Genomic DNA, 140,040 nt, shown 5'->3' with positions numbered 1-140,040 from the left:
CTTCAACCACTCAGCCAATAGGTATCAGTGGCACCTTTTATATGACAGGACCTTTGCTAGGCAGTGGGGACACATAGATGAGGAAGACCCAGTCCCTGCCCTGAAAGAACTCGCTATCTTGTCTCTCCTAGGAAGCAGATGGAGTAGAATAAGCATGACAGAAGTTCACTCAGAGATTTTCAGAGCCATGTGCAGGGGCTCACTGGAGCTGGAGTCTTGAATGAGTCACTTCAACTTTTGGAATCTCAGTGGTTTCATGAATGATTAAATAATGTGCTTTATACTTGAAGCAAACTAGAAGCGTAAAGAATTATTCATTCAATAACAAAATGCTTTCACAGCTGTACTGTATCTCTCCTGGGAGGTGCGTGTCTTCTTCAGGACTCTTGGGTTGCAAATGACAGAGTCCCAATAAAAACTGGCATAAGCATGAATAGGTTCCAGCATGATCCAGCAGTTCATGTGATGGGAATCATATCTCCCCATGAACCCTGCTTTCCCTTCTGCGGTTAGGTCCATGCCCAGGCAAGATATTCCTAAGCCATGGCAAGGTATGTCTGTTGTCTTTGTGATCAGAGAATATGGTCTCTGTGAAACTCAGACTTTGGAATTTGTGGAAGATCCATTTGAGGCCTAGTACATAGTTCATATTCATAAATGTGCTTGCAAAGAATGTGATTTCCTTGTTAATGGAAGGAAGTTCTTTCTATGTCTATCAGCTCAAGCCCTGTTAATTGCATTGTTCACATTTTCTAGATCATTACTCTTTTTTTTTTCTATCTACTTGATCCATTCATTTCTAGAAAAATATGTTAAAATCTCCCATTACACTTGACTAGGAAGGGAGATGAGAAATTTTTATGGATTGATGGTAATGTTCTGTGTCTTACCTGGAGTTTAGGTTACATAGATATATACATTTGTCAAAATTCAGCAAACATGCACTTAAGATTTGTGTGTTTCATTGGATATAAAATTCACTACAAATGAAAAAATTGCCATCAGATAATCAACCTTTCAAATAAAGTCTTTGAGAAGTGACTGAATTTACTTTGAAATGCATGCAAAATAAGATGGTATAATAAATGGATAGAAAAGTGCAGAGATTGATAGATATGTGAAGAAGCAAATGCAGAGTAAAAGTGTTAGTGGCAGAACTAGGCAGTAAGTATTCGGATGTATGCTCTAAGATTCTTCCAGCTTGTGGTACATTTAAAATTTTTCATTAAAAATTACTGGGGAGGGAAGTCTGCCATTATGATTGATTTGCCAATTTCTCTTTGTGAGTCTATTGATTTTTTGCGGTATGTATTGAGACTAAGTTATTAGATGCATAATAGCTTTCTTTTGACCAGTATTTTCCTTCTGTATATTCTTTTATCTTTAGTCTTTCTGTCATCATGTTTTTGGAGTGTCTTTTGTAAAAATCAAAAAGCTTCATAAAAAAATGTAATATGAAAGCCTCTGTCTCATAATAGGTAAACATTGATCTCTTTACATTTATCATGATTGTTGATCAATTTGAACTTCTTTCTACCATCTAATTTTGTGTTTTTCCTTTACTATGCTTTTTCTATGTATTTTTTTCTCCTTCCAAGACTTCTATTTTTTTTTCAAGGTTTTTTCAACCATTTTTATTTTAATGGTTTCATTTTCTTTTTTATTGGTTTTGCTTCTCCTGGTTTGGAAGATCTGTAATTCATACTTTTGTGAGACGTTTCTCAAGAGAATCCTCTTGGTTTTCAATACCAGAACATCATAGAGATTTCTTATCTCTCAACACAATATTTTCTGGCCAATATTTAGATAAGAAAATTTTAAATTTACATCCCTAAAATTCAGCACACTGTTTTAAACAAAACTCAGTGTAGGAAATAGCCTAAGCTATATTCAAACCACTATTGATATAATATCAGAATTAAGTGTTCTTTGTAAATTGTGCCTCCACACCCACAAAAAGAATGTGTATCTCAAGATGTCTTTGGTGCGGAGAGAGAAATCAGTATATCAAGTTATTGCACACGAAGTTGTTGAAGCTGTTTGCTAACAACAATAGCATTTGTTTGGTGGTTAGGGAGCAGAGTTTTTCATTTTGCTTTTTGTGTGTAGTAAAATATACATAACAAAGTTTATTCTTTCAATGATTTTTAAGTGTTCACTCAGTGGCATCAAGTACATCACAATGTGCAACCATCAACGCTTCCATTTCTAGAACTTTTTAATCATCTCAAACTCTGTATCTATTAAACAATAACCCCTTATTTCCTCTGTATCCCCCAGCCCCTGGTAACCTCTGTCCTACTTTCTATCCATTAATTGGCCTATTCTAAGTATCTTATCTAAGTGGATACAATATTTGTCCTTTTGTATCTGACTTATTTCTCTTCGCATAATGTTTCCAAGGTTCATCCATGTTGAAGCGTGTGTCAAAGTTGTATTCTTTTCTCAGGTTACTGTTTCATTGTATTCTATTTCTAAAGTTACTATATTATCCATTTATCAGTTGATGGACTTCTGTATTGTTTCCACTTTTGGACTATTGGGAATAATACTGCTGTGAACATTGGTGTTTAAATATCCATTTGAGTCTCTGCTTTCAATTCTTTTGGCTGTATACCTATTAGTGAAATTGCTAGATCATATGGTAATCCTATGTTTATCTTCTTGAGAACCCACCAAACTGTTTCCACAGCAGCTGCACCATTTTACATTCCAACCAGCAATGCCAAGTGTTCTGATTTCTCCACATCCTTGCCAACACTTGTTATTTTCTGTTTTGTTTTGTTTTATTATAATTGTCATCCTACTTGGTATGAAGTGGTATCTCATTGTGGTTTTAATTTGCATTTCTCTAATGACTAGAGATGTTAAACATCTTTTCATGTGCTTATTGATGGTTCATACATCTTCTCTGAAGAAGTATCTATTCACATTCTTTCCTCATTTTTGGATTGGGATGATTGTTTGTTATTGAGTTGTAGGAGTTCTTTATATTCTCCGAATATGAATCTCTTATCAGATATATGATTTGTAAATATTTTCTCCCATTCAGTGGTTTGTCTTTGCACTCTCTGGATGGTATCCTTTGATACACAAATGTTTTAAATTTCGATGAAGTCTGATTTATCATTGTTTTCTTTTATTGCCTGTGCTTTTGTGTTATATCCAAGAAATTATTAACAAATACAATGTTGTGAAGCTTTTTCACTGTGTTTTTCCTAACAGTTTTATAGTTTTAGCTCATATGTTTAGGTCTTTGATCTATTTGAATTAGTTTTTGTATATGGTATAAGGTAAGGGTCAAACTTCCTTGTTTTGCATGTAACTATTCAGCTGTCCCAGCATCATTTATTGAAAAGACTGTCCTTTCCCCCATTGAGTGGTTTTGGCACCCTTGTTGAAAATCAGTTAGCCTATATGTGAGGCTTTAATTCTAGACTTTCTAGGCTATAGTCAATTCTATTCATCTGTATGTCTATCCTTACGGTAGTACTATGCTGTTTGAAGGAAATAGTGGTGTTGATCATATAAAATCTTAATACAATAGACTGTTGCTTATGTGCAGGTGTTTCACTGTATTTTACTTATGTTTTAGGAAATTGTTTGGGTTTGGTGTTGACACATCATGCATTATAATTTTTCCCATTTAAAATAATGGGACCCACACTCCCTTCTGCTCTGTGCTTTCACATAGAATATCTGATTTCTGACACAGATTACTAATGTTAAGCAAGAGATTCTTGTATTTTATTTCTGTCCTTTGTTGGTTACCCCACATTTGTAAACAGAAATACTTAACATGATATCTAAAGTAAATTAAGATTTTTATATTCCTTCTATGCCGAAATGGATATTAGAATATTTTAGCTTAAAATCATATTCTTCCATCTTTGTTGTTGTTGTCTATATATTTTTAGTCCCATCTTCTAGTTCATTTCAGTTCTGTTCAGTCGCTCAGTTGTGTCTGACTCTGTGACCCCTTGGACTGCAAGGAGATCCAACCAGTCCATCTTAAAGGAGATCAGTCCTGGGTGTTGTTTGGAAGGACTGATGCTGAAGCTGAAACTCCGATACTTTGGCCACCTCATGCGGTTCATGGGGTCACAAAGAGTCGGACATGACTGAGCGACTGAACTGAACTGATCCTATTGTTCTGGCACTGTTTATTGAAAAGACTATCTTTCCTCCTTTGAATAGCCTTTGCACCTTTGTCAAAAATCAACTTAATCACATTGAGATACCTCTTCACCACCACTAGAGTGCCTAAAATTAAAAAGAGAGATAATAAGTGTTGATGAGGATGGAAAAATTAGAATCCTCATACATGGGTAGTAAGAATACAAAATGGAAAACAATTTTGAAGTTTCTCAAAATGTTAAACATTGTGGCACCGTATGACCCAGGAATTCCATTCCTCACATAGGAGAACAGTGACTAAGTTACAGCCTTAGATCTTGACACAGGAAGGAAATAAGAAACAAAAGTGATTGCTCCTGGGAAATTCTCGAAGACTAGCAAATGCCATAGAAACATATTCCCACACTGCTTCTAACCTGACCATCTGGAGCTTTGTATACCCTAAATATATATCAGTTCAGTTCAGTTCAGTCGCTCAGTCGTGTCCGACTCTTTGTGACCCCATGAATCGCAGCACGCCAGGCCTCCCCATCCATCACCAACTCTCAGAGTTCACCCGAACTCATGTCCATCGAGTCGGTGATGCCATCCAGCCATCTCATCCTCTGTCGTCCCCTTCTCCTCCTGCCCCCAATCCCTCCCAGCATCAGGGTCTTTTCCAGTGAGTCAACTCTTCGCATGAGGTGTCCAAGTATTGGAGTTTCAGCTTCAGCATCATTCCTTCCAAAGAACACCCAGGACTGATCTCCTTTAGGATGGATTGATTGGATCTCCTTGCAGTCCAAGGGACTCTCAAGAGTCTTCTCCAACACCACAGTTCAAAAGCATCAGTTCTTCGGTGCTCAGCTTTCGTCACAGCCCAACTCTCACATCCACACATGACCACTGGAAAAACCATAGCCTTGACTAGACAGACCTTTGTTGGCAAGTGATGTCTCTGCTTTTGAATATACTATCTAGGTTGGTCATAACTTTCCTTCCAAGGAGTAAGTGTCTTTTAATTTCATGGCTGCAGTCACCATCTGCAGTGATTTTGGAGCCCCCCAAAAATAAAGTCTGACACTGTTTCCACTGCTTCCCCATCTATTTCCCATGAAGTGATGGGACCAGATGCCATGATCTTCGTTTTCTGAATGTTGAGCTTTAAGCCAACTTTTTCACTCTCCTCTTTCACTTTCATCAAGAGGCTTTTTAGTTCCTCTTCACTTTCTGCCATAAGGGTGGTGTCATCTGCATATTTAAGGTCATTGATATTTCTCCTGGCAATCTTGATTCCAGCTTGTGCTTCTTCCAGCCCAGTGTCTCTCATGATGTACTCACATATAAGTTAAATAAGCAGGGTGACAATATATAGCCTTGACAGACTCATTTTCCTATTTGGAACCAGTCTGTTGTTCCATGTCCAGTTCTAACTGTTGCTTCCTGACCTGCATATAGGTTTCTCAAGAGGCAGGTCAGGTGGTCTGGTATTCCCATCTCTTTCAGAATTTTCTACAGTTTAATACATATAGTTTATCTTAATTTGGGGACAAGTGAGTGTTCTTCATGTGTTCCAAGCTCAAGTCCTTCCTAAGAGAAATGAAAACATATGCACACACAAAAACTTGTGCATAAATGTTTATAGTGGTGCTATTTATATTTTTGGCACAATAGCTAGGAAGTAGAAACAACCCAAATATCTATCAATCAATGACTAGATACATAAAATGTGGTATAGCCATGCAATGAAATAGTATTTGGCCATAAAAAGGAATGAAATAATACTATGTGCTGCAACCAAATGGACTAATGGTATGCTAAGTGAAAAAAAAAAAAAAACAGTCACAAAAGATCACATATTGTGTGGCTCCATTTATATGAAATGTCCAGAATAGGCAAATCTATGGAGAAAAGTAGATTAGTGGTTGCCTAAGGCTAGACTGTGGTGTTGAAGAAGACTCTTGAGAGTCCCTTGGATTGCAAGGAGATCCAACCAGTCCATTCTGATGGAAATCAGTCCTGGGTGTTCATTGGAAGGACTGATGCTAAAGCTGAAACTCCAATACTTTGGCTACCTCATGTGAAGAGTTGACTCATTGGAAAAGACCCTGATGCTGGGAGGGATTGGGGGCAGGAGGAGAAGGGGACGACAGAGGATGAGATAGCTGGATGGCATCACGGACTCAATGGATGTGAGTTTGAGTGAACTCCGAGAGTTAGTGATGGACAGGGAGGCCTGGCGTGCTGCGATTCGTGGGGTCACAAAGAGATGGACACGACTGAGCGACTGAACTGAACTGAAGGCTGGAGAAATGGGAGAGTGAGGAGTAACTGTTAATGGGTATGGAGTTTCTTTTTGAAACTTCAAAGTTTTCATTTTGAGAAGATGAAAATATTCTAAACTTGGATTTTGGTAGTTTGCACAACTCTGTGAATATACTAATGTCATTGAATTATATATGGGTAAATGTTATGATGTGTGAATTATCTCAATAAGATACTTTTAAAATATATTGGTCACGTATTATCTTTTTCTTGTCTGTCCTTTCAACAATACCAGTTTGCCTTGACTACTGTAGCTTCATATTAAGGCTTGAAATTAGGTGGTACATGTCTTATAACTTTGTTCTTCTTTTGAATACTATTTTGACTTTTCTAGTTCCCTTACTTTTCAACATAATTCTTCTCATCAGAATGTTGATGTCTACCAAAATTCCTGCTGGAACTTTTAAATGGATTGGGTTGAATTTATAGATCTATTTAGGGATAACTGACATCTTAATAATATTGAGTTTTTTAATCCATGAACAAGGTATATTTTAACATTTTTCTGTTTTATTTCTTTCATCAATATTTTATAGTTTTCAACGTATGAGTCTTACACAATTTTTGTTAAATTTATACCTATTTCATAGAGGGAGTTTGGTGCTCTTGTAAATGGTACTGTTTGCTACATTTCAGTTTCTGATTGCTCATTGCTGCTGCTAAGTAGCTTCAATCATGGCCAACTCTGTGAGACCCAATAGACAGCAGCCCACCAGGCTCCCCTGTCCCTGGGATTCTCCAGGCAAGAACACTGGAATGGGTTGCCATTTCCTTCTCCAATGTGTGAAAAGTGAAAGTGAAGTCACTTCAATCGTGTCCAACTCTTAGCGACCCCAGGGACTGCAGCCTACCAGGCTCCTCCGTCCATGGGATTTTCCAGGCAAGAGTACTGGAGTGGGGTGCCATTGCCTTCTCTGTCATTGCTACTATATATATATAAGTACAACTTATCTTTTTATATTGACCATCTATCGAGTTGCCTTGCTAAATTGTTTATCAAGTCTAGTAGTTTTTTAATAGATTTGTTGGGATTTTAATGAACATTGGATCAAAGAGGAAATCAAAAAGGAAATTTTTTGTTTTAATATTGGAACAAATGAAAATGGAAATCCAACATACCAAAATTATTAGATGCAGCAAAAGCAGTCCTCAGAAAGAAGTTACAGTGATAAATGACTACATTAAAAGTAACAAAAGATCTCTAAACAACTTAACTTTATACCTCAAAAAACTAGAAAAACAAGAACAAACTAGCCCAAAGTGAGCAGAAGGAAGGAGATGACAAGATCAAAGTAGAAACAAAATACTCAAAAAACAATAGAAAAAAAATCAGTGACACTGAGTTGTTTTTTTTTTAAATAAACAGAATTGACAAACATTAGCTAGACTTACTAAGAGAAAAAGAGACGACTCAAATAAATGAAATTAGAAATGAAAGAGCAGATATTACAACTAATACTGCAGAAATGTAAAGGCTCGTAAGAGACTACTATGAACAATTATATGTCTACAAATTGGACAGTCTGGAAAAAATGGATAAATTCCTAGAAACATACAATCTGCCAAGACTGAATGATGAAGAAACAGAAGACCTGAACAGACCAATAGTGAATAAGAAGATTGAATAAGTAATCAAAAATGTTCCAACAAAGAAAATGCCAGGACCAGTTGCCTTTATGGGTTAATTCTACCAAACATTTAAAGAAGAACTAATGCCCATCCTCCTCAAACTCTTCCAAAAAATTGAAAGGGCAGGAACACTCCCAAACTCATTTTATGAGTTTATTTACATGTAATGAGTTACATTACTCTGATACCAAAGCTAAATAAGGATATTACAAGAAAAGAAAATGGCAGACCAATATCCCTGATGAATATGGATGCAAATATTCTCAACAAAATAAATACTAGCAAACTGAATTCAAAAGTTCATTAAAGGGCTCATACATCACGATGAAGTGGTATTTATCTCTGGGAGATGGCAAAGATGGCTCAATATATACAAACCAATAAATATATTATACCATATTAATGTAATAAAAGATCAAAACCATATAATCATCTCAATAGATACTGAAAAAACATTTGACAGAATTCAACATCTTTGCATGATGAAATCTCTCAACAGATTTAGTATAGAAAAAACATACCTCAATGTAGTAAAAGCCATTTGTGACAAATTCATAGCTGACATAATACTCAATGGTGAACGGTTGTAGCAAAAATTAAGGGTTCTCAGGTTAACTTTGTAACTCCATAATGACAGTGAGGATTGAGATCTTTCCTCTCTGCAATCCATGTTTGTAATACTCTTTATTATGGTCCCAAGATGGCTGCAGCAGACATTGCCATGCCCAGAGTAGAGGAAGAAGGCTTTTCCTCTTATGCAACTCTTTCTACTAGGCAGGAGACTCTTCCCTAGAGTCCCTTTGGAAACTTGCCCTCAGATCCCATTGGCCAGGTCTCAGTAACCTGCCTGTATCTTCAAGAGAGGCTTGAAGGCAAAAGTGACTCTGAGCATGCTCCACTCTCTACATTGGGAAGTGAGCTCTTCCAGTGGTGAAGAAAGGACAAGTTGGAGTTGGAAATGGTTTTTCAGTAGGCAACATTTCCAGAGATTTCTAGGGGTGTACACCAGGAGAAAAAACAGTTTGTTACCAACTCAGTCTACCATATTGACTGAAATTCAGTATTACTTTTATAATTAGAATAAAATAGGGCTTAAAACTCTGAAACAAGAATTCCAACCATTTCACACAGATGAGTTCCTGCAAACTACCTCTGCTGCAGACCATGGTGTGTACCTTGACCTGTGAGTGAAATCAGTCTTTAACTCAGGGGAGCTGAAACTTCCAGATCATTAACTTCTTTTCAAAAAAATCAAAACTTCTATAAGCTTCCTTATAGCTGATACCTTATGAAGAAGGTGATAGTTTACTTTAAAGAAATATTGAGGAGTCAAACTAGTTATTTTTTTCATTTGCAATATAAACTTAACAGCTATAGTTTAATCATGTATAAGATGGACATTTCCAGTAAATGGATTATGTTGAGTTCCCAGGGCTTGGTGACATCACACTGCTTCTCTTCTCTAAATGTCTCTTCTACTTGCCTATGAAGGATAATTCTTATCCCTATAAACAGCCAATGTTGGTTTTTCTCTGAAGTGTCTAATGTCCTGTTTTGAAAAAAATGACCAAAGAGCTATGTAACTAAAAAAAAAAAAACAAAGGTAAATTTTGGTTTACTAATTTAAAAAAAAATCCCAACTATTTTAACTAACCTCCCAGCCTCCCAGCCATCCTCCCTAGCAAGAAACCCAACCTATTTAGAAAGCCTAGTTGATTTTAATGTCATTTAGTGCAACAGGAAAAAACAAAGAAAGCATTTGTTCTTGATTCCATGTGTTGGGTCTTTGTAACACATATTGCCGTCAATCTTCATGATGACCAATGTGATAGATACTCATGTCCTCACTTTACAGATGAGGAAACTGAGACTTACAGAATAGAAGTGTCTTGCTTGGGAATTTCCTGGTAGTCTATTCACTGCCAGGCCCAGGGTTTGATCCCTAGTCCAGGAACTGAGATCCTGTGCACTGTGGCAAAAAGAAAACAAAAATGCCTTGCTTGAGGTTACACTGCCTGGAAAGCCACCCCTGCCAGGACTGCCTGATTCAAAAGTCCATGCATTTTTCTTTGGGGATTCTTCCTCCTCTTTCCCCACCCCGGTTACTTGTAAGGATAGATTTGACAATCAAAAATGGAATTTCCCAGACTTCCTCTGGGCCAAAAAAGTCCATCTTGAAGTCAGAAATCATCATAGTGGGACTTGTTATTAAATAATCCACCAGACAGGTCCTTGATTGGCAACTCTACCTAGAATCTCTCTTGGAATACCATTTAGCTATATTAAATTGAGAGCTTAAGTTAGTCTGAACGAAGAGTTAATTCCCTCTCTGATTCAGGCAGCTGTCCTGGGAGTGAGGTCCACTGGGAACTCAGCCTCCTGGTTCAGATTTTCAGCAGATGAGATTCCAGAAGAGCAGGCTTTCCCAGAGCATCTTAACTGTTCTTCCTCAGCACTCTACTGAATTGCTCTTTACCATCTGTCTTTCCTACAGTCTTCCCTCGTGGCTCAGTAAAGAATCTGCCTGCCAGTGTAGGATACATGGGTTCTAATCCCTGGGTTGGAAAGATCCCCAGAAAAGGGAATGGCAACCCACTCCAGTATTCTTGCCTGGAGAATTCCATGGACAGAGAAGCCTGGTGGGCTGCACAGTCCATGGGGTCCCAAAGAGTAAGACTTGACTGAGCGACTAACACTTTCCCTAGAGGACAGTGAATAGCGAAGCTCAAAGACCCACTACTGACTCCCAGACCCTGCATAGTGCCTAAAGTATAGTAGCACTCTATACAAACTTGGTTAATTAGTTGACTGATTAACAAATCGTCAGAAGTACTAGTGTTCTTCTACCACGCTGGTAGGAATGTAAGTTGGTGCAGCCACTGTGGAAAACAGTATGGAGGTTCCTCAGAAAACTGAAAATATGAGATTTCCTTGGTGGTCCAGTGATTAAGATTCCCTGCTTCCACTGCAGAAGGCACAGCTTTGGTCCCTGGTTGGGGAACTAAGATCCTGTATGCTGTGTTGCATGGCCAAAAAATTAAAAATAGAATTACCATATGACCTAGCAGTCCCACTCCTGGGCATATATTCAGACAGAACTACAATTCAAAAAGATACATGCACCTCTGTATTCATAGCAGAGATGTGGACTACTCACAATAGCCAAGACATGGAAACAACATAATGTCCATCAACTAATGCATGGATAAAGGAGATGAGGTACATATATACAATGGAATACAGACGTATATATGATGGAATGCTACTCAGGCATAAGAAAGAAGAAGATAATGCCATTTGCAGCAACATGGATACAACTATAGATTATCATAGTACGTGAAGTAGTTCAGAAGGAGAAAGACAAATACCATATATATTATTTATATGTGGAATCTAAAATATAATACAAATGAACTTATCTACAAAACAGACTCACAAACAGAACAGATTTGTGTTATGTAGGGTAGGAGAGGGATGGGATAGGAATTTGGGGTTGGCAGATGCAAACTATTATATATAAAATGGATAAATAGCAAGATCCTCCTGTATAGCACAGGGAACTATTTCAATATTCTGTGATAAACCGTAATGGAAAAGAATATAAAAAAGAAAGCTCATCAGTATATATGAAGTAGTTCCATTATTTGTAAGTGACTCAATGTAGAGCAGAAATTAACACTAAGATTGTAAGACTGACATGACCCCTACTACTCTGCTCTAGCCTCCTTTACCTGGGTAATCATAGTCTACTAGTTCTCAATCTGAATTGTCCTTCTATTCCAAACAGACTACAAGACCCTTAACAACAGTCTTCCAAGTTGGTGACCTTATAACTGCAATAGTTCCAAGGCCAGAAATATAAAACAGGGGGCATCCTCCATTGCACCCTCTTAGAGGTCTATCATCAAGTCATTGGCCCAGAATTCGATGTCTCTTTTGCAGTCAGTTGGGAGACTGGGAGAATGTCCTTGAAAGTTTGTCAAATCCTTCCACACTGTCTCGAATGCTCCTGTTGTAGCCCCGTGTTCCAGGAAACAAACTCACTCAGAAGGACGATGCAGATAGTGAAGTGCAGTTTATCACACCGGTGGGCCCAAGGCAGAGTCTCCTCTTAGCCAAGGACCCCGACTAGTTTTTATGAAAACCTTATATACCCTAAGTGTACATATTCAAACGCACCTCCCCTAATTCTCTGAAACTAGTCTGAACAAAGGAAAAGAAAGATACAATCAAAGTTAAGCCATGATTCATATGCCTTAAACCCATGATTTGTATGCCTTAAGCCTAGGTAGTTAACAGTGGACAATTATCAATAGGCCTGTGGTCATACCCCAATAAGCATATTAGAATTTATGATTCTATCTGGTTACACAGATAATTAGAGTATTCTTTTAGGTGATGGAGAGTCTAGATATGAGCCCTGGGGCTCTTCCACTGGGGGCAGGGGGTAGTGATCTGGTTTTCCAGTTGATATGTCGTTTCCATAAATACTGGGCATATAGCTCAAAGTCCACAGTCCGGCCCAAGATGGAGCTTTTTCTGTCTGTTTCCTCCTTCATTCCCCACTCTCGATGCTCTTAACTCATAGTATGAGCATCACTCATAGGGATATATTGCACCCTGGCTCTCCAACCGCCAATCTGGGAGAACGACATCAACCTTTGGGTTACAAAGTTGATAATACATTGTAAAATGCAAGGTCCACAGAACAGAACTATCAAGGCAACTATAACAATGGTAAATTAATTTTCCGCCAATCACCCTTCACCCAAGATAGTACCAAAGTCCAGAAAGGAATGTTTTTATTTGACATTGTTTTTACCTGGTTTTTTCATGACATCTAAAGCAGCTGATACATTGTCAGATAAATCAGGAATATATACACAACATTCAACCTTAATTATAGCACAGGTCCCTCCTTGAGCAGCTGTGAGCATGTCCAAAACCATTTTAATTTGAATTACCGCTTCTGTTACTTTTATGAAACTGGTGTTTACATAGTATGTAACCCCGTGACCCAAGGCTATTGACTGTAGGTCTGGCAAGAGCAGGGAGAGAATATGATTGTGTCCCAGAAAAGAGCAGAGTGGTTTAAAGTCTCCTTGGCGGAGCAGTGACAGCCACCAGGGAAGTCTACCCATCACAGACAGAGGCATAGCCCCACATACACAATTGTGTCCCAGAAAAGAGCAGAGTGGTTTAAAGTCTCCTTGGCGGAGCGGTGACAGCCACCAGGGAAGTCTACCCATCATAGACAGAGGCATAGCCCCACATACACAACAGTTGGAGGTATTGTGGAAGTTGGCATGTCGATGAGGTTGATCACGTGGCTTCATCCTGAAGGGGCTCATCCGGGATCTTCTCTTCTTTCTTCTTAAGGACGGTCTTAGTCTCTCAGGGGTCACTGGGGTCCCTCTGTGCAATCCACTCAGCATTTTCTGGGTCTGCTCTCTTCACCCTGGTATGATGAATCCAAGAGGCAATACCTGCAACTTTAACTGCTATAGGGGTAGTTAGAATAATATAAGGGCCCTTCCACCAAGGGGCTAGCATATCATGTTTTCAATCTTTGACCCATGCTTAGTCACCAAGTGTAAACTGATGAATCTGTTCCCCAAGGGGGAACAGCACCCTTTCTTGTACAAACTTAGTTACCCAATTTATTACCTTACCCAGTTTCATCTGCTGTGAAATCCCATCCCCCCTTACCTGAGGCAAATTTGTTGACACCTGTTTTATTATGGGAGGGGGCCTCCCATACACAATTTCATATGGAGAATAGCCTTGGGACCGTGGGGTCATCCTGAGTCTGAGGAGAGCCGTCGGAAGCAAGTCCACCCAGGAGCAGTCAGTCTCTATGATCCATTTGGAGAGTCTCTTTAAATGTCCGGTTGGTTCATTCCACCATCCCAGAACTCTGGGCCTATATGCAGTGTGCAGTTTCCATTTGATGTTTAAAGTTTTGCTCACTTGTACTAAATCAGCTACGAAAGTCAGGCCATTGTCTGATCCAGTGCTGGTAGGAAATCCAAATCTGGGAACTATTTCCCTGAGCAGGCACCAGGCTACTTTTGATGCTTTTTCAGTCCAGGTAGGAAAAGCTTCTACCCATCCCGAGAACGTATATATCATGACCAGCAGGTAACGGTAGTGTTGGTGAGGTTTCATTTCAGTGAAGTCCACTTCCAGGTGTTCAAAGGGCAGTGTGCCTTTTAGCTGAATCCCCAGAGATTTCTGTTTGTGCCAGAGGCAGCATTGACCTGTGAGCAGGCAGTACAGTTCTGAGATTCTGTCCTGCATAGGGAAGAGAGGCGGGGAACCAGGAAATATTTTCGAATTAGTTCTTCCAGTTTATCGTGGCCTAGGTGGGTTGCTCGGTGTGTTTGGCCTATCAGAATGGGTGCCAGCTCCTCCGGTACCAATAATTGGCCACTTGGCAATTTCCACCATCCCTTTTCAGTCTTGATGGCCCCTTCTGCTTTGACTAGTTGGTTGTGGGCTTCAGTGTATTTTAGAGTCCAGCGTTAACTCAGGCAGCTCCACCAATACGAGAGCTTTAATAGGAGCTTCACTTGTCACCCCCAAGCCCTCGGCTGCTTGTTTAGGAGTCTTATCAGCCACTCTGTTTCTCCAAGCCCTGGGGGGTATCCTCTTTTTTATGTCCTCGGCAGTGTATGACTGCAGCCCTTTCTGGTTCCTAGGCAGCATCTAATAGGGTCTTAATTTCTTCCTTATTTAATATCTTTTTCACTAGCTGTCAAAAGGCCTCTCTCCTTATACAGAGCCCTGTGTACATATACTGTGACAAAAGCATACCTGGAGTCTGTGTAAATGTTTGTCTTCTTATCTTTTGACCGCTGGAGGGCCTGGATTAGAGCATATAGTTCGGCCCATTGAGCAGACCAGTGTGATGGCAGAGAGCTAGCCTCAACGATGGTTTCTTCCGTGACTACTGCATATCCCAACAGTCATTGTCCTTGTTTCACCAGGCTGATGCCACTGGTGTACAGGACCAAATCTGGGTCTGGGATTGGCTGGTCTCTCAAGTCAGGTCTGCTGGTATATTTCCTGCAATCATGTGAGGGCCCACCTTCTCCCACAGGAAGGAGGGTGGCCAGATTCAGGGCCTGACAGGGCTCAATAGTAACATGGGGGTTTTCACATAACAGTCCCTGGTATTGAGTAATCCAGGATGTTGACAGCTATTTATGGGAGTCCCCTCGCAGGAGAGTGTTGACTTCACGTGCAACTTTCATGATCAAATCTTGGCCCAAAGTCAGCTTGGTTGCCCCCCGGACCAATAAGGCAACTACAACAACTGCCTGCAAGCATCCCAGCCACCCAGTGGCAATACTGTCCAGCCATTTCAGGATAAAGCCACAGGTCTGTCCCATGTCCCCATAGTCTGGGACAACACTCCCATAGCCACCTTGTCCTTTTCAGTCAGGTAAAGAATAAACAGTCTATGTAGGTCTGGCAGGCCCAAGGCGGGTGCTGATGTAATTGTACTGCGTTTGAGTTCTATTACCAGTGGGACTTGTTTTGCAAGCCTGGGGTTGAGGGCGGGTGGGAGGTTGTCTTCCTCCCAGACCTCAGGGAATTGTTGAGTTAGCTCTCATTCTCTCTCAACGGTTTAGTCTGTCCGGTTTCCCTCCTGGGAGATCATGTAACCTCCATTCATCTTGAGGGGTTACCAAGAGGAAGAGTAAATAGGTGGTTGATCCCACTCGAAGAGTGGGTCTTTCGTGGCGGGGAAGGTCACTTGTGCCTCCAATTTAGTAAGTCGCTTCCCAACAAAGGTACTGGGCATTCAGGGATGTATAAAAATTCATGAGTCACTTGGTGTCTCCCCATTTGACATTTTCGGGATAGGCCTGAGACACAAAGCCTGCATTTATCACCATCTGAGACACAGCAGCCTCTGGATCTATTGGCGTATAAAGTCTACAGGCCTCGCACAGTCTTTCGTAGAACTCAGAGGGTGATTCGCTTTCCCTTTGAATCACTTTGGAGAGTTTTGCCATACTCATAGGTTTTCTGGGTCCCCCTCTTGAGGCCTTGTAAAATAGCTGCCCAATATCTCTCCAGGTGGCCTCTCCCTTCCTCTGTGTTACAGTCCCAGTTGGGCCTCTCATGGGGGGTGGCTAGTTCTGCCCACTGCTGCAGGTTTGCAATACCCTTAGGTGCCATTTCTCTAAACCATTTTCTGACCTCAGTTAGGATCCTGTGTCTTTGCCAGTTTAATATATCTGTAGAGGAAAATAATAATAGGCTACAGGGGGCTGATGGTAGTGCCCACATGAATCCTGAACTGCAGGCTCTCTGAGGGGCATCTGTAGTGGGGTTCTTTCCCCCTGTTCCTTGGTGGAGCACAGCCTCTGTCTAATTCCTGTGTTTTCTTTCCCCTCTCCATCAGTACTCACCAAGAGAGGTGGATACAATCTAGGAGGTCCAACTGAGATGGAATTCTGAGGGTGTTGACCAGAGGTCTTCATCGCTGGGATCAGAGCCTGCTGAAATGGCGGCTCTACGAACTCCGGGAGAGCTGGCGGAGGAGCAGCGGCTGCTGCAGACTTCACCTGGCCCTGGATTCGGCAATAAGGCGGCCTCCAGTCCTGGTAGAGCACTGGGAGGCAGACACGTCATTATCCAGTATGGGGGAGGGGTCAGGTCATTGCCGTCCAAATCCTGTAAAATTACCTTTTTTATCATCAGTCAATTTTTGCGCCATTAGTATTTTTCCCTTTCCCTTCTGGATACAGAACCTTGTCCAAGCAGGAGGGTCTTGAGCTAACCCTAGCCATGAGTCAATATATGGATATTGATCCGGGTGTCCTGGCTCTCCTGTGACTACTGTATACACTGCTTCTGCTATTTTTAAGTTCACGGTGTTCTCTGGTGGCCATCCTAAACCCACAGGGGGCCATTCGACCTCACAGAGTATGTGGAGGCGGTTAGGCATCATCTTCACCCCAAAGTCTCCTCCAAATCCCTTCTTTAAACTTTTAATCCTGCACTGCAATACAGTTGCCTTGGATTCACTTCCCTCATCTTGCTTACCTTCTCGGACCTCCTTCTACTTTTCCTTTTGGTTCTGTCTATGAAGTTCTCAGTACCCTATGTACTTCTGATATTTCCACTCAATGAAACACTTAAATTGCCATTCTGTCTCCTTCCTAATTGGGGTGAGAAGAGCCTTACCTGCTAGATCCCAGATGGAGAAGGAGGATCGGCGTGTCTTCACCTGCTGGTCAGCACGGCTGAACCAGAACACCACACGGTCCAAGACTGTTTCTCCCTTAACTTTTAAAGTCCGTTCTGCCTTGGTGGACTTGATCAGGTGCAGATGAAAACACAGATGGGTTAAATATCCCACGTCCTAGGCCATCTCCGGAAAAGTTAATTCATACTCACTTATGTATTCCCCTCCTTCTAGCCTGACAATTCCGAGGGGGTCAAGAATTTCACAGCAGATGGGACAGCTCCTGGGGGAGGGTAGAATCCGAGCACGCAAGGACCAAGTTTCTTCTCCTAAAAATCCCCTGGCGATTGCTTGGTAATAATTTTCCCCAAGATGGCATGGACACCACATCCTAAATGACCTTCACAAATTTCCTTCCTAAGACCTAACACGCTCGTCGACCTGTGTACCAAGCAATCGCTGCCATCTGTCTATTCCAGTCCCCTGTGGGTCCGTGCCCCTTCTAGTCCCTCCCAGGGGGGTGATCAGGCCCCCTCTTCTACCCCACTAGGTGGGTTCCTCCTCACCTGAGCGCTCAGTTCCCTTGCTGCCGTGCACTACCTGCCAAAGTGAAGAAACTGGGCGTTGAAAGGCTGAATTCTTCCAGAGGGGCGAGGCGCCTTCCCCCCTCTGGGTGATTCAAGCCACAAAGCCTCAGGGTGCCTCAAATGAGACCTGTCTCCTCAAAGTGAGGCGTTTCCCGGCCAATGCACCAAATGTTGTAGCTACGCGTTCCAAGAAACAAACTCACTCAGAAAGATAATGCAGATAGTGGAGTGCAGTTTATTACACTGGCGGGCCCAAGGCAGAGTCTCCTCTTAGCCAAGGACCCCGACTAGGTTTTGTGAAAACCTTATATTCCCTAAGTGTACACGTTCAAACGCACCTCCCCAAATTCTCTGAAACTAGTCTGAACAAAGGAAAAGAAAGACACAATCAAAGTTAAGCTGTGATTCACATGCCTTAAATCCATGATTCGTATGCCTTAAGCCCAGGTAGTTAACAGTGGACAATTATCAATAGGCCTGTGGTCATACCCCAATAAGCATAATAGAATTTATGATTCTATTTGGTTACACAGATAATTAGTGTATTCTTTTAGGCGATGGAGAGTCTGGATACGAGCCCTGGGGCCCTTCCATCGGGTGAGAGGGGTCTGGTTTTCCAGTTGGTATGTCATTTCCATAAATACTGGGCATATAGCTCAAAGTCCACAGTCCGGCCCAAGATGGAGTCCTGCTTTCAAGATGGAACTTTTTCTGTCTGTTTCCTCCTTCACTGCCACATTTAACCTTGAAGGATGATCCCTATCTCAGCCCCTCCCACAGGTTGGTGGGACTCTAAGGGGTTTTCTGGTAAACTGCTACCAGTTATTTCCTTAAAAAGCTAAAGGGAAACTAAATTTGAAATTAACGTAAAACCGTGTCAGATGTTTGTAGATACCTGGAATGCACTCTCTAAACCACTTGCTCTGGAGCCTGAAGATGGGCTGCTGGGAAAACTGGCAGAAGCCTGAGAAAAGTGAAGATCAGTGTCAGCCTCCCTGGATCTCTGTAGTGCCTGGTTGATGGAGGAAGGCACGATGCTTTTGTGAACTGGTTTCAGGGTACCAATTGGTTATCAGTCCTTTCTTTCTTCTTGCTATTGTTTTCTTGTCTGTTTAGTTTTGTGTCTTTAGATCTTGGTTCAGGTTTCTGCCTGCCTGGGGCATGCAGGTTGCATCACTCACATTTGCAGGTTGGGGGCCCCAAAATTAGGCTGGACCAAAAAATGTGGGTCAGATATGGTCCTACTGACTGTTGCCAAGGTGCTTGAAAAGTGTCACCTGCCATATAAACAAACAAAGGGTGTTGTTGTTCAGTCACTAAGTCGTGTCCGACTCTTTGTGACCCCATGGACTGCAGCACACCAGGCCTCCCTGTCCTTCTCTATCTCCCAGAGTTTGCTCAAACTCATGTCCATTGAGTCGGTGATGCCATCCAACCATCTCATCCTCTGTCTTCCCCTTCTCTTCCTGCCTTCAATATTTCCGAGCATCAGGGTCTTTTCCAGTGAGTCAGTTCTTCGCATCAGGTGGCCAAAGTATTGGAGTTTCAGCTTCAGCATAAGTCCTTCCAATGAATATTCAGAACTGATTTCCTTTAGTATGGACTGGTTTGATCTCCTTGCTGTCCAAGTGACTCTCAAGCGTCCTTTCCAACACCACAGTGCAAAAGCATCAATTCTTCCACGTTCAGCTTTCTTTATAATCCAACTCTCACATCCATACACAACTACTGGAAAAACCATAGCCCTGACTAAATGGACCTTTATTGGCAAAGTGATGTCTCTGTTTTTTAATGTGATGTCTAGGCTTGTCATAGCTTTTCTTCCAAGGAGCAAGCATCTTTTAATTTCATGGCTGCAGTCACCATCCACAGTGATTTTGGAGCCCTTTCTCTTTTTCTTAGGTTCCAAAGGATGTAGCTTCCCTCAAGCCAGAAGCCAAGGCAGCCAAGGTGAGGGGGGTGGAGGGGTGGGGGGATTCCAAAAACAGCTCTAAATTTAGAACATAGGAATCTCTTGATTATTTGAACATCTTATCCCTGATACAAAGAAGCAAATAAAGTAGTTGGGTGGGTGGGTGAGCCTGTGATGTCATTCAGGTTGCAACTCAAGTCTTAGAGAAATTGAAGACAACTGTAGAACTGGACATGGAACAACAGAGTGGTTCCAAATAGGAAAAGGAGTACATCAAGGCCGTATATTGTCACCCTGCTTATTTAACTTATATGCAGAGTACATCATGAGAAACGCTGGACTGGAAGAAACACAAGCTGGAATCAAGATTGCCGGGAGAAATATCTATAACCTCAGATATGCAGATGACATCACCCTTATGGCAGAAAGTGAAGAGGAACTGAAGAGCCTCTTGATGAAAGTGAAAGTGGAGAGTGAAAAAGTTGGCTTAAAGCTCAACATTCAGAAAACGAAGATCATGGCATCCAGTCTCATCACTTCAAATAGATAGGGAAACAGTGGAAACAGTGTCAGACTTTATTTTTGGGGGCTCCAAAATCACTGCAGATGGTGACTGCAGCCATGAAATTAAAAGACGCTTACTCCTTGGAAGAAAAGTTATGATCAACCTAGATAGCAAGCAGAGACATTACCTTGCCGACTAAGGTCTGTCTAGTCAAGGCTATGGTTTTTCCAGTGGTCATGTATGGATGTGAAAGTTGGACTGTGAAGAAGGCCGAAGAATTGATGCTTTTGAACTGTGGTGTTGGAGAAGACTCTTGAGAGTCCCTTGGGCTGCACGGAGATCCAACCAGTCCATTCTGAAGGAGATCAGCCCTGGGATTTCTTTGGAAGGAATGATGCTAAAGCTGAAACTCCAATACTTTGGCCACCTCATGCAAAGAGTTGACTCATTGGAAAAGACTCTGATGCTGGGAGGGATTGAGGGCAGGAGGAGAAGGGGACGACAGAGGATGAGATGGCTGGATGGCATCACTGACTCGATGGACATGAGTCTGAGTGAACTCCAGGAGTTGATGATGGACAGGGAGGCCTGGCGTGCTGCGATTCATGGGGGTGCAAAGAGTTGGACACTACTGAACGACTGAACTGAACTGTCCTTTATTTTCAGAGAAGGCGATGGCACCCCACTCCAGTACTCTTGCCTGGAAAATCCCATGGACAGAGGAGCCTGGTAAGCTGCAGTCCATAGGGTCGTGAAGAGTCGGACACAACTGAGTAACTTCAATTTCTCTTTTCACTTTCATGCATTGGAGAAGGAAATGGCAACCCACTCCATTGTCCTTGCCTGGAGAATCCCAGGGCCGGGGGAGCCTGGTGGGCTGCTGTCTATGGGGTCACACAGAGTCAGACACGACTGAAGCGACTTAGCAGCAGCAGCAGCAGCAGCAGCAGCAGTCCTTTATTTTGCTTCCCAGGTGCTACTAGTGGTAAAGAACCTGCCTGCAATGCAGGAGACATAATGAGACATGAGTTCAATCCTGGGTTGGGAAGATCCCCTGGAGGAGGGCCTGGCAACCCACTCCAGTATTCTTGCTTGGGGAATTCCATGGACAGGCCCCAGTACATGGGGTTGCAAAGAGTAGGACACAACTGAGTGACTTTCACTTCACTTCCATTTAATTGGCTTAAAGAAATTAAATATTTATATAAACCAAATATATTCTCAGAAATATAGAAACTAATTCAAATATTTCTCAAGGTCACATGATCTAGGGTAATCCTGACGGGGGAAGCTAGTTTAAATTTGCTGGTTTATTTAAAACAGGCATGTATTTAGAGTTATTCACAATAAATACAACTCAGACATACAACTTTATTCCACATAGGATTACTAAAAGTCAAATAAGTGCCTGTCACCTGTTAAAGATTTTGTTAGCCAAAAAGATAACCAAAGATGATGGTCAGTTTAATGTTTCACAAAATTTTCATGAATAATCCAAATATAATTGTTAAAAACAAGAAAATTAAATAGATGTAAGTAAAAGTTTACAAATGAACTTTTTCTTTTCTCTTTTTTTCTTTTTTGACTGTGCAGCTCCACTTACAGGTTTTAGTTTCCCAACCAAAGATTGAACCCCAGCCAGGGCAATGAAAGAGTCCTAACCACTGGACTGCCAGGGAACTCCCTACAAATGAAATTTTCAACAATAATTACGCTTTATGGTAGGTCTGGCATCTTTGGTGGTTCAATGGTAAAGAATCTTCCCGCCATTGCAGGAGATGTGGGTTTGATCCCTGGGTATGAAAGAGTCCCTGAAGAGGGAAATAGCAACCCACTCCAGTATTCTTGCTTGGGAAGTCCCATGGACAGAGTAGCCTGGAAGGCTATAGTCCATAAGGTCACGAAAGAGTTGGACACGACTTAGCGACTAAACAACAATGGTATGTCTACTTAAAAACAGTTTCCAAAATCTTTTTGGACAACTTGAAACCCTGAAGTTATACTGAGTTGAGTTAAATGATAGATATTCACTGCATATCTAGATCATTTCCAAATATGATACAATACTGAAACATTAACTTCTGGACATAGGTTTATCCACTTTGGCTTCCTTTACAGAGGAGCTAAAGATACTTGGTTTTGTTAATAAATGTGTTTTGTGCCACAATGAAAAATTTATTATGAAGAAGAATAAACTTCCAGAAATTGTGAAATATATTTATAAGTTTACCAGTCCACAAAATACTAATGTAACAGATTGCTTACTTCTTAGTTTTCAATAGGAATTAAGAATGCTAAAACATATGCATAATTTAAATTACTGGAAATAATATAAGGAACATCTTTATAAAAGGAAAGTAGTATGTGTTTATGGGTGAGGAAAGTTACCTTTTAAATAATCTGCCTGGAAAGCAAAGATTTTGTGTCTTACCAAAATAATTTACTGTACTTCATGTTATCTTTATCTTAAGGAAACTCTCAATATTTTTTATCAATGAAAAATTTTATTTAGCTCAAATAAAATCAGACATGGAGCCCATTGCTTATTGAACCAAACCAGCACTGTCTTATCAGCTACAAGAGGGCTTTTTCACTTGATTTTTATTTTTCCAATTTGCCTGACAGTCCAATGAAGTTATCAAAATAAAAAGTAACTTCTCTTTATCAAACCACAAAAAATTCATTATTCTATTCTATAATGTAATTGGAACTTAATACCAGCCACCCTCCTTTTGCCAACTGTACAAAAAATTTTAACTTATTGTCAAATGCTGTTTTATTTATAATGTGTACTTAGATTATAACATTTTAGTTACTAGAGTTATCGTACTTAAATTTGACAATTTTTAACAACAGCACTGCAAAATTATTAAAGAATGATAGGCACTAGAGGCCAATTATTTTAGACTATGTTTTGATGAAGAGAAAGAACTCTAAAATTATATGTAATGCCAAAAAATAAACACTTTTGATATGTCAAGGTTTTCGAGATTATTAGCAGTTTTATTTTTTCTCAAAAGCCTAGTCATATTTTTTTTTAAGAAATCTTTTTTGTTTCAGGCTGCTTGCCACTTTATTTTTTAATTGAAGGGCAATTGCTTTACAGAATTTTGTTGTTTTCTGTCAAACATCAACAAGAAAAGTATGGAATGCTTCACGAATTTGCATATCATCCTTGCACGGGGCCATGCTAATCTTCTCTGTATTGTTCTAATTTAGTATATGTGCTGCCAAGGCACGCACTAAAGCCTAGTCCTATTTTTTAAGACAGTTAATCTGCAAATAAAAAACCCTGAATATTAAAAGACTAAGGGTTTAGGGTTTTTACAACCCTGTAACTTTCTGTGCTTGCCTTCAAAGTCTTTACATGTTACTTTGGTTGAATGAATATTTTCAACAAATTTACCCAAAATCAAATTCTAAATTAATTTTTTTTGACCTGGAACCAACTCTGGGATTTTCCAAAGGACCCCTAGAATATTTATTCTCTGTCCTTGTAAAAAGAAAAATGTTAAGCTAATTAGGCTTATTTGATATGTTAAATTACAAAGGAAACACTGCCAAGTGATATTTAGCTTATCTTTGTGCTGCTGTTGCTAAGCCACTTCAGTCGTGTCCGACTCTGTGCGACCCCATAGACGGCAGCCCTCTAGGCTCCTCTGTCCCTGGGATTCTCCAGGCAAGAATACTGGAGTGGGTAGTACATTATTAGCCTAAGTGTTCCAGGAATTATAAACTTTCTATAAATCTGATATGCCTTCTATAAAGTTATCAGCCATAATTCTAGTTATTATCTTAAAAATATTGGGTGTCACAGAAATAATCAAATTCCTTTGTTGATTCCATTGTAATGAACTCTCATCAGATCTTCAGTCATGGGCATTTTACAGTCCTTTGTCATTTACAGGCATTTACTTTTTTACTTTGTTGCTTTTACAAAGATGAGATTCCTGGAGAGGACTTTATGGAGTGTGCTTGACCTCTATCATCACTGTCGAATTACAGGGTGTCACAACTTGGGTACACAGTATTTCACAACTGAAGAAGACCCCACCTAACACCCAGCCCTGTGTAAATGTGGAGACCTCAAAATCCAATTGACTATGGACAGAAGCAGGCAACATTGAGGTAGACTGCTTTCTTCCAAGAAGTCAAATTAAGAACGTTTCTTTCCATTCCTCCTTTCTTCCTTTACCATCTTTTTTCAAATTCTTACATGATTCTTCTCTCCACCTATTTTTGCCTTGCTCTAGCCTGAAACGATAATTGTTCACATGTCTCGAGTCATTACAAAGAAGGGTAAACTGACTCTTGGACTGGCTTTGATGCTGGTGATCTTGTCCTTTCTGGCTGCCATAAACTTCTCCCTGATTTCCAGCACCCCTGTTTCTCTGGAACAAGCTCACTGCATAAACATTTCTGGGGAAGGGGGACATAGTTACACAAAATATATAAACAAGTCAACTGGTTTAAAGACGTCCCCAGTTTTCTAGCTGGATTGGATCATGGGGACCCTGGCTCAGGAGTACTCTCCAAACCATGACTATTGTTTTGTTTCTAGTAATTATTATTGCCTCCCTAATAATCTGGGGTCTCCCAAAGTTTTAAATGCACGTAGGGAGCCACTGATCAGCCAACAGATGGTTTCTCTGTGACTGAAAGGACAAAAAGAGAATAGAAGAATGGAACCAGCTCCAAGACATCACCTGACATCATCTCTTGTGACTACTACCCTGAGAACAGAAGAGGCAATGGCGACTGAGGGTCATGCTAGTACTGGCACTTTTTAAACATTTTTATTTATTTAATTTTTGGCTGCCCTGGATCTTCATTGCTATGTGTGGCCTTTCTCCAGTTGCAGTGAACCAGGGCTGCACTCGAGCTGCAATGCGTGGGCTTCTGATCGTGGTGTCTTCTCTTGTTGCAAAGCACAAGCTCTAGGGCATGTGGGCTCAGTAGTTGTGGCCCATGGGCTTAGCTGCCCTGCAGCACACGAGATCTTCTTGGACCAGGGATCAAACCCACGTCTCCCACACTGGAAGACAGACTCTTAACCACTGAATCAGCAGGGAGGTCCAGTACTGATATTTTTGACCAAACCTTGTGAACGGTCAAGAGGATGAAAAGAGGGAGAATTACTTCCCTGGTGGCTCAGATGATGAAGAATCTGCCTGCAGTGCAGGAAACCCGAGCTGCATCCCTGGATCAGGAAGATCCCCTGGAGAAGGGCATGGCAACCCACTCCAGTATTCTTGCTTGGGGAATCCCATGGACAGAGGAGTCTGGTGGGCTACAGTCCATGGGGTCACAAAGAGTTGGACACGACTGAGCAACTAACACTGACATAAATTTGTATGAAAAATACTGGAACCACTCCTGCCCAGGGTGCCAGAGCAACAGACCAAAACTCAGTAACTTTGGTGTCTCTATTAGTGTTCTGCTTGACCAGAAACACGGTATATCTACTCAGCCAATCCCCAAACACTTAGCCAGCCCTGGGCTCTATACTTACTTCATGGTTTTTCATTCATTTTCTATTTTTCCCTTCCTTGTTCTTTATTCTTTAGTTTCAGCCCCATTCTGCAGTTTTTTAGATCCTTGGGAACAAACACTTGTCACTTCATGAAGAATTAGAGTATATTTAACACTTACATTTTCTTCCTTAATCTTTTTTTTTTTTTGACCTGCTGCTCAACTTGTGGGATCTCAGCTCCTAGACTAGGGATTGAACTTGGGTAATGGCAGTGAAAGCATGGAATCCTAACCACTAGGCCACCAGGGAATGCCCCTTAATCATTTTTTTTTTTAACAGTACTACTGTGGGCAAGAATCCCTTAGAAGAAATGGAGTAGCCATCATAGTCAACAAAAGAGTCTGAAATGCAGTACTTGGATGCAATCTCAAAAACAACAAAACCATCCCTGTTCATTTCCAAGGCAAACCATTCAATATCACAGTAATCCAAGCCTATGCCCCGACCAGTAATGCTGAAGAAGCTGAAGTTGAACGGTTCTATGAAGACCTACAAGACTTTCTAGAACTAACACCCCCCAAAAGATGTCCTTTTCATTATAGGGGACTGGAATGCAAAAGTAGGGAGTCAGGAAATACCTGGAGTAACAGGTTAATTTGGCCTTGGAGTACAGAATGAAGCAGGGCAAAGGCTAAAAGAGTTTTGCCAAGAGAATGCACTGGTCATAGCAAACACCCTCTTCCAACCACACAAGAAAAGACTCTATACCTGGACATCACCAGATGGTCAATACCGAAATCAGATTGATTATATTCTCTGCAGCCCAAGATGGAGAAGCTCTATACAATCAGCAAAAACAAGGATGGGAGCTGACTGTGGCAGTTCATGTGACCATGGACTCCTTATTGCCAAATTCTGACTTAAAGAAAGTAGGGAAAACCACTAGACCATTCAGGTGTGACCTAAATCAAATCCCTTACAACTATACAGTGGAAGTGACAAATAGATTCCAGGAATTAGATCTGATGGACAGTGTCTGAAGAACTATGGAGGGAGGTTTGTGACATTGTACAGGAGGCAGGGATAAGACCATCCCCAAGGAAAAGAAATGCAAAAAGGCAAAATGGTTGTCTGAAGAGGCCTTACAAAAGGCTGTGAATAGAAGAGAAGCGAAAGGCAAAGGAGAAAAGGAGAGATACACCCATTTGAATGCAGAGTTCCAAAGAATAGCAAGAAGAGATAAGAAAGCCTTCCTCAGTCATCAGTGCAAAGAAATAGAGGAAAACGATAGAATGCGAAAGTCTAGAAATCTCTTCAAGAAAGCTAGAGATACCAAGGGAACATTTCATGCAAAGATGGGCACAATAAAGGACAGAAATGGTATGGACCTAACAGAAGCAGAAGATATTAAGAAGAGGTGGCAAGAAAACACAGAAGAACTATATAAAAAAGATCTTCATAACTCAGATAATCACGATGGTGTGATCACCCAACTAGAGCCAGACATCCTGGAATGCAGAGTCAAGTGGGCCTTAGGAAGCATCACTACTAACAAAGCTAGTGGAGGTGATGGAATTCCAGTTGAGCTATTTCAAATCCTAAAAGATGATGCTGTGAAAGTGCTGCACTCAATATACCAGCAAATTTGGACAACTCAGCAGTGGCCACAGGACTGGAAAAGGTCAGTTTTCATTCCAATCCCAAAGAAAGACAATGCCAAAGAGTGCTCAAACTACCTCACAATTGCACTTGTCTCATATGCTAGTAAAGTAATGCTCAAAATTCTCCAAGTCAGGCTTCAACAGTATGTGAACTGTGAACTTCCAGATGTTCAAGCTGGTTTTGGAAAAAGCAGAGGAACCACAGATCAAATTGCCAACATCCATTGGATCATGGAAAAAGCAAGCGAGTTCCAGAAAAACATCTAAATCTGCTTTATTGACTATGCCAAAGCCTTTGACTGTGTGGACCACAACAAACTATGGAAAAATTCTTAAAGAGATGGGAATACCAGGCCATCTGACCTGCTTCTTGAAAAATCTTTATGCAGGTCAGGAAGCAACAGTTAGAACTGGTCATGGAACAACAGACTGGTTCCAAATAGGGAAAGGAATATGTCAAGGCTGTATATTGTCATCCTGCTTATTTAACATATATGCAGAGTACATCATGAGAAACGCTGGACTGGATGAAGAACAAGCTGGAATCAAGATTACCAGGAGAAATATCAATAACCTCAGATATGCAGATGACACCACACTTATGGCAGAAAGTGAAGAACTAAAGAGCCTCTTGATGAACGTGAAAGAGGAGACTGAAAAAGCTGGCTTAAAGCTCAACATTCAGAAAACTAATATCATGGTCCCATCACTTCATGGCAAATAAATGGGAAAACAGTGGGAGACTTTATTTTGGGGGGGCTCCAAAATCACTGCAGGTGGTGACTGCAGCCATGAAATTAAGACTCTTGCTCCTTGGAAGAAAAGCTATGACCAACCTAGACAGCATATTAAAAAGCAGAGACATTACTTTGCCAACAAAGTTCTGTCTAGTCAAGGCTATGGTTTTTCCAGTAGTCATGTATGGGTGTGAGAGTTGGACTATAAAGAAAGCTGAGCGCTGAAGAATTGATGCTTTTGAACTGTGGTGTTGGAGAAGACTCTTGAGAGTCCCTTGGACAGCAAGTAGATCCAACCAGTCCATCCTAAAGGAAATCAGTCTGGAATATTCACTGAAAAGACTGATGCTGAAGCTGAAACTCCAATACTTTGGCCCCCTGATGCGAAGATTTGACTCATTTGAAAAGACCCTGATGCTGGGAAAGATTGAAGGCGGGAGGAGAAGGGGACGACAGAGGATGAGATAGTTGGATGGCATCTGACTCAATGGACATGAGTTTGAGTAAAGCCCAGGAGCTGGTGATGGACACGGAGGCCTGCCGTGGTACAGTCCCTGGGGTCGCAGAGTCGGACACGACTGAGTGAACTGAACTGGACAGTACTAATCTGTTATAAATACTGAAGTAGTCACAGATTAAATAATGAGATGTGCTTTAAAACAATCCTATTGGATGGGGAAAGATTGACTAAACAGATTGATAGTATTTAAATTATTGTTGACACGAGCTAATGTATACATGAGGGTTCATTATATATTCTCTCCATTTCTGTGAATGTTTGAAATGGTCTGTGAAAAAAAAAAATATGGGGCTTCTTAATCACAGAATTTCAAGCCAGTCATGATCCGCCCCCCCTCCCTTTTCCCTCAATAAATTGGGTTGACTATTGCAGCATCCTCCTCTCTCTGTAATGGTTCGTTCCACTGTTCCGCGGTCTTTCCGTGGTTCTTTCCTCCTAGTTCCCGCGCTGTCCACCTCCCCCCACGCAGTCCCAGTGGTTTAGCCTGGCTTTCCGGAGGAAACCCCGTGGGGCGGAGCAGGAGGTTTCCGCGAGTGGCCGCAGTCCCCTCCTCGGAGACCACTTGGACCGCTCCGCGTCGGGAGTGGGCGGGTAATCTTGGGGCAAGACGCGAGTCTTGGGCTCCGATTGGTCAGTGCCAGAGTAAACATCCGTCTGGGTGGGGCGGGGCCGGAAGTGAAAGGCGAAGGCGGCGGCTGAGGCCGCTGTGGAGATTCCGGACTTGTACTTGGGACCTGCAGGTGCCATGTGCCGGGCTGAGCCACGCTGAGGGGGCCGCGGGGCGCTGAAGGGGACGGGAGGCTGGGCCATGGCTGGCGCTCGGGCCGCCGCTGCTGCCTCGGCGGGGTCCTCGGCTTCTTCGGGCAGCCCACAGCCACAGGAGCCAGGACTCGGGGAGCTGCTGGAGGAGTTCTCCCGGACTCAGTACCGGGCCAAAGACTGCAGTGGGACGGGCGGCTCTAAGGTGAGTACGGAGCAGCAGTGAGCAGAAAGAGAAGGTCCCTGCCTTCGGAAGTAACTGAGGAAAGGCTGAGGTCAGGGGTGAGAGGACGGAAAGAGAGGGAAGTTACCAGGGTCTGGACTTTGAAAGGAGGAACTGGGGTCAGAGTGAACCAAGGAAGGAGGACATTTTGGTTTGAGACAGAAAGGTTGGAGGTCAGGAATCAGCCCTGAGAGACCGTGTTCAGAGATGAGAGAGGGGGAGCTGAAGGGTGGGGATAATTCTCTTGCATCAGGTATGGGGACAAAAGCCCTCAAGTCTAGACTTTTTAAAGGCTAGAGGATTTCTGCAAGTCAGAGATTAGAGTGAAGGGGCTGGAGGGGTGGTGCAGAATGGAGCAAAGAGGTAAGCCGAGTTGTGTTGCCTCCTGAAACAGTCTCAGCATGACTTAGAATTAGATCCATCCCTTTCCTTCTCGCGTAGAGTAGGAAGACAGCCCACACTCTATTCCTTTATCAAAAGCAAGTCTTAGTTCTTCTGTTTTTCTACCCTTGGGATTCCCTTCAGTCTCTTTATTGCTAGACCTGGAAAGTTTCCAGTCTGGTCACGCCATTTCCATCTTAGGCACTGCCTGGCAGTCTGATGGGAATCTTGCTGACCCTACCATCTTTCATTCCTCACGTGGTTTTGGCAAGTTTAGCATCAGGTTTTCCAATGGAATTCTCTTCCATGCAGGGCCGTGAAACTCTGGTTTGGCTCCAGACCATCAGCATCACCTGGGGTGTTTATTAAAAATAAAGCTTCCTTGGTCCCACCCAGTCCTACTGAGTTAGAATTTCTGAGGTTGGGAACCTGGAATTTGTAATTTTTAATAGGCTTCTTAATGATGTTCATGTCCCTTGCAATTTGAGGATTCCTCATTCCTGTGAGTTTTTCCCACCCCATTGATCTTTTGGGTGGTTACAGGTTCAGTGGTTTTCCTGGGCCTCTTTCCATTTTACACACCCATGAAGATCAGTGTTGTAAAAAGTTATGTCTGACTTTAACTCCAGCTGGCCTTAAACTTTCTGATCTTTTGCAGGCTTGTTGAGATGTTACAGGTTTTCTGCCCTTCTTCTAGGGGGCCTTTCCCGAAATGAGCAAAATAAGAGCAGTTTTAAGGGAGCTGTTCCTTCTATTTCATAAGCAAATTGTAAGGAGACACCTTTGTCTGCAGCTTCTACTCATTACACTAATTAGAGCTTCTAGGTACTGTTCTATAACTGGAGAATTAAGAAGCATCTGGAGCCAAAGGAAGATAATATTTTGATGCTGGTTAAAATAACCTAGAGCAAAGGTTCTTAATACTTAGGGGCTGTGGACCCCTTTGAGAATCTTGTGAAAGGTGTAATCCTCTTTGGATGCCTAAGAAACACAGTTTCACCACAACATTGAGGGCTTCAGAGTCCCTCCCTGCCCCCACCAAAGTTTATTACATGGGTTCATGAACTACACATTTAGGGCCTATGACCTAGCAACAGGTCTCTTCCTTGTATTGAATTATAATTATAGAGGGAACGGTTATTTCCAGAGATTTCTCCAGGGCTGCTGCTGTTGTTGCTGCTAAGTTGCTTCAGTCGTGTCTGACTCTGTGCGACCCCATAGACGGCAGCCTACCACGCTCCCCCGTCCCTGGGATTCTCCAGGCAAGAGTACTGGAGTGGGTTGCCATTTCCTTCTCCGGTGCATGAAAATGAAAAGTGAAAGTGAAGTCACTCAGTCGTGTCCGACTCTCAGTGACCCCATGGACTGCAGCCCACCAGGCTCCTCCGTCCGTGGGATTTTCCAGGCAAGAGTGCTGGAGTGGGGTGCAGGCAGGACCCACCTAATTCTCAATCCCAGAATCTTCTTTATGTTCATATGTCCTCTTCTGTGCAGGTTGAACGCATTGAGAAGAAGTGTCTGGAGCTGTTTGGCCGAGACTACTGTTACAGCGTGATCCAGAATGTGAATGGGGATATCTGCGGCCACTACCCACAGCACATCGTGTTCCTGGAGTATGAGAGTTCGGAGAAGGAGAAAGACACGTGAGCATCATGTCACCAAGGCATGCCCTTCTGGGAAGGCCTTGACATCTCATCCCCAGGGTCAGGAAACTCTGTCGTTGGGCAAGACAGACTCGCTTTTCCCAGATGTTAAGCCTTTTTGGCATCCTGATAACACAGCATAGAAGAAGCAGCTGAAAGTCACAGTCCTGGTCTCCTGTCTTACTCCCACCCTATCGGTCATTGTCCTCAGACAGCTGACGTCATGCCCCACCTCCCTAAACCTCAGTGTTTCCTTTTTTTAAGAGTGAGTGGGAGGTGTGCTTTGTGGACATGCTTAAGGGCACGTACATGCATAGAGCTTAAAAGCCTGAGGTCAGTGTACTTGCTGGCTGCATCGCTAACTTGGGCAAGTTGTTGAACTGCTTTGGCTCTTAGTTTCCTCATCAGTTCCTGTCTCTATTTAGAAAAGTGACTAGTGCAATCCCTGGTGATAAATGGGACTAGTCCAAGCTCGATGTGTGTGTTCTAAGAGTTAGAAATAAGTGCTGCTATTTACTGAGGACCTACCAAAGCCTGGGTGCTTTCCTGTGAGGTAACAGTTCACCGGGTACTACTGACACAGAGCACCCAGCACAGGATGCAGCCCGTAGGCAGTAAGTAAACGGTAGCAGTTGTTGGACACTGATAAGTAATCACGCTTATTACTTATAAAGCTTATAAGAAATAATAAGTACTTATAAGAGGCTTATAAGGCTCTAGGAAGTGCTTTATGTTGATCTCAAAGTTTGTTCTGCTAGACTTCCTGCTTGCTGTTGATTTTAAGGGAATTCCAGGAGGTGTTGCCAACAATATCTGAAACCCTGGCCCCAGGGAAGCACTGTTATGAGAAGGGCTACAGTAGAGTCATTCTATGGGGTGTAGCAGGCCATCATTGCTCACAGCACTGCTCAGAGCTCACTGGCTAGAGATTCTGAGTCCTGGGCTCCAGAGCCACTGAATCAAAATCGCGGAATAACAAGATTGCCCATACATACATAGCGGTTGGAGAAGTGCTGCTGTAGACAAGTTGGGGAGAAAGGTAGATCCTGCCTGGTGTGTGAGTGTTTGGGGAGACCCTGTGGTGGAGATGCCTTTCAGCTGGAATTGCACAGACAAGTAGAAATGTCCCTTAAATGTCCCTAGTTAGGGACTAGCTTGTATAAGGTCTTAATCATTGGTCCAAGGAGTGCGGACTTGCGGGTGTTAGTGGTTGTTGGGCTAGTACCCTCTGAGCACTCATTGAAATCACAGATTCCAGGGGCCCTAAATCAGAATTTCTACATCACAGAGAGCTTCCTAGACGACTCCTTTGCTATAACCTGGAACCACAGGGAGCCAGAGAGGGCTTAGACAAATTTGCTCATGTGTAAGATGGGAGACATATAAGTGTGCTCTCTAACCAGGTCGAGGTGGAGTTCCCTGAGAAAAAGGAACTTACTGGGGGAATTAATTGTATGTAGATCATAGCACGTGTATGCCTGCCTCTTCTTTCTATCACTGCCAGGAAGCTCCCACTTTGCCTAGCAGAGTCTCTCCTTCCAGGCCAGGACCACCACAGTATATCGCTAACCCTAGTGGAGTTATAATCTGTTTTTACTTTTCACTTCTTGCAAGGCCTCAAAGTGATACTAAGTGGGCCATGTCTTAAAGAGAAGGGAATATGTGCATGTGTGGGTGAGAAGAAATAGAACTTTTTGCTTCTTTACATGCCTGGATTTGGTGTTACTATGACACTAGTTAGACTGAGTTGCACAGGGTAGAACTGGATTCAGGAAGTGGCTTGGTTCTATTAATCCACCTCCCCAGTTTAGCCCATCATCTGGGAAGAGAAGCCTGGATGGGGGTCTCTGAATGGCCAAGACATGTGTTTGTCAGCAAGACAAACTGCTGCCATGGGACACATCTCAGGGATCTAGTTGGAGACCCTGCCAGAGATATGAAATCCTTACCTTTAGGTCTGGTTGGTAACACAGACCAATAAATGAGCAATGATTGTAACAAAGGCCAGAATCAGGGCAGGTATAGGTGAGGCATTGGGAAATAAGAGTTAAATTCCTGCACTTGATCATTCCTACTGGTATATGAGCGTAGGGTAGGGGGCTTCCCTCATACCACTGATTTTCAGACACCAGCTGTGTGTTCTACAATTCAACTTGACTCTGACACCATCTACCCAGAGATAGCTTCAGATCTTACAGGCTAAGGGCTCAGTCCCACAAGACAAACATAAATACATAGCCCACTTTCATTCCTTCAGATAAAAGTATCATGTGTCAGACACAGCCCAGTGCTTAGCATGGTAAGAGAAAGATCCTAAGGCCAAGAAGTAATAAAAATAAAAACAGGAACCACTGAGAACAGAAACTGAGTTGGTTCTTTGAGTAGGGGACCCAGGACAATAAAGCACCAGCTAGCCTAATGAAAAAAGTGTGCCTTCCTCCACATAAGACTGCCCAGAGCCCTGAGGATGGAAATGCTGGTGTGTTCTCTCCTTCGGTTCTGTGGAGCATTTGTTGAATGGAAGTATTCAGCCTGGTAGACTCAAATGCAATTTCAAGGGATTTAGAGCTGCTGGTGTGAGCTCAGAGTCAGTTAAAGCAGACGGTGCTGGGACTTCCGGGCTCCCAGTACAGGGGGCCTGGGTTTAATCCCTGGTCAGGGAACTAGGTTTTGCATGCCATAACTAAAGATCCCACATACCTCAATTAAGACCTGATGAAGTCAGATAAATAAAAATAATTTTTTTTTTTTAACTCAGCAGATAGTGCTGATCTCATCTGTGCAAATGACCTGGGGCCACCAAAAGGTGGGAAGAAGACTAATGTAAGCAGTATTACGTGTATTTTGTTTTATATTCTCTTGGCATCTGAGTTTAATTAGGCAGTTATTTTGTACTCAGTTACCTTTTTATTTCACAGAGTGAGGGGAAGGTGGTAGAACTTGGTGATAGAACTTCCAGTGAGCCATGTTTTTTCTGGGGCCTGACTAATTGGCCTGTGCAGCTTCCCTGAGAACTCAGCTGGAAAAGAGTCTGCCTGCAATGCAGGAGACCCCGGTTTGATTCCTAGGTTGGAAAGATCCCCTGGAAAAGGGATAGGCTACCCACTCTAGTATTCTTGGGCTTCCCTCATGGCTTAGATGGTAAAGAATCCACCTGCAATGCGGGTGACCTGGGTTCCATCCCTGGATTGGGAAGATCCCCTGGAGGAAGGCATGGCAACCCACTCCAGTATTCTTACCTGGAGAATCCCATGGACAGGGGAGCCTGGCGGGCTACAGCACATGTGATCGCAGAGTCGGAGATAACTGAGCAACAAGCGCAGCACTCTGTACGTACCGTGAAGAGGCACTCCAGCCTTCTTCCTTCAGAAAAGAAAAAAATCTTGGTCGTAAAAATAACATGGGGACTTCCCTTGTGGTCCAGTGGTTAAAACTCTTGAGCTTCCACTGCAGGGGCCACTCATTCCCTGGTCAGGGAGCTAAGATCCTGCATGCTGCACAGTGCAGCTAAAAAAACAGAAAGAAAAGAGAAAAGGAGTCTTATGTAGTCACTTCTCTATTTGAATTATAGTAAAGATGTAATAAATTTGTGATTTAAAACAAAATGCTTAATAAAAATGGGGAAAAAGTCTTAAATCATACCTTACAGAAACATACACCATGGAAAGTTTAAGTCCTCTTCCTTTAACTTCTTGTTTTCTTTCTACAATCACCAAACTGTTGGTCCAAGTTATTTTTTTATTATTAGTTTTTTTTATGCTTCCTGTACCTGCTTTCTCTAACCTGTATCCCCAGATAAGAGGATTTTTTCAGTGATTGTTTCTTCAAATAATTTTTCTCTCCCTCTCTCTCTTCTCTTTCTAAGACCCATATAATGCAAATGTTAGTACATTTGATGTTGTCTTAGTGGTCTCTTAAGCTCCTCTCATTAAAAAATTTTTCTTGCTGTACTCATTGGGTGATTTTTATTTTTTATTTTACTGTCTTTCAGATTGCTCATCTGTTCTTCTGTATCATCTGATTTGGTATTGATTCCCTCTACTGTATTTTTTATTTCAGTTATCCTGTTATTCAAATCTGATTGATTCTTATTTTTCTGTCTTTTTTTTTCCTCTCTTTTGGATTGGAGAATAATTGCTTTACAGTGTTCTGGTGGTCTTTGCTTTACATCAGTGCAAATCAGTCATAATTATGTATGATGGCACTAGTGGTAAAAATGGCACCCCACTCCAGTCCTCTTGCCTGGAAAATCCCATGGACGGAGGAGCCTGGTAGGGTGCAGTCCAAAGGGTCACTAAGAGTTGGACATGACTGAGCGACTTCACTTTCATTTTTCACTCTCATGCATTGGGGAAGGAAAAGGAAACCCATTCCAGTGTTCTTGCTTGGAGAATCGCAGGGACGGGGGAGCCTGGTGGGCTGCCGTCTCTGGGGTCGCACAGAGTCGGACACGACTGAAGTGACTTAGCAGCAGCAGTGGTAAAAAGCCTGCCTGCCAGTGCAGGAGACATAAGAGATGCTGACTTAGTCCCTGGGTGGGAAAGATGCCCTAGAGGAGGAAATGGCAATCTACTCCAGTATTCTTGCCTAGAGAATGCCATTGACAGGAGCCCGGTGGGCTACAGTCCATGGGGTCACAAAGAGTCAGGCATGACTGAAGTAACTTCACACACGTGCATGCACAAACATATATATATATATACACACACATATATCCCCTCTCTCTTGAGCCTTTCTTCACTTCTGCATTCCACCCCTCTAGATCATCACAGAGTCCCAGGCTGTGGTCTCTGTGTTATATAGCAGCTTCCTGCTTGTTATCTATTTTACGCATGATAGTATATATATGTCACTGCTGCTTTCTCAGTTTGTCCTACACTTTCCTTCCTGCTGTTTCCACCAGATCGTTCTCTATGTCTGTGTCTCCATTTCTTCTCTGTAAATAGGTTCATCAGAACAATTTTTCTAGACTCCATGTATCAGGTTTTTATTTGAAGACCTTGTTTTAACTTCAGTTTCAAATCCTCACTTGATAGTAGTTATTTTATTAGTAACTGGCTTGAGAATATATCTATGAAGGCTACTAAGAAAGCAGCAGTGTTTTCAGAAGACTGTATTTTTATTAATGCCAACAGAATTTAGATATGCTTAAAAAGGTTACCAGTGGTATTTAGGAGTCACTGAACTTACTCATTCTGAAACAGTTATTTGTGTGCACATGTCATACAATGACACTAGCAGGACTGGGATGTAGGAGGGATGACGCCCTCTCGGACTTGGCCTGGAAACTCAACCCTTGTAAGAAAGGAGCTTAACTATCTTCCTTCCTTTTCTTCCATTACTCTGCATAGCCGGGAGAGCTTCCCACTGTTGAACTTCCTGCCTCCTGTTTCTCTTGGAACCAGAAGTTCTTACTGGCTGATATGGAGCCTTTTGTTAAGAATCGTGGGTGAATCTGTGACAGTAGACCCTTATTTTAAGGGTCTGCTATAGGTGTGGCTTGCTTAAACTCATTTCCAAATGTGTTTTTGTGTGTGTGTTCTAGAAGCTCCCTTAGCAAAGCTGGGTGTGTTAACTTCCATGCTTCTCAAGGCCACAAATAGCTTCTCTTTAACCACCTTTGCTCCAGCATTCCCTGCCCTGTTGATATTTTAGACTGTTAGTGTTGGTTGAAATGTTGATGATGTATCAGAGGTTCATAACCATGTGGAATGTGAACTTCATCATATCCTGCCCTCTGAAAGATCACAAAGATGGCCCCATTATTGCCATAGAGGTTCCCAACATATTTGTCCTACTTTTGGAGTGAAAAACTGAGCACCCTAGACATAATCAACATTCACTTTGCTTCCTGTGTTTCTTCATTTTCAGTACCATGTCTTCAGAGTAGCTCACTTTTTTGTTTTGAACTTAAAGGGTTTGAAATCAGGATGATTTCAGTTTTAGTACCTATAATTTGGCTTTTTTTTTTTTTTTTTCTTTTCTTGAAAGCTTAAAATGTCTGTGATCTAGAATTTAGGAATCTGAGCATTTATTCAATTTGAAATGAATATTTACACACACACACCCCTAGCATGGGTTACACAGTACTCATGCACAAGCAGCCTGACCTACCTCTCTTGCCTTGTGTTAGGTTTCAGAGCACTGTGCAGGTGACCAAATTGCAGGACCTCGTCAACCGCAGCAAGACAGCCAGGTGCAGAGGACGGTTTGTCTGCCCAGTGATCCTGTTCAAGGGCAAGGTAAGACCTCCCCATAACTTCACTCTCCCTCCGTTGGAGGTACCTGGCTTAATGCAGAGTGTACAGTTGTCTCAGCAATGGCCACAGGACTGGAAAAGGTCAGTTTTTATTCCAATCCCAAAGAAAGGCAATGCCAAAGAATGCTCAAACTACCGAACAATTGCACTCATCTCACATGCTGGTAAAGTAATGCTCAAAATTCTCCAAGGCAGGCTTCAACAGTACATGAACTGTGAACTTCCAGATGTTCAAACTGGTTTTAGAAAAAGCATAGGAACCACAGATCAAATTGCCAACATCCATTGGATCATCGAAAAAGCAAGCGAGTTCCAGAAAAACATCTATTTCTGCTTTATTGACTATGCCAGAGCCTTTGTGTGGACCACAACAAACTGTGGAAAAATTCTGAAAGAGATGGGAATACCAGACCACCTGATCTGCCTCTTGAGAAACCTATATGCAGGTCAGGAAGCAACAGTTAGAACTGGTCATGGAACAACAGACTGGTTCCAAATAGGAAAAGCAGTGCATCAAGGCTGTATATTGTCACCCTGCTTATTTAACTTATATGCAGAGTATATCATGAGAAACACTGGGCTGGAAGAAGCACAAGCTGAAATTAAGATTGCCAGGAGAAATATCAATAACCTCAGATGCAGATGGCACCACCCTTATGTCAGAAAGTGAAGAAGAAGTAAAGAGCCTCTTGATGAAAGTGAAAGAGGAGACTGAAAAAGCTGGCTTAAAACTCAACATTCAGGAAACTAATATCATGGTCCTATCACTTCATGGCAAATAAATGGGGAAGCAGTATCAGACTTTATTTTGGGGGGCTTCAAAATCACTGCAGATGGTGACTGCAGCCATGAAATTAAAAGACACTTACTCCTTGGAAGGAAAGTTATGACCAACCTAGATAGCATATTAAAAAGCAGAGACATTACTTAGCCAACAAAGGTCCGTCTAGTCAAGGCTATGGTTTTTCCAGTAGTCATGTATGGATGTGAAAGTTGGACTATAATGAAAGCTGAGTGCAAAAGAATTGATGCTTTTGAACTGTGGTGTTGGAGAAGACTCTTGAGAGTTCCTTGGACTGCAGGTAGATCCAACCAGTCCATCCTGAAGGAAATCAGTCTTGAATATTCATTGGAAGGACTGATGTTGAAGCTGAAACTCCCAGTACTTTGGCCACCTGATGTGAAGAGCTGACTTATTGGAAAAGACCCTGATGCTGGGAGAGATTGAAGGCAGGAGGAGAAGGAGACGATGGAGAATGAGATGATCCGATGGCATCCAACTCAATGGACATGAGTTTGAGTAAACTCCAGAAGTTAGTGATGGACAGGGAGGCCTGGTGTGCTGCAGTCCATGGGGTCACAAAGAGTCGGACAATGACTGAGCGACTGAACTGAACTAAACTGACAGTTGTCCTGTTGCCAGGCAAGTTTGCATGGTTAACGGGTGCCTGCTGTGGTGGGAAGCAGGCCAGAGAATCAAACCAATTTCAATACCACTTTTTTCAAGGGTGACTCTAGGTAGGAAAGGGATGGTCACAGCGAAGAACTCCACCCTATGTCCTGGAGCCCTGCTGGCTAGGTTCTGATCGCAGCTCTGCTGCTTCCTGGCTGTGCAAGACCTCCATTTCCTCCTCTGTCAAATGGGAAAAATAATCATGCTTACATCACAAGTTTATGAATAGATTAGATCAGATAAGTAGTTTGTCCATTCTTTCAGTAGAGTAATTTACCAAGTATTTATTGAATATGTATCATATTCAGGCCTTAAGGTACCTCAGCATATATGATAAACAAAAATTCACACCCTTATCAAGCTTATATTCTATTGAGTGTTGTTAATTCGGTACCCAAATAGGGTCTCATTTCACCTATTTTTATAATCCCATTTTGCAGATGAAATGAAGGCTCAAAGTGGTTAAATAACTTACCCAAGTTTATACAACTTGAGAGCTGAGATTTCTGCAAAACGCCCTCAAGTTACTACACTGTAGCTTGGGGTCACATAGTGTGGTATCAGAGGAACCCACTAAAGATGGGCAGTGGTGTGGACTGACAGGCATGGCCTCATTAAGTGAGCGGGACTAGGCTACAAGCTTTGGAAGAAGAGTGGGAGGGTATTCCAGGCAGGTGCCTGCCTGGGGGCGTACAGTGAGGCAGGCATGAGAAAGGCTGGGAGACGACCTGATGGGAGTGAGGTAGGTGGCGGAGCTGAGGATGGAAGGGGCTGAATGCAGGAGGCTGGATGCTGGCTGAGGTGTTTGCATTTGCCAGACAAGCCTCTGTGATTTCTGGGCAGGGAAATATAGGATACAAATATCATTTTGAGAAAGGCTAATCTAGTAGAAGCAGACCAATAGCTTGGAGGAGGGGAGGAGAACAGAAATGTCTGCCCTCTATTCTGTTCATCTGGTAGGTGCCTGCGTGTGCTGTGGTCCTGGCGCCTCTGGGACTTTAGTCCATTCTCCCGGCATGCAGGCAAGGGCTGGGGCACAGCAGTGCAAAAGAGAAATGCTAGCCTGATTCCTCTCCTTTTGTGCCTTCATGTGACAGGAGGAGATAGGAAAGGAGAAGCAGCCACAGACTTTCATAGGGTAGGTCTGTTTCTTCTCCTGTGCTTTTCCTTTGTAAATGGAAGCAGGGCAAATGTGACAGGTGAGTCAGGAAGCCACAGACTTCATAGGGTTGGTCTGTTTTAGGGGAAAGTATGTCTGGGAGTGAAGTTCCAGAAATTGATCATCTTAAAGCTTATTTATTCCCACTTCCCCTTTGGAAAATTTCATGTTGCTCTAAGCTGTGACAACTCCAGTTTAGATAACTGCTATGTGGATCATAGTATTTGTCACTAGAAATTATGTAGGAAATACTCAAACCAGTACTCCCGACAGTGTGTTCCATAGAACAGTAGTTTAACAATATGCTTGTGTGAAGTGTTCCCTCTCAAATAAGATTGAGAGACATCGCACCCTAGATTCACCCTGACCCCTGAGCTCTAGATTCAGGAGGTACATTGGCAAGTGTACGTCAGTATAGGAAAGGCTCTAAAAAGTCCTGAAGCAGAGGAATCTGTGTGGTGTTGTCCTTTCTCACTCTGCAGACCTTGAGACGGGAGTTTCCAGAATGCACTTGGGAAATTGCAGTGAGACTGAGAGAAAGAGCCCCAAGGCAACACATTTCAGAGGGAGGGTGAAGAGTTGGAGGGATGATTTTTTTATTTTTGCCATACCCCAAGGCTTGTGGGAGGATCAACCCCAGGCCTTGATGGACAGTGAAAGCATGAGTGCCCTAACTGCTGGACTGCCAGCAAATTCCTTTTGGGGGGGCAGGGGTGGTATTATTTTGAGGAGGCTTTGACACTAAGGGCTTTACCATTCATCCTGCTTTCTTCTCCCTTTGAACCTTCTTGTTTGTTGATGTGATCCCATTGTGTTCCCTGTAGCTTCCCCTGACTCAGTCGTGTTCACTGGCTTAATACCTACTTACATACATTTTATTCCTATTGTGTTTGGAAGTCTGCTATCTCCTCTCTGCCGTAATCCCTATGAGGACAGAAGCTGTGTCTTATTACTGCTATCCTCCCAGTGTCTAGCAGCTGCCTACCCAGCTGGTGTGGGCAGGCTCTCTAGGAAGACACTGCTCTTGGGTTACACAGTAGTGGGCTCTGTGCTGGGTTCTAGGGGGACAGTGACTGAGACAGTCCTGTCACCCTGGAGCTCAGTGAGTGGGGAAGGCAGAGCTATGAACTTGAGGATCAAGAGATGGGGAAGAACAGGAGAGGGTCTTCTGTTGTGAGGTGGGCATCTTGTTCTCAGGTGGGTCTCCCAGCAGGCCCTAATGAGTTTGGTGAAAGCAGCATTTGCTGTCAACATACCCAGCCAAGCTGGGCCGGGGAATGTATGCTCAGAGGTGCCGACTTCCTGCTTCCTTCCAGACTCAGTCCATTGTGGCTAGTGCAGCTCAGGAACTAAACGTCTGATTTTGTTTCATTTCAGTTAATTTCCATTTTCTAATTGAAGCAGTGTAGAATTTTTTTTGATTAAACACAATTTTCTTTTGAGGTAGGACTACATTACCCTTTAAACACTGAAAATAAAGCATCCTATTTGCAATGTGCTGTAATTATAAAATACATATTGGATTTTGAGGACTTAATCCCCAAAATGTAAAATATTAATAATTTAAAAAGTGATTATATGTTGACATAGTAATATCTTGGGACATACAGGCTTAAATAAGATATATTATTAATTTTTTAATAAAACTCAGTTCAAGCATTTAAGAGTAAGCTGTTCTCATGTGCCATTTTCTCCCCCATCACTTGTATCTGGTTTCTAGGCAATTAAAATTGGAACAGCTCCTCTTTCTCTCTATTTCCTCCCTTAAGAAATGGGGAGCAGAGATCAGCTGCTTTTATTCTGCGTGCCAAAGTTGGTACTACATTTACAAATCCTACAGAGCCATCTTCCTCATGCAACGTTAGAGGCCACTCCTAATTAGGTAAATGGATAGCTTTCAGAGTGTATCCTGCTTTTTCAGTCAAGAGCTAAGCTTGAAGTACGGAAATGGTGTGCTGTGCACTGGAGCCCAGGAGCAAGGTCAGGCGTGGACCCACCCGTGGGATGCGGCTTCCCCCAGACTCCAGCACTCGGGACCTTCCTGTGGAGGTTGGTGGTTCACTTGGGAAGCCAGCTAGCTCGCCCATCCTCCTCCACCTGATGAGTCCCCTGGGCTGGGTGTGGCTGCCTCTGAGACCAAAAAGACAGGGACAGGTTGAGGGGATCTGGGGAAATTGGGGAGCAGAAAGAAGAATCTGAGCCTTGAAAAGAGCTCAGAGCTCAACAGCTCAAGAGGGGATGTGTGTCTGCCTGAAAAAGATTTAAGAGAGATAATGGAAAGAAGAGTGAGATTTGGTGCCGCAGCTTGGATGATGGGGGAGGGAGACATGGTAACATGTGCTGGTCAAACTCAAACAACTATCCACCCCCCACCCCCCGACTTGTTTGCTCATGAATCAGACCTCCCCCAATACCATTGTAATCTTGAGGGTCCTCAACCTGAAAATTGACACTCCGTTGCTGCAACTCCTAATTACTGGGCTGGTCTCTTCTGAGTAGAGGATGTTATTTGAGGCTGGAGAGGGATCTGTGGATGGACTTGGAGATATAAGTAAACTCTGGCATGTACATTTTTATCCGGAGACAGTTTGTCATTACAATCAGATTTGCAAAATCCTTTTGGACCCAGAGAAAGTGAAACATTCCCCCGTAGAGTGCATCGTCCTCAGGCTAGCAGGAGTCTCTGCCCAAGCCCTTCTTTACAGGCTTCCAGGACAGCCCTGCCTCAAGTGCGTTCTGCCCCCAGCACTGGAAAAGCACCCCCCGGATTTTAGCAGGTTGCTTTTCTATCATTTGCCCCCTGTCCTAAGCTGCCAGTGATGACCTGCCAGTTCCTACCATGCCCCTTTCCTGTAGCAGCAAAACTGTTTCTTTCCCATTGTCTTACAGGTGGAGAAGGAGACGCCCTCTGGCAATATTCTGCAGTCTTCCAGGGACCCTCCTTATACTGCCAGGCTACATGACCCATTCGGAAATGTCCCCCCCAGCCCCCAGTTTAATCTCCCAGCCTGTAGCTAAACCCTGGGGTCACCAGATTCCAGATACCTCTTCCCATTCCCCTGCCCCTCTTGGAACTCATCAAACACAATTTATACAGATTCAGCCTTAGAATCAGATAGTGAGAGGCTTCCCTGGCCGTCTAGTGGTTAAAAATGTGCCGTGCAATGCAGTGGATGTGGGTTCAGTCCCTGGTCGGGAAGTTGAAATCCCACACGCTGCAAAGCAACTGAGACCTAACACAGCCAAATAAACTTTAAAAAAAAATTGGATAATGAAGTTCACACCTGTTGCCTGGTTTCTAGAATTCTAGCTCTTGTAATGCTGCTTCAGTGATGAGCAAAGAGTAAAAGCATAGTTAAGCACAGTTACAGTTACTACATTCCTTTAGTACGTAGGAGAGAGAAGGTAAAATTTCTTAAAAAAAAAAAAAAAGCCTCCAAACATTTCTCCCTTAATTGACTCTTCTGCTGGAAAGGTTTCCCTTCCCTGTGCTAAGCAGTTGCAGTGACAGCACAGAAGCTCTGGAGGGATGTGGGCTCGGTCAGATCCCTCTTATTCCTCACTGTGGTGCCTCAGGCCCTACTTCATCTCCCTGCGCCTGTTGCTCTTTTCATCTGTGAAGCAGCAGCAGTGCCTGCCCCCAGCCACACTTGCCTTAAGGGCTTGTGAAAACCCAGTGGAAAGGTGGTGTTTGTGTTTCACTGACATGCTGACATACACATGTGATAATCTCCAGGTCTTAACCCAAGTAAGACCACTTATATGTGACAGCCACTGAGTCTACCCATTACCATTAGTGACACTCTGGTGCCTCTCGTTTGGGGGAGAGAGCCACTTAACAGAGGCTGTAGGTTAAAATCTAGGCTTGCTTCAGAGAGGCTGCTGTCACAATGGCCCTGATGCTGAGACTTTGGGCAGTGCTCTTGCACCCATTTCGCTGGTCTGGAATGATCAGAAGAGTTCCAGGGCTTCCCCCTACTGTGTGCACTTCAGAAAACTACCTGACTGTTGGTCAGAGGGTACAAACTTCCAGTTGCAAGATGAATAAGATTTGTGGATCTGATGTACAGCGTGGTGGTTATAGTTAATAATACTGTTAATATGTTCCTGAAAGTTGTAGAGAGAGATGGTCTTAAATGTTTCTACCACACAAAAAAAGAAATGGTAATTATGTGACCTGATGCAGGTGTTAGCTAACTCTGTGGTGGTAATGGTTTTGCAGTATGTTAGTGATTTTGCCTGAAGAATCCCAGGGATGGCGGAGCCTGGTGGGCTGCCGTCTGTGAGGTTGCACGGAGTCGGACACGACTGAAGTGATGCAGCAGCAGCAGCAGCACTGATACAAATCAGCATGTTGTGCACCTTAAACTTACACAATGTCATGGGTCAATTATATCTCAAGAAAGCAGGGAAAAGTAGAACCAAAAAACTCCAGAAAACCATCTGACCCTGAAAATGTGGTTTCTCTCCCAGCACATTTGCAGGTCAGCCACACTGGCTGGATGGGGGGAGCTGTATGGACGCACTGGCTACAACTATATTTTCTCAGGTGAGTGTTAAGCTGCAGCCTCTGTGACTAAGAACAGGAGCCCAGTCATGGAGAACAGCTACGCAGGGCCACAACGGTCATGGTGATTATGGGGTGGGCAGCAACCTGGGGCAGGGGCAAGGCCATCTAGAGCCCTTCCTCTCATCACCTGAGAAGATGCTTGTGGTGAAAAGAATGCCAGGCACGTGGAACATCAGGTCCTGGGAGAGGGAGGAGCATGGTCCTCGGGGTGGAACCAGGGGTAGACTGGTTAAGCAGCCCTTGCATGGAGCCCCTGCCATGGCCCAAGTGCTCACCACAGTTTCCTCCCACAGGGGGTGCAGACGACGCCTGGGCAGATGCAGAGGATCTCACGGAGGAGGACTGTGCTCTTCGGTCAGTGCCAGACAGTTACGGGTCTGGGCTTGGGTGAGGGGCAGGTATCTGACCAGTGATGGCCATTTTCTACTGATGGCCGTGACATCATCAGTGGTCCAGGTGAGTGGATTGGCTTCCTTCGTCCACATCTCTGAAACAGAGTTGTTGAAGTCCACCCCGTAGCCTCACCCGCAGCTGACTTTATGAACTGCCTGAGCAGTTTGTCTTTATCCTGGCTGCTCACAAGGACCCCAGGAAGAGTGCCCCAGTCCTGGGGTTCCTGGCACTGCAGGCCCAAGACATGGCGCAGACATCTGTGTGTCTTCAAGCCCTATGGTTTCCAGGATGTTGATGTCCAGCCTACCAGGTGATGCTGGACACACCTGGCCTGAGGACTGTGGTCAACACATCGGAGATGCAGGCACCAGAAGTTCCACAGCTGTGTGATTGGCGCCATAAGGGAGTACAGTACAGGAGTGCCTTAGGTCCCCTGAGAGGGAGGGAGGGGGCTGGCTCCCACTCTCCCTACCTCCTTTCTAAATACTTTTCAGGAAATGACAGTAATGGTATTTTGGAAAAGCTGCTTTGCATGGCTGTGCCACATGGAAAGTCTTTAACTGGCGTCAGGCATCTCTGGAATGCACATCAGCACCCGAGTCAGATCAGCTGCCCAAAATCACAGCTTGGAGCTTGAAAAAGCATCTCGCTGTGCCCAGCTTCTGCCTGCTGGTTCCATGAGCAGTGGCTCTGGCTTGCACATAGGAATGTTTGGCTCTTCCCCCGAGATCAGACGACCTCTGCTCCAGCCAGGCCATCCTCCACATTGCGCACTGTTCTCGGCAAGGCATCTGCTGGGTTCAGCAAAGCAGTGGGCATTAAAAAAATAAATTAACGGTGACTGTTTATTTGTTCTACTTTTGCCTTTATCTCTATGACTGATCAGAAGGCAGCCTGGGGATTAGGAAAATTTCATCTTTCTCCTTGCTTCAGAGGCCACCTAAGCAGAGGGAATTCACTTGCTAGTATTTCACAATCAGTTGATAAAATAGCTCTAAAAAGTCCATCTCCCAATGAGAATTCCAATCTGTTACATTTTGAGCAAGTCATATGGCTAAAAATGGTCATAAATGGGGGAGAAGGGAGGAGGGTAGAGAGAGAAACTCTAATGGAAGCTCAGAGACTTGATCAGCCACCAGCCTGCTGCTTTTTAGAACTTGGAGATTATCTTGAGTTTTCTGGCTTAATGTCAAGCAGCGCCAGAAAGCCCTTTCCTGCCCCAGCTGCATATTGCTTCTCTTTGAAATGTGTCCCAGAGGGCAGAATAATCTCTTGGAAAGTCACCTTCCCTCACCTTCACTGGGACCGCCGTCCCGTCTGGCCTTCCCAGCCTCCCTCTCCTGGAGAAGGGAAACAAGTGCTCCTGTAGCACCTAGACTTCCGGAAATGGATACTCAGTGCAGCTTCTCTCTCTGGCCGTCTATTTCAGAAGTTCCGACACACATCTCTTTGATAAGGTCAGAGGCTATGACATCAAGCTGCTCCGGTACCTGTCAGTCAAGTACATCTGTGACCTGATGGTGGAGAACAAGAAGGTGAAGTTTGGCATGAAGTGAGTGCAGGAGACCCCCTCCAAGTGGGTGGAGGCCATGTGTTCAGAGGCTTGTGGGCTCAGGGATGGTGCAAAGCAGTCACCAGGGTGCACTGGGTGCCAGGCCTTGTGCATCCTCTCCCTGTATCCTCACACAGCCCTCGCTGTGAGGAGGTTCTTGTATCCCCCTCATGCAGGGGAGAAACAAGCCAGAGAGGGTAAGTCACTTGTTTCGGGGAGTCCAGTAAGCACCAAGGGAGCCACCAACGTCTCGTGTACTCTGCTGCCGCTCCGCCATCTCTGGTGGATTAGCATCTCTTTTAAAGTGGATCCAAAAAAACAGGGTAGATCCAGAAAATCAGTATTCACTCAATTTTTATATCCCGTATGGACCAAATGTTCATAGGACAAAGAAAAATGAGAAAAAGTGGAGCCTGGGTTGGAGTGATGAATTTGGGGAATTTTCCCAAAGTGTAGCTTGTTTATTCTTTTTATAATACTGACCTTTAATTATGCCATGTTTATCTTAGAAAATAAGCCACGCTGAGGCTAAGTTACAGCTCAGCTCTCTGTAGGTCCCCCTGCCCCTCCGTCACCTGTCAGAGTAGTCCTCCGTCTCTCAAATGCTGCTGGGGAGCATTCTCAGCCAATGCTGGAGAAGATGGTGGAGAGGAGAGTCCCCCTCGGGGCCCCTCCTCAACAGTGTCTGTGCTTCCTTCATCTGGGAGGCTTGTACGGATTGTGGTTCTGTGGCTTTATGTCCCATCGCAGGTGCTGTGGTATCAGGGAGAGTCAGAGCTCTCACCTGGTGACTTCAGGTAGGCAGCACAGAGGTCCCATTCTTAACTGTTCAAAGTCAGCCTGACAGAAGGGCCTCATCCCAACTCTGAGAGGTTCTGTAGCAGGAGGCTTATCTGAGCTGTGGCGATGCCTGTGGGAAATGGCACACATGGGCTGTGGTGCCGTAACACGTTGTGTCCTGTCTTGTAGTGTCACCTCCTCCGAGAAGGTGGACAAAGCCCAGCGCTATGCCGACTTCACTCTCCTCTCCATCCCGTATCCAGGTAGGGGCTCCTTCCAGGGTCCGGTCAGGGGACAGGCTTCCCAGGACTGGGGCTCCGAAGGCCACCTGCAGGCCCTGGCCACTTAGGTGCTCAGGTGCCCTGGAGCTCCCCAATAGCATACACTGTTGCTCAGTGTAGGACAGTGTGGTTCCCGGTCCGTGGCTCTCAGCTCTGGGTAGGACACTGTCCTGGCAGGGCTTTGCCCTGGGAGGGGCCTAGGGATGGAGTCTGGACTCACACCCACCCTGCTGTACCCTTGAGCGAGTTCCTTCACCGTGCCAGTCCCAGGTTTTCTCAAGCATCATGGAAGTCGGTGAGGCTTAGCTCAGGGTCTTGTCAGATTAGGTGAAGTCAGGTTGATCAGCGTGCTCTGTGCCACTAACGTGCTGTTCTTGGGGTCAGTCACCAGTCGTGCTGTGCTGGCTGTTACTGTGGTGACGTAAGCACTCTGTTCTCAGTTGTACGTGGTTGGTGGCCTCGTCACGTTGCAGAGTGCTGTGGTGAGCATGCAGCTGGCTACATGTGTCTCTGGCACAGACTGTATGTAATCTGTAGCCAGGGCAGTGTTCTCTGCACTGCATGGGTCCATTGGTAGCATTGTAGCCTTCTAGCAACACCTGCTTGTTCAGGGAGGTATGAGAGCCCTAACCTCAGTGCCAGACTTTGTGAACAGACAGCAAAAAGTGAACTCGTTGTCCTTAAAACCTCTCTCCTGCTCCTCAACACTAGCCCTGCCTTCAGTCCTCTGCTGGATCTTGTCTCTTCATCTTGGATCCATAGGGCCAATGGCAAGAGCAGACTGGTGACCCCAGATTGCTGTCAAGCCACAAGGCCTTCTCTTTAGAAGCTCAGGTTCATCTGGTGCCTGGTGGGCAGAGGGTATCCTCATCAGTGTGAGCCGGTGGTACCTGAACCACGACCCCCGATGGCCTGGCCTCCATCACTCTGGCCTCCGTCAGGGACTCTCCTTCCTAATCTCTGCCAGCTCAGCATTTGGTGGCTTGTAGGGCTGGATGTGCATCTCAGCTGTAGCACCATGTCCTTGAACAAGTCCCCTAACCCTTCCGAGGATAAATGAGGATAACGCTGTTTATTTCTGGTTGATGTGCCAGGTCCAGCCCTGACAGGTGCTCGCTGACACTGGGCCGAGTGATGGGTGCGTGGGAGGAAAGGCTTGTTTTGGCCAGATGCCGAACCATTAAGAGTGATGCCTGGGCTCGGCAACATCAGAGCTGTCAAGAAGATATCCCACCTGGGGGTCTACATGAGGGCTTCCGTAGTGTAGTTTTCAGGTTGGTTTTCAGACCAGGCTCCCCACTCTCAGGAGATGCTTTGGGGTCCGCAGACTGAAGTACTCTGCCTAATGGGAAAGCTCTGTGTTGGCCGAGGACCCAGGTGTCAGCTTTCTGTATTTGTATTCAGGTTCTCAGTAGGACTTGGTTTAGAAAAAATTGTTTTGTGCCAGAACAGTGGCACAATATCCTTTCTGCTGTCATTGGGCAACTTGTTATAAGACTCCTGAAACTAACACCATTTGACCCAGTTATTCATTAGGCTGTAATCCAGCCAGCCTGGGCCTGCAGATGTTCATCATGTGAGTTTTATTTTTTTGGCCACACAGCATGTTAGTTCCCCAAGCAGAGACTGAACCCATGCCCCTGCATTGGAAGGCAGAGTCTTCACCACTGGACCGCCAAGGGAGGTCCTTCATCACGTCCGTTTATACCCAGCCCAACATGGGTAATATTTTCTTTAATCAGAATAATGATTATGTAAATAACGGCACAGCCACCCATAGTATTGTAGAATGAGATACTACACAGTAATAGAAAAATGCTTAAGGTGCTAATAATAAGCACAATACAAAATGAAATAGTAAAATCTCAACTGTGTGAGAGGAAAAGTACTTACATAAAGGATAAGAAAGAAATATGCCAAAATGGTAAGATGATACTATCTATCTCTGAATTTTTTTCTCTTTTCTTCCCAGAATATCATGGACTGGATCTGATAGTCGTGCGTGTGTTGAGGGGAGAGTAAGGGGGGTGGGTAATCAATAAAAATTCAGAAGCCTGAGGTCGGGGAGATGCCATGTGAGGACACAGGAGAAGCACCTTTTACTTCCTGTGCTTATGTTCTTGAATTTCCTCACCTGCCTGTATTCATAACAAAATTAACATTAGCCAGACCAAGTCCTGAAATGCACTCTGCTGCCATTTCGGGGGTCTCCGTTGAGCCCTCGGATGAGTTTGAAGCCCAGACAGGAACTGTGGTGGTATCAGTTCTCTGTCAGACTAACTTAGGCTTCGACTGGCCCTTGAAAATGAGAAGTGTTCTGGGAGCACTTCCCTCAGGCCCCAAAATAGACAGGGCCGAAAACTCCCCAGCACAAGTCTTATTTGTTTCCTTCTCGAGTGAGCGCCTGCTCTCACTTCACTTTTGGTGCCATCCCTTTGCCTCTCAATAGGCTTAGAAGCCTGTTGAGGTAATGAATGTCAGGCCTTGCCCTGGGTACCGAGGTTGTTTTAATTCCCTCCATTTCTCATAGTCAGTTGCTTCTGTATCACACGCTGCTTAAGAGCTGGGCCTGGAGCCTGCGATGTTGATTCGAGCGCTTAAGTCTAAGAAAGCAGAGCACTTCACGGGAGCTCTGAGGAATAATTGGTTGTCTCTTCTAAACCTGGGCTGATAAGCTCAGGGCCTCTGTCTGATATTTATATTTCTTCTTTCTCCCAGTGAGGCACCTAGGAATAGGCTGAAGTGTTAGGGCTGAGTATTGTGGCTTGACTTCCCTGTCTACAGAGGGGCCTGGGGACTTAGAGTGAATGAGGACAGAGGTGGGGGGTGGGTAAGAGCCACGTGTCGGACACAGCAGCTCGGTCTCCAGACTTCCCCCCACCAGAGGAACCTTTCCTTTGTTCCCGGGAGTGACCTCAGGCTGAGGGTGGCCCGAGGAGCTGGAGAGTCCCATGGGAATGTTGATGGCCTGTGGCTGCCTTGACAGAATTCAGGCAATTATTCTGTTGTCTTTGGGGACCTCCTCAGACTTGGACCTGTGGCCAAAGGCTTGTGTCCTTCAGAGTTTGTGTTGGCTCTGGCAGAGGACCTGAGAGGAAACCAGGAATTTCCCCGCCAACCCCCCGGCCCTGGCCGTCCTGGCCATGTGGTGAGGGCAGGCCTCATTCCGCCTGGATCGAGCTGCAGGGCTGCGCTGGGGCTCTTGCTTCGGCTTCAGCGGGAAGGTGGCACTGGTATGCTGTCTCCTGAGGGCCGTCAGTGCTCTGCCAGCTGTTTTCTGTGTATTACTTCATCTTGTCCTTAACCACTTGACAAATGAGAAAGTCAAGGCTGAGAGATGTTAACTTGTTCACAGTCCCAGAGCTAAGCTAAAGGCTGAGGTTAGAGGCTGGCAACGTTGGCAAGGCCCTTTTCACTCGTTTTCTCTCGTTTCCAGAGGTCTTACCTTGATGGTGTTTCTTACAGCGTTTCACTTGTCAAGATGGGCGTGTGTCTGGAGCACCTGTGCCGTTCACTGCCCATGGTCCTTTCCTGCATGTTACAATGCTCAGTCCTCACTGAAAGCCTGTGGGCCTGCTATAGGCAGACCTCGTTTTACTGCTCTTCAATTCACTACTGTTTACATATTACATCTTTTATAAACGGAATGTTTGTGGGAACCCTGCGTCAAGTCTGTTGGTACCATTTTTCCAGCATTTGTGTACTTCATGTCTCTGTGTCCCATTTTGATAGCTTTTACAGTACTTCCAAATGTTTCATCATTACTACACTTGTTATGGTAATGAGCGATCAGCAGTCTCTGACTTTACTGTTCCAACTCATTGTAGGCCTAGATTTTGGTCAGCAATTTTAAGGAATAAAGCCTTTTTTTTGGCCACACCACATGGCTTGTAGGTTCTTGGTTCCCCAACCAGGTGTTGAGCCGGGCCCACAGCAGTACTCTTGAGTCCTAGCCACTGAACCTCCAGGAAATTCCCTCAAGTATTTTTTATATTTAAGGTATATTGGTTTTTTAAGACATCATGTAATCTCACATTTAATGGACTATAATACAGTGTAAGCATGGCTTTAATATGTACTGGGAAACCAAAAGATTCACATGGCTTACGTTATTGTAGTATTTGTTTTATTGGAGTAGTAGCAGGGTGATCTTATGTGACTAGATAAGTTGCTGAGAAAGTGCTGCCATGGTTCAAATTGTATGCCACGCTTTTGTTCTCTGGTTATTGGCACTTCAGGGGCATATAGAACAGAGGAACTGGAAATGAAAGGCGAGGTGACCAACAGCCAGTGAGCACAGATGGAGAGAGAGACATGTGCAGGCAGGCGGCACCTTGTCAGGAAGGGTCTGTGACTGGAAACCGGAGGCGCATTGGAGGTGCCCGCCCGCCCAGTCCAGTCCCCACTTGTGTTGGCTGGTGGCCACTTCCGTCCTCCAGCGCCCAGGGACGTCTCAGGACTCTGGGCCAGGAAGGGTGATGGTGTAACTCTGCCCTTCTTTTCCAGGCTGTGAATTTTTCAAGGAATATAAGGATCGGGATTACATGGCTGAAGGGCTCATTTTTAACTGGAAGCAGGTATGAACAGTACCAGTTGTCAGCTTGGGTCTTCTGTTCCTTTGTGAAGGGAAACCAGCTAGAAAATTTTGAGGGGAAAACAGCTACCCTTTTCGTTTCTTTTCTCTTCCCTGAATGAGTCTCATTTTTTTTCTCTCCCTCTTCTTCTTAGATATACATGTTTAAACTCCTATCACATACTGTTTTCTCTCCCCCTTTAGTTTCTCCCTTTCTTTAAAAAAGTTTCCAGGGACAGGGTAGAAGTGCTTCATCTTTGCTCCACCACCTCCTGTGGGAAGAATGGGGCAGCCTTCTGGTCCTCCCCAGTGGGTGGGAGCAGCCCAGGAGCTGCTGGAGGCTGAATCCAGTCCATCACCTCCGTCTCAGCAGCAAACACTCAAATGGCCAACTGGAAACTCCACTTGGCAGCAATATCTGGTCCCTTTGATTTTTCAAGCTTTCTCTTTCAGGCTGGCACAGGCATCTGGCTTAGAGAAGGCAAGCACTGTCGGGGGGACACGCTGCCTGCCCATGATAGCGACAACTTCAGGGCCTCCGCCTGTCACCATAGCGTCTCCTGGTGGCCAGCCTGTGTCTCACAGTGTCTTTCTGTCCCCAGGACTACGTCGATGCCCCTCTGAGCATCCCTGACTTTCTGACTTGCTCTCTGAATATTGACTGGAGCCAGTATCAGGTGAGGGGACCCCTGGTGCCCACCCCACAAGCCCCTCAGGCAGAGGTCTGAAGGCCTGGCTCGCCTCCAACCTCTGACAGCCTGGGAAAGGAGGAGCTGCTAGTCTCTCTGACTCTCTCTCCTGATTTGCTCTTGGCCCAGAAAATCAAAGCTTTCTGAACATGACTCACTGAAAGATTTGCATCCACCAGGGGGTTCTGTTTCCAGAGGAGGACTGCATGGAGTTTGCTTTTCCAGCTCTGGGACTTAGTGACTTTTTTCATTTTACCTTTTAAATGCGTGTTCCATCAGAGGAAGTGTAGCGCTCCCTGACCTGATTTGCTCATAGAAACCTGAAAATTATTTCCATTGTGCGTCTCTCTTATTACTGTCTGCCGTGGAAGGGGCACCAATCTTACTGGATGAACCCATCTGTCTACCACGTCTGGCCCACACTGTATAAGCCCATGGCCCATTAGCAGTCTCCTTGCCACCTGCTTCAGCCAGGACAGGGAGCCTCATTCTGCCCACTGCCTTCCCCACACCTATTCCCTCTGCCTGGCTGCCCCCTCCCCCAGGCTCCATTTGTCTGGCTGACACCGTGCCTTCAGGATTTGGCTTGAGTGTCCGTTCCAAGAAGACTTGCCTGATGTGCCTCCTGTCCCCATCCCTGGGGAGCTGGATGCTTGCGTTACATTCCCATTAATCCCTGGGCGTGTCTCTCTTGGAGTTTTCCACTGAGCTCTAGTTACTGATTTATAATAGAGCTGCTTCCCCATCTTCTGTAGACTGACTACCAGGAGGATGGGGAACCACGGCTTGTGCATCCTAGAACTGAAAATGGCCTGGAGCCAGAAGGCTGAGCCACTGAGTACCCAGAAAACATCCTGCTTCCGTCCTCTTTTCATCTGCTCCCGGGTCTGGACAGTTCCCATTCAGCCTTGAGATCTCCCTCTCCCCGAGGCCCAGCGCCCCCTGTTATGCAGCTCTGTGTTCCAGTATCACCTTGGACTTTGTTATCCTAGTAGCAGATGGTCTGTAAAGGCAGAGGCCATGCTTAGCCTGTTTTTTCTTGTATATGTGCCCCCGGATACAAGGCAGATGCTCCATAACTATTGGCATGAGCCAGTTATAGGGGTGTTGGGTCTTCTCTGTGTAGGTGTTTTTGCAAGAGAGGGGACTTTAGAAGGAGAGCCGATAGGTTGTTTGTTGTGTCTCAGAAAGATGGAACAAGCTGAGGAGCCTTGTTCCCTACTGTCAGGCCCCAGTCTGTCCCTGGACAGGTGGCATGGCCAGAGAAAGCGGCGGGCCTCCTCCTGAATCTGCTGTGTGCAGAGGCCTTGAGTAGGCCCCACCTAGCCACCACCACTCTCTCTGCTGGCACCGTTCTTTGCCCTTGTGCATACAGATCTGAGAACCACTTCCTCACCAAATTCCCTGTAACTGTACATCAATGCTGTCTACTATGTTGACAGTATTGATGCTGCCAAGAAAGTCTGTCTTTCTGGGAAGGGTCCCTTGTATGTGGAGTTGTGTTTAGTGGATAGAGGCCCTGAGTATGAGCTCCTTTGGCTGTTCTCATGGGGCTCTGTGACCTTGAGCAAGTGACCTCACTTCCCTCTGAAAGCAGAATTGACAGCACCTGTTACAGAGTTGTGGCGAGGTTCAGATATGATCACTGCATGAAAGTGTCCTGTTAATGGAAATGCCGGACCAATTTACTGATGATGATTGGGGGCGACTCCTGGCTTACTAACTCGGGAGTGAGCACTCATAAAGCCCCAGGCACGAGGGTAGGGGGCAGGGCTTCCCCCAGCTCTGCCTGCTCTCTGATGTTGCTCAGCCAGTTGGCCTCACTGTGCTTTGCCGTCCTCTTCCTCAGCCAGGTCCTTTCAGCCCCTGCGCTGACTCTTCAGCTCCCAGGTCCACCCATCACCACTCCCTTCACCCTCTGCCAGGCCACCCAGGCCTCACTAGGCGATCCGCACCTACAGTCTTTCCCAAGTGTCCAGTCATGTGGACACCTGAAAAGCTGCCCAAAATGGAATTGTCAAAACCCGGAGCACCCCCAGGCCCTCTACCATTTACCCAGATGCTCAAACTCAGAATGCTGGAGATGGTGGCTCTTATCCCTCACATTGATGGCTAGTTCCCATCAGTTCTCTTAAGTCTCTGCCCCAGGGATTTTCTCCAGTCGTTCCTGCTTCTGTCTCATGTCACTGGCCTAATACAGGCTACCATCATCTAATGGCTGAGAGTGGGGCCACACTGAGGGGCAGCCAACTGGAAGTAAGGAACGTAAAGCATGTGAACAGGGCCTGGCAGAGAGCAGTACTTAGGTGACAGGCCAAGATTGTCATTGTCACTCCGTCCTTCCAAATTCCATCTGACTTTTCCTGTTAGCCTCAGAAGTCCAAGGACTCTCACGTGGTCTACCAGTTCCACGTGGCCCAAGCTTGTTCTGGTGACTCATTGGCTGTCCCCTCCCTCTCTTCCAGCCACCCTGGCCATCTTCCTTAAGGAAGATGCTCTCCAGCTTTGCACATGCTGTTCTCTATGCCAGAAATACTGGGTGCTTTCCTTAAACCCTTTTCTCACATGCATGTCACCATTTCTTAAAAGCCTTACCTAATGGTCCCCGAGGATCGGGCTAGGCTCACCTCCCATTACATGGTTCCACAGCATCTTACAGGGCTTCTTTTAGTCAGCACGCCTGCAGCAGTTCACTTTGGCTTCTGTTCCCTGCAGCCCCGAGAGCTGGGGTTATTGTGTTCACTGCTGTGTCCCAGGGCCAGGCCCACAGTGGTGTCCACAGCAGTGTTCCCAGCGCGCGAGGAGCAGTGCTGCCCTCTGAGTAGCCAAATGGAATCTCCTAGAGCTCTGCTCTTTCATTCTGTGCCCAAAGACCCCTTCCCGTGGCTGCTTCTCCTCACACAGACCCCTGACCATGAACAGGCAGTGAAGGAACTTTCCAAGGGTACCTCCTAGTCCCTAAGCACTAAGCCTTATAGATAGAGCCCTCACTGGACTTGGTCTAGGAGAAGAGACAACACATAATTGTCATCTGCGTAGTAAGATTATTGGCCAGTGGCTACAGAAGACTCTGTACGTAGATAATGGGGCTGGGCCTTTGAAGGATGAGTAGGAGTTTGCCAGGCAGGGGAGACTACTCCAGGCATACAGATGTAAGCCAGATATGTGGTACTCGGCTTTGCACCTGGAGGCTTTTTCACGACACACATGGAGTGAATCAGAAATGAGTGTAGATTTTCATTCATTTCCAGGGTCCTCTTCACATTCTGTACTCTCGTTAGACATTCGTTTCCTCACTCTAGTATCTGAAGAAATAGACATCACAGTGTAGCGTGTGACTGACCACAGGCCTGGGTCCAGACCCCAGCTCAGCTTAGCTGTGTGACCTCAGGCTTCCGCCAACCCAGTGCTCCCCAGGCTGTGGTTCCTGCCCCCGCCCTAGGGGGTCCCCTTCAAACAGCTGCTGTGGTTGGGGGCCCCTGCCCTCTCCTGGCTGCCGCAGCCCTCCCCCCACCCATCCAAGCACCCCACGCATCTGCCGCAAGTCTCCGGTCTCTCCTGCTCTTTCTCCCCTGGGACTCACAGTGAGGAGGAGATCTGTGGACAGTGGTGTGTCTGACACGTTGAACCAGACAAGCAGAGAGACCCCCAAGCTGCCATGGGTAATAACTTTATTAATGTGGCGCTGCAGCAGCTTTCTCTGGAGCCACTGAAAGTGGGTCAGGACTCTCCAGGGTCTGTGGGAGGGTCAGGTAAATGAGCCTGTTTTGAATTCCTGGGAAAACCATTCCAATTACAGGTGCTGTGTTCACCTTCCCTGTGGGAGCACTCTTGCCGGCATTCACCGCAGCCTCTCTTCACAGCCCAAACACTGAGAAGTAGTTGTGTTGAGAGGCTGTCCCCAGCTCGGGAGGCGGGGCCCACAGAACTGGGTCAGGCCCCTCCATGGAGTTCCAGACTCCAAAGTGGGCTGTTTCTCAGAGCATCTGGTTTAGACCTTTTGCTTGGGCTAGAACAGAGGTTCCGATCTCTAATAAGCTTTTGCTTATTTTTTTATCTCCTACCTCATGGGTCTCCTGTTTTAAAAGTTTTGTTTGCCAGACTGCATTTGTTATTCATCTAAAGACAGCATAGTGAGTAGCAGTAAAAAAAGCGATTGATGAGAAGGCTGATATTTTCCTTAGTTTCTGTGATATAATGGCAGATGAAGTAGCTCTTACTGTTTGATGACAATGGCCACAGGCTCGAGGTTCTTTGTTGACTTCTGTTAACTCCCTGGACAGCTGTGCGTGGAGCCCAGGACACAGAGGAGGTTAATATCCAGCTATTGCTAGTGGGTGTGGGGGTGTGGGTTGCCCGGGCCTCTGCATGGCTCCCTTTCCTCGCTCTCACTTTGGGTGAGAGCACACTGGGGGGGGGGCCCGTGGGAAAGGGTGCAGGGAAATGTGGGGAATGAAGTCACAGAGAATCTGGGGTTTGGGCCTGTGACCATGAACCTGGGGTACTTTTTGCCCCAAAATAACTTTTATTGGTCTTTTATTTTTTAAATATTGTATTAATTCCCATTCTGAGTTAATACCTTTTCCTGGAATCCTTTTTTTTTTCTTTTCCAACAGAGTTGGGACCTGGTGCAACAAACACAAAACTACCTGAAACTGCTGCTTTCCATAATTAACAATGATGGTGAGTCCGCCTCGGCCTGCCTCAAGCCAGTGGATGCTCGGGGTGTTCCCAGGTCTTGACAGCACCAGTGTGTGATTATTGGAACCTTTTGCTCTGTGGGAGAAGGATATGGGGATTCGCTTATCATTGGCCGATTTACTCCATGTTCTCAAAACCCTAGAAAACAAAATTATGAACTTCCTACAGTCTGAAGTACACACGGTGTCCTACACTGGGTCAGCTGGCCTTTGAGCTTTGAACCTCAGCCTTTTGTGTGGGGCTACAGTGGCCTCTTCCCATTCAGAAAGTTGAGAGAAAGTCAGTCTTGGCTTTTTCTTGGTCACACACAAGCCCATGGCAGGCCTGTTCTCTGGATGGTGCTCCAGCTGGTTTGACTGTTTTGGTTGAATGAGCCCATGATGCCCAGTGTCCTGGGGCAGTCTGACTGACTTCTCCTTATCAGTCAGGACTTGTGTGAGGTTGCACTTGCTTGAACGATATAACCAAGAAGCCCCAAGAGCAGAGCCAGGAGACAAATAGCAGAAACAGTCTCTCCTTGTCTCATATCCATTGTTTAGTTAGCTCAAAACCAGCAGTCATTTCAGATTTGTCTCCTGCCGCCTTGAATCCTCCAGAAGAGAGACACGGTCTCTGTCCCAGAGCTCACACTCATTGTCTCCATTTGGGTCAAGTGCCCATCCTTAAACTGTGGTGGGGTTGGTGGGACATCCCATGCCTGCACCTGGGGCTAGGCTGTGGTTCTGGGGTAGCCTGGATCTCACCCTAGACCTGGGTGGTGACACATCCCCTTCTCATCAGCCTGTGTTTGCTTTTCTCCTGGGCCACCTGTCCTGTGTCCTGTGTAGACGACAGCGGGCTGCTGGTACACTGTATCTCAGGCTGGGACCGGACCCCCCTCTTCATCTCTCTCCTGCGCCTTTCCTTGTGGGCTGTGAGTACACATGGGCTGGGCTGAGGGTCAGGGAGCCTTCAGGGCCTTCCAGGGTCTACTCTTGGGGAGTGCTGAGCCTATCCCCAGAAGCAGAGAGGATTTGGCCTGAGGGACCTCAGGTGTCCAGAGCAGGAGATGTAAAGTTTGACCATATTCCTGGGCTGTGGGGCAGCCTGGTTGTTCTATGGGTGTGGTTCAGCCCTTGAGGCCAGGAGGGGGCCTCTCTCTGATCTGGACACGTCTCTTCCAGGACGGGCTCATCCACGCGTCCCTGAAGCCCACTGAAATCCTCTACCTCACAGTGGCCTACGACTGGTTCCTCTTTGGGTGAGCCTTCAGGGGACGGACAGCAGGCCGTGGGATGGGGGCAGTGCCTCAGGAACCAAGTGTGTGCGTGGGTGTGGGGGCTCCTGTGACAGGGTCGAAGGTGAAGACAGTCCCATCCCCTTGGGAAGACAGGAGGCACTGGTCAGGCCCCCTGAGGCTGTGGGGCCAGTGCCATGGGCTCTCCCCGTCCTCCTGCCTGCACACTGCTGGCTTTGACTTCCTTGCCTTCTTGTTTCAGGCACATGTTGGTAGATCGACTCAGCAAAGGAGAGGAGGTGGGTACTGCTTACAGTCCACGAGCATGTGTCAGGGCTCCGCAAGCTCTGGCTCCTGTACTCCCAAGAGGGACAGGATGACGGTCTGTTTGGTGTCCACACTTTGGGGGCAGCTCTTTGCCTGGTGTGTGCTGGGGCTGGGCAGCGTGGCAGGAAGAAATCCAGCCCAGCAGCCCCCCACGCTGCACCTCAGTCTCCCACTCTCTCAGGAAGGACAGTTACCTGTGACCTTCCTGTGTCAGTCCTTCTCCCCTCTTTCTCTGCCATCCTTTTTACGGCTGACTTTGTTTTCTGCACTCAGCTTTGGAAGCAATTTACAAGTCGTTCGTGTGCCCCTCACCCTTACAGCTGAAACCCAGAAGCTCTTCCCTGTCCTCTGTCCTCATCACACCCACTCGGCAACTTTAAGCCCTGGGGCCGTCCATGCAAGCAGAGGCCTGCCTGCCCCTCACCACTGGCCCAGGCCCAGTCAGGGGCCCTGGGTCCCTTCCTGTCTGAGCACTGTCCCTCCTTCCTCCTCTCTGCCCTGTCCACACAGCATCCTTTTTGTAGCCTTCGCCTTGTTACTCTTTTTTCACTCTGTTTTCCCTACACGCAGACCTAGAGTCAGACTTGAGTGTGAACCCTAGTCGTGCCACCTATACCTGGGTGATCTTGAAAAGTGTTATTAACCTGGAGTCTCCTGGTGTCTGTCCTGCTGCCTCACAAGGAGAACGAGTCCAGATGCTCAGCGTGGGAGTTGCACGCAGTGCTGTCTCTCTCCACACCCCCACCCCCCATTTTCCTGAAGCATCCTCCTCCCCTCCTGAGGCTGCCTCTTTCTGGGATCTTATCTTGTGCCTTCTTCTTTTGTTCCTCCCTCTCAGCTGCTCCTCTCCCCTTGTAAATCTCTTCTGAGCACTTATCGCATCTGCCAGAACTGCAGAGCTCATAAGCCTGTTCCTCAGAGGCCTCCGTGAACTCTGTCAGAGGCGGTGACTTTGGCACGGAAAGCTGCACACACAATCCCTTGCAGCCTCTCGTTTTGAAACTTGCCGGGTGCCAATGCCGCAGGACCTATTGCCTGCCCACCGCCATGCTGTCCCTCACCAGCAGATTTCACCTGCAGGCCAGATTTCACCTCAGAGACTGGGTAGGGGATGCAGCTGAGCCCAGTGGGTTCTGGATTCAAACCCTGGCTATGTCTCAGCATAAACAAGAGGGTCTCCTCAGCCAGGAGGGCAGGCAGAAGGTGGGCTTTTCTCTTAGCACCCCCTTCCCTCCCTCCTACTTCACACACTCAAGTTACCCATACTTCAAAAACATGCAAAGGGCTAGGACCTGTTAAACAGCATTCTATACCCTTCCTTTGCCTTTGAGATTCTCCGAGTGCATTAGTATATTAAAATCTGAAAAGTCTGTAATGAAAACATCTGTTTCATTTTATGTAACAGGGAATTTCCTGGCAGTCCAGTGGTTAGAACTCTGTGCTCAGGATTCCATGCCTTCGTTGCTGAGGGCCTAGTGTCAATCCTTGGTCAGGGAACTAAAATCCCACAAGCCAAAAAAAAAAAGAAATTATGTAACAAAGTTTTCAAACTGGACTGACCTTGGCGCCTTCCCTCCTCTTTTTGAGGAAATCTTACCAGGCTCTGGGATACTCTGTAGGTGTTTCTCCCAAGTGAGGGGTGGATGGACCACACCTTTCAGAATCACTGCAGAGACAGAGCATTGTGTGCACTTTGCAGAGGCCTGATGGATGTGGGTGCTGGCTGGAAGGAAAGAGAGCATTTGCCTACAGAGACGGGGATGTGGATGTGGGGCCAGAATTCAGGGCCTGCCCCTGCCTTGACCTGCCTCAGACTTCATCCTGACCCTGGTCTCTGAGCAGTGCAATCTATGGGCCTGAACCACACTGTTCCTGGGTATTTCCCCTACGAAATCTGATTCCTTACCCTTCCATGGTGTTCCTGCTGTGTCTTGATGCCTCCAGATCCTCTCTCTCCCAGCTGTCCTTCCCTGTGACCCTCTCTCCTTGGTATTCTCAGGAGAGACTGAGGGGGAGAAGCGGCTGTTATCTTCATCCTTTTCAGTAGCTTGAGAACACATGTGTTGAACTTGAAGATGGTCTGTGTTCTCAGGAAGGAAACATAGTCCCTTCCTTCCTTGCCCAGCCCTGGCATGCCTGCCCGAACTGCTACGCCCTCTCTAGCACCCATTCTGTTTCCACACCAGAATATCTGACAGGGTCCCCATAGTGGGGCTGCTGTCTGGCAGGGGTGACCAGGGTCGTTGGCTGCCCTCTCCTGGGAGTCTAGCCACCTAGATCCTTCTCCCTGGGGAAGACTATCTTCTCATGTGTGCTGCTTTTTGGTCTGTTTCTTAGATTTTTTTCTTCTGCTTCAATTTTTTGAAGCATATCATCTCTGAGGAGTTCTCTGCTCTGAAGACACAGAGGTAAGGAGAGACCTCCTCTTGCTGAAGGCAGGTGTACTGGGAGAGGCCGTGCTATGGCAGGTGGTCTTGCTTGCCATCTTTTCCCCACCCTGCTTCCCTGCATGCTGGGCAGGCTGGCCTTCCGTCCCTGCCTTCCCTCTGAGGGCAGGTAGGGATAACTGGGGAGGGCCAGAGGATAAAGAGGCTCATCTTGTGACTAGGGGTGCAGGGCTCGTTGCTGGAGGGAAGGGATGGGGAAACCCCCAAGCTGCCCTTGCCATCACCTCTGAGGCCAAAGTTCTCCTCCCTGAGTTGCTGCAGAGGTGTGTCTGTGCAGCCCCCCACCACAGAGCAGAGTCTGCTCCCAGTTTGGCACACACAGGGGTCTTGGCCTGGTGATTGCTTTAGGACCCCTGTGAGGGTTGGTGTCTGTGCCGTGTTCCCTCACCTTCCAAATCCAGGCCCCTAATGTGTTGAGCCAGACTTGGCCTCTGAGGGGCCATGCTGACAGGCAGGAAGCAGGCTTTGCTGGTCTCCCAGAAGTGGGCCTTGGCCTTTTGCAACAGGCTAGGTAGGACCTGTCTCCATGAGTTTCCACTGAGTTGGAGCTTCTTTTCCAGGTGGGCAGCATAGTGGGAGACAAAGGATACCCCCAGTCCAATCTGGAGCTCACTGTTCTGGCTTCTGTTTATAGGAGGAAGAGTTTGCCAGCTCGGGATGCAGGCTTCACCGTGGAAGATATCTGCATGCTGAGTGAGTCATGGGCCCCAGCAAACTTTCTCTGTGCATCTTTCTGAGTATGGACTACGTAGGGATTGTTTGTTCTAGAATCTTCTCTCTCCGGTCGTATGGCGTAGAGGAGGTGGGGAATCCCTCATAGGAGAAGATAATGTGCTAACTGATGGTCCTGGCCTCTTTTCAGGGCGGAAGGACCGTGGCAGCACCACCAGCCTTGGCAGTGACTTCTCTCTAGTCATGGAGAGCTCCCCAGGAGCCGCCGGGAGCTTCACCTATGAGACCGTGGAGCTGGTCCCTGCAGGAGCACAGACTCAGGCAGCTTGGTGAGGGCCAGGCTGGCACTGAGCTTGCTAACAGCTGGCAGCCAGGGCTCCAGCTCCAGGGAGCCCCAGGAACAAAGGGGCCCCAACAGTAGGCCTGAGAGCTCAGCTACCTGCCCTGCTGTCTCCACTGGGCCTCAGAGGCCAGCCATCTGGCTGGGGAGGGATGCTGCCACACTGGCCCAAGAGCATCAAGGGCCAGTGCTGTCCGTGGGACAAAGGAAGAAGCTGCAGGGCTGGGCAGACGGGGTGGGGTGAGGGGAGGGTGTTAAAGGAACTTCATGGGGGCACTCCCTTGTATCAATTGCCTGGGAGGTAAGGCCAAGCTTAGAAAAAGAAAAAAGTACTGAGTACGAAATGAAGGTTGCTGATTGGGAGCTCATTTGAGGTTCAGCTCCTTTGAGAATCAGATGACTTTTCTCCCTGGACAAAGGGCCCGAGATTTTGTACAACACTTGGAGGGAGGGGCAGTCCTTAAAACTGTTAGTTCAGAATCTGTTGCCCAGCATGTGCACTGAGGCCAGTAGGTCAGTGTGTGTGAACGGCATAGTCCCTCTGTGAAGACCCAGCTCTCGCGGCCCATGGCCAAGCCCAGGGGAGTGCTGGGTGTGCCCACTCCCATGTGGCATTTTTCCAGTGGAAGTAAAAACTGGGCCCAGAGACTCAGCTCAGGTGAGCAGAGGGTGGGCCTGAGGTGGCCCTTCACCAGCAGCCCTGTCTTCACACCACAGGAGGAAGAGCCACTCCTCCTCTCCACAGAGCATGCTCTGGAACCGGCCACAGCCCTCCGAGGACCGCCTGCCTCCCCACCAGGGACTGGTGGAAGCCAAGTCCTCCAGCTCCTTGTCTTCGAACCATTCTGACAACTTTTTCAGGATGGGTAGCAGTCCCCTGGAGGTCCCCAAGCCCAGGTGAGGAGCTCCAAAGTTCTTCCCTCTTGATATGGCTGGAGTGTGGGATTCCAGGGCACACGGCCTGGTAGGTGGTACATCCAGGAGACCAGAGGGGATTGACAGATTTGCAGGCTCACCCACTTTAGGAGGTACAGAGTGAAAGCAGGTTCACGGAGCAGTCTGAGACTCCTCCTTCCTGAAGCCCTGGCCAATGGGGAGTCGAGAAGGTGGAGCAGTTGCGATGTGATGGGCAGGGAGTTGGGGCTGCCACCACCTGCTGCCTTTGCTAGGTCTCAGCCCCTGTGAATGCCACATTCTGATTAAAGAGATGGAGCTGGATCCTCTTGAGTTGCTTCTGGTTCTCCCATTCCTTGTCTGAATTGGTGGGCCATGGAAGAGAATGGCCAGTAGGGCGTCAGGCTAGATGTGTGTAGCTGGGGCAAACCTCACGAGACTGTACACGCAGCAGGAGAGCAACTCAGCCAGGACGGACAGGTGGGCCTGGAATGTGCTGCAGAAATCATGTTTCTCTGGTGAGATTAAAGCTGAGCACCGGGCAGGCTTAGGATTGAGGGATGGCCTGCCATTTGGGGAAAGGATTTCCTCACTGACCTCATACCTTCCATGTCATAGCCAGGGAAGAAACCCTGTGATTTATTTTGTTTTCTAAAGCCTTGAGAATGTCTGGTTCATCTCTAAAGAACAAAGCAGTGTGAGACTGAAGAGGTCCTTAACAAATGCCAGGGAGAAAAGACCTTTAGCAGAAAGATCATAAGTGTTAAAGTCCACTCCAGATTCAAGCCCAGCTTTGTCAGGTTTTCCAGAATTTCAGGTCTTTCCTTGTAGCAGACATGTTACCAAAGAGGAAACTGAGCCCAAAGGTGGCAAACTTATTATATAAGGAAAGACCTGAAACTTTGGAAAATCTCTTTCCTTCGCCATCCTCTGGTTTTTCCTTTCTGGGCAAAGACAGACAATGGAGGGAGGTGGGGAAGAGCACCCTCCCCTCGCAGGCTGAGCGGGTCAGCTCTAGGCAAGTAGGAGCTGCATTGTCCAGAGGGGTCACCTGAAGGTGAGCCCTTCAATTCTGAGCACTGCCATGTCGGCCAGTGCTGTAGCTGAGTCTGGTAAACAAAGGCCACAACCCCTCTGTCCCCACGGGTTGGTGGAAGCAGCTGAGCAGAGGTGGCACCCAGAAGATAAGCCCCCTAGCTGTGCTCGCTCACATCCTTGGTGCCGCCCCATGTCCGTGTCAGCTTTTCCTCAGGGCTGCTGTGGGGCTGCTGTGGCATGGTGTGACCCTCACTCTTGCGGGCTGGAGCTCCTGTTCACCATCCCTCCTTTTCTGCCTGTGCAACATTGCTGGACAACTAGGAAGGAAACCAGAAGATTCCCCTAGTCTCCTGGGTCCTCCTGGTCTTAAGTGTCCACTTGTTAGGGCTCCCCTACTGAGGCAGCACCCCACCACTCACCTTAGCTCTTAATCATTTTCTTCTTCCTGACATTCATTCCAATTTTGTGGTCATTTCCCTCTCTCCCCGGTGGTTATCCACCTGCACTGGGCTCAAATGCTATGGCTGGTCCAGGATGGTCCAGAAGGCTGAGGAGAATCGGGGGTGTCCTCCTGAACTTGGGACCCTGTGAACTGGGGCCTGGTGGAGGAGGCTGGAATAACTGGTCCAAAATGGGGCACAAGGCCTTGGAGAGGCATGGGGTGGACTACTGTGTGGTTTCTGATGGCTCTGCTGGGCTGTTCTGGCAGTGCTTGCTTGTAGCCAGGCTGGACTGGCTACAGGCTGGGCTAGGAGACAGTTCCTGATTGGATACTTGTTTGCCAGGGGTCTTGAAAGACTAGATTCTGATTTAGAGCATTCTAATTATAATTATATATCTCCATTAACATGAAAATTAATTTAGTCCTTCTTATCTTAAAGTGCCTAAGGGATCCTGTCATTAGCTTTCCTGCTACTCTTAGGTAACAATAACCAATCAGCTTTTTAATGCAGCAGGAGGAACTGTGTGGAAAGCTATGTGTGACAGCCGAAATTCCCCTAATAATATGAATTCTCTGGGTTTCATATGCTGCAGAGTCCTAAATTCTACCAGTGTATCTCTTTTTTTTTTTAATTAAATTTTTTTTTATTTTTAATTGGAGGATAGTTACTTTGCAGTGCTGTGCTGGTTTCTCCCATACTGCCATGTGTGAGCCAGGTGTAAGTGTACACCAGGCTGAGCTCCCTGTGCGATACAGCAGCTTGCCACTAGCTGCCTGTTTTACACGTGGTAATGTATGTGTTTCAGTGTTAGTCTCTCAGTTCATCCCACCCTCTCCTCCCCACCCACATCCCACCATGTCCATATTAGCATATCTCCTTTAAGGTAGGACTGCTGGCAAAGAAACTGGGGGAGCTTTGTCCAAAGTTAAGAAATAGGTGTCGGGTTAGTAAGAAGGTTCTGTGGGGTGCTGATTCTTATCCAGTCCCAACCCCATACCCGTCACTGGCAAGACTGCTGGCCCTTTTGTGTCCTTAGTTGTCACTACAGTAGCTTCTGAGTTGTGTTTCTGGACCACTGTTAAATCTCTCATCATCTGCAGGGCTGGGCTGGCAAGAGGCAGGACGCCTCGCTGAGGCCTGGTCAGTAAGGTGCCCCTCTCCGTATGGTCTTGGTCTCTGCTCCAGGGTCAGACATCTCGGGGGCCGGGGATTGCTAGCACTATACATGCCTAGGGTGGGAGGATGCTATCACTGAGCCCAGCTGGAGGCCAAGCTGCCTGAAGAGCAGATGAACTTGCCTGAGTGACATCCAGCAGCTTGGTTGAATAGCTGAGTGACAACATAGGCACCAACTCTGCTACCCAGATAGCTGCCCCTCCCCCATCCTTCCCCACCTACTGACTGCTTGTTACAAGCAATGTGCTGTGTTCCTGGCTGTGTTTAATGAGGTGGGAAAACCAGGTTGCTTTCTGTGACACATAGGGTTCCTGTCCCATGTTTAATGGGTTCTCACTTGGGGCTACAGGTCCAGACCAGGGATGAGTGGTGAGGAGCATTAAGGCATTGCCAGCTTGAGACTGAGATGGATAAGAGAAAACTTGGAGCCTCAAAAAACTTCTCCTTGGGTTGCTGCATGAATGCAGAGGTCCCTGGTTCACACACATAGACACACATAGCAATGCTTGAAGTCCAGGCTGGGGGAAACTTGATGATCTTTCAAATGTGATAAATCTTGTCCTAGCTGTTGCTGAGGTCAAACACTTCCTTTCTGAGCTCATTTTTTTCATCCCATCGTTAAAGTAGGAATAGTGATCTTTGTCTTCATGAGTTTGGGTTTAAGTGAGGTGACCTTAGAAGCACTGTCAGCTCTACCATTTTCCAGTTTGAGGATGGCTTGGCCCGATGTCCCCTCCAGTCCTGTAGGTAGATGGGTGGAAGTGGATGCTGTGTGTGTACTTGAGTTAAGGTGTAGGGCAGAAGGGCATGGGGCTTATTAAAGCTGCTTGTATTACCTGTGCACTGGGGCTAACTTGAAGGTTTTCCCTCCTTTCACTTGGCAGGTGCAGTTTCTTCCTTCTGGTGACTGTTTCCTGTCATCTTTAGGGTGTCCCCTCTTGCCAGCTAATTTAAATTGGCACTTAGGAGCACCTCTGTGCTTTGTACAGCTCCTTGCTCTCAAACCCAGAAACTCAGTGGTTATGTTACTTTGCAACCCTTCCTTTGACAAAAGCCTCAAATAGAAAGGTTCATTTGGAGCCTGTGTACTCAACTCTTGGAAAAGATGCAGAAGATGGTTGGCTGCTTGCTGAGATTACTTTGTGACCCCTGGGATCATGCGTCCTGTTGCTGTTTCTGCTGCCTACTCCATGCCACAGCTGTCCCCTGGCTGCTTCAAGCATGGCTCTTGCCTGGTGCTGCTGCCTGCTGGACAGGGCAAGTACAGGGAAGGCAGCCTTAGAAGACCAGGAGCCCTTGCTAGGAACCTGTCTGTAAGCACATTCTACCTGGCTGTCTTTTTCCCATTGGAAATGTGAGTCTGTGATAGCCCTGGGGAGTGGAGTTAGGAACGTGGAAACCCCCACGTTCCCTGTTCTAGAAGTCCCTCATCTTCCCCAGCCTCCTCTACTTCACGTTAGTTTTGTTCCCTCAACACTTTGCTGTTTAACAACTGTTTTCCCAAAAACTGGAAAAGAATGTCTATCTTAAACTTGGAGCAATAGATGAGGTTTGTGGAGCCAGGCTGACCTCAAGAGGGGTTGCACCAACATGAGAACCCCAGCATGACCCAGAGGAGGCACAGGACCGGCCCCCAGCTGTGGCCTGCAGCTTGCTCTTACGTGTAGTCAGCTGTTTGATTTATAAATGGTTAAGGATCACCAAAGATGCAGCATCTGGCCACCAAGCATCTCCACCTAGGAAGAAGGAAGCCTGCTCCGTCATCGCCAGGGCTTCCGGCAGGCAGCCCATCCTGTCCTCATCCACGTCCTGTTGCCACACACCTCCAGGGTAGACCAGGAGCAAGGAATATGGCAAGTCTCTGTTGCAGAAGACTCCATCTGTTTTCCCTGGTCTCAAGGTGATTCTGTTGTATGACAAATCTGTAATCAAACTTGGCTCTAAAAAATAAAAATCTCTTCTTGTACACACTAACTGTTTTGGAGCCTTGGGCGAGTGTCTTTCTCTGCCTGGGCTGCCATTTCCCTGCCTCTAAGATGAAGATGGCTTAGGATCAGCAGAGATGTAGCGCTGGCCAGAGCTGCACTCAGTTTGGCCACTGCTTGCGGATAAAGCTGGCCTGGGGACCCAGGGGTGCTGTCACCTCAGTCTAGGAGCCCTCTACACCAGCCAGCTGGGTGGGCCAAGGTCAGTTCATTTTTCAGTTCTCCACTCCCTATACCACGATTCATGCTTCTGCTCTGTTTCTGGGTCCCTCAGGAACACCTGCTGTTCTTGAATTAAAGGATAAAGGGTCAGGCATCAAACATGATATACCTCTGGGGACAGGGACCTGGTGTCACTGATGGAAGGGCCTTGTTTGATGTTTCCCCATCTCCTCCCCTCCTCCCCCACCAGCTGGGCCACTGTCCAGAGACAGCAGAGAAGGCTTGGCTGTGAGTGGGGAGCTGGTGGCAGTGGTATATTCCCAGTGCAGCTTTCCTTTCCCCACATCCCGCAAACCTCTATTTGAAAAAGGTCTGATGAAGCTGTCAAGTTGGCTGCCGGATTCATCCCTCCCCTCTGGGCATACAGTGAGTTTGCTGGGTTGATGCTTGTGAATACAAACTTTGGCTCCTGGAAGGCACTGCAGAGGAAGAGGGTGGGGCTCAGGGCACCCATCTAGGTCACCACGTCCACCATCCCCAGGAGACTCCTCTCATCTCTGTGATAGGACCTCAGTGATCCTGGGCTCCGCGTTGCCCACCCTGCCATTCTCCGTGCCAGGCGTGTGAGGTGATCCTGTCTCGCTGGCTCCTGGAGCATTCAGTCTTGCTCCCCTCCTTGTGGTGCTGTTAAGATCTTGCTTGTTTTGTCAAGCAGAGCAGGCATGCGCTGGTTCCTGGCTTTGGTTGCTTGCTCACCTTTGTCACCATGCTTTGCTCTTGTTCTTTTGTTCCTATAAATCTTTGCATGAAGTATTTGTCCTCACAGCTGAGCCTTCCTTATGGTCTTGACTCTTCTTTCTTGGTCATAAGCTGTGCAGCAGTTTTTGCACTTTGGGAGAAAGTGGTTGACTCTACAGATGCTCTTCCAGTAGGCCCCTGTGGCCAGGTCCCAGGGCCACCATAGCCCTACCCCAACCCCGACTCTTCCAGGGCCTCCCCTGTCAGGCATATGACTGACTACATCATCTCCCCTCTCTCCTCTTTGCCCCAGATCAGTGGACCATCCCCTGCCCGGATCCTCTCTCTCCACAGACTTTGGCAGCTGGCAGATGGTAACAGGCTGTGGCAGTATTCAGGAACGGGCTGTCCTGCACACAGACTCCTCTCTCCCTTTCAGCTTCCCGGATGAGCTCCCTAACAATTGTCTGTAAGTGTCTTGCTTGAGAAGACAGGATGCCCCTTCCCCCGCCTGTGTCAGAAGCTGGCAAGCAGTCGAGTGCTGGCCAGGAATGAGGTGGCAGCTGGCCCGAGGGAGCTGGCCTGGGCTCCCTGCCCCTCCTGAATGTCTCCACTAAGTATACCTCACTGGTCCTGCACCCTGAGGTGTGAAAGGGGCTGATGGGCTGCTCAGGAAGGGTGCTGGAATGTGTTCACTCTCCCCGGCCTCAGAAACCCATCCATGGATGTCTTGGGGCACACCCTTAGGGAAAGCTGGCTGGACTCTAACTATAGAAGATGCTATTTCAGTCCAAGGCTTTGCCTGACATGAGAATCCTTTGAAAGCGGAACAGTGGGGTAGTGAAGGTAGGTGTATGGTGGAGACAGAGCCAGAATGGAGCTGGGTTAGCCCAAGGGCTGTGCTCCCAAGCAGAACCGAGGGTTCCTTGCTGTTCCCTGCCCCCTTTTGTCATCTGCTTTTGCCTCTGGTCAGGAAAGAAAATTGGACGGGAATACTAAAGCCCACGCCTATAAACTCCTCTCCCTCCAAGGCTCCAGTACTGGGCCTCCAACTCAAGCAGTACATCTACTTGAGCAGCTGCCTCTGAGGCTGCCCTGCCCCCTTCCTGCTCTGCTGTTTGACGGATGTCAGATGGCAGGGAGCCTCCGGTGGCCTGGGGAGCAGGATCTGCTTCTTGACTGTGGCTGCCTGAGGACCTTCAACTCCCTCCCCACTACTGCCCCCGACATGGACTGAATGAACTTCAGGTGCTGGGTGGTCGTCACCACCTTCAGGATCAGCTCATACCCTCCAGTGCTGACAGGTTGGAGGCAGGTTGCCTTTGGGAGCTGAGACAGATTCTGCCTAGGGCAGGCAGGGGCCAGACCTTGGGATTCCCGGATGGTCCTCACAAGCCCTGGCCTTGCAGCTCAGGAGTAGCCCAAGGACTTCAAAGGCCTCTAGGGCTTGACACAGCTTTCTCTATAGCCACTCCCTTAAGCCAGAAATAAGATCTCTTAGAAAAATTAGACATAGTTCTCTTCGTGTTTCCGTAGGCTCTTGCTATTTAGAGCCGGAGGAAGCTGACATCTCTGCCCCTGCATAATAGCACCCTCACTTACCTGGCATTAGCCACTGAAATGGACAGCTTCAGCCCTGGATCCTGTAATTAATGCCTTAGGTAGTTCTCTGTGCTCCTAGCCATTCCTCAGGTTCTGGGTGGTTCCCAGAGGAGGGCTAGGTTCTCCATGATCCCATGGCCTCTGAGATTGCAGGGTGGGCATGGGCTCAAGGTTGATGACTGGTGAGATCACATAGTATGTTGGTTCAGTGCTTTGGCTTTGGTGTCTGAAAGAAATAGAATCCAAATCTCAGCTGTTAGGTTTACAAGTTCTGTCTTGGGGTTGAACCCTTGACTGCGGTGAGCCTGCTAGCTCATGTCTTGAGAGGGAATGACACTGTAGTAGCTCTGCCCACCTTGTGTCCTCAAGCAGATCACATATCCTCTCTGGGCTCCAGCTATCTTGTTTCTAAAAGAGGTTGTGATCTTTCCCCTTTCTGCCTCCCAAAATAGGGGGCAGTGAGAATGGACCTTCAGATAGTCCCTGTGAATATGAACTACTACTCTGAATTTCTCCTGGTTATATGCTCTAAGGGAAAGCTAAAGAGGCACACATGGTCTCCAGCCTATGTGAAAACTAATTAGGAAGTAAAGAAGATCTAGGGCCACGAATCTCCCCCACATGCCAAGAGAGACTTGGGAGTTGTTCATGGTATTGCAGGAGTCCAGGACCAGCCTCATTTCTTTGTGCTGCCGCTACAGTTATTTGACTTTTCTTCACCCTAGAACCTGCTGCTGCTTCTGCTATTGCTGGTATTTCTCTCTCTCTGTCACACACACATATAAGCACACATACACACCCCCCACTCCCACCAGTCTGCTTTTCCTGGGTCTGCTGCCTCCATACTTAAGCCCTGGACTGTCATTTATCCTCATACTTCCATGGGCTCCCCAGGCCCCAGGTACAAGTCATTTGGGCTTGGGAATTGGGGATATTGCTGCTGCTTCTGGCAGATTCACAGGAGGAATTACCCAGGCGTTGGTCTCTTAGGGGAAATTTTGGAGGGAGTTGGTGTTCAGGGCTGGTCTTGCTGCTTAGGTGGATAGGAACATGAGGGCTCATCTCATGTAGGTCTGTGACTTTTTCCCTAATTCCATCCCTCCTGCCCCTAGACATAACTTTGAGTCCAGAGGTTGTGTGGTTGGTACCTCAGCCATTTTCTATGAATGACCCTTCAGGTTATCAGATAGCCTCATGTGAAATTCACACTTTTTGTTACCCTTCTTGACTTGTGATAAGTACCTGTAGAGGCCAGGAAAGGAAAAGTAGATAGAATCAGAACGGAAATCCTGCTAGAAAAGCCAGCCCCTTCCTAGACATTTCCCTGGGGACTGCAGTGACTAAAGGTGAGGGCTCTGGCCTCTCCAGGTAGAAACAGCAGCCTGAGGGAGAGTTTAAGATGGGAACAGGACTGAACCACAAGGGCAACATGGCCAGGGGCAGATGCTGGCCTTGTACTGGCTAATGCAGAAGGATAGGCAGTGGGGCGTAAGGATGAGGATGATGGATCCTGCCCCGGGATAATGCATTAATTCTCTCTTTCCCTCCCTCCCCACAGACTTACAGCCCTGAGTGAACGGGAGACCCGGCTACAGGAGGTGCGCTCAGCCTTCTTGGCTGCGTATAGCAGCACAGTGGGGCTCCGTGCAGCAGCCCCCAGTCCCTCTGGTGCCATCGGTGGCCTGCTGGAGCAGTTTGTCCGTGGCGTTGGACTCCGGGGCACCAGCAGCAGCACCTTATGAAGCAGCCAGCCCACGACAGCTTCCTGATCCTCTCTCACCTGAGCAGAATCAAAGCCATGCCCAGCCAAGGGGTGCTTCAAGGTCGAGGGGAAACTTCCCTTCACCATCACGCACATGGCAGCCCTGAAGCTGAGCAGGACCGAGGATGGGGTTCTCCCACCCCCAGCTTCCTGACTGGTGTCTGCCGACCCACTTGTCACTGCCTCCCACCCATCTTAGTCTTTGCCAGGATTCCTGTCAACTCAGAACTGTGTAGTGTTTCCCTGGGGCTTTGGGGGAGGTTGAGACTTCACAAAAGACCTCCACTTTCCATTCTTGTCTCCTGGGGAGGAGGGGTCACCTGCACTGAAAATGAGGCAGTTTTAACACAGATCACAAAATGAAATCAAAGTCTTTTTGAACAGCTATTTTCTTGCATCATTTGGTTGCTGTCTTTGTGAAGTTAATTAGAAGGTTCTCACTTTCCTTCCTTTTGCTAGAAGGGGTTTTTATAGGGGGGATGGAGGAACATAGGAAGCAGGAAGAGACTGGAGACTTGGATATGCCTCTTAATTCATGAGCCATGAGAGTATCCAGTGAGATGGCAACACATAGCAACAGGCTGTTAAGGTGGGAACAGTGGCCCTCAGGCCTGAATGGGCCCCAGTCACTTGGGGAGCCTGTTTATTCATGCAGATTTCCAGGGCTGCCTGAAAGTTGGACTTGAAGTTGCTGAGATCTTCATTAAGCTGGGAAAAGGGGTGGGGGGAATCTTTTTTTTGTTTGTTTTTTGGCTATGCCCTGGGATCTTAGTTCCCTGGCTGGGGACTGAACCTGCATCCTCGGCAGTGAAAGCATGGGGATTCCTAACCATTGGACCACCAGGGAATTCCCAAATAATCTTTATTATTAAAAGTTCAGCAGACAGTCTGGTTCTGGTACAGGTGACCTGCAGGCCCTGCATTTGGTGAGGGATTGGCTTCCAGGGCCTTGAAGGCAGTAGATAATATGGGAAGGGTGAACCTGGCTGACCACCACCCTCATTTACTGTGTGATCTGCAGTGAGTTGTATCTTCCCAGAGTGTGTCTTCATCTCTAACACCATGAAGTCATGTGGGTTCAAAGCCATGGACAAAAGGTTTTGCACAGTGCACCATTTACTGACCTCTGACTCAACACAGAAGAGGTCATTAGTGTGAGTGCCCAGAAGAGGGAAATAATACCAATGAACACTTTTTGAGCATTTACTGTGTATAATCCCCTATGTTAAATCCTGTTTGTAGGTTATCTTGATGAAATTTTACAACACCCCAAGTCTGTGCTATTATGGCCGTTCTTACCAGTGAACTGACTGAGCCAATGAGATGTTGAGTAACTTGCCCAAGGTCACACAGCTAATGAGAGCAAATGTGTAACTACTATTCAGGGACTGAGGAAGGGCGGGAGGTGCAAGGGGAAGAAGCAGATTGTTGAGGGTGCAGCTCAGGAAGAGCAATCTACCCCAGTGCCCACTAGGTATCCCGGGCCGGTCAGCATCCTGGACAGCTCTCGTAGGGGCAGGCCTGGCTCTCTTCTCTGGGAGATGCACTGGGAGGACTCTCCCACCTAGTGAGTTGGAGTTCGGATCCGTGTAAGGTTCCTGGCCTACTGGAGGCTGCTCCAATGGGGTGGGGGCCCCCCGCGGGGCCGGGCGGGGCTGCATTGCCATCTGGAGCCGCTGCGCGGCTGGCCACAGAGAAGGCGCGAGCAGCCAGAGCGCACGCAGGGCTGGAGGGAGCGCAGCCTCCGCCGCCACCGCCGCGGCGGCACATGGGCCGGCCCCGCCGCCGCCGCCGCCCCTAGCAGACCCCGTCTCGCAGCCTCCCGCAGCTCCGGCCACCCGACCAGCCATGTCTTTCAGCGGAGCCTCCGAGCGCAGCGTCCCGGCCACCAAGATTGAAATTACCGTGTCCTGCCGGTGAGCGGGCCGTACCGGGGAGGGCTTAGGCATTGCCCCAGCACCACCCAGCTCAGGGGCTCAGCGCAAGCGGGGGGTAGACCCCAGGAGAAGAAGCATCGGGGCCAGGGAAAATCGCGGATGCAGACTCAGGGGAGTTGCTAATGGGCGCGGGGAGGGGGTTTCCTTGAATAGCCCCAACCACAAAAGAGGGCTCAGCCTGCGGCTTGAAGGGATGGGTCGCGGGGATCCAGTAGGATCTGCGCCCCAGGAGGGTAAAGTTCTAGGGGGTTACCCTCTTTCCTGGGCCCTTGGAGGCAGTCTGGACGCGTCCAGTCCGCAGAGAAACAGCTCTTGGGCTGAGATTTCCGGTGTTGTCCAGGGTGCTGATAACGCGGGCCCCCAGGAGGGTGTAGTTACAGGGGAGGGAGGTGTGATCTGAACCCCGTGCCTCCCTAGGTGCCCACCTCTGGGTAGGGTACCGGCAGTGGGCTCCAGAATGATCCACTCGCTGTCCGTCTGTTTGTCTCCTTCTCTAGCAACCTGCTGGACCTCGACACCTTCTCCAAGTCCGACCCCAGTAGGCGGCACCAGGGTCGGGAGGGAGGGAACTTGGGGTCTGAGAGCACCTGAGGGGCGAGGGGAGGCGGGGGGGGGGGGCGAGGGGGAGGCGGGCCGACCTGACGTCCTTCCCTCCCCGCCCCCGCTCCCGCCTGCAGTGGTGGTGCTTTACACGCAGAGCCGGGCCAGCCAGGAGTGGCGGGAGGTAAGTCCTGGAACCCTCACCCAGTCCACCGCCGTGCCTGGGAAGCACCTGCCCCCTTTAGCAGCCCCCGTGCTGATTGTCCACTCCCCATTTAGTTCGGACGGACCGAGGTGATCGACAACACACTGAACCCAGACTTCGTGCGCAAATTCGTCCTCGACTACTTCTTTGAGGAAAAGCAAAATCTGCGCTTCGATGTGTGAGCCCCGCCCAGAAACCTGGCTTGGACCTCCCCCAACCTGGATCCGCCCCCCAGCGGGCCCCCGACCTGGCTCCACCCCCAGGCCCAGTTCAGTGGCACTTTGAAGGACTCCTCTCTAGGCTTAGCGCCGCCCCCAAGTCTAGGTTGGCCACTCCCCAGGCCTAGTCCTGCTGACAACCCTTCTCCTTAATTGGCTCCGCCCCTTTCTAAGTCCCACCTCTGAGGTGACCCTACCCCCAAGCAGGCCCCGGACTTGACCTTGCCCAGGTCAGACTCCTTCTGACCCCGATTCCTGCCCAAAGGAGGTCCAGGTTGAATTCCGGTACAAGACTGCCCCACCCTCCACCCACAATTTTAACCTGGACTCGAAATCGGACCCCTTTTCCAGGCTCTCTCCCACCATCCCCGCCCCATGTTGGTCCCACTCTCTTCCCAGGTACAACGTCGACTCCAAAACCAACATCTCCAAACCGGTGAGCGACCGTTCCCTCACGGGCAGGCTGGGCACACAGGCGGCGCTCACTGTGTGTTAAACGACCCTCCTTAGAACCCTCCTACCCCTCAAACCCGACTCGACCTTCTGCCCCGAACCTGCCCTCCCTGCCCTCCTCTCCTGTTCCTGCCTCGGTTTCCCGCCTGTGCCTCTTACTCACTGCTACTCTTCCTTCTCGACTGCTGCTGGGACCCTCAGAAGGTGAGGCTGAATGGGGCTGGGCGGGATCAGCGTGTGTGGTGTGTGAAAGGTGAGGGGTGGGATGGTATCTTGGCAGGGTAGAGGCAGAGGGCTCCAGATGTCAGGACCAAGAAGGGCAGCTTGTCTGGGGACCCCGTCCCTCCTCTAAAGCCCTGGCTGGGTGGTTCCACTGCCTCCAGTCGCAGTGGTTAGTGCAGCAGCATCACCAGGGCTGGGCTGGGACTGCACCACCAGTCGCGCCTGTCCTTGCTGACTCTGTATCCCTGTGCAGGATTTCCTGGGCCAAGCGTTCCTGGCCCTGGGAGAGGTGATCGGAGGCCAGGGCAGCCGAGTTGAGCGACCCCTCACGTGAGCTGAACCTGAAGGGGAAAGGGCAGGGGCGGGCCTCCGAATTCTCCTAAAGATGCAGCTGACTCTGTATCGTTGGAGGCTGGGATTCCCCTGGTCAGGTGCCTTCAATGGCTCCCATCACCTCCTGGGAAAATTCAATTTTCAGGGTTTTGCTCAAGTCACTCTCAGCCCTGACATATCTCCTCTCTCTCTCATTCTCTGTCCTCACTCTTTTTCTGAATCTGATTCAACCTTTAAGGTTCACTTCCAAGTCTTCCTCACTAAATCAAGTTCTCTGGAATTTACATTACATTCACTCACTAAATATTTATTAGTACATTTTGTATGCTATACCCTGGGCTGGGTACCAAGGATTTATCCATTCCACAAACACTACTGGGCATATACTCTATGTAAGCCACTGTTCAAATGGCTTGGGTTGCAGTGGTGAACGAAACAAAGGCTCCTGCCCTCAGGGAGCTTATGTAACAGAAGAGGGAGAGAAATAGTACAAAACTGAAATAATAAATAAGTAAATTACATAATGTGCTAGAAGACACGAAGTGCTGTGGAATGAAAGTAGAACAGAATTAGAGTGACCAGAAATGCAGGGTGATGGGTGTTGCAGAATTCTACAGAAGGGTTGAGGAGGCCTCATGGAGAGGTAACTTCGGAGCAATAATCTGAAGAAAGTAAGGGAGTGAGCTGTGCTGATATCTGGAGGAGGAATGTTCCAGGAGAGGAAACTGCCTGTGCAGAAGTCTGATGTGTTCAAAGAGCATCACAGAGGCCAGTGTGGGTGGAACTGGGTGAGCAGCAGGGAGAAAGGAGGAGGTGAGCTCGGTGGATTCACGGTTAGGGCCCGGGAGCCACTGTGAGGACTTTAGTTTTTACTCTGAGTTGAGAGTCAGTGGAGGGTTCTGAGCAGATGAATGCTCTAACTTGCTTTCAAAGGTTGCTGCTCGGTTGAGACTACATCTTGGGTGGGCAAAAGTAGAAGTAATCCATGGTGCCAGCAGTGAAGGAGGGGAGAATTAGTTAGATTCTGGATATAAATTGAAGATGGAGCAGCAGATTCCTGTCAGACTGAATATGGACATGAGCAAATAAGAGGAGTCAAGGATGACACCAAGGCCTTTGGCCTGAACAAGTGGAAAGATGGAGTTGCCATAGAGATGATTTTTTTTTTAGGTGAGGGAGGAGTAAGTTGTGGGAGGAAGTCAATGAGGAGTTCAGTATGACGTACTGAATTTCATAAATTTTTATTAGACAAGTAGATGTGTCAAATAGGCAATAAGAAACATAAATCTTCCATGCTCTTCAAGGACACAAGACTAGATGAGATCACTAAGGGACTGAGGAGAGAGAGAGAAGACGAAAGACCAAAACTCCATGAGTTGGAGCTAAGAAGGGAGACTGAGAAGGAGCATTAATGAAATGGGGGGATAACCGAGAGTGGCTGGTGCTGTCCTGGAAGCAAAAGACATGCATCAATGACAAGAGAGTGGCTGATCATGTCAGATGCTGCTGCAGTCGAGGACGGTGAGGGTTTGGACCTGGATATTGGGTTTAGCAAGATGTCAGTCGCTGGGGACTCTGCTTGTCAGAGTTTTGAAGAAGAGGTTTGGATAACAGCCTGGTTGGGAGATTTAGAAGAGAATGGAAGAGAGAAATGGCAATTAGGAATCTTTCAAGGAATTTTCCTGCAAAGAGGAGAAGAGAAAAGGAGGGGTGGCTGGAGAGAGAAGTGAGATCAAGAAGAGGTTTGTAATATTTTAACCTGAAAAAATTTATATCACATCTGTATGCTGATGGGAATGATCTAGTAGAATCTGAAAATCTGACATAATACCAAGAGGGAAAGAACTTCCCTGGTGGTCCAGTGGTTAAGACTCTATGTGTCCAGTGCAGAGGGTGTGGTTTGGTCCCTGATCGGGGAACAAAGATCCCACATGCCTCATGGCATGATCAAAAAGAAGGGGGGACAGTTGCTGGAGCGATGTCTCTGCACAGGCAAGAGGGAGGGTGTGGAATGTAGCACACGGGAGGGATAAATAGGCACATGGTAGTCATTTATAGCAACGGTAGGAAGGCCTCGTGTGGGAGAAGATACTGGAGGCAGGGTAGGTGTGTGGTGGGTCTGTGGACAGTGTCTTCTGGTTGCTTCAGCTTTGTCAGTGAAGTAGGAAACAAGGTCATTGGCTGAGAGTGAGGACGGAGGAGGAGGCTTTTTGGGCTGAGGAGAGAGGAGGAGGAGTACAAGTGAAATCTCACACCCAGCACTGGAGAGTGAAGGGACTGAGTGCACAGTATGATTAAGGACCTTCTTGAGGTTTGTGGTCACACATCTAAAATGAAGCCAATTAGCCTGAGTGTGGGTTTTCCTCTGGCCATATCCAGTTGCACAGGTGTGGTATGGGTTAGGCAGAGAATTGGATTTAACTCAGGCTGTGGTTCTGCCAAATAAGTAGACAGAGTGAGAGAAGGGCTAGGGGAAAGGAGTAGGCTGGAAGGGAATGATTATTATAGTCCAGAGTGACTGGAGTTCACACTGGGTGAGGAGATGAGGGAGAAAGTTAAGGAGAGAAAGAGCAGTGAGAAGGCAGTAGCATCAGTGACTCGCTTCTGGGTATGCAGGTGGAGTCCCTGCGCTCATTACTCGCTATCTTTTTAAAGCACAGAGAGTCAGAGACCAAAAAAGCCAATGAAATGGTTCAAATTCTCATATTAAAGATGACAAACATCACATGGCAAGTTGGAATCAAAACTTGAACTGAGAATACTCCCAACTTAGCTTCCTCTCTGTCACACTTTGGCTCTCCCAGAGTTTAGGGTTGGCAGGCCCATATCCACAAGGCCTCTGACTGCTTGGAGACCCAAAGCAAGTTGGGGATGGGTATCCAGGCATATGCAAGTGTCTCTTCTTGGATCAGAAGAGGATAAGGCTGCCCTGGTCTTTTAGATCTCACTCTTCACAACCTTCTGAAAGCACAGCATCTTTGACCTAACAAGCCAGTCGTTCTGCCCCAGATCTGGGTAGAAACTGCTGCCCCTCATTCAGGACTGCTGCATCACATCACGCTCTACTTGCCTATTGGCCTGGACATCCCGCCTGCCCCTGGAAACTCCCTCAAGGCAGGGTCTAGCAGAGCTGGAAGGTGCCAACTGGCCAAATTGTACCTGGAACAATGCCTGGCATATACCAGAGTCTGCTTTGAGAAACAGAACCACCTTCATATCTACCAAGCTTACCAACTGCTTTTTATTCCATGCATTCATTCTGATCTTTTCACAACCCTAAGAGGTAGACAAGATTCCCATTACATAAAGAGAAAACCAAGGGCCCAAGGAAAGGGAAGACAACTTGCCAAGAACTCTAAATCCTGTCTTTCCCATGCTACCATTATGAGATGTCTGCACAGGCTAAATTAACCCCTTCCTTCCAGACCAGAGACCCTCCCCAGTCCAAGTCAGGTCCTACCCCACCAGAGACAGAAACACTCGGGACAGTCAGTAAATGACAGATTGAATCCCCTGGCCTACCCAGTCCCCAATTGGCCACCCCAATCGTTGTTTCCTACTCTCCCCCCTCACAAAGAGGCTTTTTCTGCTTCCAGGGGTGTACCAGGCAAGAAGTGTGGGACCATATTGCTGACTGCAGAGGAGCTTAGCAATTGTCGGGTCAGTAAGGGCCACATGCTAAACCCAGGAGGCTCTCTTCTCTCCCCAAACTCCCTTTAGTGGGCTGTCTGTCTGGGGGCAATTCGAGTGTCAATAGTCCAACTTCATCCACAGGATATTGCCACCATGCAGCTGTGTGCAAACAAGCTGGACAAGAAGGACTTCTTTGGGAAATCAGACCCCTTCCTTGTGTTCTACAGGAGCAATGAGGATGGCACGTGAGTCACTGCTCCCACTATTGCTGTGGGCCCATTAGGGCTCTTAGGCTGGGACATCTTAGACTCCATCAGGACCTGAGCCCAGAATTCACTTAAGGCAGCACCCAATATGTGCTTAAACCACGCATATCAGGCCCTGTCTGTGGGCTCAGTCCTACCCCAAAGGCAGGATCCAGTCCTCTTGTCCTCTCCAGGTTCACCATCTGCCACAAGACAGAGGTTGTGAAAAACACACTGAATCCTGTGTGGCAGCCCTTCAGCATCCCAGTGCGGGCCTTGTGCAATGGAGACTATGACAGGTCTGCGTCAATATAAGCTAAGGAGTAAGGGGACAAGGGTTTGAGAGTGGGGTTCTTGGGCTGAAGAATGAAGGTAGAAGTGCCATAAAAGCGTTGGAGGATCCTGCTCAGTGAGACAGTTTTGGACATGGATATGGGTGCATGGGAAGGCATATGGATAGCCACATGGATGAATAGGTAGATGGACAGATGGGTGGGTGGATGGATGAGTGTATGAAAGGGCAAATGAATAAGTGAATGAGCAGATACATGGATAGATAATCAGATGAATGGATAAACTGGGAATGAATAGATGGGTATGTGGATGGGTGAATAAGAAGACTGGTGGGCGGGATGGATGAATGGATAGCAGATGAATGAGTGAGTGGACTGTTGGGTGGATTAGTGGATGGGTAGATGATGGGTGGATTAATGGATGGATGGCTAAATGCTTGAGAGGCTGGATGGGTATATGAAAGATTGGAGGTTGCTTGGAGAGGCAGATGGGTGACTGAAAAAGCAGGAGGATAAACAGGTGGAATGACTGGTACATTAATAGACAGACAGATGAACGGGTGGTAGAGGAAATGGATGGGTGAGTGTAAAGCAGATGGACAGGCTGACCATATAAATTCACAAGTGGGCAGTATGAAGGTAGGTAAGTGGGCCCATAAGTAGATGGTGATGTAGACGAATGGATGATTAGATGGACAAATACCAGATGGCTGAGTGTTTGGTTGGGTAGATGCGTGGAGATACAGATGGATGCTTGTATCTATCAGTGAATCATTGAAGGGCTGGATGTATAGTTATATGGGTGATAGAGTTTAATAAGTAATTGATTGGTAAGTTTATATGGGTAAAAGGGTGACTAGATGGCAGGATGGATCGTTGAATGAACTGCCACATAGATCAGTGGCCATTTGAGATGACTTAGGCATAGCTGTTAAGAACATGGTCTTTGGAACCAGGATGTCAGAGTTTAAATCTCAGCTCAGCAATTTACTTGTTATGGTCCTTAGTCAAGTTACTTGTTTTGGGGGCCTCAGTTTCCTTATTCAAAAGTAATAATAGTATTAATACTGCTTTATAGAGTGCTTGTTAAATCAGTCGGTGCAAGTGCTGAGAACAATGCCTGGAATACGTGTGTGTGTATTATGCCTGGAACAATGCCTGGAATAGTTGTGTCTGACTGTGACCCTCTGCTCTACAGCCAACCAGGCTCCTCTGTCCATGGGATTTTTCAGACAAGAATACTGGAGTGGGTTGCCATCTCCTACTCTAAGGGGTCTTCCTGACCCAGGGATCAGATCCACATCTCCTGCATTACATGTGGTCTTTACCTTTCGAGCCATCAGGGAAGCAATGGAATTCCCTGGTGGTACAGTGGTTAGGACTCTGCATTTTCACTGCTGAGGGCCTGGGTTCAGTTCCTGGCAAGGGAAATAAGATCCCACAAGCCATGCAGCATGGCCAAAGTATTTTTTAAAAATCAGTAGTAAAGAATAGTAATAAAGAGCAGCAGCAGTAGTAATAGTGATAGTGTCAGTAGATAGTTGGGTACATTCATGGACTGATGAATGGATAAGATAGATGGGAGGAAGGTTGATAGAAGGACAAACGGATGAATGGAAGGATGATCTGTGTATAGGCAAGATCATCTTGACTATGATGGGTGGGGTTGTCTCAGATTTATCCTACAAACCTAGCCTATGTTTATCTCCAACATTTCAGAACGGTGAAGATTGACGTGTACGACTGGGACCGGGATGGAAGGTAGCACTGCCCTCTCCTAGAATTAAGCCAAACAGTTCCCTGAAATATGTAGCACACTCACCAGGAGCCCCAGAGTAGCCTTGGGAGCCAGAGAGGGTGACAACAGATGCCAGGACCTTGAACACAACTGGCCCCCTCAGTTGTCTCTCTGGGACACCATCTCTTCCCTTTTTTTCCTCTTAGGTTGGTCTCTCTTCTGACCCAAGGCCCGGTGCCTGGCAGACCAAGTAGGGGCAGGGGATAGTGAGGATAAAAGACTGGTTTCAGGGGCGGCTGCAAGCCAGCAGCCGTCGCTTACCTGCCCCTGGCCTCGTTGCAGCCACGACTTCATCGGTGAGTTCACCACCAGCTACCGAGAGCTGAGCAAGGCCCAGAACCAGTTCACAGTGTATGAGGTGAGAGCTCAGCCCCACCCAGGTTTCCCAGGCCTCCACTCCAGGTGTGCTCAGCCCGTGCTTCCCTTCCTCTATGTCCCACCGTCACCACTACCTTACTTCACTCAGGTACTTAACCCTCGGAAGAAATGTAAGAAGAAGAAATATGTCAACTCGGGAACTGTGAGTACTCCCGAGAGCTCTGGCCCTCTGTAGATCCTTCTGTTTCTGTCCCCAGAATGGGGACGCATAGCATGACCACCCGGTGAGGGTGTGGGAGAGCTATGGGTGCAGACTACTTGCACATAGTGATGTTGGATACAAGGTGGCACCATTTCAGTTTTCCTTTTGTTTTGTTTTTTTTTTCTTGTTTTTCCTCTCACCTAAGAAAATTTGTTTGATCTCTAATCTTTTGCAGGTTTTTCTGCGGTGGTGAGGTGGGGGGGGGGTATTTCATGATTTAATATACTTTTGGAAATCCAAGTATGTTTCTGATGGCTTCCCCCTTTGCCCTTTCAGAAATTGGACAGGGTGGGTCAGGGGCTGGAGTCGAGTGCCTCTTTCCCTTTCTCTAGCCCAACCGTCCTTCCCAAGTAGCAGGGCTGCCTCTTCTGTCCCACAGGTGACGCTGCTTTCCTTTTCTGTGGACTCTGAATTCACTTTTGTCGATTACATCAAGGGAGGGTGAGTCAAAGCCAAGCTCCGGACTAAAAGTCCAGCAATGAGTTTCTCCCAGTTCTGAGCCTCAGTTTTACTCCTCATTAATGGTCAGGATCTGATGAGATCGTGAAAACAAACTTGAAAACACTTGGCAGACTATAAAGTACAGGGTGCTGTCCACCGTAGTCCTCTCCATAGGGCTGCCTTTCAGCCCTAGCTTCCAGCCCCTCTGGGGAGATGACAGACCAGTGGTCTCCCGTAGCCTTACTGGAGCCCCGACAGAAGATATGGCGAGGCAAGAGGGAGAGGCCAAGAGAGAAGGAAAAGATAAGCAGGCTGTAGGGGACATTCTCTTTGGTTTAGTGGATGCAAGCAGACCTCAGTAAGGTACTTTTCTTCTCTAAACTTGATTTTAATGTAAAATGGAGATGTTAATTGCTACTTCAGAACTATAGTAAGGGTTAAATTATGCATATTATGTCATGAGGTAGGCATTTAGGGATGAATGGGGCATGTGGGAACACACTCCCCAAAGTGTGTTCCATGGGCCAGCAGCATCTGCCTCACTTGGGATTTTGTTAGAAATGTAGAATCTCAGGCTCCACCCAGACCATCCAGATCATAATTTGCTTTTTAACACAATTCCCAGGTGATTCAGATGCATACAAGTGTTTGAGAAATCCTGGTATAGTAAGTAGTAGTCCCTCATTTCTCAATCCATCTATTTCCCCAACAGGACACAGTTGAACTTCACAGTAGCCATTGACTTCACAGCTTCCAATGGTGAGGCATGGATGGGGGAACAGGGTGTGGAGGGATTCTAAAGAAGTCATTAGGGATGGGCCTGAATTAAAACCTGGGAATAAAAGTTAACCGATCCAGGAAGCCCAGGCTTGAGGCAAGGCCCAGTCAGGCTGATACTGGGGCAGGAGTGTTATGGGGGTAATGGTGGGAGAGAGTACAGAAAGGTAAGTGGGTAAATGAATCAAAAAAAAATCGAAAGGATAAATAGCTCTAGATAGCTTGAGAAGTGGATGAGTAAATGAATGGATGGGAGGGAACAGAAGTATACTAACAGATGAGTATGTAAATGAGTGAATAACTGTGTGGGTAGCTAGATGAATAGAGTGGACAAATGGGTCTGAGTGAGTACAATAGGCTGAAGAGGTGGATGCATGAACTGGCATGTGGGTGGGCAAATGGACAGGTGTTTCAATTGGGGAAATAGATGAGTGGAGAGGTGGATGGATCCATATGATGACAGACAGACAGGTGAATGAATGGAATGGACAGAGAGGGATGAATGAATGAGTAGATGGACAAAAGAATGTGGTTATATGGACAGATGGGAAAGAAAGGGAAATGGCAGGTGAGCAAGTAGATAGATGGCAGGCTGGCTGGCTGGATGCACAGGTGGGTGGCTAGCTGGATAAGAGGATGGAGAAGCAGATGGATAGAGATGAATAGGTAGATGGATTTATGGCCAGTGGAAGGGTGAGTAGATGTATGAGCAGGTGGATGAACTGATGGATAGATATAGGGGTTGGTACATGGATAGTTTGAAAATGAACATTTGGATGACTCAGTAAAATAAAAAGGAATACATGGGTAAAGAGGCTTCTCTGGGGGCTCAGTGGTAAAGAATCTGCCTGCCAATACAGGTGACCTGGGTTTGATCCCTGGGTTGGGAAGATCCCCTGGAGAAGAGAATGGCGACCCACTCCATTGTTCTTCCCTGGAGAATTCCATGGACAGAGGAGCCTGGCGGGCTACAGTCCATGGGGTCATGAAAGAGTCAGACACGACTTAGAGACAAAACACCAACAACAGCATGGGTTAAGAGTGGATGAATGGATAGGCAGCACATAGATGCACACAAAGACAGGCAGGTGAGCAGACAGATCATCAACTGACCCTGAGGTGGGGCTCCTGTTTCCCTACAGGGAATCCCCTGCAGCCCACCTCCCTGCACTACATGAGTCCTTATCAGCTCAGCGCCTATGCCATGGCCCTCAAGGCAGTGGGAGAAATCATCCAGGACTACGACAGTGACAAGCTCTTCCCAGCTTATGGCTTTGGTGCCAAGCTCCCTCCAGAGGGACGGATCTCCCACCAGTTCCCCCTGGTACGGTATGGGCCAGAGCCTAGACCCCACACTCTGGAGTCTGGCCCACCCAAGTGGACAAAATTCTTCTACTTAGGTTTTCTTCTAAGGGTCAAGGACATGCAGAAGAGCAGGATCTAGGGGAGAGTGGCAGAGCAAGGAGGGGAGCTGGGCTGGAGTCTGGAGGGGCGTATGAAAGAGAGCGGTGGAGAAAGGCAAGAGTGAGCTGAGATCAGTCCAGCAGGGCATCTTCCCTGACAGAACAACAATGATGAGGACCCCAACTGCGCGGGCATTGAGGGTGTGCTGGAGAGCTACTTCCAAAGCCTGCGCACAGTGCAGCTCTACGGGCCCACCTACTTCGCCCCTGTCATCAACCAGGTGGCCAGGTAAGGAAACTGGATGCACCTGGGGGAAATTAAGGGGGCCAGATAAGGGACTGACTTCCCAAGGATAGTGAATTTAGGCTTTGGGGAGAGGTTGAAGGTTTCAGTGTTGGCCAAGCTCTGGTATAAAGAGGTTACATCAGGCCTTATTCTAAGGTAGAAAGAGTGTCAGTGAACTGCCCCAACCCTACTTTCTGGGAACAACAAACCAGGCCTCAAGTTTGAGGAAGAGAGAAGGACCTATAGAACAGTGGATAAGGAACAAGTTTTGGCATCAAACCTGGGAGTGACCCCTAGGTCCACCACTCACTAACCTCATCTGACCTGAAGCAACTTAACTTCAAGAATACTTAGCACAGTGTCTGGCCCATAGTCAGTGCTCATGGTAGATTAAAATGAGCTCAAGTTGTAGATTAACAATGGAAGAGTAACTTCTAAAAACAGAAGAGTAACTCCAAATTTTCAGAATAAAAACACAAAGCAAAGAAAATCTAACTTACATATCAAATGATTTTTAATGCAAATAAAATAAAATGACTGAACTAAAACCAAACATATGTCAATGAACTTAAGTTGGATAAATTCACCTATTAAAAAGTTTCTCTGATTGGATAAAAAATAATAATTCTACTATATGCTAAGGGCGTCCCTGATAGCTCAGTTGGTAAAGAATCCACCTGAGACCTCAGTTTGATTCTTGGGTCAGGAAGATCCCCTGGAGAAGGGAAATGCTACCCACTCCAGTATTCTGGCCTGGAGAATTCCATGGACTATAGAGTCCATGGGGTTGCAAACAGCTGGCCACAACTGAGTGACTTTCACATACATACTATATGCTAAATAGAAGAGACCCGTGTAAAACAAAATACCTCAGAAAACTTGAAAGTAAAAAGATGAAGCAAACAAACAATAATAAAAGTGGAAGGATTTCAGGGAGATATATATATCCAGAGACTCCCTTTTCCTCTAATAAAGATTAGTTTACCTTCTAATTCATCATGAGATAATAGTTTCTTTAATTACAAAAATAATGTAACATTGCTGTTGAAATTTTAAGGATGAAGAAATTAAATAAGAAATGACCCAGAAAATGGCCCATGAGAATGTGAAGATACATATATATATATAATACACATATATATATAATATATATATAGTTAATGATAATCTTTTCCTTATGTAGCCATAATGGCAGTCAAATTTGATGTAACATTTCACTACTGATCTTTTCACTTCATAATGGAACCTGAACAGATTTTCTTTTGTTATTGATATTAAACAGACTTAAATATTATCTTGGGCAAATTAGCTGATTCACTCATTCACTTCCTGATTCGATGAACATTCCATAAAGCAAAATGTAGCATGAATGTGGGCTGTAGAGCTAGACTAAGTTAATACACCCAATCTACTACTTACAGCTGTGTCACTTTGGGCAAGACTCTTAACCTCTCTGTGTCTGTTTCCTCAACTGTAAATGAGGATAATAGTAGCTACATCATAGGGCTGTTGTGAGGACTAACTTAATATTCATCAAGCACATAGAACAGTGCCTGCCACATGGTAAGTGCTATGGGTGTAAGCTATTACTGTTACTATTATCACTATTACTATTCAAAGGGCATCTGCGTGTGCTCAGATATCTGCTGGGACACTGGAGACTCAGATGAATCAGATCTAGTCTCTGCCTTTGAGATCTCCCGCCTTGGCGCAGGAGACAGAAATATAAATAAATCATTACCTTCTACAGGCGAGAGCTTCCCAAACTTTTCCAGCAAGTCGCCTGTTGGCAAAGGCAAACAACTGCTTCCCCTAGGGGAAACTGGGGGCCCAGTTGAAAGCAGCCAACCTGAAAATGTCTTTGAAATCCCCATATTTTATCTTAACAATTCATGCAAATTTTACATGCTTCTGACATTGTGTCCATATTTGCTATAATTTAAGGCGTGGGGAGGTGTGTTTTAAGTATACTTAGAGTCATCTAGGTCTAAATGGCCTTGGGAGTGCCAGGCTTCTGCAGGGAGCCACGATGTGCCTCCCAAGTCCCCAAACCCTTCCACACCCCTCAATGCTCCTGCTCACAAACCCCTTTCTGAAGAGGCCCTTACCCGTTGCTCTGACCTCCTCTTCTGTAGTCCTACCTGCATCTCCTAGAACACGCTCTCTCTTGGTTTGCACATGCCATTCCTTCTCTCTGGATCATCTTCCCTTTACCCTCCTGTCCTCCCCCGACCCCACCTCTACCTCCAGCTCCTCCTGGCTAACTCCTACTCAGTTTTCAGGTCTTAGGTTAGATGTCATGTCCTCAAAGCCCTTGCCTCACTGCATCGTCGTGCTGTAAGCATCCATCTCCCCCCAGGACAACATCTGATTCTCTGCTGCAGGCTCAGCACCAAACTTGGTGCCTGACCCACAGCAGGTGTGCAGTGATTATATGCAGAATGAGTGAGTGACAGGAAACAGTGCCAGCCCAAGCCTATGAAGAGGCTGCAGCCAGAAAAGAGCAAAGGCTGCTAGGGAGGATCATGGCCCACTCCCACCCTGGGCCCTGGGCAAAATCAACTGTAGCTGTTCGAATTCTCCACTCTCACTGTGCTTTCCTCTGGATTTTTTATATCAAGCTTAGATATCAGCATTGTCCGATAGAACTCTCTGCAGTGATGGATGCAATGATGGAGATGTTCTGTATCTTGTGATATCCTGTATGGTAGCTCCCAGCCACATACAGATAGTGAGCACCTGGAGTGTTGCTAGGGTGAACAAAGAACTGAGATAATTTTATTTAACTTAATTTATATAAATTTCCATAGGACCTGGGGACTGTCTTACTGGATAGTACAGCTCCATCCTTTCCAATCCTCACAGGGTTTGAGACTGGAAGTCAAGAGACCAAGTCTGCCATGGCCTTTGTGCTGTCTGAGGTCTTGTTTCTCTTATGTATAAAATAAGGGGACTGGACTCAATGACTTCTGAACTCATTTCAGATCAAAAAAATCTTGGGAGTCAAAGACTGGCAGTGAGAGAAGGAAAAAGACTCTGGGAGCAGCTGTTAAGACTGGCTGAGGACCCAGAAGCCTAGGCAGTGGGATGTGATGAGCAGAAGGGAGAAGGGAGGAGGAGAAATGGGTGAGAGATGGGAGAAAGAAGGCCTTCAGTCTTTGGTCTTGTTCTTGTATAAACACCAAGATCATTCTAGGGCCAACAAAGTCCTGGGTGATCTGGGCCCCACCCCATTTTGATCATATGGTCCATGCTGCTCCCCTCACTTTCTGGTCTCCAGACAGGGTAGATTTCCTCCAGTCTCATTACAGGGACTTTGTCCACGCTGTTCCTTCTGTCTGGAATGACCTCCCCCTCCCCTTCACTTAGCCTCCTCTCCCTCCTCTTCTCCTTCTTCCTCAAATATTGTTTCCTTAAAGAAGTCTTCATTGACCTGGGCCACGTCACGATCCCTTAGACGCTCTCCCCACAAATGCTATCCTATAGCTATTTCTGTGATTCTTGGTTCAGTGTCCACTCTCAAGAGGACTGGGGGGACTGTTGCTTTCTCACAATGCCTAACACAGTAGCTACCATAGTAAATGCTCTGTGAGTGTCACTGGAGGGATGGTAGGAGGGGCAGGCAGCCAGCTCTGGGGAAGGAGCATGAGCTTCCGAAGCCCCAGTGCTTGTCCTCTGCTTACAGGGCCGGCTGTAGAAGTTTTAGGGATAGACATTCCTTTGGACTCTCGGGGCTTTCAGCTGAATTCTGATCTTAGCTTCTTCCCCAGGGCTGCAGCCAAGATCTCTGATGGTTCCCAGTACTATGTGCTGCTCATCATCACTGATGGGGTCATCTCTGACATGACACAGACAAAGGAGGCCATTGTCAGTGTAAGTCTGAGGAGGGTTTGGCAGGAAGAGGTCACTGTTAATAACTGTCCAGGGGTTGAGATTTTGCCCTACCCGCAAGCTAACAAGTCAGGCTGCCAATTTCATGGATGCTCGCAGTGGACACAAGATTTCTGGATCAAAAGCAAAGGTGTGTGGGACTTCCCTGATAGTCCAGTGGTTAAGACTCAACACTTCCACTGCAAGGGGCATGAGTTCAATCCCTGGTCGAGGAATTGAGATTCCACATGCCACTATTCCCAGCAATAGCAACAGCTCAACTATCAGCATTGGCTCTGATTCACTAAGTCCCACTTCCCAGAAGATAATGTGCCAAGGGCCAGATGACCAGTGGGTTGTATTATAGAACGCAAACCCTGAGTGTAGAAAACCTGAGCCTTTTATCATGGGCAGTAAGCATGCCTGCCCTTTGTTCCAGCATGAGACATTTTATCGTACTAGACAGTAAACAAACCTGCCCTTTGCTGTATAGGAAGGCCCTGTATCTTTCAAGGCTGTTACATATGCAGACATACTTGAAAAGATAGTCCGGCACAAAGAGAAATCAGTGCCTCTGCTTGGAAGATGTGCCGAAATATTATACACAGACAGAATTGTCCCCCAACAGTCACTTCCCTTGCTATGGCTGCTCACCCCAACCATTTACCCTCTTTCCCCTCACAGGCCTCATCACTGCCCATGTCTATCATTATTGTCGGTGTGGGACCAGCCATGTTTGAAGGTGAGTAAGATGGGGAGTTTTCATGAGTGGGACCAAGAACTGGGGAAAACAGAGAAGGATCTGGGAACCCAGGCCTGTCTCATAGAGAAGATAAGATGGATGCCTGTGTCAGACCTTGGCCAAGTCAGACCTTCTCTGAACCATTTCCTCATTATAACTGAGGTTGTTGATACAAATACTTCCCTCCTGGGCTTCCTAGGATGATGGAATGCATGGGAGGGAATAATAATAACTCCATTACAATGCCTAATATTTGTAGGACTTTGATACAACCAGTCTCTTGACGACTCCAAAGGGGAGCGAAGAGGCAGAGGGCAGCATGGCTTGTTGTGGGAAAGGCCAATCAGCTGAGGGGTGTCTTTTCTGCAGCTATGGAAGAGCTGGACGGTGATGATGTGCGCGTGTCCTCTCGGGGACGCTATGCCGAGCGCGACATCGTTCAGGTAGACCTGATGTCATGAGGTCAAAAGGAAGTCATGGTGTCAAAGGCATGGTGGGAAGGAGGGGCTAAGTTAGCAGCCATTCCCCTTTACTGCCTTCCTTTTATTTTTTTCCAATTTTTATTTACCTATTGGCTCTGCTGGGTCTTCATTGCTGCATGTGGGGCTTTCTCAAATTTATGCGAGTGGAGGCTACTCTCTAGTTGAGGTGTGTGAGCTTCTCTTGTTCTGGAGGCCAGGCTCTGTGACCCGTGGCCTCTAGACTGTGGGCTCAGTAGTTGTGACGCAAGGTCTTAGGTGCCTCAGGGCATGTGGGATCTTCCTGGACCAGGGATTGAACCTGTGTCCCCTGCATTGGCAGGTAGATTCTTAACCACTGGACCACCAGGGAAGTCCCTTTACTGCCTTCTTAATCACTTACCTTTCTTCCCTTCACTCTTTCAGCCTTCCTACATTCATTCAACAAATTCTTTGAGAAATAGGCAGGTTGCTGCAGCCATGGTGGATTCATAGTGTAAGAGATCCCCAAGGCACCTGCCCTCTAGTGGAGGCTGCCAATAATAATGGCACAGTTCATTAGATTGTGCTAAGTGCTCCAGAGGGACAGTAAACGCCACAGTGAGAGTCTGTAACTGGGATCTGATTAGGCAGGATTGTCAGAGAAGGCTACTATGAGGAAATGACATTGGAACTGAAATCTAAAGCAAGGTATAAGCATAACAGGCAGAGAAGCAGCAGGTGAGAAGGCCCTTAGGTTCAAAATAGCTGGCCCAATCATGGAGAAGGCAAGAGGCCCAGGTGGCAGCATCACAGCAGTGAGTGGAAGAGGAAGGCAAGGCCCTGCCAGTCATGGTGAAGTTTGGGTCTTTGTTCTAAGATTATTAGAAAGTTCTTGAAGGATTTTAGACAGAGAAGTGAGATGGTCAGTCTCGCATTTTGAGACATGCAGAGAGGCTGCAGGAGTGCAGACTGCAGCAGGACGAGGGAGAAGGCAGGGAGCTCTGTTAGTGAGGAAGCCTTCGAAGTAGTCCAGGGATTTGGATGGGAATAGGAGCGGTGAGGATAGAGAGGAGAAACAGGTTCAAAGACAATTTAAAAAAAAAAATGTATGAGAATTGACTACTTGATTAAATGGTGATAGGGAGTCAGGGTGGCTTCAAGAATGATTAGTTTCCTAGACTGAGCCCCTGGTGAGTGATAGTCTCACTTGCTGGGAAAGGAAAGGCTGGAGGAGGGGCAGATTTGGCAGAAAAGCCTAGAATTCAGCTGTAAACACATTGGACTTGAGTTATCTAAGATGAACGAAAGGGGATGTGATACAGGCAACCAAGTTGTGACTCTGGGCCTTACAGAAAAGAAGGTAGGGATGGATGTATAAATGTAGGAGTTATCAGGGAACAGGGTTGTGTTTTTTTTTTTAATTGAAGTACAGTCGATTTACAATACAGTGTTAATTTCAGGTATGCAGAATAGTGATTCAGTGCTTTTAGTTTATACTCCACTTAAAGTTATTACAAGATAAAAGTTACAATACCCTGTTATACAGTTTATCCTTGTTGCTTATTTATTTTGTCTATATTAAGTTTGTAAATCTTAATCCAGGGAACAGTTTGTAAATGTGTTGAAAGTGTATGAAATCATCCAGGAAGAGAATTGAGAAAGAAAAGGCATTAGATTTAGGGATTAGGCAGACTTAGAGCATTGGGGTTGGTGCAAGGAGGCATCCAGAGAAATCTAGAAGAATGTAATGTGTCAAGAGTGGGAAGTGTTCAGGAAGATCATGGTGAAATGTAATGGAAAGCTCAAGGGGAGTCAGCAAGATGCCTGACAATCATTGCCTGCTGGACTGATTGGGGAACATGGTGCTGTTGACTTCATTAGCAAGAGCAGTTTCAGTAGACTGCATGAAGCCAGATTAGAGTGGTTTGAGGGTGAATAGAAGGTGGAAAAAAAAGTGGGTGGGGAGAAAGCAAATGTAGAAATTTACTCTAGATAAGGTGGGAAAGAGAGTGATACTTAGAGATGTTAGGGGTCAAAGAGGAAGCCTCCGTCCGGCCACCTTCCCCAGTCCTCTCTCCCCTGGCCACCCACATCTGATCGTGCCTGTCACAGTTCGTCCCATTCCGAGACTATGTCGACCGGTCGGGGAACCAGGTGCTGAGCATGGCCCGACTTGCCAAGGATGTGCTGGCGGAGATCCCAGAGCAGCTACTGTCCTATATGCGCACCAGAGACATCCGGCCTCGCCCACCACCCCCTGCCACCCCCGGCCCAATGCCAGCTCCAAAGCATCCCTGAATAGCCCACCTAACCAATGCCCAGCAGTCTGCCCGCCTGCCCACCCATTGCTTCTGCTCAAAATCAGAGGCACCTGGAACCTTGGACTTCACTGGGAGGGCAGCTTGGAGGATCAGTATTGGCTGGTCGAGCCCTCTGCCCCATCACCCACAGAAGGGCCTGGCACTGTCACCACCTCCCTGCCTTCTTGCCGATAATAAAGCTGATCTTTACTCCACTTCTGTCTCATGGGTCTTGGGGAGGGAGGCTGGGATGCCCAGGGTCTGGGACACACGAAGAAAAAGATGGAGCAAGGACAGCTTCAGCTAGGGATCATCCCCAACCTAACACACATCCATCTAACCCTTCTTCAGATATTCTTCAAATACTTTAAGAAACAAGTGAATCTTCATGTGTGTACATTTTTCCTGAGGAGAGGCCCATAGCTTTTATCAGATTCTAAAAGGGATTCTTGACCTCAAAAGGGGTCAGCTTTAAGATGATTCTGTATAAATCTGCTCTAATCCGTCTAGTTCAAATTTTTTTGAGTGAGGATAATTTTAAAAGCTGATATTTTCTTTGAGTGAAGTGAAGTGAAGTCACTCAGTAGTGTCCGACTCTTTGCGACCCCATGGACTGTAGCCTACTATGCTCCTCTGTCCATGGGGTTTTCCAGGCAAGAGTACTGGAGTAGGCTGCCATTTCCTTCTCCAGAGGATATTCCTGACCCAGGGGTCGAACCCAGGTCTCCTGCACTGTAGGCAGATGCATTACCATCTGAGCCACCAGGGAAGTCCCATTTTTTTTTCTTTTGAGTATTCACTACATATCTGACATTGATAAGTAATTTACATGCATCATCCTATTTAATCCTCACAGCAATCCTGTGAGCACTGTTTTATCTTTTGCACATGAAGAATCTGAGGCTCAGAGAGGTTAAGTCACTTATTGAACAGAACCCAACAGCTTGGCTCCAGATGCCAAGATGTTAACCAGCAAACCTCTTCCTGGAGTGTCAATTTTATTAGGATGTTTAGGGGAAGACATTGTGTATATGAAAACATATACTTTATAGTGGGTCAAATGCAAAGTTTATACTAAGATAAATTAGAAGTTTCCAGATGTTTTAGGCTTTGCCCCAGAACCCTGGCAGACCCTTTCACGCTCCCCATTGATGGCAAAACTGGACAGGCTAAGCAACAAGTACTGTTTTACAAGTAGACTCTTCTTGGCACCCAAGTTCTCAAAAGCCCACCAAAACTGATAATAGAGTTGTCCAGCTCAGCTTTACAAATAAGTAATACGAGGTAGGAAGAATTTAACAAATTGCCCAAGTTCACATGGCTATAAGTGACCCAGTCACATTAAAAGTTGCTGTTTTGACATCATGAAGCCTTTCCCCGCCTACCTACAAGGTTCCGTCCAGCATCTGAATCTTATTTTACTTACACAATTTTACACCCAACCAGCATTTTGCACCACCCCCAATCAGGCGGCTACTTTCAGATCCACATCTTTCCTCCAGCCCTGCCCTTTTACCTTTTCCAAGCCCCGCCCTTTCCCTTCAGCCTCGCCTGGCTTTTCCCAGCTCTATCCTCTCCCCAGCCCAGCTCCAAGTTTCAGGCCCACCCAAAGCCCCGCCCTTTCTTTTCTGAGGCCCCTTCTGTTTAGTCCCACCCCTCATCCCCGGTTCAGTCCCTATTCTCCTTACTGAGGCCTGCTTTACAGATGGCCCCGCCCACTCCCCGCAAACCCCGCCCCGTAGATTGGTTTATTCTCTTCCAGCCCCGCCCCGCCCCTACCCATAACTCCCGGTGCCCCTTAGGCTGCAGTCTGCGTCCCTCTTGCTCCTGGCCCTGCCCCCAGCCCCGCCCCGAGGCTCCGGCCCCGCCTCGCCGCCTTCCTCGGAGACCAAAGCCAGGTCCCTACCGCAGCCGCGGCGCCAGCAGGAGGGAGGGAGGCGGGGGGAGAGGCAGAGGGGGAAGGGAGAAGGGCGGGCTCCTTACGCCCAGTCCCGCGCTCACCGTCCGTGCCGGCAGATTCGCTACAAACGGCCCGACCACTCCGGATCCCGAGTATCGCAACTTCTGTCTCCAGGAACTCAACTCTAAGATGGAGGCGCTAGAAAAGCCCTGTAAGGTGTCCAGGGGCCCTTCCGAATCCCAGAGAATGGCCTCTCGAACCTCAGCGGGCGGGCGGGGATCTGTGGCGAAAGTGCAGCTCGGCAGCGCCGCGGCGCCGAGTTTACCCTGCGCAGACGCCGTCGCCGCTGCTGCTGCCGCCGCCGCTGCCACTGCCTTTGCCGCCACCGTCTCCGCCGCCGCCGTCCCCGCGCTGCCTCCGGGAGCCTCCATTGTTCCGGCGGCGCCGGGTCCCGAGACCCGGCAACCTAGGGGCCTTCGAAAGGGGCGGCGGCCGCCGGAATTGAGACGCTCGGGCGCCGGCGGGACTGGGAGCGGCAGGGGTCAGCGCGGGAATCCCAGGGAGCCGGGCCAGAGCGTGGGGCGGCAGGGGGTCGGGGTGGCGTGGTCTGCAGTCTCCGGAATTGGGGCTCTCCCTCCCCGCCCCGTCTTTCCCCGCCGGCCTCCTTAAGTGGGGTCGGAGCCCCGGCGGGCGTCCCCGGCGATGAGCCCGGACTCGAGGTGGCCGGTGAGTACGAGCCAGGGACCAGGGCGGGAGTGGCAAGCCGGGAAGGGGTAGACTAGTTTCGTGGGGCAGGCACTGAAACTGCCCGGCCCGAGGGTCGGGCCACTCTAGCTAGAAGAACTGACAGTGCATTCGCCCCCAGCCCGCATCCCTGGGCAACAGTGTATCCCTTCGGGGCTGCCTGGATCATTGGCAGGAGGAGAGCCTAGTTCAACTTGTACACTTTGATCAAGGGGAAACGTCGCCGCATCCGGGAGAGGGCTGCGGGCACCGCCTGGGCCTGGCCTGATCCCTCTGGCCTCCGCCCCCTACTTCCTCCAGTCCCCTGAGAGCCTTGGGCAGATGCGGTCGTCATACCCCAGGGCCTGGGGCCCTCCCCACGGACTTTCGGGTCTAAGTTTCCGTGTCTCTTCTCTGCATCTGCTGCTGAGTCCCAGCGGAACGTTTGCCGGGGGCTCTGTGCTGCTTAGGGAGCTAGGGCAGCAGAGTTGCAGCCTTCACCAGGGACTCATTGAAACAGTAGAGTTTGTTTGTGCTTCTGATTGGTTTGTTCAAAGATAGCCACAGGTAGGAAGTAAGGGCAGTTTAAGTAGTTTTAATGAAATGGCAATCAGGGCCTTGGACAGAGTGGCTGGAGCTGTTCACTGGCTGGGTTGTCACAGGAGAAGAACTCTTGTTAGTCAGGGAGCTCAGGGTGGCTTTGTTTGGAATGGTGCCCAGCCCATGGTTAAATTGTTGAATTCAGCTAGGCCTGGAGAAATTGGGGCAGTCTCTGACCAAGCTGGGCTTCCTGGGGGCTGGTGCCATCTGCTGTCTCCACTCACCCAGGAACACTGGTGAGAAGGAAGGGAGGGCTCTAAGGACCAGCGTGGAGCTGAGTGCACTGGACTGCCATGCTCCTGTTTGTACTCTTAAGGCCTGGTGGCATCCCCAGAGCTAGGGCATAGGCTTACCCCAGAGGCCTCAGAAAGTCACCGATTCTTTCTGTCATCCATTTATTTCTGCTGGAGTCCAGGACCAAATCATTTTGGCCACCGATTCAAACTTCTGCATGGGCTGACACTAGCCTTCATCCATCCCAGTCCCTAATCTGGTGATCCCTTCATTTAGCTATTCATTCAACAAATTATTTATTCATTTGCCAAAACAATATTGCATGCCAGGTTCTGGGGCTATGGAAGTAGGTAGGCTCTGGTGTCTGCACTGTACAGCTCCCAGTCTAGTGGAAGGAGAGAGAGAACTTTCAGTGTGGTGAGTGCCATGGTGGAGGTGAGGATGAAATGCTGTGGAAACACAGCTCTCTGTGAGATAGACGAAGAAATCATAACAGAAGTGACATTTGAGCCATGTTTTGAAGAATGAGTAGGAGCTCACTAATCAGGGAGGGTGGAAGGCATTCTAAATAGAGATCATTTTGGGGGAATGAGAGCTGGTAACATTCAGAGAATGGCAAGTTGCCCTGTTTAGACAGAAATACAGCTATAACTGGTGAAAAGAAGGATCTAGAAAGGAAGACTAAGGCCACAGAATGAAAGGAACACCCTGACTGTCATCATAAGGAATGTGGATATTATCCTGAAATCAGTGGGGGGCATCAGGAGGCTTCTAATAAAAACACTGATATGATTAATGCTACTTGGTAGAAAGACCATTGTGGATACATTTATGTGAGAAAAAGCTAGAACCGAGACATAGGGCAGGATGATCAGACAAGAGGTAATAATGCCAAGACCATGGCCATGGTGTGGACGAGATGGCATTTGCATCTGCTGTAGAGGCTGGCTGGCCAGGACCCTTGGGGAAAGGGAGGGCTGGAGAGAGCGGAGTGGGTGGCCCGGGCCTACGCTAACTGATCTGTACATTCTAGATGTGACAGCATGGGGGTGGACTTTGACGTGAAGACTTTCTGCCACAACTTGCGGGCAACTAAGCCACCCTATGAGTGCCCTGTGGAGACCTGCCGCAAGGTCTACAAGAGTTACAGTGGTATTGAGTACCATCTGTACCACTATGACCATGACAACCCACCGCCCCCACAGCAGACTCCACTCCGAAAGCACAAGAAGAAGGGGCGCCAGTCACGGCCAGCCAACAAGCAGTCGCCCAGCCCCTCAGAGGTATCCCAGTCACCCAGCCGTGAGGTGATGAGTTACGCACAGGCCCAGCGCATGGTGGAAGTGGACTTGCACGGCCGCGTGCACCGCATCAGCATCTTTGACAACCTGGATGTGGTGTCTGAGGATGAGGAGGCCCCCGAGGAGGCGCCTGAGAACGGCAGCAATAAGGAGAACACTGAGACACCGGCCGCTACTCCCAAGTCAGGCAAGCATAAGAACAAGGAGAAACGCAAGGACTCCAACCATCACCACCACCACAATGCTTCTGCGAGCACCACTCCCAAGCTGCCAGAGGTGGTCTACCGGGAGTTGGAGCAGGATACCCCTGATGCCCCGCCCCGGCCAACTTCCTATTACCGGTAAGGCCACCTCCGCCTCCCAACTCTGGAAAACTGGTCAAGCAGGGCTTAGGAGCCAAAGACAGGTGACAAGCAACAGATAGGAAATGGCAGAGGTAAAGCATAGCAGCAACACACTGGCCCTGCCAAGGCAGACATGCCCCAGCTAGTGGTGATGGCCGTTCCTGTACACTGCCACAAGCTGGACCCTGCCCTGGGCGCTTTATAGCCATTCTCTTGTCTTATTCTCACAACTCGCTCAGGTAGGTTTTGTTCACGGGTGAGGAAACCACAGTCCAGAAGAAGGACCAGACTTATGAGTAGTCACGTGCCAGTAGATAGCTGAACTGGGATTCAAACCCATATTCCTCTGACTCAGAGTGGCTACAGTATCAAAGGGTCCCATCTGTTGTTCTTGACCCTTTCTACTCCATCACTGTGACCTTGGGAAAGGCATCTCTTTGGCTTTTGGTGTTCCAGTGACGCCATCTGCAGTGCAGATATAATTTTCCTCTGCTAGCCTCAATGTGGAAGACCAGGGACACTGACTTCATAGAGTCCTAAAAGCTGTTTGTAAATCTGTATAAGTAATTTCCCCATTACTTGTCCAGTTATTATCACCTATCCTTTAGCATGAGAAGCAGTGTTTTCATCACCTATGTTTCACAATCCTCTAAGAACCCTTTTATTTCATTTAACTGTTTCTTGGTATCCCACTTCCTTCCAAAAATTTGTCACAGTGGCTCCTAATAAAAATCACAGTCAAAAGGCTAAATTTCTTTCAACGTGAGGTAAAAAAAATGGAGTGGGGGAAGTATGGTGGTGAAACTACATTCAGAAACCCTAGCTAAAGGATGGAACAAACACCAAGTGTGAGACTTCTTTCTGAGAGTCTTGGCATCCAAGTCAAAGAGGGCACTTGGGTGAGGCAGTTAAGCAGCTGTCTTTGGTATCAGCTAATCAGAAGGCCTGATCTCTGACAAGGACTTCTTAGAAAGGTTTTAATGTGAAAGGTAGTTTTTACCAAATGTAGGTACTAAATCTCAGTTCTTTACAAGCAGATTTTGGGGAACTCAAGTGATTTTCTTTCCTTTCACCCCTGTCCACATGCCAGCCTGTCTTTTCCTCCTCTCTTCCATCCTTCCATCTGTCCAGCCCAGCTCCATGTTCTTCTGGCTTTTCACTGTCTCTTATCTGTTAGTGCTCACTGCCATGCCCACCTCCCAACACACAGACCCCTCTCCGGGGCTGCCCTCTCCCCTCATGATTCTTCAGCACTCTCTGCTCCCTGAGGCAGCACAGCTTAGCTCCTGCTCATTTTCTTCATCCTTCCACTCAGAGTCACTCTTTCCTCCTGTGGATCAGATCTGTTCTCCAGGCAGCAGCTCTCAGCTGATCCCCTACAATCAGTTGGGAGGTGTGTTGCATGTAATTTGTTACTACTCTTAGCAGAACTGCCTGTTTTGGAAATGATTTACTTTTTATGTAAATGTGACAAGATTCGATTCGAGGTCATCTCTCTAACAACACCACTGGCTCTTGCTCCCATCTGATAAACTTTCTCAAGGGGGAGAGGGAGGGTGGAGTGTCAGCTGGCGCATCAGGAATCGCACATGACATGCAGCCTACCTTATCTGCGCCACAGCCTGTAATCTGAGTACTGTGGGCGTGTGCTGTGCACCATCACGTAATGTTACGCGTGTCAGGGCAGAGAAGAGGTTGAGAGCTGGTGCCAAGGCCTGGAATGGGCCAGATGGTTCACACTAGCCCTGAGCCACACCCTTTCTCAAGGATGAAGATGTTGCAGTCACCTTGGGGATGAGGTGAAGGGCTAAGCAAGAAGGTGCTTCTGACAGACACAGCACTTTAGTCTGTCCTCCCTTCCACTCTCAAAATGTCCTTCAGGTGAACAACACTGACTGCCTCTTTCTGTGTGGTTAATCAGATATGGTCCTTGCCTCTATCCACGTAGTGCAGGAGTTAAGACACAAAAACAGTTATAATGCAAGACAGGGTCGGGCAGAGCTATACCAAAGCTAATAATCAAGCTAACATTTATTGAGTACTTGCTCCAGGTATGTTTCTGAGCACTTTACCTATATTAACTCATCTAATGTTCCCAACAGCTGTGTGAAAGAGGTTCAAGTTAGTATCCCCACTTTACAGATGTGGAAACTAAGACCCTGAGAGGTTAGCTCACTTGCCTGCTGTCACCCAGAGCACAGCTCTGGAGCCTATGCTTGCCTGGCCTGCTGTGGCTTGCAGAGTCGCATTTTCCTTATGGAGAGCAGAGTGGAGGCCTGGGAACTAACATTTATCTAGGGCCTGCTACGTACCACTTGATTCAGCCCATTCATTTTTAATTAATTGCATTTAATTCTGACGTCTTAGGAAATGAAGGGTATTCTCCTCATTCTCTCATCAATAAAACTGAGGTTTAGGAAAGAGCAGGGATGTCCTGGATGTCCCACAGTAACAGAGCCAGGACCTAACTGACTGTTAGGTGTGTGTCCAGGTGTGTTAGAGGCCAAAGCCGTGTTCTTTGCCGTCGTTGCTCCCTGTAGCTTTACATAGCAGAGTCAGGCCACCTGGAGTGCGCACGGCAGGGGAGTGGGGAGCCTGCTCTGTACCCCAGGTGCCTGGAGCCGCCCCTGGCTGCAGTCCCGCGGGCCCAGTGAGTGCTGTGGAGTGGAGTTTGAATCCTAGGTCTGCCACTTCCTGGTTGTGTGAACCACCTGTGTGGGGCACTTAACTTCCCAAAGCTTCCGGTTTCCTCCTCTATAAAGTGAGGGCAAGAAGAACATTGACCCAAGGACTGTGAGGAAGATAACTGTGATGACTTAGCACAATGCCCGGTCATAGTAAATGCTCAGTAAATATTAGCTATCCTGACTGTTACCTCCCAAGGCTTTCCAGAGAGCAAAGAGTACCTAGATTCTGAGGGAGCCCTGAGCTGCTGCTGCACCAGCTGAGAGAAGACCTACAGCAGCTCCATTCAGGATACAGCCAGCTGGTACTCAAACAAATGTAAATTGGCAAGTGAAAACCGAGGACCTTCCTGCCCCTGACTCTTTGTGCCATCACCCAGACCACTGCAATCAGGGGTCCTAGCCGCCCCATCCTTCTCCCTTCAGGATCTTGCTGAGCCTCTGCATCTCAAAGGAGGCAGTGTGGCAGCTAGGACTTGAGCTTTGAGCTCGGCATGCCTGGGTTCACATCCCAGCTCTTCCACTTTCTCACAAGAGAGCTGGGCCAGGTGAATTCACTGCCCCAAACGTTAGGTTTCCTTTTCGGCACAACAAGAATGATGACAGGCCTTATGGTGCCTGGAGTAAAGGTGAGGCTAGAATGAGACAACATATACATCAAGGCACAGGCCTGGAACAGGGTGAGTGCTCCACAGATGTAACCCACGTTCTTTAAGGGAGGGAAATCCCAACCTTCTGATGCCGAGCTGCCTGTGTGCACTGCAGGTATATTGAGAAGTCGGCGGAGGAGCTGGATGAGGAGGTTGAGTACGACATGGATGAGGAGGACTACATCTGGCTAGATATCATGAATGAGCGGCGGAAGACAGAGGGTGTGAGTCCCATTCCCCAGGAGATCTTTGAGTACTTAATGGACCGGCTAGAGAAGGAGTCGTACTTTGAGAGCCACAATAAAGGCGACCCCAATGCGCTCGTAGACGAGGATGCTGTGTGCTGTATCTGCAATGACGGCGAGTGCCAGAACAGCAACGTCATCCTTTTCTGTGACATGTGCAACCTGGCCGTGCACCAGGAGTGCTACGGTGTCCCCTACATCCCCGAGGGCCAGTGGCTGTGCCGCCGCTGCCTGCAGTCACCCTCCCGCGCTGTGGACTGCGCCCTGTGCCCCAACAAGGGTGGTGCCTTCAAGCAGACGGATGATGGGCGCTGGGCCCATGTGGTGTGTGCCCTTTGGATCCCCGAGGTCTGCTTTGCCAACACAGTCTTCCTGGAGCCCATTGACAGCATTGAGCACATCCCGCCCGCGCGCTGGAAGCTGACCTGCTACATTTGCAAACAGCGAGGCTCAGGGGCCTGCATCCAGTGCCATAAGGCCAACTGCTACACAGCCTTCCACGTGACGTGTGCCCAACAGGCTGGCCTTTACATGAAGATGGAGCCTGTGCGGGAGACAGGTGCCAATGGCACCTCCTTCAGCGTCCGCAAGACTGCCTACTGCGACATCCACACACCCCCAGGTTCAGCACGTCGCCTGCCTGCCCTGTCCCACAGTGAAGGGGAGGAGGAGGAGGAGGAGGAAGAAGATGAGGGTAAGAGTTGGAGCTCAGAGAAGGTCAAGAAGGCCAAGGCCAAGTCCCGGATCAAGATGAAGAAGGCGCGGAAGATCCTGGCAGAGAAACGGGCAGCGGCCCCTGTGGTGTCTGTGCCTTGCATTCCACCACACAGGTACGGGGGAGCAGATGGGCGGGCCGGGCAGGGAAGAAGCCCTGTTGGAGACCGGCAGTCCCCTGAGTGGAGGGAGAGGCTTGGGCTTTCTTCCTGTCAGGAGCTCCCTGGAGGTGGTGGTGGTTTTTAGTATCTAAAGAGATTGGCTCTAGCAGGTCATCTGACTTTTACGTTAGGAACCAGAGACTTCAGCTCTTCTCTGACCAACTTGGCAGGTGTATTTGAAACTGCCCTCCATACTGCTGGGATGGTGTAAGTTAGGAAGTAAGACGATGGAGTAGCCACCAGCCACAGTGGAAGAAATAGTCTGACTCTGAAGGGAGAACAGAATGGAAAAGAGGGAAGGAAGTGCTCAAGGAATTGTGTTATGGCCACAGATGAGGGCTGTGAGCATCAGTTATTTTTTACTCTCTCTTCTGCTACCTATATAATTTCAGTTGACTGCTGTGTTGTAGTACTTCATCTTAAAACTTTCCCAGGCTCAGCCCGAGTTGGGTGTCCCAGGGTCAGTTAGTACTCAGGGCTGCAGTGACAAGCAGTCTTCGGGGCCAGGCTCGCTCACCCACCCTGTGAACAGGGTTAGTACTGGGAGCTTGGCTTCCTGTCTCCTGAGGTGCCCTCGACAGCCAGCTGTGTTTGTTCTTCTTTGCCCTAGCCCAGTGTCACAGGCCTTCTTGACAATAGATTTATTCCCTATTCAGCCCCACTCAGAAACCCTCATGGGCCAAAGACCCCTGTTCTCTGTGAGAAAATCAAAGCCCAAGAGGTTTCTCTTCTCTCTGCTCTCCTGTTTCCCAGGCTCAGTAAAATCACTAACCGCCTGACCATCCAAAGGAAGAGCCAGTTCATGCAGAGGCTGCACAGCTACTGGACGCTGAAGAGGCAGTCGCGGAATGGGGTCCCGCTGCTGCGTCGCCTACAGACCCACCTGCAGTCTCAGAGGAACTGTGACCAAGTCGGGGTACTATGTCAGATTCCCTGTGGGCTCTGGAAACTAATACCAGGGGGACGAGGGCAGAGATTTATCATTGGTTTGTTTTTCTGTACCATCCAGCATGTGGGATCTCAGTTCCCCAACCAGGGATCGAACCCGTGCTCCCTGCATTGGAAGCACAGAGTCTTAACCACTGGACCACCAGGGAGGTCCTGAGAACAGAGATTTGCGACTGCAGTTTCCAATCCCTGAGGGCTTGGGCTGTTTGTTCCTTTAAACTAGACCTCAAATCAGGCCAAGGATGAAATCCTTACACATTCTTCTCAATGCATTATTCCTTGTGTTCATCCTTTCATTCATAACAAACATATACTGAGTACCAACTCCACTGGGCTCAACAGCCACAGTGGGTTGCAGAGCTTCCACTTTAGCTGGTAAGCCTACCAAGAGATCACTGTGCTCCCAGCTTTGGCTTTCTTGCCCTTGACCCAAGTTTCCTGGGCTCTTGTTGCCTCTGGCTCTCTCATCATCTCCTGATCCCCCTTTTGCCTCTTCAGAGAGATTCCGAGGATAAGAACTGGGCCCTCAAAGAACAGCTTAAGTCCTGGCAGCGGCTTCGGCATGACCTGGAGCGAGCACGGCTGCTGGTGGAGCTGATTCGCAAGCGGGAGAAACTCAAAAGGGAGACGGTGAGTGCTCCTCAACCAGCTCTTTTTCACAGTGGAGAAAACAGACCCAGGAAAACAGAAAACACAGAAAAGTATGTGTCCCCTGGCCGGGAAGCAACAGAGCTAATGTGAGAGTAAGGTAACCTGGAGCTGTTTGCTCTCAGGCTCTTCAGAAGCAGAATGTCACAGGAGAGTTTTATGAATGGACTCCTAAATGATGTGATGCAGGTAGCTGGTGCTGGATGTTCAAGGAAAGGGAAGTCCACGGTAGTGAAGTGCACCCAGTGTGGGGTAGGAAGGAAGGCGAGTTCCCACGCCAGCTACAGCTGCCTCCCCAGACCTCTCCGCCAGGGACCGGCCTCGGCCTCGCTGATGGGCTTTTATGTGTGCCAGATCAAGGTCCAGCAGATCGCCATGGAGATGCAGCTGACCCCCTTTCTCATCCTCCTTCGAAAAACCTTGGAGCAGCTCCAGGAGAAGGACACGGGCAACATCTTCAGCGAGCCGGTCCCTCTGTCTGAGGTAACCGAATTGGACGAAGTAAGAATCCCTTCCCCTCACTCCACCTTCTTTCTGTTCCTCTCCCAGATGGACCCTTGCCGCAGGTCTGGGCCAGGGGCTAGGAGGGGACCATGAAGAGAGGGGCTGGTGGCTCTGGGGCTCTGGGATGAACCGGAACCACAGGCATCACCTGGACTCTGTCTTGTCCCTGTCGTACCTCAAGGGCCCAGAATGGGAGGCAGTCTGCACTCCTTCCCCAGAGGCAGGGACTGAGTCTGCCAAGTGAATAAGCCCAGGGCAGGAAGACACTTTCCGGGTGCTGAACCCTAGAGCGGAGAATTTAGAAGGCTCAGCACCTAAAGAACCATCTCTGAAGCCCTAGGTCCTGACTGGCAGACTCTTCTCTCTAAAAGGTATAAAATGAGAGACCTGAGGCAGCAGCCTCCTTACATGGCTTACTGATAAGTAAAAAGAGCTGTAGGAATGCAGGGTGGTGTTACTTCCAGAGGCTCCCCCTAGCCATTTTGGTATTAAAACCTCATGTGGCTCTAGGATTCGGCTGTAATTGCACTGCTGTTTTCCAAGCAAGGAAAAGAAGGCCCAGGGAGGCTAAGAGGCTTGCCAAGGTCACACAGCTTGTGACTACTAAAGTCCAGACTAAAATCCAGCTTTCTTTTCCCCTGTGCTGTATGCCTGCCTCTGACTGTAGTAGGAGGAGGTTGCTGGATGCATTTCAAGGGAGGTTGTTAGGAACAGGGGTTCAGGGGGAATGAGGAACATACCTCCACTTAGCTACACCTCCCGTGTTCTCCCAGGTACCTGACTACCTCGACCACATCAAAAAGCCTATGGACTTTTTCACCATGAAGCAGAACTTGGAGGCTTACCGCTACCTGAACTTTGATGATTTTGAGGAGGACTTCAACCTCATCGTCAGCAACTGCCTCAAGTATAATGCCAAGGATACCATCTTCTACCGGGCAGCAGTGCGGCTCCGTGAGCAGGGTGGCGCAGTGCTCCGCCAGGCCCGGCGCCAGGCAGAAAAAATGGGCATTGACTTTGAGACGGGCATGCATATCCCCCACAGCCTGACTGGAGATGAAGCCCCACACCACACCGAAGATGGTGGGTGATAAGTCACACATACACGTAGAGGCCAATGCCAGGGATGAACAGCTTTCCAAAAGTCCCCTCCTGGGAGCAGGCAGTGTAGGCAGGAAGCAGCTAGTCTGAGCAGTGGCACGCTAGCCCCAGGAATGCTCTCGAAGCCAGACTTGGTGAATGGAGAGCAATCCCCGCCTTTCTGCATCTTGGTGCTACTGTTTTACAGCCGCTCCCGGTGAGAAGCGGAGGGGAGAAGAGTGACTTTCTGGTTGCCTGCCCAGGTTCACGGGGCCCAGAGGGCTGCCCTGAGACTGACCTCTCATCCCCTGTTCCCACCCCCCTGCAGCAGAGGAAGAGCGGCTGGTCCTGCTAGAGAACCAGAAGCATCTGCCAGTGGAAGAGCAGCTAAAGTTGCTGCTTGAACGGCTGGATGAGGTGAACTCCAGCAAGCAGAGCGTGGGCCGCTCTCGGCGCGCCAAGATGATCAAGAAAGAGATGACGGCGCTGCGGAGGAAGCTTGCCCACCAGCGGGAGACTGGACGGGATGGGCCTGAACGACATGGCCCCTCCAGCCGGGGCAGCCTGACACCCCACCCAGCGGCCTGTGACAAGGACGGGCAGACAGACAGTGCCGCCGAGGAGAGCAGCAGCCAGGAGACAAGCAAAGGTCTGAACCCCATGGCATGATGGACCCCAAGGCCAGCCAGACTTGGACTCTGCAGCACACACTCAGCCCCTGCCAGCCCCCCAGGCAGAGGTCCCTCCTACTCAGCTAGCTGCACTTTCTCCCTCCTTCCCCTTTCAGGGGCCTCTTAGCTGCCTCTCTGGCTATTTGTGTGAGAGAAAGTGTTCCCAACTCCCTGCCCCCCAAATGATCTCCCCTACTCTAGCTGAAGTTATGTCCTATATCCCCAGGGCCTACCGTAGACAGATGCCATTCCCACTTCAGGCCCCTCACCGACTCTCCTTCTCTCTTTCTCTGCTCCAGGCCTGGGTCCCAACATGTCCTCAACCCCCGCACTTGAGGTGGGCAGGAGAACCTCAGTTCTGTTCTCCAAAAAGAACCCGAAGACAGCTGGACCGCCCAAGAGGCCGGGCCGGCCCCCCAAAAACCGGGAGAGCCAGATGACCCCCAGCCACGGAGGCAGTCCTGTGGGGCCCCCCCAGCTCCCCATCATGGGCTCCCTACGTCAGCGCAAGCGGGGTAGGAGCCCTCGGCCCAGTTCGAGTTCAGACAGCGACAGTGATAAATCCACAGAAGACCCCCCAATGGGTGAGCCTCACCATCACCCAGCCCCTCCAATAGAGTGAGCGAAGCTGCCATCCTTCCCAGTATAACTCCCACCTAGCCCTTCATTTGCCCATAATATATCAGAGCTAGAAGGGCCCTTAGGAAGCCTGTCATTCAACCCCCTCACTTTATAGATGGGGAACCTGAAGCCCAGAGCCACTAACCCACCCAGATTCCCATCCAGGGTGCCCTCCATTTTATCACTTCACCTTTCCTCTTCTCATTCTCCTTGGGGAATCTCCTTTAAGCCACTGTGTCCTAAGGCTAGTAACTGCCAAGGGAAGTGCAAGGGGTGGGGCAGGGCTGTGGCCAGCTGTGGTGGACACTGCCCAGAGCTGGCTCTGCTGGCCAAGGTTGGAGGAATTTTCCAGCACAGAATGGAAAGCCAAGCTCTGAGTCCCCCCCAGTAGATCTCTGATCTGCATCTTACTGACTGATTCCTTCCCTCCCGTCCCCCACCCACAACCAAGACTTACCAGCCAATGGCTTCAGCGGTGGAAACCAGCCAGTAAAGAAGAGTTTCTTGGTGTATCGTAACGACTGCAGCCTTCCTCGGAGCAGCTCAGACTCGGAATCCAGCAGCAGTAGCAGCAGCAGTGCTGCCTCCGACCGGACCAGGTACCAGCCCTCTTGGTTTAAACCTGCCTCCAGGATGGCCTTCCAAATTTCCCTGTGAGGAGTCTGGTAGCAGCCATCTCCACCTAGATTAAGATGGCTCAGACCAAAGGTTCTCTGCAGAATAAATAGAACAGATGAGACTGTCACCATAATGAAATAGAGGGGACCACCCTTGGTTAAGTTCACGCTTTAGAACAGAGGGCTTCCCTGGTGGCTCAGATGGTAAAGAATCCACTTGCAATGTGAGAGGCCCGGGTTCGATCCCTGGGTCAGAAAGATCCCCTGGATAAGGGAATGGCAACCCACTCCAGTATTCTTGCCTAGGAAATCCCACTGACAGAGAAGCCTGGCAGGCTACAGTCCTTGGGGTTGCAAAGAACTGGACATGATTGAGCAACTAACACTTTCACTTTTCACTTAGAACAGAGTGCATAAACTGATTCGTGGTGACCTGGATTTGACCTACAGACATATTTTGTTTGGCCAACGTGATATTTAAAAAAAACAAAACAAACCCAGAAGTGGCGCATAAAATTTCCAGTTTCTGTGTTCCCTTTAAAAATCAGACCTAGCATTTCTGGCCACTGTTGCCTTAAGATAGGGCATACACTCATCACTACTGCTGTATCCAGCCCACTTCAGTCAGATCACCCCCAAATCCCTGAGGGCACTTGAGTCTGAAATTATTCAATTAGCCTCTGCTTTCCAAAAGTCTTAGACCACTTAGGGGCCAAGAGAAGACACCCACCATGCCATTCCCCACTCTTGCCCTCCTCTTGAGTTGAGCATCCCTTTTGTCCACAGTACAACGCCTTCAAAACAAGGCCGGGGCAAGCCCTCCTTCTCTCGGGGCACATTCCCAGAGGACAGCAGTGAAGATACCTCAGGCACTGAGAATGAGGCCTACTCCGTGGGCACTGGCCGCGGCGTGGGCCACAGCAGTAAGTACGCCCACCCAAAGCCAGGGATGCTGGGGGCCTGGTGTCAGGGCCTTGCCAGACCCCTGGCTGCTGATCCGTCCCCTCTCTCCCATTCCTGTGAAGTTGTAAGGAAGAGTCTGGGCCGGGGAGCTGGCTGGCTATCAGAGGATGAGGATTCCCCTCTGGACGCTCTGGACCTGGTGTGGGCCAAATGCCGAGGATATCCATCGTACCCAGCTCTGGTAGGCTTTTGCTTTTCTCGTCATACCCCTTGCCTTCCAGCCCCAAGACGTACACTCAAAAGCAGCAGACCTCCTACTCTGCTGAGCTGCAGAGCACACTAGTCTTTAGCAGATAGTCACTTAGAGGCCCCTCGTTAGTTTCTTCATCTGTCCCTTTCTCTTCCCTTTACCTCTTGGGCTCTGAAATAGTTCAACATGGGAAGAAGCTGAGGGTCAGCACTGCAACCCTAGTTAGATGATTATGTTTTTCTGTCCCCACTTTAGAGGTAGTCTCCAAATTCTTGGATAGGGTAAGCCTGGGGGAAGGAGGAGACTGAACTAACCAAGGTCTTATATTACACCCTTAGATCATTGATCCAAAGATGCCTCGGGAAGGTATGTTCCACCATGGGGTTCCCATCCCTGTGCCCCCATTGGAGGTGCTGAAACTTGGAGAACAGATGACCCAAGAAGCCCGAGAGCATCTCTACCTCGTCCTCTTCTTTGACAACAAGAGAACTTGGTAAGGAAGGCGGGGAGCAGTCGATGTGACTCAGAGCCACAGACGCAGCCCCGGCTCCTGAAGGCAGGCTGCCAGGAAACTCCAGCACTGCCGCCTGGGCGATCATAAATCAGTGGGGGAGGGACTTAGATCGCTGAGCAAAAGGGTTGTGTTGACCAAGAGTCTGAGAGACTGAGTGGGTAGCAGCTGACAAACAGCTGTAGCTAGAAAACAGGACCACGAGTGACTGTGAAAAATGTAGGGGTGGCTCCGCACCCAGACTAAGGTGGCTTCTAGATTTAGTTTTCCCACCTCTGCCTCCATGGTGACAAGATGTGGGGGATAAAGCAGACATAATCATTGGGTCTCTGCATCCCTGTTCTGTCACACTTACAAGTGTAGTCCTTTGTTGTTGTTAATTGTCTGCGAAAGATATCTAATGTCAGTTAAGTCTGCCTGGAGCCCATGGGACAAGGTATCTATTTCAGGCTAGGTCAGGGCTTCTTTTTGCACTCATAAATGTCCTGTGGTTATCCCCCAGTGTGACTGTCTACTGGGCTATTTTCATCACTAGCCTGTGAGCAGTTCCTGGAGGGCAGGGACTGCATCTCTGGGTTTCTGTAACTCCCACCAGAGCCTGGCTCAGAATGGGCACTTAGGAGTTTCTGAAGGAAGCAACAAGTGAGGGAGGCTGGTGCTTGTTGCCCTCCCAAGAGATAAGAGATGACTTACTTGATCCTTGTCTCATCCTACAGGCAGTGGCTGCCCAGGACTAAGCTGGTTCCTCTGGGCGTGAACCAGGACCTTGACAAGGAGAAGATGCTGGAGGGCCGGAAATCTAACATCCGCAAGTCAGTTCAGATAGCCTACCACAGGGCCCTGCAGCACCGCAGCAAGGTGCAGGGCGAGCAGAGCAGCGAGACCAGTGACAGCGACTGATGCTGCCCAGCGCAGCCCAGCCTTCGGTGCCCTGCCGCCTTTCTCCTCCCCTTGGCTCACTGTCCTGGAGTGGCACCGGCCTCTGCACTGACTCATTCCTGGTCTTGGGGCCAGTCTCAGGGGAAGCTGGGTGGGGGAGGTCCCTCCCGCCCTGAGTGCAGCTGGACTGTACAGAACACTCCAAGGGCCCCTGGGGGCTCTGCGCAATGAGAGGGGAGGTCCCACAGGCCAGAAAGCTCCAGAGACCTCACGGCATTGTAGCGCAGGGTGGTGGGCCCAGGTTAGGACACTGTGTAAAACAGGCCATCCCACCACCTCTGCCTACTTGTGCCGGGAGAATCCCTAACTGCCTAGTGGCCTGAGGCCCCTGAGGTGGTGTGGTGAGCGGGCATCCGCCCAGCCTAGCAGTGGGACTGATGTCTGTCCAGCCCGGAAGAGGGGCACTAGGTGACCCCCTCCCTTGCTGTTGTAAATAATGTAATTAGCGGAGAATTTAAATTATTCTCATTTGTAACTGCGTTTCCGGGTCGCGCCAGAGTCATTTGGTACTAAAAAAAAAAAAGACTGGGGCCTGTCCCCACTTCCCTTCTTCCCATAGATTCCCCCACCTTTCAAACTGGTTTGTATTTATTTCAAAGGAAGAAAATATATTGATTCTTAGAAAATAAATGGTCTGTCTGGAATTCTTGGTTCTTGCCTTCTGCCAGGGCAAAGGGATGAAAAGGGAGGCTCTATCCCTCAGGGATGGGAAATAATTGGGCTCAAGTGGTTGCTGGCTGTTGCATTTGTAAGACAAAGATACTATGACAGCTCCCATTCCCCATGTATTTCACTGAGTGGTAGACTGTGCTGAAACACCTGAAGACCCACACTTTTGTATAATCCTTGCAATAACTATGGGGAAAGTTAATAGGATAGTTAATTCCATAAAGACACCAAGGTTTAGAAAAATTACATAACTTGCCTAAGTTCCCACAACTAGGAAGTTGCAGAGCTAGAATTTGAATAAAAGCCTGTCTGGAAAGCAGGTTCTGTAACCAATATGCCAATCTGCTGGAAGGAAAGAGTTTAGTGCCCATGCCTTCTTGAACTGCAGATGCTTCAAGTCCTTTGCCAGTTGGATGGTCCAAATACTTCTTCAGAGTCAATATAGCTGTGACCTTCCCCTGTTTAGCTAGGGACTAGGCAGGAATATGGAGTGACACTTCATTCATTCCCCACCTTGACACCTCTTCAGACTGTAACATTTACTGGAGGAATGCCCTCTTCAGTGCTAGGCATCTGAGGGCTGGTGTCCCACGGAAGAGAGAAGCACAGGAAGCAGCCCCAGGGTCTTGTGACTACTGAGCAGTGGGCTGAAATGCCCCCAGGTTTACAGCCCTCTGCTAGATACTGTGTGGGAGAGACAGACAAATCAGCTGCCAGTCTGTCCCTTAAGGAATCTGCAGGCTGATCATTGAGATACAGTAACCAAGAGTCACTATGCTAGAAGGGGAGAAACCGTTGAAACACAGTTCTTGTCTCGTTTTTGTGTCTTTCTCCAGGAGGGAGGTTTTGCCACATCTTCCCTGGACTAGGCAGCCGGCCCTGGCAACGGGGCTGCCCTGGGGCCACAGAGTTGGTGGTCCTAAGGCCTCTCTGGAGCCTCACAGAGGCCCCTTTCGGTAGGGCTTTCAGGTGGCGGGTGACGCCAGATGGGGCAGTCTGCGCAGAATCCCAGGAGGCAGGCCTCAGATGAGGAAGTCAGTGAGGCCTAAGGTTGCTCCGTGTCGAGGCTCTGGGACAAGCCCTTGGAGGGCAGAAACTCAGAGAGCGAGGGAGTAAGCAGATTCCTCGGGATCCAGACGCTGTAGAGACATCTCGGGCTCGGCTGGCCCGGAGCTGCGATCCGGGCACGATTCTCGGTGAGGGGGGAGTTCAGGGTAGCCAGACTGATGAAGGTGAGGATCAGCCCGAAGAGGCTCGTTGAGAAAGGCCCCAAGGATGCCGGGGGACAGCACTTGGTTCTGCGGGCAGGCAGGCCCTGAGGCATCGCAGGGCTCTGAGGAAAGCAGGCGGTGAGGACTGTGGCTTGAGGGCGCACTGTGCGTCTTGGCAGAGGAGCGCGGGGATGGGACGCGCCGGCGTGCCGAGTGCAGACAAATCCCACAGAGGAAAGGCCAACAGCGGGCAGCGAGCCCAGCTCGCGCCAACCGCTGCGGCGCCTAGAAAGGCCCGCCCCCTCCGCTCCACGCCCGATTCTCATTGGCGCCTCCCAACTCTCTGCGGATTGGTTACCTCTGGGTCCAATTAGCCTGCCCTGAGCCCTCCTTCCGGTGAGAGAGAGGTCGGCCCCCAGAGAAAGCGGAAGAGCGCGTAAGCGCGCGCTTCACAAAATCTTGGTAGCCTGAGGGGCTGGGTTTGCGTGCCCAAAGCCTATGAAGTGCGGGAGGGTCAAGACAGAGTGAAAGGGAAAAAGCGTTGAGAGAGCAGGGCCTGCGGGGAGTGGAGAAATTAAATAAAACTGCGGGCCTTAAATTAAGAGGCTAGGGTTTGGTGGGTGAGGCCTTGAGGGGCGTGGTCTGTGGGGCCAGGTCTTTTGACAGGTAGAGCCCCTTCCGAGTGGGCAGGACCATCGCGGGGCGGGGACTGACTGGAAATGTCAGTGGTCTCCCTTCTGCTGGGTAGCATGGGCCATCGCACTCTAGCCTCCTTCCCGGCCTTATGGGCCTCCATCCCCTGTCCACGCTCTGAGCTGCGCCTGGACCTGGTTCTGGCTTCTGGACAGTCTTTCCGGTGAGTGACCCTGAGTCTTGGCTCCTCAGCACCGCAGGCCCTGGGTGCAAAGGAACGTTGGGGGTGAAGGAAGGGTACCAAAGAGACCGAAGCACGAGTGGTGATTCTGTTAACTCCTTTATAAGGTGGAAAAGCCTGCGCGGTGCTGTTGCGAGAATTACATAGTATAATTGGTGTAAAAGAAAGCACTTGTGTTTTGCAGTTCGTGAGTCAGTTTTGTATGTGAAGCAGTTATAGGATAGGAGGGCCCCAAAGGGTGCAGAAAGGGGCATTGAGTGCTAGGGCTGCCATATGCCTGGGAGCGCAGGTGGAGGGAGCAAAGCCCTGCGCACTGGAGTGGCGTGCTGGCCGACCAGGTATGGACCCTGACCCAGACTGAGGAGCATCTTTACTGCACCGTGTACCGAGGGGACAAGGGCAGGGTTGGCAGGCCCACACTGGAAGAGCTAAAGGCCGTGCAACAGTACTTCCAGCTGGATGTCAGCCTTGCTCCACTGTATCACCATTGGAGTTCCGTGGATCCCCACTTTAAAGAGGTGGCTCAGAAATTTAAGGGTGAGTACAGAGCCTGAGGCAGAGGTTGGGTTGCTTGTGATTTGGTTAAGCTACTCGGTTTCACCATCTGTAAAGAGATTATATTTATCTGAGAATTTTATGAGGATTAAAGAAGATAATACATATAAAGTGCCTAGAATAGTGCCTGACACACAGTAATTATTATTACTACTGTTAATGTCCTGCTGGCCACCATAGTGAAGTGACAGGGATATCCTGTCTGTGTGATCTGGGGCTGGTGACATCGTTCATTCTGTAAATGTTGCAGAGCATCATCTATGTGACTGGGAATACCACAGTGAACGAAACAAATCCCCAACCTCGTAGTGCTTACATTGTGCGTTATTTGTCTGTGGAATGGGATAACACAAACCTCACAAGGTGCTACAAAGAATGAGAGCTCCAGTGTTACTGTCTTTAACAACACTGTCCCTTATTCCCCTAGGATCCCATTGGAGCCTAGGATCTGAGGGTAAGAAGAGGTCACTACCAACAGCAGGTGATTTCTCATTTCCCTACCTTTCTGGTCCCCAGGTGTGCGACTCCTGCAACTGGACCCCATCGAATGCCTTTTCTCTTTCATCTGTTCCTCCAACAACAACATTGCTCGCATCACTGGCATAGTGGAACGGCTCTGCCAGACCTTTGGACCTCGGCTCATCCAGCTTGATGATGTCACCTACCATGGCTTCCCCAGCTTGCAGGCCCTGGCTGGTGAGTAGCTGGGTCCCTGGCTCCAGGCCTTACAACCGCTTTCAGGGTCTATTGAGTTCTCCCCTGATGCCTTTCTTCCATCTCAACGCTTTCTGCCTTTTTAAATACTGCTCTCATCCAGAACCACCCTGCCTGGTCTGGTCAGCCCCAGTTATACCTCATCTTCCTTGTCCCTGAATTGTCAGCACTTCAGTGGTCTGTGCTTTTTGCCCATGAGTTCAATGGCTCATCAGAAGACATCTGTATACAGTGTACAGTAGTTTGGGCTTAAGACACATGTTCTAGAGATAGCCTGCCTGGGACTGAATTTCAACTCTGGCACTTGACTTCTGTCTGTATGACCTTGAGTTCATTATGTAGCCTCTCTGTGCCTCAGGTTCTTAATCCATTGAATGGGATAACAATAGCTCCAACCTGTCAAGAGTTTCAAGAGGGTTGAGTAAAAGAATGCACACAGTGCACCTAGCATAGTGTTTGGCATATAGGAAGTAAGCAGAAAATTCAAATTGTTATCTCTGCTGTGAACCCAACAATTCTGCATCCAAAAACACACATGTTCTTCATGGGAGCGCTGTGAGGGATGTACTTTACAGAGGCAAGTACATCAGTTGGCAGATGTGAGAACAAGCTGGAAAAAGTGCTTAGTGCCTGCATAGCAAAGACACAGCCCCCGCTAGAGAAAACAGAATGTTTTGGGTGCTTAGAAAACCCATCTTGGGTCTCAGCTCCCAGCTTAGTAGTCATAATACCTCTGGGAATTCATTCACTTCTCCAAGCTTCCCTTGTTTGTGGAACAGGAATGACAGTTTCTATCCAGAAGGGTTTGAGGCATGAATAAGGCAGTCGTGAGGTAGTGCAGTGCAGTGGGTTAAGAGCACCGGCTTGGTGTCCTAGACCTCAGTGCAAGGTCCCATCTCTGTCCTTTCTTGAGCAAGTTACTTAACCTCCTCTAAGCACTCATTTTCTTCATCTGTAAAGTGGGAAGAACAGTAGTATTGTCATCAAGGTCCTTGAGAAAAGCATGTAATCGAAACTGCTACTGTTATTATGACTATTACTTTATTTATTTTTTAGATTATTTGTCTGCTCTGGGTCTTCATTGCTATGCATGGGCTTTCTCTAGTTGTGGCAAGCAGGGCCTACTCTTCATTGGGGTGGTTGGGCTTCTCATTGAGGTGGCTTCTCTTATTGTGGAGCACAGGCTCTAGGACTCGTGGACTTCAGTAGCTGCAGCTCTAGAGCACAGGCTCAGTCGTGTGGCACACAGGTTTAGTTCCTATGAAGCATGTGAGATCTTTCAGGACCAGGGGTTGAACCCATGTCCCCTGCATTGGCAGGTAGACTCAACCACTAGACCACCAGGGAAGCCCTATGTATTATTTTAGATCATGAATGTGAATTCATGAATTCACACCCTTTGGAAAGGTTAAAGAACTCAACTGAGGAGTTCTTCCACTAGCAAGTCCTTCTCAATCCCTGCTCCAGTGCACAGCACATAGTGCTCAGAAAACATTTGTAGAGGGGCAGAACCCAGGCTTCATTCTTTCCTTTGTATATGCAAGTATCCTGGGGTCTCCCAGAGGATGGCAAGGTAGGAGAAGGGTACTTAGGAAAAGCATACGTGTCATTTACAGGGCTCACACACTAGCCTGGTGACAGGAAGAATTTGAGAATGTCTGACCCCTGTTCTCCTCCTCACTCCCCCACAGGGCCAGAGGTGGAAGCTCAGCTCAGGAATCTGGGCCTGGGGTACCGTGCCCGCTTTGTGAGTGCCAGTGCCCGAGCCATCCTGGAAGAACGGGGTGGACTTCCCTGGCTGCAGCAGCTGCGCAAGGCCCCCTATGAGGAGGCTCACAAGGCCCTCTGCACCCTGCCTGGAGTAGGCACCAAGGTGAGGCCCGGCATTGGGAGGGGGGCAGGTAGAAGCTACTCTCACTCCCCATGCAGAGAGTAGCAGAGGAGGAGACAAGGCAGTCCTGAGAGCTGGGTGTAGGCTTGGCTTCTGGAGGCAGAGTGGGAGGGAGAAAGGATACCAGCAGATGTTTTATTAGAGAAAATGTAGAATGCAGAAAGTGTATAAAAGACATTGCTCTTTGAATGCATTTTTAGAAAAACCATTTGTTCAGGTACATACGTACACTACTGTATGTGTGCAGAAACTTCTGGAAGGAATCATAGGGAACTCAATAGTGGTTACCTTTTGGAAGACAAATAAGATGTTTCCAACTTTTTTTTTTTAAAACACCGTACTGTGTGACATGCAAGATCTTAGTTCCCTGACGAGGGATTGAACCCATTCCCCCTGCATTGGGAGCTCAGAGTCTTAACCACTGGATCACCAGGGAAGCTTTCCACTTTTCATTTTGTTCTTCCCTTAAAATTATATGTACTTACAGAACTTTTAAAAAAATTTTATTAAAGGATAATTGCTTTACAGAATTTTGGGTTTTTTAATTTTTTTTATTAAAGGATAATAGACCTTCTTGTTTAATTTCAAGAATGGTTAGGTATCAGAAAGATGATTGGGAATTTGGTATTTATTGTTTTATTTTTTATATTTCTCTGTACTTTAAAAATAAATTTTTATTTAAATTACTCTTTTTAATGGGCTCTGAACTCCAGCCTAACATTAAATCTTGGTTCTGAGTCTCCCTATCTGTGTAACTTTGTCCAAATCACTTCACCTTCAGGACTTGTTTTCTTGTCTACAATAAACCTTCTTTTCAGGTTATGATGAAACTGGCACACATAAGATGTTTACCCAGTAGCACTCTCGTCACAGCTATTTTTTAAATTATTAATAGAAAATACAGTAAGAGTGTCCTCAGAGTGGAGAAGGAAGCATTTGGCTTTGGGACTAGAAGCAGGTTGCTGACTGGACCCTGGCATTCCTTTGTGGCTTACTCTGTCTGTCAAAGGTGGCTGACTGCATCTGCCTAATGGCACTAGACAAACCCCAGGCTGTGCCCGTGGATGTCCACGTGTGGCAGATTGCCCAGCGTGACTACAGCTGGCACCCCACCACCAGCCAGGCCAAGGGCCCGAGCCCCCAGGCCAACAAGGAACTGGGTAAGGAGAGAGAGTGGGATGTCAGGGCTGGTATGTGTGGGCTGAGGTGGTAGAAATACACTCTCCCTAAAACCCCACCCTTGTGGATAGAGAGCACAAGGGGCCATTTAACATCACCTCACCACTTCTGGTTTAGGTAATTTTTTTTTTTTTTTTGGTTTAGGTAACTTTTTCCGGAACCTGTGGGGACCTTATGCTGGCTGGGCCCAAGCAGTGAGTGTACCTAGGCTTCCCCTCCAACTCCAGCCCAGACCCCATAGGACTTCTCCCTGGCCCTGACCTATTTTCTTCTGCCTCCATTGCTGTCCCAGTCAAGCCTAAAGGACTCTCTACCCCAGCCCTGCCACCCATGAGCCCTTACAATTCCCTACACTGCCCCACCAGTCCTGACCGCAGTGTGCCCTCTCCCGACTCAGACTCCCACCCCTCTTCCCCAGGTGCTATTCAGCGCTGACTTGCGCCAACTCCAGCGAGCTCAGGAGCCACCAGCAAAGCGCAGAAAAAGGTGCACAGGGCCGGAAGGCTAGGTGGGGGCACAAAGAAAGGGATTCCCCAAACACCCCTCCCTACTGCTCCCTCCTACTCTCCCCCGTCCAGTCTCATGTTGGAAAGGGGACTTCCTACAGCTATCTCAGGGGCCAGGCACCCTCAAATCAAGCAGTTTGCACAACCATGTGGGGTATAGGTTGTCTGAGGAGACAGAGCTGCCTGTGGTTTTAATCTCTTATCTTTATTGTAAGAAGGAACAATAAAATAGAAATATTTGTATGGAAAATGCAGTGGAGGGGTGATACGGAAAGGGGTGTAGAGGGGGTGGGGCAGGGTACCTCCCCAGTTCAGGGAGGGAGGGAGAGTAGGCCATCCCCAACCCTTCCTGCATAGCAGATTCTGACCCTGGATCCAGGCCCCTAGAGCTGGGGGTGCAGAGAGGGGGACAGTTCTGGGCTGGGCTCCACACAGCAGTCACGACAGCAGCAGCCAGCCACCGGCCCTACGTGGGAAGAGAGAACAGAGCTGATCACAGGAGCAGACCCTCCACTCCAGCCTGGGCCACTCTCCACGGACCTCCCATGCCCTTGCACAGAGCCCTCTTCTCACCCCCGGCTGCTGGTGCCAGGAGCTCCCCACGACTCGCTGTCTGTCCCTGCCCCTCCTGGCTGGTGCCCAGCTGTAGCTTCCTCATGTGCCGCACCACGGCTGTGGCATTGAAGGCTTGCTGTGGAGAAAGGCAGAAGAAGGGACTTTTGAGAGAGTAGGAGATCGTGGGGCAGGGTCTGGCAGTAGAATTCTTAATAGCAGTTCTGTTATTTTCATTCAAGTGATATTGGTTGATCCCCAAAACCCCCTGAAACCTCTACAAGACTTCATTAAATTATATTCAGTCACATTATATAGTTACACACACATACACACACGTATAAAATATATGTAGATGTGTAATTTTTCATATAATTCACATTCACATAATAGTAAACACTTTGTATAGCATTGTGTGTCAGGTAGTGTTCTAAACACTTATCATAATAGATCATTTAATCTTCCTGAAAGTCTCTGAGGTGGGCAGTGTTAGTGTCAGCATTGTCAAAGGAGGAAAACAGGCACAGAGAGGTTAAATGACTTGCACAGCTGTATGTGTATCATTCTCTATTCAACCTGTCCACTGAAATGCCCCTCGAATTTACCATGTCCTAAATCAAAATCTCCCCCAAAACAAGTTTCTGGCCCCAGGATCTCCATCTAAGTGATGGCACCATCATCCACCTTGTCCCCAACCAAAGTCTTGGGCGAGCCCTGGTCATCTCCGCTCTCTTCCAGTATCCATTCTAACATCACTTCTTGTCGGTTCTGCCACCCAAACAACTCCTGGTCCAGCGTTCTCTATTCGCACTGTCACTGCTCTGATTCAAGCCCTCACTGTCTCCTGACCGCATCTCTGCCACAGTCCCCTAAAGTGTCTCCCAGCCTTCACTGTGCCTTTAAGCATCTTGAGAGCCCCTTGTAAAGGCCAAGTTTCAGCTGAAAATCCTGCCGGAGCTCCTCAGCATCCTCACCATCAAGTCAGTGCTCTACTGTGGGACCCAAGCCCCCAGGCAGTCTGGCCCCAACCTGTCTTCAGCCCGGTTTCCTGCCTGCAGCCCCTTCAGTCCTGCCAGGCACTGCCCAGATGGCTGTACTGTTCTCCTGGGCCTTTGCACCCTGGTTCCCTCGGCCTCAGACCTTATCCTGCTGTGCTGGACTAATTCCTACTCAGCTCTCAGGCCTGACCAGTCTATCAGGCCATGACCACTTTAGGCCCCTTCCAGGACCCTGTAACTTGGATTATGTCTCCTTGAGAAGAATACACTGTTCTCCCTCTGGTCTTGAAGATCAGGGACCATCACCAGAATAAAGTAGGTGTCACAGCATTGCATGAATAAATGAGACCCTTCAGTAAGCATCCCTGAGCATTTACTGTGTGCCCCATTTGGTGTGAGCTGGAGGCTAGATGGGGGTCGTGGGCTCACCTTCCACTTGCTTTTGGCAAAGTTCTTCTTGATCTGCTCGCTCACGGACTGGTGAATATTCTTATCTAGGGCAGTATCTCCTGCAATCCTAGGACAGGTGTGTATAGAGGGCTGTTGGTGAAGGAAGAGGCAGGCCTAGGGGCCCCAGACCCCATCCTAGCCCGAGGCTTGTGGGAGCTCTCACCAGGGGTGCTGCAAGGCCTGCTCACAGGTGAACCTCTTCTCTGGATCCTTCTCCATCAAGTGCCGGATGAAGTCTTTGGCTGAGCCCCCCAGACAAGAGCAAAGACAGCATGGCGGTGCCTGAGAACACCCCCAAGATAGAACCCACCCCCTCAGGTCTGGCCTGGCATCAAAGCCAGATCTGTCCATGCACTGCCCCACACCACCTGTACTCTTTCTCTAAGTCCCCCGACCCAACCCAGCTCTCCAGCTTTCTCCCTTAAGAATAACTTGTTCTTAGAGAAGATTCACACTGACGTGTAAATGATCAATAATGCCTTCACAGCTTTGCTGCCTAACTGGAGGCACAAAAGGACAGATGAAAACATTAGTGCTGTTGTTTCAGGTACTAGGAAGTCGGTGTGGGGAGGTAGTCTGAAATATACTATGTCTGACCAGGGGCCAGGCAGAGAAAAGCACCCAGGGTGAGGTGTCTGGTCTTAAAGACAGTGCTTAATCTGGGGCTGGGGAATCTGGTGAAGTGAAGAGACCTTCCCTAACCCTCACTCTGCAACCCCCACTCCCCCCAACCCAAGCAGATGAAGCAGGGACTGGAGGTAGGATCAGGGGATGAAAGCAAAGCCCCAAATACCAGAGTCAGAGATGTCGTCCCAGTAAGGAGAGTCAAACTCGTACTCGGCCTTCAAAATCTGTTCAAAGAGTTTGGCATCATTCTCGTCATAGAAGGGAGGATAACCACAGAGCCTGGGCAGGGAGAAACTCATTCTCATTTCTACCGTCAGTGTACACACTGGCTTCCAGAGGAAGCTTTGGTGCGATGTTGAGGTTCAGACAGGACCCCGAGGAAGGAGTTCCCCTTCTACAAAGTGGGGAAATCTAGCTTTCTGCCTTGCTCACTCCTGTCCGACTCCACCGGCTTTCTATTCTGTATTGTGCCACCATCTGTCGTTCCTCAGGGCCTTTGCGCTTGCTCTGTGCTCTCTCTAAGCCACTCTCCCCAAGCCACTCTCCCCGAACACTTTGAGTGTCTGGCTTCCTCACTTCATCCTGGATGCCACTCATGCCACCTCCTCAGAGCGGCTCCTGACCTCCTTATCTAAAACAGCATCCATCCCATCTCCCTACCTTGCTTGATTTTTCTTCATACATGTCTCACCACCTGCCATTATTTTACAGGTTTATTTACTTGTTTATTTTCTGTCTCCTCTGCTACTAGCATGTCTGCTCCCTGAGGGCAAGCACTTTGTCGTTTTTGTTCTCTGCTAAATCCTCAGCGCTTGGCCACAGTGGTCAGAAACATAGTCTCTATTGAGTGAAATAATACAGTCATTAACTGGTAGAAATAAATATGGATGGCAGGAAGGAAGAAATAGCACAGAGGAAAAAGAGAGCAAAGTAGGGGAGAGAAGTCCAGAGCCACATCCATAACAGCCAGGCCCCCACTCACAGGATATAGGCGATGACCCCGATGGACCAGCAATCCACGGCCTTGCTGTAGGGCTTCTGGGCCAGCACCTCAGGGGCTGTGGAGGGAAGGGGACACAGTGTTGACAAATCTCTGCCCGGCAGCTCCCGCTTCTTCCCTGCCCACAGCCCCAGACCAGGGCCCTCCGCACCCACGTATCCTGGGGTCCCACAGGCCGTGGAGAGCACACTGCTGGGGTCTTCCATCTTGGAGAGGCCAAAGTCGGAGATCATGATCTTAGAGTCTTCATCCAGGCTGTAGTACAGCAGATTCTCTGGCTTGGAGGGCGGGAGGGAGGAAAAGGAAAGTTGGAAATGGCCAGAGGCTAACAGAAGCTTCTGCCTCCATAAACACCCCAATGAGCCCCCCTCCCCAAAAGCCACTGTAGTTTTACAGCTACCATCTTGGTTGGAGGCACAAGAAACTCAGGAAAGTTCTCAAGGAAGTCAGAAGTTCCAAAAAGGACAAGGACCTCGGGAGTATGGAGGGGGGGGATCTCCTATAAACCTCAGGTATGTATTGTGAAGACCTGAAGAATTTTTGAGCACCTACTGTGTGCCAGATCCTGTGCTGTGCTTCATTTCAGTTCATCCTTACCACATCCCTGCCAGGCCACTGTGAATAATCCCTCTTTACAGATGAGTAAACGGATGCCTTGAGAGGCAAAGTGACTTGCAGTTGGGGATCTATAGTTAGGGAGTGGCTAGGCCAGAATTCAAAGTCAGCTCTATTTCACCCCAGTGCTCTCCTCCTAAAACAAGAGTGTGATGTACCACCAAACATGCACCTCATCATCATCTCTGAGGTGTAGGGCTTTGGGGGTTTCTGGCTGTCTTCTTTGTGTTTTGCTGTCATCCAAGTTTTCTACAAAGAGCAAGTGGGAGTTTTATTATCAGAAAAAACCTAAGATGTTACTGAGATAATCACCTTTGTGTTCATTTGAGTTTCAGAACTGGAATGGGAAGGAAGCAGTTTAGGGCTTAAGAGGTCAGACAGAAAGGTAAGGCTTAGCAAGGGGGTGAGAGGTACCCAAGGTCACAGTGGGGAGTTTGCAGAGGTCCCACTCTTGGGTGCCCTAGCTTCCCACACATCATCATATTCACCTTGAGGTCTCGGTGTACGATGCCCAGGTCGTGTAGGTACTTGACGGCATCCAGCACCTGGAAGATGAGGCGGCTGGCATCCCGTTCTGTGTAGAAGCCTTTTTCCACAATTCGGTCAAACAGCTCACCGCCTGACACCCTGCAGCCAGGGACAGGGCAGTCTGGCCAAGAGAGCAGTGGATGCAGAGAGACCAGGGAGCGGGCAGCAGGGACGGGTGTGAGAAAGGGGTTGACACAAGGGCACTCACAGCTGCATGATGAGATAGAGGTGTCCCCCACTCTCGTAGATGTCATCCAGGGCTACAATGTTGGGGTGCTTGATCCTGAAAGGAGAAATTAGGTGGTTCAGAGCCGAGGACAGTTCAGCCACCTCCCTACCCTCATCTTAAGGAAGCACTGCCTGCAAACCAGGGCAGGATGAGCCAAAGATCTGGGTCCCAAAGGGAAAAGCTGCTTTACCATGATGTGTTATAGTGTCACGGAGGTTAACACTGGGCTCTGGCATCTCACAGACCTGAGTCCTCATCTGCCTCTGCCATGTGCTGTTGAGGGCAAGTCTCACCTCACAGTGCTGACTACTATAGGATTTTAACACTTGTCTGGGTTTATAAATTTGCCAGCCTCTCCCACCAGCATGTCATCTCTACAAGACCAGCAGCTTTATCTTGCTGACCACTGTTCCTCCACACCTAGTGCAGACTGAATACTCACTGATATTCACTGAATTGAGTAACCTCTCCAGACCTCAGTTTTTTAAAATCTGTAATATGAAGCCAGTGATAGTACTTCCCTCCAAGTATTGAGGTGAGGATCATGTGAAGAAATGCAGGGAAGAATCTTGGCACAGTGCCTGGCACACAGTAAACACTCCAGAAACGAACCAATGATGGTGAGTGAATTTGATGGAAGGCTTGGCTCTGCCACAGACTTGCTGTGTGACCTTAGGCAAGTCCTTTGTCCTCTCTGGGCCTCAGTCTTCCCGACCCAGTGGTAGAAATGATTATTTCGTCCCTGCTCAGGGTGGTGAGAAAGCTCAGGTGGGAGGCTCGAAGTGGAGATTCTATATGAGCTTTCCAGTGAGAACAGCAGGTTTCCCATCAGCATGAGGAGTTCAGAGACCATCTGGTTGTTGTCAGAGTATCAGCAGATGGGTGTTTTTAAACTTGTGAGGTGGTGTAATACGTGGGGCAACTTGAGGTAGCTCTAGAGATAGCATCAGCAGAGATACATGGGTTCAAGACATGTTCAAGGATTGACCTTTAGATATGACTGGACATTAAACCATTGTAAAGAAGCAGTGGCATGTTAATCACATCAGTCGTGTTTGCTCTTGTGCCAGGCACTTGAAGTAAAGGACCTCTAATCCCCACATCCTACCAAGTGGAGATAATTACCCCCATTTACAAATGAGCAGTTTGAGGCTCAGAGAGGTTAGGTGATTTGCCCAAAGCAGAGAAAGGAGGGGAGTGGGACGGGTCAAGGCAGGGTTAACCCACAGCAGGAACAGAATTTGCTCCACGCACTTGTGTAGGACAGCGATCTCGTTCTCCATGCTGCCCTCCTTGCCCTCCAGAGCCTTCTTGGCGATACATTTGATGGCTACCAGCTTCTGAGTCCTCTTATCTTCTGCCAGGATGACCTCAGAGAAGGCTCCTCTGCGGGGAGAGGGGATTCACGAGATGGAGAGCAGAAACCTCAGCTTGCCTCCAGCCTCTCCATCCCCCTATGGGTTACATGACCATCCCCAGGACAAGGAGGTGGAATGAGCCTCCCTCTATCACCCGTTCACCTCTGGTGCCAGAGGTGCCCCAGCCTAGCCAATCAGAGTTGTCTATTCCCTGGCCACAGTAACTGGGTCCTGTGATGTGATGTAAGCCAGGTTACTGGCACTTTGAGAATGAGGTGTTCTTTCCTACTAAGTTGGTAGGATGTAAGCCTGGAGCTAATGTTGGTCATCTTTGCCACCACTTGGGGAGAGCCTGCTTGAGAATGAAACCAACACAAAGGAAATCAGAGCAGAGAAACAGTCAAAGACAGTTTCCTAATAATATCATGTGAGCCCCTGTATCCCATACCTGAAGTTTACTCCCTAGGCTTTTTGATTATGTGCATGACTGATTCATTCCTTTTTCTGCAAAAGCCAATTTGAGTTATGGCTTATTTAACTCCCTTTAGAACCATGAAGAACATCAGCATCACCTGGTAGCTTTTCAGAACTGTGGAATCTTGGGCCCCACCTTAGACCTACTAAAATCAGAAGCTGCATTTTAACCAGATCCAATACTCAGGCCACCTAATGCAAAGAGCCAACTCACTGGAAAAGACCCTGATGCTGGGAAAGGATTGAAGGCAAAAGGAGAAGGGGGCAGCGGAGGATGAGATGGTTTGACAACATCACCAACTCAATGGAGGTGGATATGAGCAAACTCCAGGAGATAGTGGAGGACAGAGGAGCCTGGCAGGCTACATACAGTCCATATAGGGTCACAAAGAATCGGACATGACTTAAAGACTGAACAACAGGTGATGTGTATGCTCACTGAAGTTTGAGAAGCAGTGCTTTTGAACAGTCTTAGAAAGGAGCATACTCATTTTCACTAAAGTCCACTGGTTAAGGAATGAGTGTTGACTAGTGCTCTCTAGAACTATTTGCTTTCCTGGGATAATAAGTCATAGTCAATGAACAGCATCTCATGGTGAAATCTCAATCATCAGACTAACTAGTGACTACAATAGCCTCATTGCAGGCTTCCAGTCTTGTCCCTCTTCAATGTACCCTCTATACTGTGGCCAGAATGACTATCCTGAATTGCAAATCTGCCACAAAGTCTTAAATGTTATCCTGTGGCTCATGAGATTACTTCCAGCCTCTATAGCTTGGCTTCGAGGCCTTACCTGACCTGTTCCTCTCTTTCCTCAGTGTCTTCCACTCTTCCCCCGAGCCTCTGATTATAAGCTGCACCAGACTCTGTCTCTTTCCACACATAACATACCTCTGAGCCTTTGTTTATGCCATTCCTCCTGCCTGGAATGCCTTCTCCCTGTCTGACAAGTACTCTCCTACCCATCCTTCAATCCCCAGCTCTAATGCCCCCTTCTCCAGAAAGTTATTCCCTACACGGAAGCCGCTGCTCTCTGGGCTCAACAAGTCCTCTTTTGCGAACTTAGCTAGAGCACAGCACACACCCGGTTGTCATTTTCCATGGGTCTGTCTCCCTCACAGGTTTGGGATCAACTTGAGGGGCAGAGATCAGGTTTGAGTTATTTTTGGATTCTCACCATGGAGAACAGAGCCATGCCCAGCTTCAGTTCCAAAACCTAGGCCAGAACCCCCAGTTCTTGGCAGTCAGTTTAAAAAACTGGCTCCTTCATTCTCGCCTACTTTCTTGTCACAGGAACCCAGAGCAAGAACAGCCTCTGTTCCACCCCCTGTCAGCCAGAAGTGAAAACTCCGGGCCACTCGGGCCATACAAGGCCACCACAGGGCCTGGGATGTAGGAAACAGGAAGCAGTGATCAACTGGCCAGAGGAAGCACCACCCTGGACCCAGCCTCCCTAGCCAGGCAGGCCCACGAGTGAGGACCCTCCGCACCCTACCCCCCGGCTCAGGGACAGCTCCCCCTTCTCTCCTGCCACGGAGACTCACGTTCCCAGAACATCTCGGAAGTCGTAAATGTCTCTAATGTCCTCCGCCTGCTTCCAGCTGGGGCCTTCCACTGCCCCCGGCATGGCCCACCTCCCTCCGGCCACAGCCAGGGCTCCTGGGAAAGGGAATCGAAGAAGACTCAGCAGGGCTCAGACATTTTTGTGGGAACTTAGTGAAGGCCCCATTGAGCACGCAGTTATTCATCCTTGATTCATTCATTTGACAAAATCATCCAACATTCATTCACAGGCCATTTGTTCATTCAGCAACATCCATTCATTATATCCTTAAGCCTAGAGGAAAATCCTTCAGGTGGCAGCAAAATTCTTTATTCAATAGTCACTCATTCATTCACTCAGCTCACCTCCCAATTTCTCCCTCTCTAAATCCAAACACACGAGGGGATACTGAACTCTAGGAGGACAGCAAAGAAGACCCCAGAACAATTTGTAGAAACACAGAGCCCCGGAGAATCCCCCTGTCCCCAGAACGAGCAATGTCGCTGCCCCACCCTGGGAATCTCTGGGGTGTCTCCTCTCCCTCCTCCTCCTCCCTTGCCAAGCCTCTCGGAAATCAGGTTTCCGGCAGCCTGGGCTTCCAGCAATATCTCAGCCACGTTTTTAAATAGCTCCTTCTGCACTGTTACCACAGCAACAGCAGGCACAGCTGGAGCTGCCCAGGCCTCCCGTTACCCCTCTCAGTCCTGACTCCCCATCTGGGTCCCAGCAGCCTGAGAAAGGGTCCCCTCCTAACCTGTCCCCTACTGGCTTCATCTCAGCCTGATCCAGCCTATACTTTTACTCTGTTGAGCCCTCTGTCACAACCAGCAGTAGTGGGTGAGCACTCTCTCCCCAGTTATCAGATGGGGAATGGGGAGCTGAAGTTGGAGATGGATAGGATTTGGTTGGAGATGGACAGCTGCCCAATGAGGCCCCAGCTAAGCTCGCTGAAAGCAAAGGCCTTGGAGGGCACTGCAGGCAGACTAGGACCCATCCAGAAAACACAGCCTCTCAATGCCATCATAAGCCCACGGAAAGGGAGGTCAAAACTCAGCCCAGTGTGCTGTGTGACCTCAGGGAGGGCACTTTCCTTCTCTGTTTCTTCTGCTGGAAAAAGAGGGGAAGGTGCCCTAACTAGAGCCCATGGTATGAGAGTCCAATCTGGATGAGACTTTGTTCCGGGGGGCCTGACCACCCATCCCAGGGGCAGAAACTTCTAGGAAAAGAGACTTGATGGTAAGCTTCAGAGGGCAGGATTTTAAAATCCATCTGGAGGCCTGGCCGAAAAAAAAAAACACAAAACTCACAGTTCCATACATATCCCTGCACCAAGACCCACCCACAACCCTGAAACCAGACACCTGCCCCCAGATCCGCACACTCCATCTCCAGATGAGTCTCTGATCACACATGTACAACTAGGCATCAGCCCACATCAACTCACCCCCCCAGACACCCTCACACCCAGACATCCTTCCCACACCCCAAAACACATCCACACACACCAGGACAAGATGACACCCAGACAGAACAGATACACACACACATACCTACCTCACCTGTATACCAGACATCCTGGATTCCGCACACCTGTCACCCTGCAGCTCCTGCACACCCTGTTCAGTGGCTCAAATCATGTCTGACTCTTGTGACCCCATGGACTGTAGCCCACCAGGCTCCTCTCTCCATGGGATTTCCCAGCCAAGAATACTTGAGTGGGTTGCCATTTCCTTTTCCAGGGGATTTTTCCCACCCAGGGATCGATCCTGTGTCTCCTGCTTGGCAGGCGAATTCTTTACCACTAAGCCACCACAGAAGCCCTCCTATACACTCTAGAAGCTCTTAAACTCCAAATCCTTATACATCTAACTCCAAACATCCTCAGGCCACAACTATATACCTCCCAACTCTGACTTACTACCCGTTGAGCCAGAACCCAGCACACACAACACTTGGATACAGTCTGTAACAAAAACACGGATTCCCAGACATCCCCACCCAGACGGATACCCTACACACCAACATGCCTGCAACTTCACATTTGATCCACTTGCCTGTGCTAAGACATTCGCACACCCCAATACGGCCGCCACACATCTATACCTCCAAATGCCCAGTCCTTCCACACTCAGGCCCAGCTGAAGGCAGACACATACACACACATCCCTCCTCACCTTCCCCTTTTACCCGCTCAGTTTCCCACTGGCCACCTGGCACCTGCTGGGCCTGGGGCAGAGCTGGGGAAGAAAGGCCCTACCCTACCCAAGTAGAGTCCAGCACGCCCAGGCACCCCCTCCCATCTTTGGGAGAGGGTACCCAGCGGATGGGGGTCCCGCCGCCCTCTGGCGCCCAGGGTCGTGGGCGGGGCGGCTCCGGGGCGGTACCTGCGGCTGCCCCGCCGCGGGGCTGGCTGGGAGGCCCGACTTGGCTGGGGCCGAACTCCGGCCGCCGTCCGCCGCTGCTGCGCTCCTGGCCCGCCAGCCCGCTCTCTCACTGGGGCTCGGTTCGGGCTCCGCTGGCTCCCTCCTCCCGCCTGCGGCTCTGATGTCAATGGAGGAGGAGCCTGCGGCGGAGGGACTAGGGAGGTGAGGCCCCGCTCCGGGGCTGAGGAAGGGGCGCCCGGGGCGGGGTGGGTGCGCGGAGAAACCCGTCAGTTCAGTCAGAGCGTCCGCTGGACTCGTTCTGTCTTTCGTTTCCCGCCGGGGTCCCCGTTTCGCAAAAGGAACCACTGAGGCATAGGGAGATGAAGGGTTCAGAATCAATTGGTCAGAAGCAGAGCTGAATTCGAACCCAAGTCTGTCCAATGCCGGAAGCTGACCTTTTCCACCCTGTCTCTAGAAGTTTCTTTCAGACCAGTTCTGTGAGCTTCCTTAGGGTTGAGCTCTGTCCTCCTCCCCTCCCCGCCACTCCCCACCCCTCCCCACCCAGCCCCGGGAATTAGTCCCTGGGAAGGGCTTGGGAGACTGATGGGAGTGGAGGAATGGGGCCGTAAGGAAAGGCCCACGCAAAAGTAAGCAATGAAGAGAACAGAGGCAGTCGTAGGCTGGGGGCCGCATTCTAATGGCGGGAAAACTAAAAGGTCCTTCTCTGAGGAAGAGCTGATGCTCTAATTCCCTACACCTGCCAGGCAGAACAGGTGTGGTGCCGGGAGGGAAGGGGGAGGAGGGAGAGTTAAATCAGGATCCTGGGGGAAGGCGGCCAAAGAGGATCACGTGATGGGGCCGGCGCCTGGGGCCCGTGGCTCAGGGCCAGGTTGGGGAGGGGAAGCCCGAAACCGCTTCGGGCCGGCAGGCAGGGGGCCAAAGGACCTGACTGACGTCATCTTGTGCAAGGCCTTCCTTGGGAAGACGGTGGGGCGGGGAGGAGCAACTCCCAGGAAGTAGGGGTGGGCCTGGACTGGAGCCAGCCAGAGGAGCCAGCCTGAAGGCCCCCGACTCCACCTCCATCACGACCGAGTGCTACCCCCAACTTTTGAATTCCCGCTTTTTCCATCTGGAAATGGGGAGTTGTGCGTTAGTCAGTCAGTCGTGTCCGACTCTTTTTGACCCCATGATTTGTAGCCCGCCAGGCTCCTCTGTCCATGGAATTCTCCAAAGAATACTGAAGTTGGTAGCCATTCCTTTCTTCAGGGGATCTTCCCCACCCAAGGATGGAAGCCAGGTCTCCTGCATTGCAGGCAGATTCTTTACTGTCTCAGCCATGGGGAGAGGACGAGGCTTAACCCCAAGTCAGTTTCAACTGGCTTTTCCCTCTCTTATCCTCAAGACTGTGTTCTAGGGTAATCAGTTTGTTATGCCTATTTTACAGGTGAGAGAGGAAGATGGCTGAGGTTTCTAGGACGACTTAACCTGGGTCACACTTTGTCTCCCTGAGTCTCACTTTCTCCATTTGGAATATGGGAATATTGATGACTGACTCAGAGTTCTCCCAAGAATTCTATGAGCTGATGAATGTGAAGTGCCTGGAATACCATTGGGATTTAAAATATGACAGCTAAAATTTACTTTTACTTTAGTATAAACAGAGGCTAAGAGAAGGGACCTGATTTGTCTGGGAATAGGGGCCTAAGTGGCAACTTCCTTTCCCTATATCTCCTTTCCACTGGTGAGATTCTTTCACTTGTCAAGTGACAGAATATCCAGTTAAGCCAGCTTCACCAAAAAGAAACCTAGGGCTTAACATAGCTGAGGCAAGACTGAAGGAAGAACACCATGGCTCAGCGTCTGAGACTGGAACTGGAGACATAGTACTTGTAGGATTTGCTTCCTCTCATCTCTCCTTGTCTTGATTTTTCTTTACACTTTGGTTTCCTTTCCTCTGCAGAGTGATCTCCTCTAGCTGGAAGCAAGCATGGTGTGAGAGCCCCATCTTTTCAACTGAACCCAGCAAAAGAGGAGCTACACCCGGTTTCGTGTATCAGTCTCAGGGAAGGACTGTGATGGGCTCTGCTGAACTGGCACGCCTATGCCTTTACCTCTGAACCTGTTGGCAGAGGATTAAGGTACTATACAGGGTAAATGTACTGTCATGGGCAACCCCACCAGAGTCACAAGGAATGAAGACGGCTATATTGCCCAAAGGAATAGCAGTGCTGGGCAGGCACAACCAAAATCCATCCCAGTGCTGCTCCCATCAGAAAAAAAATCAAGTTAATATGTTTTGTTTCTTACTCTTCCAGACTTTTTATAATGTGTGTACATATACCCATTTCCTCCTATAGCCCCCATCTCCAATGAGCCCCCATATTCAATGAGCATATTTCAAGGTACTAAAAAAGTAAGTCAAGGAAAGTCAAAATATATGGAAAAAAGAAAAGAAAAAAGTAAAGGAAGTAATTCCCTTCTCTCCTTTGTAACTGAAAAAGGACAAAACAGCTCAGACATCGCCATCAGTTCTTGAATCCAACAGAAAATTAACCGTTAGATGTGTGGTCTTCTGAGATTAGAGAAAAATGGAAGAAATCACAAGGAAAAGATGGACAGGCTTATGTACAAACATAACCTTTTTTGTTGAGGTATAGTTGATTTACAGTGTGTTCATTTCTGCTGTACAGCAAAGTGATTTAGTTCAGTTCAGTTGCTCAGTCATGTCCAACTCTTTGCGACCGAGACCCCATGGACTGCAGCACGCCAGGCTTCCCTGTCCATCACCAACTCCCGGAGCTTACTCAAACTCACATCCATTGAGTTGGTGATGCCATCCAACCATCTCATCCTCTGTCGTCCCCTTCTCCTCCTGCCTTCAATCTTTCCCAGCATCAGAGTCTTTTCCAGTGAGTCAGCTCTTTCCATCAGGTGGCCAAAGTATTGGAGTTTCAGCTTCAGTGTCAGTCCTTTCAATGAATATTCAGGACTGATTTTTCCTTTAGGATGGACTGGTTGGATCTCCTTGAAGTCCAAGTTACTCTCAAGAGTCTTCTCCAACACCACAGTTCAAAAGCATCAATTCTTCAGCACTCAGCTTTCTTTGTAGTCTAACTCTCACATACACACATGACTACTGGGAAAACCTTATATGTATACATACATATATATATATATATATTCTTTTTTATATCCTTTTCCATTATTCTTTTTATATTCTTATCCATTTTATCATAGGATACTAAATACAGTTCTCTGTGCTATACAGTAGGACCTTGCTGTTTATCCATTCTATACATAATAACTTACATCTGCTAACCCCAGCCTCCACTCCACCCTTCCCCTCCCTGCCGCCCCCTTGGCAACCACGTCTGTAACTTGTGTCCGTGAATCTGTTTCTGTTTCATAGATAGGTTCATTTGTGTCATATTTTATTTATTTATTGGCTGTGCTGTGGCACAGTTTGCATGATTTTAGTCCCCGACCAGGGTTTGAACCTGAACCACAGCAGTGAAAGTGCCAGTTCCTAACCACTGGACCAGGGAATGACCAGGAAATTCCCTGTATCATATTTTAGATTCTACCTATAAGTGATACCATACATATTTGTCCTTCTTGGTCTTAATTAACTTACTGTAACAATCTCTAGTTGCATCCATGTTGCTGCAAATAGCATTATTTTGTTCTTTTTTATGGCTGAATAGTATTCCATTGTATATATGTACCATGTCTTCTTTATCCATGCATCTGTTGTTGGACATTTAGCTTGTTTGCATGTCTTGGCTATTGTGAATGGTGACATAGGGATGCATGTATCTTTTTGGATTAGCTTTTCATCTGGGTATATGCTCAGGAGTGGGATTTCTGCATCTTACGGTAATTCTATTTTTAGTTTTCTGAGGACCTTCCATATTTTTTCCATAGTGGCTGTACCAACTTATTTTGGAGGTTCACTTTTGTCCACATCCTCTCCAAAATTTATTATTTGTAGAGTTTTAATGATGGCCGGAATGAGGTAGTACCTTGTAGTTTTTATTGTATTTCTCTAATAATAAGAGATGTTGAGCATCTTTTCATGTGCCTGTTGACCATCTGTATTTCTTTTTTGGGAAAATGTCTATTTAGGTCTTCTGCTCATTTTTCAATTGGATTGTTTTTTGTTGTTGAGTTGCATGAGCTGTTTGTATATGTTGGAAATTAAGCCCTTGTCAGTTGCATCACAATTATAAAAACATTCTTAACCTCTGTTGTTGGAAACAAACAAACCCAAAACTCTACCTTATTCCAAGATCATAGCTAACAGTAAAAGGCAAACTTCCGACTGAGGAAATGTTTTAGTGACAATGGATTAATATTTCTACTATGTAAAGAATACACGAAATTGATAACTAAGAACCCAACAAATGGTCAAAGGAGACAGACAAGACATAATGAACATGGAATATTCTCTACCTTGAAAGTAGTCAAGGAAGTACAGATTAAAAGAAGAAACCATTTATAACTGATGTTAGTGTGAGCAATGGGTACTTCAGTATTTCTGGTGGAAAAATAACTTGCTAAAAATCTTTCTTTTGGAAAGCAATTTGGCAATACGCATCAAAAGCTTAAATAATGTTCAGCCTTTTGACCCAGGAATTTCTCTTCTGGGAATCAATTTCAGGGAAATAATCCTAAATTAGGGCAATGGCAAACCACTCCAGTAGTCTTGGCTGGAAAATCCCATGGATGGAGGAGCCTGGTAGGCTGCAGTCCACGGGGTTGCGAAGAGTCGGGCACAACTGAGCTACTTCACTTTCACTTTTCACTTTCATGCACTGGAGAAGGAAATGGCAACCCACTCCAGTGTTCTTGCCTGGAGAATCCCAGGGACGGGGGAGCTTGGTGGGCTGCCGTCTATGGGGTCGCACAGAGTCAGGCACGACTGAAGCGACTTAGCAGCAACAACAGCAGCAGTGCAAAGCTATACGCTCCAAGATGTTTGAAGAAATATTTTTATAACAACAAAATTTAGAAGAAATTACCACGAAGAGAATGACTAAAACATAGAAGGTACATCTCCCAGATGTACTACTTCACAGCTTGTAAATTGATGGTTACTGCAGCCTACTTAAGAGAGTTTTCCTCTCCTTTTCTAGACATTAGGTCCCCAAGGACAGCACTTTCAATATTATTTCTCCTTCCATTCTTGAAGGCCCACAAGTTCTAGTCGAGCCCCACATTTGGGGTTTTCCCTCTGCCTCTGTGGTGCCTACCCCTACTTTCTCACTCAGGAACAGCCTATCTTTAGAGGCTCAGAGGTCCATCTACTGTTTACCAGATCTCACTAATTTCTCTTGGCTAACACAGGCACATTCTAGGGCACATATTCTTGGCCTTTCGCTGATTCTCATCCCACAGTACCTACAATTTTGTATGTGATGGTGCTGGCCAGCCCAGAGAGGGACGTTTAGAATAAGGCCTCTAAGGTCTAAGACTTGGCTTACAACACTGGCTCACCACCAGCTATCTGATCTGGCCCTTCCCCTTTCTGTATCCTAGTTTCCTCATCTGTAAAATAAAGGTAATAGTATTGCCTGCTCTGACATAGGGTTGTTGAGAGGAGCAAATTCATGTACTGTGCTTGGCACCACCCTAGCTTGGGGGTCCCTTGCATAACCATTGTCCCAGAGTTGTTTTAACAATATGTCCTGAGCTTTCATCAGAGGTTGTGATAAGAAATCACCATGTGAAACTCAGTCTCCTTTTCCTGTCAAATTTATGGAGAATATTATCTACATATGACTCTAGTTGAGAAATTTCACCAGCATGACAAATTATTAGAATTTTTGTCAGTAAAACTGGGAGATGCCCTTTACTCTTATATCAAATGTTCTGAGACTGATGCATCATATTTCCATTTTTCACCTTAGCTTCCAGGAAGCTTAGAGCTAAACTAATGGTTAATGACCATGACTCCATTAAACCAGATGGGCTTAACTTTATGAAACTCATTAGACACACCCTCAGTTATGTTTTCCCAAATTCTTCTGAAAAAGAAAGAGATGAAGGGAAGAGAAGGAAGCAGGTATACTTTGAAAAGAGGGCTTGGCATGCCACTTACTTTATCAACTAGAACATAGGTTTGGTTTCCCTAGGAGACACCCAAAATAATTGTGACTTAAAATAGAAATGTATAACAATCTGGTTACAGCAGTCTCAGGCTGGTACAATGACTACAGGTAAGAGGAACCCTAGCTTCTTGTCTTTTTACTCACCTGTTTCTATGTTGTCTTGGACCACATGTTTTGAGAAGCGTGGCCACCATACCGCATCCCAGCCATGGGGAGAAGGGAACATGGAGGGCACACCCCTTGGGACTCAAGACCTCATAGTAACACACATCTCTTCCACTCACATCTGTCAGCCAAAACTTGATCACATGATCATACCTAATTGCAAAGGAAGCTAGGATATTTAGTCTTTCAGACGCACATGTCCAGCTAAAGATCAGGAGTTCTATTACTATAGAAGAAAGGGAGAATATATTTGGGAGGACATCTGCCAGTTTCTGCAACATCCTCCATCTCAGATGTGTTTCTCTGCACATGATTGCACTCCTGTCTGCTGCCGGTTCACCCTCACCCCTTCTTTTCAGTGCAGCCTCCCTGCTGCTATCAGAGTACTTCCCATTTTAGAGTGCTGTTATGGCATTCCCCTGTTCACAAACCACCCCTGACTCCCTAGTGCCTAGAAGAGTGATGCCCAGACTAAAATGCATCAGGAATCGCCTCAGGGCCTGCTGAAACAGACATCTGGGCCCCCCCTGGAGCCCTGCTGATTGGGTAGATCTGGGCTCTGAGAATTTGCATCTTTATTAAGTTCCCAGATGATGCTGATGTTGCCAGTTCAGGAACCACATTTTGAGAACAACCACTGACCTTAGGAATAAAACCAATGAACCTTAACCTGCCGTTCAAAGCCTGTCCCAGCCTGGTCTCAACCTACTTTCCGCCTCATCTCTCATCCTTCCCTCCCCCTCCACACATCCAGGGCTCCAGTCACACTGAAGTTCTCACCTCTCTCTAAGCAAACCAGCTGTTCGCACCTCTGTGCTTTGCTGTTCCTTTTGTCTGGAGTGTCTTCTGACCCGCAACTTCCTTTCCACATTCTCCCTGACCCTCTAAATGAAATGGAAGTGTTAACTGCTCAGTTGTGTCCGACTCTTTGTGCCCTCTTGGACTGTAGCCTGCCAGGCTCCTCTGTCCATGGAATTCTCCAGGCAAGAATACTGGAGAGGGTTCCCTTCTCCAGGGGATCTTCCCTCACCCGGGGATCAAACCTGGGTCTCCCAACATGGCAGGCAGATTCTTTACTGTCTGAGCCAGCAGGGAAGCCCTCTGACCCTCTGAGCTGTTATAAACCAGTCTCTCTCCCAAGTCCGTGCAGATTTTATACATTCTTCTATCTGCTTTTATTGCCTTGTGTTTTGGTTGTCTGCTCAGCTGCCTCCCATTGTCACCCACATAGTTTTTAGCCAGGGTAACAGGATCACTGAGTAAGGAAACAAAAATATGATTGAGGAAATAGAGGCAAGTAGATGGAGTGACCGGAGAAGGCAATGGCAACCCACTCCAGTACTCTTGCCTGGAAAATCCCATGGGTGCAGGAGCCTGCTAGGCTGCAGTCCACTGGGTTGCAAAGAGTCGGGCATGACTGAGCGACTTCACTTTCACTTTTCACTTTCCTACATTGGAGAAGGAAATGGTAACCCACTCCAGTGTTCTTGCCTGGAGAATCCCAGGGACAGGGGAGCCTGGTGGGCTGCTGTCTATGGGGTCACACAGAGTCGGACACGACTGAAGTGACTTAGCAGCAGCAGCAGCAGCAGCAGATGGAGCGATAAATGTTTTTATGAAGTGAATAAAGAGAAAAAGCAATGAGTGAATTAATACATGAACAAGTGAATTATGGTCTGTTTATGCTTAGTTCTCTCCTTTGAGTCCTGAGCCACTCATCAGGAAAGGAATTAATTCTCTGACCATTTTTCCACAAACTTCCAGCCATTGCCTCCTTCTTTTTTTTCTTTAGCTACACCTTGTGGCTTGCAAGATCTCAGGTCCCCCGCTAGCAATTGAACCCTGAGGTCACAGCTGTGAAAGCCCAGAATCCTAACCACTAGGCCACCAGGGAATTCCTCATTGCTTCCTTCTTAGCAGAAGTCATGTGCGACCTTGCATCCCCCAGTTAGTTCCCCAGAGTGCTCAGGAGCTAAGAAGGCCTGGCGACCCACGCTAGGTCATGGGTGGGTTAAGCCTACCTACGCCAGGGCTTAACCTCTACCCAATCCTGTTCTCACTCACCCTGGTGTTTCTGAAAGTTAGTTGTAAGGCACTAGGGACTCAGGGTAAACAATGTTAGTGGATGATTTTCAGGGCCAAAACACAAAAGACTTTTTTTTTTTTTTTTTACCAAATTGGTGATAAGGGGTCAGTGAAGTGAAGTGAAGTCACTCAGTCATGTCTGACTCTTTGTGACCCCATGGACTATAGCCCGCCAGGCTCCTTTGTCCCTGGGATTCTCCAGGCAAGAATACTGAAGTGGGTTGCCATTTCCTTCTCCAGGGGATCTTCCCAACCCAGGGATCAAACCCAGGTCTCCCGCATTGCAGGCAGACGCTTTAACCTCTGAGCCACCAGGGAAGCCTATATCATAAGGGGTCAATATCATTTCCAATTAAAACTGTAGCCTAGGGAATTCCCTGCCAGTCCAGTGGTTAGAATTCCACACTTTCACTGTTGGGGCCTGGGTTCAGTTCCTAGTCGGGGAACTAAGATCCCACAAAAAATAAAAACATTGGAGCCTTGCAGTGTCGAAACTAATCTCCCCCTCCTCAAAGGGAACCCAGCTTTCCCCAAACCCCATAAAGGAGGCCTTCTTTGGCTCTAATGGACATGGGTAGGCCATAAGAAGGGACTCCCTGTCCTGTTGTGGTTGTCACCTCTGTCAAGGATGGTACTAGCAGGGCTGTAACCGTTCTTGCACTGAGGCTGTGCAACTTTTTTGAGCCTGGATGTACTCCTCTGCAAGGTAAATGTTACTCCTTGCCTTGTAGGTGTGTCATGAGCATCAAATAAGACATGGGAGCAAAGGGCCAGCACAGTACCAGGCAGAAGGTAGATGCGCAATAGAGAATAACTAGAATTCTCACAACCAATCCTTGAAAGTTCCATTTTTTCCCTAGTGAACTAGGCCCAGTCAGTCTTCTAGGGTTTTTCCTTCTATTTATAATGTCTACCTTCCTCTCTCACAATTCTACTTGATCTTGGGACCTTGGCTGCCACCCTTCCTCCTCCACAAAACCGTCGCTGTTCCTGGAACACTGTGCTAACGACGCCTACTATACTTATGGTCTGGTCTAATGGACAGGGAAATGAGTAGTAACTAAGAACAGGGGGTCTGTAGGCAGGGCTTGCATGTATTGCTGTACAGGTTGCGCACCACCTAAAGCTGAAGCACCATACGCAGACTCTAAGGAAGTGGGGCCCTGATGTGTTGTGTCATAAAGAGACTCAGTGTGCAAGTCAAATTGACTGAGCTTGAAACCATGCTCAACCACTAATCCACTACTTGAGCAGGCAAGGTATATCAATTCCTAAGACTGAAGTTTCCTCATCTGTGACTGGGGTATTATTAGTACCTACATGAGGGATGTTTGAGAAGATTCAGTAGCTTAAAAAGTTTAGCAGTGCCTTGTACAAGGCCGAATTTATTGAGCACTTAATTTTAGAAATTAAGTGTGGGTGTTTCTCTCTGAGAAGGCTGTACAGAACCGCGGGGCAGTGAATCACTGAAAAGCTGCAGCAGCACCTCCCCCGGCCCTCCACTGCCACATAGCAGGAGGCAGAGCCTCCCTCACGCTGTCCTTTCTCTCAGGACCGCACACTGCCCTTCTTTTTGCCAAAATACACTTTTATTAGTCACATCTTTTCTAGTTGACAAATGACAAAGCTCCAAAGTAGACTAGCGTAAGCCGAAATAAACATTTGTGGGCGAATATAACTGAACTCCAGTGGAGGATCCAGGGCATCAGCTGTATCATTCGAGAGCTCTGTCTTCCATCTCCTGGCTCTGCTTCCTAAATTGGCTGTATTCTCAGGCAGACTTTTCCATGTGGCCGGAAAATGGGTTACTGGATGGTTCAAGCTTATATTCTGTGGTTTTTCGCTCAAAAGAGAAGTCCTCCTTTCTTTCAGCATCCATAGAGCAGTCTTACGGAAGGCCTCTGATTGGCCCAGCTTGGGTCATTTGCCCACTCTTTGGACCAATCATTGTGGCTAGAGGGATGGCAGACTGAGATTGGCCATGCTGGTGTCATGTGTCCACCCTCTTTTGACACTAGGTGGAATGGGAAAAAGGCAGTTCTCTAACAGGAGATGTGTTGGCCGTATAAGAATGTTGGCCATCCTGGCCATCCTCCTTTAATGCTCGGTTCATAGGTCACTTCCTCAGGGAAATCTCTGCCCCCCCGCACCTCCCCACCCCGCCTCTATGTGGACCTCAACCTTCCCACAGTAAATTGCAAAATATTCTCTGACTCTCTGACACCACAGTTTAGGAACAGTTGGAGACAGAAACAAGAGTGTTTATTCATCTGTTCTACCCTGTCTCCCCACTGCCTTAGGCTTAGTGGGGAAGCAGACTCCTTTCTCATGGAGAGTGGTCTAAACCCATTAGAGTCATCCCTTGCTAGTGGCTTGTTCAGGAATGGGCATGTAGGACCAAGATTGGGCTGGTGAGACCTAAGGGTGTCTGAGAAAGGCTTCTTATTCTTTGGGGTGAGCTGTGGAAGCCAGCTGGTGCCTTCCTGCCCTCTTG

The 140,040-nt window shown here is 48.0% G+C and overlaps 5 protein-coding genes and 1 pseudogene across 20 annotated transcripts; 4 read left to right on the top strand and 2 right to left on the bottom strand.

Annotated features, from left to right (window-relative positions):
- Positions 1-23,414: 23,414 nt before the first annotated feature.
- Positions 23,415-23,515, bottom strand: LOC138088051 (U6 spliceosomal RNA; annotated as a pseudogene).
- A 5,882-nt stretch (positions 23,516-29,397) lies between these two features.
- MTMR14 (myotubularin related protein 14) lies at positions 29,398-73,531 on the top strand. Of its 11 annotated transcripts, none has more exons than XM_068982485.1 (19): positions 29,398-29,631; positions 31,525-31,673; positions 37,807-37,915; positions 45,018-45,093; positions 45,408-45,468; positions 46,940-47,059; positions 48,029-48,102; positions 52,627-52,697; positions 53,296-53,370; positions 57,999-58,065; positions 58,911-58,996; positions 59,247-59,323; positions 59,562-59,598; positions 61,964-62,034; positions 62,708-62,766; positions 62,936-63,074; positions 63,803-63,982; positions 69,835-69,990; positions 72,682-73,531. In XM_068982485.1, exons 1-19 carry the CDS (start codon positions 29,476-29,478, stop codon positions 72,863-72,865), a joined length of 1,947 nt encoding a protein of 648 aa, XP_068838586.1. In that variant the 5' UTR covers positions 29,398-29,475; the 3' UTR covers positions 72,866-73,531. The 11 variants fall into 11 exon arrangements, with proteins under 11 accessions (XP_068838586.1, XP_068838585.1, XP_068838591.1 ...); XM_068982484.1 differs by having other exon boundaries at positions 46,937-47,059; XM_068982490.1 differs by having other exon boundaries at positions 46,937-47,059; positions 69,840-69,990; positions 72,682-72,804.
- Positions 73,532-74,709: 1,178 nt separating this feature from the next.
- On the top strand, positions 74,710-93,721 carry CPNE9 (copine family member 9). Of its 4 annotated transcripts, XM_068982621.1 has the most exons (22): positions 74,710-74,801; positions 75,320-75,360; positions 75,500-75,546; positions 75,642-75,745; positions 76,185-76,221; positions 76,714-76,790; positions 79,146-79,182; positions 80,224-80,235; positions 80,373-80,453; positions 80,568-80,671; positions 80,866-80,970; positions 82,684-82,725; positions 83,045-83,120; positions 83,229-83,282; positions 83,722-83,783; positions 84,496-84,542; positions 85,703-85,884; positions 86,125-86,252; positions 90,020-90,122; positions 90,804-90,861; positions 91,231-91,304; positions 93,414-93,721. In XM_068982621.1, exons 1-22 carry the CDS (start codon positions 74,734-74,736, stop codon positions 93,597-93,599), a joined length of 1,725 nt encoding a protein of 574 aa, XP_068838722.1. In that variant the 5' UTR covers positions 74,710-74,733; the 3' UTR covers positions 93,600-93,721. The 4 variants fall into 4 exon arrangements, with proteins under 4 accessions (XP_068838722.1, XP_068838723.1, XP_068838724.1 ...); XM_068982622.1 differs by lacking the exons at positions 79,146-79,182; positions 80,224-80,235 and adding an exon at positions 76,440-76,442 and having other exon boundaries at positions 80,390-80,453; XM_068982623.1 differs by lacking the exons at positions 79,146-79,182; positions 80,224-80,235 and having other exon boundaries at positions 80,390-80,453.
- A 2,405-nt stretch (positions 93,722-96,126) lies between these two features.
- BRPF1 (bromodomain and PHD finger containing 1) lies at positions 96,127-111,399 on the top strand. 3 transcript variants are annotated; one of them, XM_068981807.1, is made up of 14 exons: positions 96,127-96,227; positions 98,092-98,700; positions 102,153-103,112; positions 103,911-104,073; positions 104,604-104,735; positions 105,108-105,236; positions 106,031-106,340; positions 106,666-106,986; positions 107,308-107,592; positions 108,081-108,228; positions 109,033-109,169; positions 109,272-109,390; positions 109,738-109,892; positions 110,627-111,399. In XM_068981807.1, the coding sequence occupies exons 2-14, from the start codon at positions 98,102-98,104 to the stop codon at positions 110,808-110,810; spliced, it is 3,642 nt and encodes a 1,213-aa protein (XP_068837908.1). In that variant the 5' UTR covers positions 96,127-96,227; positions 98,092-98,101; the 3' UTR covers positions 110,811-111,399. The 3 variants fall into 3 exon arrangements, with proteins under 3 accessions (XP_068837908.1, XP_068837909.1, XP_068837907.1); XM_068981808.1 differs by having other exon boundaries at positions 105,108-105,254; XM_068981806.1 differs by having other exon boundaries at positions 109,033-109,390.
- Positions 111,400-112,596: 1,197 nt separating this feature from the next.
- Positions 112,597-118,548, top strand: OGG1 (8-oxoguanine DNA glycosylase). Its single transcript, XM_068983199.1, has 8 exons — positions 112,597-112,714; positions 113,478-113,585; positions 113,893-114,140; positions 114,675-114,854; positions 116,564-116,745; positions 117,773-117,923; positions 118,087-118,136; positions 118,361-118,548. Exons 2-8 carry the CDS (start codon positions 113,479-113,481, stop codon positions 118,448-118,450), a joined length of 1,008 nt encoding a protein of 335 aa, XP_068839300.1. The 5' UTR covers positions 112,597-112,714; position 113,478; the 3' UTR covers positions 118,451-118,548.
- A 159-nt stretch (positions 118,549-118,707) lies between these two features.
- On the bottom strand, positions 118,708-129,287 carry CAMK1 (calcium/calmodulin dependent protein kinase I). The gene is made up of 12 exons (XM_068983197.1): positions 129,208-129,287; positions 126,825-126,939; positions 124,702-124,833; positions 123,427-123,501; positions 123,179-123,317; positions 122,227-122,353; positions 122,058-122,133; positions 121,242-121,354; positions 120,612-120,690; positions 120,428-120,515; positions 119,022-119,139; positions 118,708-118,914 (listed from the first exon to the last, which is right to left on the bottom strand). Exons 2-12 carry the CDS (start codon positions 126,905-126,907, stop codon positions 118,832-118,834), a joined length of 1,113 nt encoding a protein of 370 aa, XP_068839298.1. The 5' UTR covers positions 126,908-126,939; positions 129,208-129,287; the 3' UTR covers positions 118,708-118,831.
- Positions 129,288-140,040: the final 10,753 nt, after the last annotated feature.

Source organism: Capricornis sumatraensis, chromosome 10, assembly GCF_032405125.1.
Source record: "Capricornis sumatraensis isolate serow.1 chromosome 10, serow.2, whole genome shotgun sequence".
Taxonomy (NCBI): Eukaryota; Metazoa; Chordata; class Mammalia; order Artiodactyla; family Bovidae; genus Capricornis; species Capricornis sumatraensis.
This window is presented reverse-complemented; position numbering and strand designations above follow the sequence as displayed.

Coding starts and splice junctions, on each gene's coding strand:
- BRPF1 (XM_068981806.1), top strand. CDS start 98,102: ATGGGGGTGGACTTTGACGTGAAGACTTTCTGCCACAACTTGCGGGCA. Junction 105,237..106,030: donor AGCCGGTCCCTCTGTCTGAG/GTAACCGAATTG, acceptor GTGTTCTCCCAG/GTACCTGACTACCTCGACCA. Junction 106,341..106,665: donor CCCACACCACACCGAAGATG/GTGGGTGATAAG, acceptor ACCCCCCTGCAG/CAGAGGAAGAGCGGCTGGTC.
- CAMK1 (XM_068983197.1), bottom strand. CDS start 126,907: ATGCCGGGGGCAGTGGAAGGCCCCAGCTGGAAGCAGGCGGAGGACATT. Junction 119,140..120,427: donor TTGCCAAAAGCAAGTGGAAG/GTGAGCCCACGA, acceptor CTTTCTCCACAG/CAAGCCTTCAATGCCACAGC. Junction 118,915..119,021: donor CCTGGCACCAGCAGCCGGGG/GTGAGAAGAGGG, acceptor CTTCCCACGTAG/GGCCGGTGGCTGGCTGCTGC.
- MTMR14 (XM_068982484.1), top strand. CDS start 29,476: ATGGCTGGCGCTCGGGCCGCCGCTGCTGCCTCGGCGGGGTCCTCGGCT. Junction 48,103..52,626: donor CCTCTCCATCCCGTATCCAG/GTAGGGGCTCCT, acceptor CTTCTTTTCCAG/GCTGTGAATTTTTCAAGGAA. Junction 69,991..72,681: donor GAGCTCCCTAACAATTGTCT/GTAAGTGTCTTG, acceptor CCCTCCCCACAG/ACTTACAGCCCTGAGTGAAC.
- OGG1 (XM_068983199.1), top strand. CDS start 113,479: ATGGGCCATCGCACTCTAGCCTCCTTCCCGGCCTTATGGGCCTCCATC. Junction 113,586..113,892: donor GCTTCTGGACAGTCTTTCCG/GTGAGTGACCCT, acceptor CTGGGAGCGCAG/GTGGAGGGAGCAAAGCCCTG. Junction 116,746..117,772: donor TGCCTGGAGTAGGCACCAAG/GTGAGGCCCGGC, acceptor TGTCTGTCAAAG/GTGGCTGACTGCATCTGCCT.
- CPNE9 (XM_068982621.1), top strand. CDS start 74,734: ATGTCTTTCAGCGGAGCCTCCGAGCGCAGCGTCCCGGCCACCAAGATT. Junction 76,222..76,713: donor AAACCAACATCTCCAAACCG/GTGAGCGACCGT, acceptor ATCCCTGTGCAG/GATTTCCTGGGCCAAGCGTT. Junction 91,305..93,413: donor CCGAGCGCGACATCGTTCAG/GTAGACCTGATG, acceptor TGCCTGTCACAG/TTCGTCCCATTCCGAGACTA.